This window comes from Notechis scutatus, chromosome 1, assembly GCF_049901735.1.
Source record: "Notechis scutatus isolate UNSWTSFEM ecotype Mainland chromosome 1, rNotScu1.2, whole genome shotgun sequence".
NCBI classification, from domain to species: domain Eukaryota; kingdom Metazoa; phylum Chordata; class Lepidosauria; order Squamata; family Elapidae; genus Notechis; species Notechis scutatus.
In genome coordinates, this window is record NC_142009.1 from 313,201,998 (window position 1) to 313,318,501 (window position 116,504).

At 39.5% G+C, this 116,504-nt stretch overlaps 2 protein-coding genes across 3 annotated transcripts; one reads left to right on the plus strand and one right to left on the minus strand.

The window, feature by feature from the left end:
* Positions 1 to 4,321: 4,321 nt before the first annotated feature.
* GPHB5 (glycoprotein hormone subunit beta 5) lies at positions 4,322 to 11,918 on the plus strand. The gene is made up of 2 exons (XM_026670255.2): positions 4,322 to 4,712; positions 11,669 to 11,918. Exons 1-2 carry the CDS (start codon positions 4,509 to 4,511, stop codon positions 11,855 to 11,857), a joined length of 393 nt encoding a protein of 130 aa, XP_026526040.2. The 5' UTR covers positions 4,322 to 4,508; the 3' UTR covers positions 11,858 to 11,918.
* Positions 11,919 to 19,945: 8,027 nt separating this feature from the next.
* RHOJ (ras homolog family member J) lies at positions 19,946 to 81,196 on the minus strand. Of its 2 annotated transcripts, XR_015746877.1 has the most exons (6): positions 80,499 to 81,196; positions 25,384 to 25,442; positions 24,569 to 24,733; positions 24,115 to 24,210; positions 21,331 to 22,973; positions 19,946 to 21,300 (listed from the first exon to the last, which is right to left on the minus strand). XR_015746877.1 is itself a non-coding variant. In XM_026670159.2 (5 exons), the coding sequence occupies exons 1-5, from the start codon at positions 80,665 to 80,667 to the stop codon at positions 22,827 to 22,829; spliced, it is 636 nt and encodes a 211-aa protein (XP_026525944.1). In that variant the 5' UTR covers positions 80,668 to 81,196; the 3' UTR covers positions 19,946 to 22,826. The 2 variants fall into 2 exon arrangements, 1 of the variants encoding a protein (XP_026525944.1); XM_026670159.2 differs by having other exon boundaries at positions 19,946 to 22,973.
* Between the last annotated feature and the right edge of the window lie 35,308 nt (positions 81,197 to 116,504).

Sequence of the window (116,504 nt, forward strand, 5' to 3'; positions counted from 1 at the left end):
CTTTTTTTTTTTCATTGGAAGATCCTGAGTTCCCAAAGGCAGCTACACCGCTGATTCAACTTTTCACAGATTTATTTATTCTTATTTGTTCTTTTTGAAGAAAACTGTTGAGAATAATGTTCCACATATTAGTGGATGTGATAGAAAGTATTCCCGCCTTCAGATTTTAGCTTGTTTACTGTCTTTCAGTTTTAACTGTAAGCTGCATTGATTTTTTTTTTCAAAAAAATCATCTCAGTAATAAGCTAATCTGATGTTATGTATGCAAAGGAGTAAGGCGATTAGGAAAATTGTTGCTTTCTTATCTTGGGAGATCATTATCAGAAGCTTATAGGAGGATAAAAAAACTGGGAACAATGTTTTCTTGAATGAGAGACATTAAGTCTCACTAGTATCACCATTTCCATTCAGCATAGCAGTTTCCAGGGCAACATTTATATACAACAGAATTTAAAAGGGGGAGGACGATCAAGCAAGTATGTGTGTGTAACACATTAAATCATTTCTTTTCATGATAAGCCAGATAAACTGTCTGTCAGTATTACCTTATTCTGCCCAATATTCTGGCAAGTTTAGGATCTCTACAAAATGGTCCTTCCAGTTGTCATCTGTAAATCTGACTTTTTGGATATGTAACTATGGGAGAAAACAGTAGGGGGCTTACCTTATTTGGGTCTTCAATTGGGGGGAGACTCTTAATTCTGCGTAGTAAGCAGAGGTGGTATTCAGCATGTTCTGACCAGTTCTGCAGAAACGGTAGTGGAAATTTTGAGTAATTCAGAGAACCAGCAAATACCACCTCTGATTGGAGATTTTACAGTATCCTTCCCCTGCTATGCCCACCAAGCCACGTCCACAGAACCAGTAGTAAAAAAAATTGAATCCCACCACTGATAGTAAGCATTTTTTTAAAACTGCTATTTCCTTAGTGCAGAGACAGACCTCCCTTTGCTGGCTGGAAATTGTGCTTAACGTCCTTGGTCAGGACTGGGGCTGAAATTCTACAATTTGCTATGTAAAGTACATGGGCACAGTGTGTGGGAAAGGATTTTTTTGCCTTCTGGTTTTTGGGGAATGGGAATTCTGGTGGCTCTCTTGTTAAAATGATTTAAAAACAGTTTTAGAACATTGATTTTATGATTTTCACCATAAAAAGATAGGGAGTCTTGACAATTGTGGGTGGAAGGGGCTTCTGGTTGCTCATTCCAATTTTAGTGTTGGGAGACCTAGTTGAGTCAGGATCCTAGATAGGTGTGCTGTTGCCTTCCTCTTTCTCTTATCTTTCAGGTGGTGCTTCTTCCTTGTCCACTGACAGTAAAGCAAATGAGGAGATGACTGCAAGGTATTCTTGTAAAGGAGATTTCTGGGATGTTTTACATAAAAATAAATAATGATCAAAACATATACACCCCTGGAATTTCACACATTCCTGAGGAATATTGATCCCTCTCTCTTGCCATTCCATACATTGATGAAAACAACTCTATTAAACTCTATAGTTTATTGTTTCATGGTGTCCCTCTTGGGTGGGTTGATTAATCTTATATGCTGCTTTTATGCATTTATTCAGTTGTTACACTATCCAGAATCTTTGGATTAGGCTGAGTTAAAAAAAACACTTTAAATAATGCATGAATGAATAAATGCATTGGTGATCATCTCCAGAGCTGCACACATATACATAAACACACAGAGATAATGCCTTGATTAATCACTACACAAAAATCAAAATAAGAAAGCAATCTAAATCCCATATAGGCAAAGTAAAACACACGCCAAGAGCATTCAAGTTAACCTGGGATTTTCTTTGTATATTCTTTTTGTTTTGTCTAATGGACTTAGTTTTTTTTCCCCTACGCGTAATGGATAACTGAGAGACTGACTTCACACAGTTCAGAATTGCAAGACTTTGAAAATGCCATGAAGGTGGGGGTGGGTGGGTGGAATTCAGTGGGCTGCTCATTCTTTCCTTAGTAAGATTCTGCAGCCCCACCAAGGTGTTCCTTTTGTTTCAATCAGGTGATGCTAGAGAACAAACAATACTCCTGAAGTTAACAAGCATTGAAAAAGAGCACCTCATTTTCTAGCCCAGTACCTTTGATGCTGCTTGTTCATGTAAGGATCTGCCTCCATTGTGATTTGACTGACACGACTCTTGCCTATAAATTTGAGCAATTAAGCAGGCTAGGTGGCAGCTGGTAAGGAGAGGTGCAGAGAGAAAAACCCTGCCAGAAGTTACTGACTTTTGCAAACAACCATCTTCAAGCATAAGTACGACAGTGCTGATCGTCAAGCTAGGTAAGAGATTTTGCTACCCTTTCCAGATGCAAGTCACTCCTTCAGCCTTTTTTTTTTTTTGAGACAAATAAGAGAAGACAAAGCGCAAGTCAAAATATTAATAAACCAAAATATTAATAACCATAAAATATGTTTTATTTAAAAATTATGTTTGTGAACCAATGACTCGGTTTCTAGATATAAGATGTGTACATATTGACAGAGAGCTGTGTGACATAGTAATTGAGGTGATGGATTAGATGTGGGGAGATCCAAGTGCTATCTCTCCCTCAGGCACAGAAGCCAGCTGGGGACCTTGGGCCAGTCAAACACAAATGAGAGTCAGGCTCTGTGACAAACGGACTTTTAAACAACACTCCCCATTGCTTCACTATTCGGAACTAGGGAAATGCTGTGCAGAAACAAATGGATCTTGCAACCAAATAGAACAAATGCTAAAGAATACCACTGCCACCAAAGAAGCTTAAAGATATTAAGGATCTAATTCTCATAGAAAGGGTAAAGACAGTTCAATATTGGTTTTGAATTATGTCACACTGAAACTCTTTGGAATGAGTAGAAACTGAAGAGATATAAAAATGGACTATTTTATATTTCCAATTTTTAAGATGAAAGAATTTCAAGAAACAGAAGTCCTGTAGGTGGTCTGAATATTATTTTCTGAAATCCTGCTTTTACACTGTCTCATTTAGGTTTCCTACTAGTCTTGTGATAATTTTTTTATTATGTTTTCCCTGGCTGCTGCTCATTCTATCTTTCTAAATTGATGGTTTCATTTCAGATGATAAACAAGTTGATGTCAGGTTGCTATAATCACATGTAAATCAGTAAGATGGATTGATCAATTGTGTGTCATCAAGTCATTTTTGACCTCATAGATAGAAAATATAGTCTGTAGGGGGCGTGCATAAGCGCACCAACGTACCTACCGTCCCTGTCCTATTGTTTCTCTTATTCTTCTTTTATTTTTCTTATATGTACCCATTTCATGTATTCACAACTATGTATACACTTATACTTATTATCTTGTAAACAATTGCCAAATAAATAAATAAATAAATAAATAAAATCCATAGTTTTACATAGATAGAAAATCCATAGATCTCCATGACAATCTACCCTTAACCTGTTCTTCGAGGAGTCTCAGGGATGCACATACACTGCGGTAACTAAGTCTGTCCATCTTACAATAGCAATAGCACTAAGAGTTATATACCACTTTATAATGCTTTACAGCCCTCTCTAAGAGATTTACAGAATCAGCATATTGCTTCCTACAACCTGGGTCCTCCTTTTACTGACCTTTGAAAGATGGAAGACTGAGTCAATCTTGAGCCAGTCATGATCAAACTCCGGGCAGTGGTCAGAGTCAGCATTCTAACCACTGTGCCACCACAGCTCTTGCTGTGCAGTACTTGGCATTATTTGTAATAAATAAAATAATAAATCAATTATATTGACTAATAAATGAGGTTGGTCCATGTAGCTAATTCATTATTTGTTTATTTTGAGCACTCTATACTCTTTAAATAATCCCTAAGGAAGTCTGAGATGGTTCTGTGTTTGATATCACTAAGCATAAGTGAGGGCAATAAAAGGTGATTAATTAAATAATATATATTTAAATAATGCTTGGCTCCAAATGATTCTAGGAGTTTTATGTCTTAAAAAGCCAGGACCATAAAAAGAAAAAGATAGGTGTTCAGAAAAATAAGAATCTAAGAAATAAAAATCTTATATGAACCTCAGTAGCACAGCGGTTAGAGTGCAGTACTGCAGGCTACTTCTGCTGACTGTCGGCTGTCTGCAATTTGGCAATTCAAATCCCACCAGGCTCAAGGTTGATTCATCCTTCCATCCTTCCAAGGTGGGTAAAATGATGACTCAAAAGTGTTGGCGGCAATACGCTGACTCTGTAAACTGCCTAGAGAGGGTTGTAAAACACTATGAAGCAGTATATATGTCTAAGTGCTATTGCCATTATTAAAAGCCCATTAAACTCTTTCCTCTCTCCCTCAGCTGTCTGCAAACAGAGCTGCAAAATCCATGCAGTTGTATGCACATCTGGTCATCTCACCAATAAATTCCCTACAGAGTCAGCAACAGGATGCAGTTTTTATTCAAAGACTATAATGTAATATCTGTGGGGGGAAAAAAATCCTACTTCAATTCTTCACCTCATCTTTTTTTTTTGCTGCTTCTCTTAGAGCATGAAATTCCAAAGGATGATCCAAACCATCTTATCTGTCTTGATTTTGGCCAGCTGCATCACTACGCTCAAGCCTTCCAACACAAACTTGCAGACATTCATTGGCTGTGCTGTGCGAGAATTCACTTTCCTGGCCAAGAAGCCTGGATGCAAGGGGCTGCGCATCACCACAGATGCCTGCTGGGGCCGCTGTGAGACATGGGAGGTGAGACCAGTGGCCCATGGCTCATAGTATGAATTTTGCTCTCTTGTCCAGGTTACTTGTGGTCATGGTTTAAAGGGCCGGGGGTACAGTTTAGTGGCAAAGGAGATGTTTTCAGTGAAGGAGATCCCAGGTCCAGCATTTCTATGTTAAAAGGAATAAGAAGATGCCTGTTTGAAATATACAGTAATCCATTCTATGCTGCCAGTACTGATGTGTAATAGGTCTCTAGCATTTCAGGTAGAGGTATTTACCTGTTCCCTGATCTATTCTGATAGTTAAATACATATTTTCCTGACCTGATATTAAGAAATGTACAAAGAGTTGGGGACCCCTGACCTAGATGATGACTACATTATGCAAATTAAGGAATATTTCCTAATTTTCCATTTTGCATAGTTTGTCCTGCTAATTATGTGAGAAAGTCAGGGTATTGAAAACCTGTTTGAAAGCCAGGATATTGAAAACCTTGCAACTTTCCCTTTCTGGTTTCTAAAAACTTCAGGCAGTATCTCACTTTCAGTAGACATTAACATAAACATTGGAAACATATTTGCTTTTAAAATGAAAGCCAGCATTCTTGGGAACCTAAGCTATGTGTTCAACATTACATATTCTCTTTGGTTCTTTTTGCACTTCCATGGAATTTTATCATGTGCATATTGGTATAAATACATGATTAAAGTCAAAAGATGAGACTGATATCTTCACCCCAATATTCTATAAATACATGGGTGCTGCTTAGAATAGAATAGAATAGAATAGAATAGAATAGAATAGAATAGAATAGAATACTTTATTGGCTAAATGTGATTGGACAAACAAGGAATTTGTCTTGGTGTAAATACTCTCAGTATTCATAAAAGAAAAGATACATTTGTCAGGAGTCGAGAATCATAAGGTACGACACTTAATGATAGTCACAGGGTACAATAAGCAATCAATCATACTAGGAAACAGTCAACATAAATCATAAGTATACAAGCAACAGAGTTACAGTCATACAGTAGTGGGAGGGGATGGGTGGTAAGGAGTGATGACAAGATTAACAGTAATAGTAGTGCAGACTTTGTAATAGCTGAACAGGGTTGAGGGAATTATTTGTTTAGCAGAGTGATGGCTTTCGGGAAAAAACTGTTCTTGTGTCTAGTTGTTCTGGTGTGCAATGCTCTACTCTACAGTGTCATTTTGAGAGAAGGAGTTGAAACAGTTTATGTCTGGGAAGTGAGGGGTCTGTAAATATTTTCACAGCCGTCTTTTTGACTCGTGCAGTATACAGGTCCTCGATTGAAGGCAGGTGGGTAGTAATTGTTTTTTCTGCAGTCCTAATTATCTGAAGTCTGTGTCTGTCCTGTTGGGTTGCAGAACCAAACCAGACAGTTATAGAGGTGCAGATGACAGACTCAATCATTCCTCTGTAGAACTGGATCAGCAGCTCCTTGGGCAGTTTGAGCTTCCTGAGTTGGCACAAAAAGAACTTAGAACTTTATGTGGATTAGAGAGACATGTAAACTGTACATATGAAAACAACTAAATGTCAGAAAGAAGGCAGAAATAAGGCACAAACCTGATTCAAAACTCTGATCACACTCACAAATTGCTTGGTAGTCTATAGTTATTCAACCCTACACACAAATGGCCCTTTCCTTCTTTTTTTTAAAACAAGTTTTATTAATTTTTAAAACACACAAATTGTCATTATTCATTACATGTTTAAACCTTTTTTCATTGTCAATTTAACAAGTCAGATAAATTATAATTCTGTTTTAAACCATTTCCATACAACATACCAAAACCTCTTATTCAATTTCTCTTTACTTCTCTTTACTCTTATTCAATATCATTATTATTATTTCATCTGTTTCTTTCTGACTTAGTTACCATTATTCTCAATCTATATTTCTACAATTTTTAACTAATTCTCCCCCAAAAAGACATATACACACAACACACAAAACATAAAAAAAAATCTTTTTGGAAAGTAACTTGGACCCAGGTGTCTCTCTCTTCATGGACTTCAATTATATTCATGCTCATCTTACATATCATTACTTATTTTATTTACCATTCTAAGCCTTCTATATTAACTTCCCCACATATTTCACACTTCTTACTTCTATCTTAATTAATCATCTTAATTTGAATCATTATATTTATATCTTTTGTCCATTTTTTATCATCCCTTTGTCTCATTCCTTAAAAAAAAAAGAAAATAAGTTTCTCCTGAAATCATTAATCAGAGTATGATGCCTTTCTATCTCCCCCTAAGTTAATCAAATTAATCTTTAAAATAATATCTAATACCCAATCCGATTTTGCTTGGTACATTCTATCTAACTAATACATCCAACATAATTAAGTACATAATTAGACAATAAATCCAAATATTAAAAAAGATACTATAATAAAAATTTTATAATAACATCAATACCATAGTCTTATTAAACTCTTTAATTAAAACAATATTCTAAACCTCCCCTATTATTAGGTTTTAAAGCCAATCATTTTTAAACATTTTAACATTTTAATCTCTTATCAACTCTTAAATCATTACAATACTACCATCTCATCTTATGTACCTTGCAAAATCTTTTTTTAAAAAAAATTATACTTTATCCATTATCCAAGAAAATTTCTTTTTTTCATTTAATTTCAAAACATTGTAGCTTTTCTCCACCTTTTCCTTTCTTTCTTCTCCCAACAAACCTTTCTACCCCCTTCTTCTAGCCTCTGCCTTGCCAGCTTCCCTTCTCTGTCGTATTCCTTTTCCCTTTTGTTTACTATCATCATATTGGTTTTGCACCTTATTTTTCCCTTTCTTAAATGTTTTTTAGATCTTAAGTCCTTAAGTCCTTTAATTTTCTTCTTTTCTCTTCTTTTCTTTTCTTTCTCTCTTCCTTCTTTCTGGATCAAGTTCTGAGATTCATTAAAAATGGCTCCTTTCTTTCTTTCTTGTTCCTCTGCTGTCTTCATCTGTTGTAATGTTTGTTGATAATTAATAAGCGCCATTTCTAAGAAAAGGAAAGCTTCTTCCACACCATCTTTACCATTTTTTTTGCTTGTTCATATTCTTTTCTTAGTTCCTCAACAGAAAGAGCCATTATAAATCTTTTCTTTTCTTTTCCCCTTCTTTCTTCTTACAACAACCAGAATATTCAAAAGAAAATAAAAAAAAGTAAAACAGTCCCAAAGTTATCAGTCAGTCCAAACCAAGGCAGAGTTCTCACTTTCTCCTTCTGGGGTAATATCAATCCAAGAGAAAGAAATTCCAAATCTGTTTAAAATCTTATTGCAATATATTCTAGTCTTCAAATCCTTAAGGCATCTGCTCCAACAAAGTCTTAGCATACAAATGTTTTCTTTTTAATCCTCTCTCTTCCCACTCATCGCTTAAAACCAATTTTCACCTAAAAGAAATAGGTTTCTTAATATCCAGTTATTTATTCCGTAGGAAAAGAGGGAAAGCTATCCTTTCAGCACCTTCAAACAGCCGCTTTTTTTCCTCTTCTGGCAGGTATTATTCAGAAAGTCATACTTTTCAGGAATTTTATTAAATATGTCTTAGAGTCCTAGGAGCCAAGAAAACTTTCTCCTCTCAATCACTTTCTCCACTTCCTCCTGCGCATTCTTACCCGGCTGCCAGCTTCTTTGTGGCGGCCATTACAGACCGCCGCTGCACCGTCCTGGGAAAAGGGAGTTCTGCCGGCCAGGAGGGAGTCTGCAGCACCCCCAAACCCTTCTCCGGATCCCCTACCTTCAGCTGCCCCTGCAGGGCAGCCTAGCTCCCACCCGGCTGGGTCGGAGCCCCAAAAACGGCTAGCGCGGCGGGGATCGCGCAGCCGCAAATCCCTGCCGCTCGCGAAGCCGACAAACCGGAAGTTTTTCAAATGGCCCTTTCCTTCTGAGGAAGTCTCAGTCGTACATATGACCCAGAGATGGGGAATGGGAGTAGTCAGCTCCCAACTCACATGCTATAGTAATCTGTTTCCATAACTCCTGAATAGGCCTACTACTCCCGTTATGAGATATTGGCAATCCTACAGTATGTATCTGCCCAGTCCATTTACTGAGTCCATTTACTAAGGTTGCAACTATCATGAATTAAAAGGGAAACGTCAAATCAATGCCAAATATTTCTGCTGTGTTTTCAGGGATTGAGAAATGTGGTCATTGATAGGTTCAACCAGCATGTCTCATTCATATTCTATGATTCAACTGTTACTGTAAAGCCATGGCTGAAAGGAAATGGGCCTGATCCACCATATAAACGAGACTTATAGTACTGCTGCAGTGGCTTTTTGTGGTGCTCAGTTCAATGACCTTACAGATATCCAGAGCACTGAAATGGGGTTCTATCCTTAATGACAATCAATTGCTTAAAAATTTCATATGATAGGCTCCCTGACACCCCCCACAAACCTCATTTTTAAAGCTTTAGTGGTGTGTGTCAGTGCATTTCTGCAGAGTTTATGTAATGCTTTAATTACATAATTCAGAAAGCTTCTGATGACTTAAAACACTTAACCGGAAACTGTCCTTTATTGTTCCACTGACAGAAAATTCCCTGGAGATTAAACTAGAGCCCCTGATTTACAAATGATATATTATATTCCATACCCGAATAATATGTCTATTTCAGAGGTGGTATTCAGCAAGTTCTGACCAGTTTTAGAGAACCAGTAGTGGAAATTTTAAGTAGTTCGGAGAACCGGCAAATACCACCTCTGACTGGCCCCGCCCACATCTATTCTCTGCCTCCCGAGTCCCAGCTGATCGGCTGGGTCTTCATTTGTTGCCCTGCACAGGAGAACGGAGCTGGAAAGCAGGTTAGTGGGGTGGGGAGGGAATGGGGTTTTGCAGTAACCTTCCCCCAGAAGTGGGGAGGGAATGGAGATTTTACAATATCCTTCCCCTGCCATGCCCACCAAGCCACATTTATAGAAATGGTAGTAAAAAAAAATTGAATCCCACCACTGGTCTATTTCTAATTTTAAGTTGTCTCAGAACTGTGGTAATTGTACTGTTAGGGAGCTATGGGTGAAGGATCTAAATTAAAATATTGATAACTTTAGAAGAGAATATTAGTAACTCAGAGTTGAACTGGGAGCCTTTGGTACTTTCTGGGTTTGATTGTTTTCTTGCAGATGTTACCAATCTAGTCAACATCACCAGTGTTAGTAGGGAGTGGCATTTGCTGTCATTTTATATACTACCGGTTTGCCATGTCAGTGTTGGTGGGGAATGGTCTTAGAGCAGGGGTGGGCAAACTACGGCCCGCGTGCCACATCCGGCCCATTGGTCATTTTAATACGGCCCGCCTCTGAAAAAAAAAATTCCCCTCTGAAAAAAAAATTGGGGCCAGCCAAAGAGACCCGCGCCACGCGCCAAAAATCGCACACACAACACGGAGCTGGGCAGCCGCTTCCCTGGTAGCAGGGCCAAGGCCGCCACCGGGAACGCCACTGCTTTCCCTCGCCAGGGCTGGGTGGTGGCGTGTTGCCCTGCACTGTGTGGCCCCTGCCTGGCAGCGCTTCTCAGCTGGTCTCCTCCTCCTCGGACATACAGAACAAACAGGCAGAGAAGGAGGAGACCAGCCGGCTGGTTGGGGGAAGCTTTCTGCGCCGAAAGAGGCAGCTACTAATCTCTGGCTTTGCTCCGCTTCTCCAATGGTCCGGCACCACCCTGTTCTTCTTGTGCTGCGAAGAGGCGGCTAATGATCTCCAGCTCCGCTCTGCTTCTCCAACATCCAGCGCCACCCTGTTCTGTGTCAGGCCCAGCAAGTCCGAGCAGCTGGCGCACAGAACAGGGCGGCGCCAGATGTTGGAGAAGCAGAGCGGAGCTGAGATCATTAGCCGCCTCTTTCGCAGCACAAGAAGCCTCCCCAACTGGCCAGGTGCTCTCCTCCTTCTCTGCCTCCTTCTCTGCCTCTCCCTCTTGCTCCTCACAGTTGCCCTGAGCTGGTGCGGTTCTTTACTTGGGCAGCCAGACGCCCGCAGCAGCGCCCGCAGCAGCAACAGGCAGTTCTGCCCGGGCTCCGCTCAGGTGTCCGGCTGGGGCTGTCAGGAGTTGCTACCGCCGGTGCAGCTCCGCGTGGCTCCAGTCCGCGTTGCCTTGGGAAGGGAAAGGCAAAACCAGGAGCCGCTGAGCCTGAGCCTCCGGTGCCGCTGCTGTCATTGCAAAGCACCACCGCGGCTCTTCCTTTTGCCTTTCCTTCCCAAGGCAACGCGGGACTGGAGCCGTGTAGCTGCTCGTGCGGGTAGCAACTCCTGACTCAGGGGCCTCGAGGGGAGGGAAGGAGGAGAAGAAGGGGGGAAGGGGGCGATTCCCAAAAATCTTGTGCTGACCCAGCCCGTCTGTCAAATTTTAAAAGTCAATGCGGCCCCCCGAGCCAAAAAGTTTGCCCACCCCTGTCTTAGAGGTTCCTTGATTAGGCTAATGTTTGCTGTTAGCTTGTTTGTCTGAGATAGTGGTTTGGAGGTATTGTTTACTAGATTGTTAGGTTATTTTGGATTATGTTAAAACATAATATTTAGCTTTTCAGCCTTTAAAACCTGGATCAAGTAATCATTCAACAGGTATAGATTAATACTAGACCAACAATCAAGAAGCAAACAAACAAAAAATTGCTTCCAGCAAAGGCTTTTTAAATATAGTTAGCCAGATGTGTTATGAACTCAAAGCCTGGAATTTGAAAGCATAACATTTCAGCCAATAGATTGGCTTATGTAAAACTTAAAAAAATATTTAAGGCAGCCCAACATCTTATCTTGTATGACAGCGAGTACCATGGATGAACATCTGCTCTTCAAGAGAAACTCCTAAGTTCAGTTCTTGTCATCTCCAGTTAAATGATTGATTGTAATAAGAGAGATTCCTGCTTGACACATTGGAGAGTCACTAATTTAGATTAGATAATCCAGTAGAATGCTAATTTTTGTTTTTTCCTCCTTTATAAATAGAAACCAGTCCTGGATGCCCCTTATATTGAAGCCCACCACCGAGTCTGTACATATAATGAGACCAAACTGATGACAGTGAACCTGCCAAATTGTGCTACCAAAGTTGATCCTCTCTTCACATACCCCAAAGCCATCCGCTGTGACTGCAGTGTGTGCCTTACCACAACCACAGAATGTGAGACTACCTGAACACTTCATCTGATCAAGAACACTTTCTGGGTCAAATATTCTCTCCAGGTGAAGACTACAATAGGACAACGATAATAGATCATAGTGATGCTCATTAGGAAGGTGTAACTACCTAGTTCTGAAGCTTTTCTTCTGTTTCCCAGCTTTAAATAGATCTGAGTAACTTGCAATTTTCATTCCATTCCATTCCTTTTCAGTATAGTTGTACTGTTAATGTCTTTTCAATTATTGTCAATTTTATATAGATTAGAATTTCTTTGGGATCATTTCATCAGAAATTTGCATAAATCCCAAACTGTATTTTCTATTTGCTTCCTGATATTATCCCCAGGATGTTCTGAAAGTAGTATAAATATGACCCAAGTTTGCATTTGCACTTTAACATTTTTAGAGGACCAGTTAGAACCCTTTAAATATATACCAAAGTGTACTCACACACTACATTTAATGCATGGGTGGTACATTATCCAACATTCTTAATTTGACAACTGAACGAATTCATTCTGGGGATTTGTGCAATATACTGAATTATAAACGAAACAAAAAGCAGCATTTGTATATCAGTAGCCACAAAACTCTAACCATAATTTAAACTAACTAGGTTTAGCATGTTGTGCAAATGCAAGACATTGAACATTGGCTGACTTGAAAAAGCATGTATGAATATAGCCATGTACTTACATGGTCTATTTGTTAGAGTTATGATCAAGCTATGCTGATATGCAAGATAAAGGAACATGTAAAAGAGACACAAGATAATCATGTTTGCTCTATCATCCCTTTCCCCCATTCTTATATATTTGCATAACTTACACTTAATAGATTCATAACTTACACTTAATAAATTCAAGAATTCTACTTGCTGATCTTCCTATTCAAGTAAAGGGAGGTTGTGGACATAGAAGGCAAGCTGGCACATTCAAAAATGGGAGAGGGGGATGATATAGCAAACATAATTATCTTGTGTCTCCTTGCTGAAAATGTGCATATATATTTGTAGATTAGGCTTCAGATGTACATTTAGATTTACATTTAGATGAACTATTCACTGATTATGGATCTGCATACCAGAACAATTTTCAGATACAAAGGATGAAATATCTTTTTTTCTACCAAAAAATGTTTCTTCGCTGAAAGGACCGGCACAAGACATTGAATCTACAATGCTGAAACAGTAGTCATTATTCTAAATTAACAAAGGGGGGATGTGGGAGGGATTCAGGCTCATAAAAATGCTGCAGCTCTTTTGCAGAGAAAGAGCTCCTAATTTGTTCACTTAGGCTTGGATGAATAAGAGTGTGACTCTGGAAAAGTATTCATTAAACCAGAAAGTAGTTGGTGATATATAATTTATCAACTAAAAACCTTACTTCTGAAAACTAAATAAAAAGTCAAGGGGTTTTATTGCCAAGAATTTATTCAATAATGGAAGAGAGAATATAATGCAATCAGAACAATTAAGATAATATGTGATTTTAAATAGGTTAAAAAGAAAGGACATGGAGAACAGAGTTAAAAATGTATTTATCTGTGAGCATCTATTCTTGGGCGCTGGGTTCCATCATACAATTGTGCAACATGGTAATTCTTCCTTGCCTCTTTAACCTTACGGCCTCAACACAGATAAAGATAAAATGTCCCAAAGGTGCTTCTTCAGGACACAACTGGACTTCCTTGTTTTTCTTTGAAAACGTTTCGCTTCTTATTCAAGAAGCTTCTTCAGTTCTGACAGGACAGTGGGGAATGGAAGGATTTATGTTCCTTGCAGATAGCTGGTCAAGGAATATAAATCCTTCCATTCCCCACCACTCAGTCAGAGCTGAGGAAGCTTCTTTGATGAGAAGCGAAACGTGTTCAAAGAAAAACAACAACAAGGAAGTCCAGTTGCCTCCTGAAAAAGCCCCTTTGGGACAACCACGACCTGGGTGACTCAGAATCTCTCTAGACCAGGGTGTCCAACCTTGGCAACTTTAAGACTTGTGGACTTCAACTCCCAGAATTTCTCAGCCAGCTTTGCTGGGAGTTGAAGTCCACAAGTCTTTAAGTTGCCAAGGTTGGACACCCCTGCTCTAGACACATAAAGATAAAACATAACAAAATGTGAATCTACGTTAACATAATTGATTTAATTTTAAAAAAAATTAAATTTCCAAAAAGTAGACAATTTAGGGATGAAGCCTAGTAAATGGAGGCAATGAATTCTACAGCTTGAGGGTAATGCTGGAGATAACCACTCCTGCATTCTCGACAATCAGATCTCTGTTAGTACAGATGTCCTTAAGCAAATGTCCTTCTTCTGCTGATCTTTGATCCTAGACAGGTTTACATCGAGATGTACAGTCTCTTAGTCTCTAAGCTGTTCGTAGATTTAAAGATTAAAATCAAGTTATTAAATTGCAGCTGGATAGTAGTTGTCAGGTCTTTTTACATGAACCTATGGTGTTTCTGTGACCGTGTACCAGTTTGCATCTGCTGAGCCTTTTTGATATGTCTTTCCTCACAGCAGTCTGGCTGCGAAGTAACCACATAATGAGGGTACTCCTTGACTTAGGAGTGACAAGTGTGTCCAGAATTTCAGAACCTAAGCAAGGTGGTTGTTAAGTGAGCTATGCCCAACCCTATGACCTTTTTTTTCCCCCGGCATAGTTGTTAAGCAAATCACTGGAGTTATTAGGTAATCATGCAGACATTAAGCAAATTTGACTTCCTCCGTTGATTTTGCTTGCCGGGAACTGTCTGGGAAAGTAGCAAACGCTGATCACAAGATTCTGGGATGCTGCAACCATTGTAATTGCATGCTGGAAGCCAAGCATCCAAATTATGATCCCATGACCGTGGGGATGCTGCGGTGGTTAAGTGTGAGGACCGGTTGAAAGTCACACTTTCAGTGCCATTGTAACTTTGAAAGGACGCTAAATGAATGGTTGTAAATCAAGGATTATCTGTAGTGCAATCCATAGTGCATGGCTAAACTGCTATTTTCTCATGTGCCTTGCACACTGCTGGTGTAACAACAATACAAACGCTAGTGATAATGACTCTCTCGTTAGAACTCCTCCTGTTGGTGGATGAAGAGGTAGTAGTCTGGATGGGACTAAATTCTATAGAAATTGAAACAATCAATTAGAACAGAGCTGGAAGGGACCTTGGAGGTCTTCTAGCCCAACCCCGCCTGATCAAGCAGGAGACTCTATACTATTTTAGATAGATGGCTGTCCAGTCTTTTCTTTAAAACCTCCAGTGATGGAGTGTCCACAACTTTTGAAGGCAAGCTGTTCAGTGGTGGAATTCAATTTTTTTTAACTACCGGTTCTGTGTGGGCGTGGCAGGGGAAGGATACTGGCTTGATGGGCGTGGCAGGGGAAGGATACTGTAAAATCTCCAGTCAGAGGTGGGATTTGCCGGTTCTCCGAACTACTCAAAATTTCTGCTACCGGTTCTTCAGAACTGGTCAGAACCTGCTGAATACCATCGCTGAAGCTGTTCCATTGGTTAATTGTCCTCACTGTTTCTCTTTAATTCTCTTTAATTCCAGGTTGCTTCTTTCCTTGATTAGTTTCCATCATTTCTTATCCTGCCTTCTGCCTTCCCTCTTCTTTGTATCAGCCCCTCAAATACTGGAGTGCTGCTATCATGTCCCGTCTAGTCCTTCTTTTCTCTAGACTAGCCATACCCTTTATCGCCCTTAATCACAGAGGTGGTATTCAGCAGGTTCTGAGCAGTTCTGGAGAACCAGTAGTGGAAATTTTGAGTAGTTTGGAGAACCAACAAATACCACCTCTGACTGGAGATTTTACAGTATTCTTCCCTTGCCATGCCCTCCAAGCCACGTCCACAGAACCGGTAGTAAAAAAAAATTGAATCCTACCACTGCTTAATCATCTCAGTTTTGCTCTTCTTTGCACTTTGACCAAAGTCTCAACATCTTTTTTGCAATGTGGTGACCAAAACTGGATGCAGTATTCCAGGTGTGACCTTACTAAGGCTTTATAGAGCGGTACTAATACTTCACGTGGTTTTGATTCTATGCCTCTGTTTATACAACCAAGGATTGTATTAGTTTTTGGGTTGTTGCCACCTCAAACTTGAAGCAGTTTTGGCTTGGAAAAATTTGAGTGCTCAGTCCAGGATTTGTTGGGGCTAAATGACCATATCCTTAAAGGCCAAGTGGCTTAAGTATTCCATTGTTCCAATTGCTGGGATATCCTTACTGTTAACTCTAGTAACTGGCTTGCTTGAAATGTGGATAAGTGGATTTCCATTTAAAAAATATATATTCTTGCTGTAGTTTGAAAAATCTTTGTAGTAGAAAAACAGTGTTAGTTCCAGGAGTCGGGTAACACTTTTCTAGACAGACACAAATTAATAAATGCAATTTATGAAAGGCATACAGCTCATGAAAGCTTTCATAAAACGTGTTAGTCTGAAAAGGTGCTACCAGACTGTTTCTCATTTTTAAACAGGTTGTAAAGCACCTTTTTTTTTCTTCCTTCACCACATTCAAGTGAATGTTGTATAATTACCGGTAATTAGGATTCTCATCCTCCCTAAGCTACTTGTCTGAAGGGTGATTTCCCTTGATTAGTTACATTTGTGGGGGGATTGCTCAAAGCCAACATTTAAAATCAGCGGAGTATTTACAAGAACTATCCTGGGATCTAGTCCTCTCTAGCTCATGCTGGCTTCAGTCCATTCAATTGAGCAGGGCCGCATCTGATTAACTTGAGCATCTCTTTGGTAAAGACATCATCATAATTTAGTTCCATCATCATTTTGTGCTGAGGCATTGTGTCAGCAGAGAAACTGGGGATCTTTTGAGTTACATCTCTTAAAAGCCATCTTGTCTGATGTCTGTTGAAACAAGTTTGCTGTTCCTTTTACGCCTGTTGTTTTTAGGAGAAGATCTCTCCCAGGAAAGTGAGCTGTCAGAATGCAATCACAAGTTGGCAAGTAGAGTCCTTGTGCATTCCATCCAGCTGTTCAGCTTTTGCTTTTCAAGTTAAAATTTTGCAGAATATTTCAGTATGACAATGAACTTGGTGATTTTCATCTGTACACACACTGTCTGCAGGATTTAAGAAGCTACAGTACCTTAAATCTAACCACAGTATACATCACTATATATTTGTTTTATTTTTTATTTATTTTATTTCATGATATTTCCATGCTAGTTCAGGCCTTTCGAGCTTCGTCCCTAAAAATTCTAAAGCAAATGGTTAAAGTACAGTTACAATTTAAAATAACATGGCAGGTTTAAATCAATATATTGATAATGGAGCTTTGAAATGGGAGAGAAATTCACAACTGTATTAAAAAAACGTTCTGCTCTAAATCCTTAAACAAACTAATGCAGTTTCTGGAAGGAATTAGGCTTACTGTAGCTGTTTATATTATCTCACTTGGAACAGCATTCAAAGAAGGCTGGATTTCATGTTGTTTACGATTTTATAGATTAAGAGGAGCAAAGCTAAGCCGAGAAACAGAATGGAAACACAGTCTTGTTAGTACAGTAGTTCTGCAGAATATTAAGCAGAGAATTTTCTTATCACATGAGAGCTAAGATGCCAGGAACTGAATGTAATATACAACTGAGCTATGGTCCTTCCTCCTTTCGACTGCAATGTGATTGATAATGGTTTCAGGGTTGAGGAAACATCATTAAGGGACCTTTTAGGATCCCTTAGGTAGAAGGCTATTACATTTTTTGTCTCCTTCCTTCAAAGGTTCTTTTTTCTTTCTCTTAAACTCAGGTCACAGTGCACCACATTCTGGAATATGTTCTTGGCTGGCAGTGATGGTTCTGATAAGCTTCTGCTTGATTGATTACTTATGTCCAGCCAAAGGCAAACACACATACTACACAATTCAATTAGCAAAAATGTAGCTTGATATTTATTAAACACTGGCACTTAACTGCATCAGAATAGAGATGGAAAGAAGGACACCAGGTGACCCCCTCCTCTATTCTGCATAATGAAATAAATAAATGACTACCAATGAATGAATGGAAAAAATTAGGAAGCCACTCTACATTGAAACCTCTATTCCTGGCAGCTGCAGGGCATGCTTTGGATGGAATCTGCTGTCTTCTGTCCTTTATATTTTCCAGAAATGTTCTGATTTTGAAGCTGCATTTGTCCAAATATCTCTTCTGTTTCATCTTTGCTTCCTGTCCCCTCCCTTTCCAGCCCCTTCATGATGTCAAACCGGTTGTGCTGAACGCTCCATTTAGATCTACTCCAGCTGTATAACAAATGTTTCAGAATAAACTTTTCTTGCTGTCCGGAAGCAACGACTTGAATAACGTGGAATTCTTTGACCCCTTGAGCAACATGTCACAGTTGGAAATGTTTGCCTATATACAGTAAGTAACAATGACAGAAGCAAACCAATCATTATGTTATGAGATCTGCCCAGTGTCAACACTTAGGCCTTGCTGACCCCCACGTTTAAGTCAAATGTTAACCAAACTTTAGGCTTAAAATCACCTGCAGATTCTCCAGTCAGCTGAATTTCTTGATGTACTCTTAGAGAGTAAGACCCCAACCCAAGAACCCCAACAGCATTTAACAGTTTAATAATGCACCCCCAAAGCAACATTAATCCAAACCATGGTTCGACAAGGACTGTATCAATGCAAAAAAGCTCTTGCTATCACTTACCAGACTTATGTATCCAATACTACATCGAGGACTTCATAGGACCTCCTCCAGCTGAAAAGATGTTATAAACAATTGCTGGCATGCAAGAAAAAGGAAAAAGCTATGCAAAACTATTGGACATGACTCATTCAGGCAATGAAATCTAATGATTCAGAATCATTCTCGCATATCACATCATGCTTCCAAAGAAATGATATCCAGGCACTGCATATCAGACATTAATACAATCGAGTGAGTCCAGAAGTATTTCACGAGAAGAGTACTACATTCCTCTGCTCATAACAGAATACCCTATATTACCAGGCTTGAGATATTGGGCTTGGACAACCTTGAACTATGTCACTTACAGTTAGACTTAAGCGTAGCACACAAAATTATCTGCTACAATGTCCTACCAGTCAATGACTACTTCAGCTTCAACCACAACAACACAGGAGCACACAACAGATACAAATTCAAGGTAAACCGCTCCAAACCTGAATGCAGAAAGTAAGACTTCAGCAACAGAGTGGTCAATGCCTGGAATGCACTACCTGACTCTGTTGATACATCCTCTAACCCCACTCCTTTAACCTCAAACTAACCACTATTGACCTCACCCCATTCCTAAGAGGTCTGTAAGGGGCGTGCATAAGTGCACCATCGTGCCTACTGTCCCTGTCCTATTGTCCCCATTCATTCGTACCTATTTCCTGTATTCTTACTCATGTTTATACTTATACCTATTACCGTGTAAGCGATTGACAAATCAAATAAATGAATAAAATGGTGCACTATCACATCTCCCCAGAGAACTAACTGGGAGGCACTCTCAGGAGACCTCTTGGACACCTCTTCTGGAAGTAGAAACCTTAGGCAACAAATAGGTAGTCCTCAACCTATGAACACAATTGAGCCCAACATTTATGCCGCTAAGCAAGACAGCTGTTATGTGCCCCAGTTTACGACCTTTCTTGCCACTGTTGTTAAGTGAATCATTGCAGTTGTTAATTTGGTAACACAGTTGTTAAGTGAATCTGGCTTCCCCATTGATGTTGCTTGTCGGAAGGTCACAAAAGGTGAGCCCATGGCCCCGGGACACCGCAACCATCATAAATATGAATCAGTTGCCGAGCACCTGAATTTTCATCCATATGACCATGGGAATGCTGCAACGGTTGTAGATGTGAAACATACTCATAAGTCACTTTTTTCAGTGCTTTTGTAATTCTGAACAGTCAATAAATGAATTGTTGTAAGTTGAGGGTTACCTGTATAGAAAATCTGCCAATGGGGGCACCAGATCAAGAATCACGTTGTGAACGTCCTTGTTATATAGAACTCACACCTAGCATTAGAGTTTCATTCAATCGTCACTAAATTAACTTAAAAAGTCATTATTTATAAGCGCGTGCACACACACATTAAAAACACACATACGCAAATATATTTTAAAAATGTTTCTTTTAAGAATCATGTATCAATGATATAAATTGTAGAAAACATTTGAAAAGAAGTCATTTACAACAATAAAAGCCTTTTGGTTACAATAGGTACTTTCTTCTGGTTTCCTAGCTGGGTGACAATTGGAATGAAAACCATTTTATTGTAATCACAAGTAGCTTCTAAGTTACATTGTTTATAGCTAGTTAAGCCTGATAGAAAGAACAGAAGTTGTGATTGCTTTCAATCACATAGCATCTAAACTGATGAAGCTAGCCAAGCCTGGCCTCTCTGTGCAAGGGGGATTAATTCAGTGATGGGATTCAAATTGTTTTACTACTGGTTCTGTGGGTGTGGCTTGGTGGACATGGCTTGGTGGACATGGCTTGGTGGGCATGGTTCAGGGGTGTGATTCAACTGGTGTAACAACTGGTTTGGTGAGTGTGTGCTTTGTGGATTTGGTACTGACCTTCTCCTGCAATCCTGGACTCTCCCTGTGTGTTAAACAGCTGATGTGCGGCAATCCGCTGTGCCGTGCGAAGCAGCTGAGCTTGAAAATCAGGAAATAAAGGTCAAAATAGAACTGGGGCAGGTGGGCAGGCCCAGCAGCTGATCGTCGGAGTGAACCGGTTCTCTCACAGATGATCCTTGGAGCTACTGGTTCGGCCAAATTGGGCCGAACCAGTAGAATATTACCACTGGACTAATTCCAAAGACCACCAGAGGAGGCCATAGATTGAAATCATTTTATATCTGCATAGATGATTGCCAACTGGATTGAATCAAGAGAGGCGGAATTGGCAAAAGCAATAGGAGAAAGAGGTGAAGCTACTGAAAAAGAGAGCAGTTGAAGCCATTTTGCATACATGCTTTGTCCCCAAACTGAAGCAAACATTGCTTCTAATGTACTGTTGCTCCTTCTAAAAATCCTTTATTCGATAAGCTTTTTGGTACTTTCAACTAGTTTTTCCAGGTCGGGGAAAGAGGTAAGAATGGTGGTTTGTGTTTGTGTGTCTGTTTTGTGTCAGCACACATCCACGTGCATGAGATGCATGTGTCTGATTTTCTCAGGATTTTCTTGTATTCTATCTCAAGCTGCCTTTTGATCTTGATTGTGCAAATTAGCATCTTTAGTAAGTGACCCCACTTGTCCTAACCTATCTGGACTCAGAAGTTGAACAATTACAGGCTTAGTTAGTACTTGGATGGAAGACACCAAGGAATAATACCTATGGATGATCCTAAGAGTTAAAAAAAAATTAAAAGCATCCCAGAAGAAAACAATTGTTTTCTTATCATTGTCAAGAAAATTAGTAATTTGGAACTGGATTTGAGCGGAGACTATCTACACCGGTGTTTCTTAACCTCAGCACTTTTAGATGGCTGAACTTCATGCATTCTGAGAGCTGAAGTCCACCCATCTTAAAGTCGCTGAGGTTGAGGAAAATCATTTGTACTGTTTCAAGGGCAATTTGTAGTTCTTAGAATAGAATAACAGAGTTGGAAGGGACCTTGGAGGTCTTCTAGTCCAACCCCCTGCTTAGGCAGGAAACCCTATACCTTTCAGACAAATGGTTATCCAATCTCTTCTTTAAAACTTCCAGCATTGGAGCATTCACAACTTCTGGAGGCAAATTGTTCCACTGATTAATTGTTCTTTCAGGAAATTTCTCCTTAGTTCTAAGTTGTTTCTCTCCTTGATTAGTTTCCACCCATTGCTTCTTGTCCTGCCCTCAGGTGCTTTGGAGAATAGCCTGACACCCACTTCTTGGTGGCAGCCCCTGAGATATTGGAACCCTAGTCCTTCTTTTCATCATATTAGACATACCCAATTCCAGCAACTGTTCTTCATATGCTTTAGCCTCCAGTCCCCTAATCACCTTTGTTTAGGGGACATGAATGTAGTTATGCTTGAATAATAAATTCTAGGAAAAGACGTCTAGATTCACAGACAGAATATATGTACATTTCCCCCTGCATTTTCTGACTTCTCAAATCTAGATAATTACTATTTCAAAATAATATTTGAAAAATGCACAATGTGAGAGCTTCAGATTTCATTTAAGAAGAGGAGAATTCTCACACGTCCAATGGCAATATGACAATGCAACCTGAGAGTATTTCTTTGGATTATGCTTTGTTTATAAAAGGAAGACAAGAATAGTACACGAATGACATTGTATTCTATGCCATCTCTTTCAAAAGCATTGCTGTGCATTTAGTTTGGAAAGACTGACATTTGACATTGGTCTTCTACATGTGTCAACATGGTTGACTCCTAAAAATGTCTAAATCCTATTTTGTGTGCTTTAAGTTCAATCATTATTGCATATTCATACTGGGATTTACTATCTGTTGCAAACAAATATCTGCTGCAAACTTCACATAGGTGTCAGGAAGGGCATCCAGGTAGTAAATGTTCAGCTGGGTCCAGCCACTCCAACTGTATCCTGAATTAAAGGACTATAGTGTCATAGAAAGAAAGAAAAAATGCTGGGATTTACTTATTTCTTCCTGTGGGTTGCTAATGACAAAGTTCGTTCTTTTTGGCTCAGGTTTAGGATTAGGATCCTTAAATCATTTTTTTCCTTCCAGGTGCATCAGGAATTCTGACTATATCAAGAATTTCTGAAGTTTTTTTTTTTCTTGTATCTGCTGGCTAAGCAGAGAGAAGTTATCACAACATGAACTTGTATTTACAGATGCATAGTCATTAGGAAAAAAAAACAAGCAAGGAATGAAAGGTCTACAAAGTTGCATTTGAGAGGAATCACAGATTAGGAAGAATCACTTTATAAAGTAGGTTTTTTTTTTTTCTGGTCACGTCCCTCTGTGCAGGATTGGATTATTAACTGGCAAGACTGGTCCACTTTGAACTCCAGGCATCATAAAACTGAGCAGCAGCTGCAACACTTGGCACAAAGTTTCTTCTTCCTCTTGGGATTGAAGATTGTGAGGATTGCTTCATCAAAGACAGCCTTCAAGCCTTTCTGGGTCAAAGCTGAACACTCTAAGTAGCACTGGGCTCCAATCTTGAATGAAAGAGAAAGAGCAAGAATGCTGACAATGAGAAGTAAAGCGGAAGAAGAGACCTTGCTGGATCAGACCAAAGGCCCACTTAGTTCAGCACATTGTACCAAATGCCTCTGGGAACCCAGGATCAAGCCAGGAAGATGTTAGCCCCTTTTGTTCCTAATTCCCATCAAAATGTAACTAAAGATGTACACTGATGTTCAGTGCTGGGTCCAAATTGTATTTATGTTTCTGTTTAGATGTAACATTTTTTTTTTTTGGTTAATCTAAGAAGAGTTCACCTTAAAAAGAAGAAGATTGGGCCCAAACCATTTTGTGGTCATGATAAAGGACTAACCAGACTATGAATTTTATTTAACCATGGGCAACATTCCCATAGCACCCAAAAACGCAGGCAGGTACTCTAGCACTAGTTATCTTTTCTTCTCATTTATCCTCTTGACACTCCCCTCCACATCACTATCCAAGGATTTCCCTGCCTCCTACCTATCCTCTGAGAATGTCTTCTCTAAAGACCATGGCAAAATAAGAGAGTAATTCTTAAATTGCCATACACTGTAGAGTTAAAAAAATATAGGCATTGTATTTTAGGGGTCTCTCATAGTTTGTGGTGCTGCCCCAATTGGCTCATTGTTTCTGAACTGGTTCCATTAATTTCTTCAATGGAAGAAATATAACAAAAATAAAATAATTAAAATGTGTGTACCTATTAAGCTGGGAACCAAGTCTAAAATAATGGAAACGTGACTGGGGCTATACACATAATGAAATTAGTGAGAAACCAATGCTAAAATTAGGCAGGATTTTCAAAACTTTCCTCCAGTTATATTGAGATAATAACCCAAATTCCATTGACCAATGTCTAGGAATGCTAGGACTTATTTCTAAAGGCTAACAGTTTTGGGAAGGTTTTCTTAAGGGCCATCATACTAAAGACTTTAAATGGTGAAAATAATTATGCTATACAATGAATTAAAGAAAAACAAGATTTACAAAGACTTTTAGATATATCTATTGTTTCGTATTTCTTAGGGGGCAATGGTGATTGAATGAAATCTCTGTGTGCTTAGCCCTGAGAAAAAGAGAAAGGCCTTTGATATCAGTTTAGCTACTATTACTGTTGTTGAAGGAAAGCAGTACCTCTTTAGCCAATTTGATGCCATGTTCATAAGTCAGGGGCTTCTCTTTCATGTATATTAACCGAGCCAAAGTTTTGGGGTCATCTCGAAGGTCAATCTATACAGACAAACACAAAATTTAGATAGTCTTGTCTCTAATTCTCAAACTATAAACTTCATCAGCAAAATGCTCAGAGCTATTTGACCAACTCATAGGTGAGATGTTACTTCTTCCATACTGATTTCCACACTCATTTTCAGTACCTCTGAAATTACAGTGAATCAAAATAAGACAAACCATCCACACACACACACACACACACCCTCATTTCTGGAAGTCTTTGGATCCTTTTGTGATCCAACACAATTCATTGTAGGAAAGTTTTCCCCTGCTATTCCCCGTCTAGTTTGTGTTTCACAAAGTATCCTGGTCAACTACTGATGGACATTTCCACTGTTTCTTTTTGGTCATTTACCTGTGTTCCTATGAGAACATAAGGCACATGTGGCATACAGACTTTCAATTCTGGAACCCATTCCTCTTGGACATTGTGATAGGAAGCAGGGTTTACCACAGAGAAACAGATCAAAAACACATCTGTGTTGGGGTAGGAGAGGGGTCTCAGTTGATTGTAGTCCTCCTGTCAGAACAAACAAGTACACATGATGAGACCGAGAATTGCTATTTGGTCTTGGTTGTGGGGAATTCACTTCTTATTCAAAAACATGAAAGGAAAAGGTAGGAAGACTTCATCATCTTTGAAGATGCTCCAAAGCTCTTCAACATGTTCAATATTACTATTATGTGAAGCATAGCTTTAGAGACAGTCTCTTAAATTAACCAGAAGATGGTGCTAGTTGCCAGCATAAACCACCAGTTTGGCTCTTTCACATTTTCAAGTTTCTACTATTCCGAAAGGCAAACACTGAAATCAATTAAAAAAGGTTAGAAACAAAGCTAGCAGGATAAAGAAAGACGATCCACAGCATTGAGATGGTTATTCTTAATGCTATAAGAGGTTGGCCTCGTTAAATTTTATGCCAAGAGAAACCTGCAATATCTCTGAAAATGCAAAAAACTGGATTTGCTCTAATTATTCATCATATCTAATATTGTAAGTTTAGGGTGGCAATTATATGATGCTTTTTGTAGAATTGTATATATTTCTATAACTTTACAGAAATGTAAAATGTCTACTTCAGAATGTCCATAAGGAAAGAAAAAGAGTGTTGCTATTCATGACTGAAAAGTTATGGCCTGAAAACAATAAATAAACTGGAGGTATATTACCTGTCCTGCTGTGTCATAAAGTCCAAGCAAATGTTGCCGGCCTCCAACTGTTACAGTAACTGTAAAAGAAGGAGATGTAGAATAGAACGTTCTTATTATTTATTAAATTTATATGCTGCCTGACTCCCAATGACTCTAGGCACTTCACTATAGCCCTTCACATCAGCTCCCCGTCCAGGGATCTCTCTCCCAGGGTTCTTTGAAACACCAGCTGGATGGAGGCATTCAGATCTTGAGAGGAACCTCACTTCTCAGTCAGGGACTGCTCCAGAGAAGGTACATTTCTACAGTCCCAATAGTTAGCATTGAACTGACAAGGAAATAAGCATTTGGCTCAGAGGTCCTCAAACTTGGCAACTTAAAGACCTGTGGACTTCAACTTGCAGAATTCCTCAGCCAGCTATCAAACTGGCTCTCTAGTTAGCATTATTAGCACTGTTTGGCAGTGGTGGGATTCAAATAATTTAACAACCGGTTCGCCCAGAGTCAGGTTGGCTTTTGTGGGAGGCACAGCCCATCTCTGTCCTCCAGCTCTGCCGCACATGTGGGATGAGCCTCCCATGATGGCCAACCTGAACCTGGGCAAACTGGTTGTTAAATTAACCCACCCCCACACTATCAAAGTGGATTCTGGGTGCTATACTGCAATAGAGAAATTGACAATGGAACGGCTGGTATGATGGAAGGAGGAGGAGCAAGGAGAAGAAAGAGGGAAGGCGGCCTTCTCCTTCCCTCATGTTCCATTGTCCATGTTCTGATCTAGGCTTCACAAAATCATGAAACAGACTCCTTGTCCCAACAAACCCCTTTTTATTTGGCTAATGTGAATTTCTTTCATTCACATCCAACAAAGTCCCGGCAAACAGTCTTTCAAGGGTGAATTGCAACCACAGACCTTATCATGCTTGGAGAGTTGCTAGGCCAGTAGCTTCCAAGTGCAACACTGTACAAGAAATACTTGGCAAGAAGTCTCTGAGAGTCACAAACAAATCTACACACTAATTAAATGAACTGATTGTCTCCTTCAAGTACTCTCTCCTTTCGCTCCTATTTATTCTCTATGGAAGGGGCCATTCTCCAACCATCTGTGCCTTTACTTCCGAGTCGACCCTTGTTCTTAACTGTTCCCTTCTCCTGGCAGCTCTGTGCATACGCACATCAGGAACAGGCTCCAGCTTTTCTTCTGCCCCACTGATCTCCGGATCTGAAGGCAGCTAATAACTGTCGGACGGCCCTGGCCCCATCTCTACCTCCCATGCAGGGCACTTGCATGCAGTTCTCGGATGGTATATCTCTATTGTCAGGACATTAGACCACATAAGCATAAATGAAGACTTACACTTAGATAGCCTCCCATCCAAAAAGCCAGCTCATGTCTGCTTAGCTTTATAGATTAATGATTATATTTGTCTGCCATTACATGACTCATTGTTGGGTTGGATCACCTACTTTTGCAAAAGGACTAGAAGGAATCTGTTGCACAAAAAGAAAACCGGAGCTCAGCTGGGAGAACAGCCAGGAAGATTAAGACATTCTTGCAACAGATCCTGTAGTGTATATTCTGCAATATGGGAAACACAAATCAAAACCTAAACTTTAATTGGTGCAAAATGAAACCCTGAAAATTGCCTTATTATATTTTATTTGTCTATTATTTATTATAGCTTGCTAATTAAAGTGTGTATGCTACTTATTTGAGTAATTCTAAAGGAAACCAGTACTTAATAAACACTTAATAAAGAGCTATGCACTAAGGATTGCATTAGGTTTGCCTAAAATTTGGATTCCATGGTAGTTTGGAGTGACTGAAATAAATTTACCTGATGGTAGATCCACATCTATATCTGTTCTGTTCCAATTCTGGTTCTTTATGAAGCTTCAAGCCTACTCTGCTTTAGAAGGGTGAGGTCTTCTAAAAAGGCTGCAGAGCTATGTCTGTATTGCCACACATAGAAATAACCTATACGAATTTATAGAGGATAGATAATCCTTGATTTACAACCACAACTGAGTCCAAAATTTCCATTGCTAATCAAGAGAGTTATTAAGCGAGTTTCACCCCATTTTATGACCTTTTTTGCCACAGTTGTTAAGTGAATAATTATAGTTGTTAAATTAGTAACATGGTTGTTATGTGAATCTAGTTTCCCCACCGATTTTGCTTGTTAGAAGATTGCAAAAGGTTGCCACATGATCCCAGAACACTGTAACGGTCATAAATATATTCCAGTTGCTATGCATTTAAATTTTGATCATGTGGCCACGGGGATGCTGGAAGGTCATAAGTGGCTCTGATGCACATTTCTAATTTATGCTTAGTTTCTCTAAATTATCAAGTACATCGATATTAAGGAATCTGTATATATAGATATACCCATCTACACACACACACACACACACACACAATCTATATTATATTATTATAATATATATAATCCATATATACCCATCAAAGGCGGGGGAGGCAGGGAATGCTGTGGGTCCCATCCCTGAGGGAGATACACGTCTGACTCAGAAGAAGGGCCTTTTCCATGGTGGTTCCCTCTCTCTGGAACATCATTCCCCCAGAGATTAGAATGGCCCCCTCTCTAATACTCTTCCGGAAGGCACTGAAGACCTGGTTCTGCCAGCAGGCCTGGAGAACCCAGAGCCTATCAAATGGCTCATGTGATCGTCAGGGCAAGGTGGGGGTGGGAGTTGGGTGGTGATTTCTTCTCCAGATTTTATTCTATTGTACTTTATTAATTTATTTGATTCTTTTTGTTAGTTTTTATTGGTTTTTTTTAAATATGGTTTTACATTCTGTAAGCCACCTTGAATTGCCATGGGCGAATAGGTGGTAATATAAATTCAATAAATAAATAAACAAACAAATATATCTACATTCCACATGGGATAACCCAACATGATAAACATTAGCCACCACTGTTTCTTTGACATTATTTCCATTGACAAAAATGGAAATGTAGAAGAAACAGTGGAGGATAACATTTATCAAGTTGAGTTATCCCACATGGATTGCCCCCAGTGAGTTGTCCCCCAGTGAGTTGGCTGTGGCAAGATGGCCACGCTGGGTTGGCTGCGGCAAGATGGCCATGGCGAGTTGGCTAAGATGAGTTTTCCCAGACCCGCTACAATATATCAAACTGGACAGGGTGATTTCAACAGGAGAATGATGATCCAGTGTTCAACTATTGGATCTAATCTCTATGTACCATCCTGATGCATTCTATTTTGTTTTCTGCTATGTCTGTAGAGGAAAGGGACTACATTGAAGCAAAGAGAAGCAAAGGATAATGTTTTGATCAATGTATTGATTTTAATAAGGGTGTGTGCTCATTATGTAAAAATGAAGAAAATATACAAAATATAAGTATTTAAAAGAAGAAGTGGAAGTCAAGTAAGATTAAGGCAATATTTGGATGTTAACACATTCTAAAGGTCACACACAATCTTTGTTAGAGCTTGGCTTAAATAAACGTATCAAATTAGTTTTGTTTCTTCCTGGTTTCAATAGCTGATTTAAATGGCCTTGACCCATATTTATTCTAACTGTGATATACACTTTAGAGCAGTGAGCTGGCTTCAGAGACGTCAGCTATTGTTTTGTTTTGTTTAACTAGAGTGTACTACACCGAGATGTCATTATGAATCAAGGGGAACAGGGCACAGATAAGTCCTTAGATACAAAGCTTGTGAACAAGAGGCTCAAGATTCAGGTCCTTATCATTCAACCACTCACACATCATTTCTTGTTTTCCTTATTTCAGCCAACAATAGGTGGGAAGAAGTCCCTTTTTATGAATATTAGTAGGAACTGAGGACATTACTTTAGTCCAGATTGGACTATTTGTTCATTAATGTCTGCAATTTTCATTCTGATTTGGAATAGTAAAGATTCTTCCCTAGAGCTGAGCTGCAATGCTATATTCTACCCATCCTTGAGTTGGCAGTAGAAAACTGTATATTAGGATCTTATTTATTTATTCATCACATCACATTGGGTGGTCTACAATAAATCCTGCCTCAATTTCTGTTTCTATTCACTGCCCTCCTTGGACCTCCTTCCTAAGCCTAAGGTTTTTATATGCTTTGAGGACACCCTAGGATAGAATTAGAATAAGGAGAAAAATACAATTTTAACAGTGGTACAGCTTAAGAATGACTTAGCTCTACCTTAGTCATGGGCTGAGGATGAAATGGAGGCAGCAACATGGGGATACAGGAGAGATGGGTGTTGCCAAAGCATGTTTGTGCCCTGCTTAGGTGCAAAAGAGCCTTTTCACATCTGTGATTGATTAGCAGCAACCCAGCTGTTGCTATGGTGAGATAAAGCCGAGTGTTGTATTAACACAACATTGGCTGAATGGTACCATAAATGGCTAATGTGAATGTTTGAGCTCTTTAATTTCATCATCTATTTTTGAGTAGTAAGGACTGAATTTGGGCAGGTGCTTTACCACTGTCCCATAGGAATTAACTGGGAATCAGGTACTTTTTCTCAACTGTTGCAAATCAATCAAACATTTAACAATCAGATTCAACTTTCCTCTAAGAGGTAGGCTTTCTGTCAATTATGAACTTGGGGTTACAGTGGCAAACAGATTAACTGCTCAGCAGGATTTCCATAGGAAAGTTTCTTGAAGCTGGTAGACAATCCCAGGGCTTTGATATTTATTTGGCCATCCCATCTATAGTACACTATACCATTCTGCTGGCAAACAAACAAATCAAATTATAAACATGCAACCATTTCCAGCAGAAGCAAGCCCAAATTTGCTGTTTCATCCATCTTACTTTAAAATTCATCAACAATAACCAAAGGAAGAGAGAGAGAGAGAGAGAGAGAGAGATCCACAGTTTTGTTTTTTCATCTAACATGCATACATCTCTGGAAGTCTGAAGTTGGTAGAGAAGGAAATAACTCCCTCTCTGTAAAAAAATTAAGAGGTTTAAGGTTTCATTCTCTGTTCATCTATCTCTTCTGTTAGGGATACACCCTAGCAGAATGTGCACGGCAGTCAGGCAGTCAGGCAAATATGTGAGATAAACGTTTTTGTAGCTTACACTCAGTAAAACAGATACACTGTGCTAGTTAAATAGTTTATTCCAGTAAGAGTTTTAGCATAGTCAAACAATCCATATATCATTCACTAGTTCAGTCCGTTCGGGGATTATTCAGTTGCAAAGTCCAGTGTCGAAAAAGAGGTCAGTAAACTTACAAATATCAGTCCAGTAATATATCTTCTCGCAGTAGAGATATAAAGAAGTCAAACCTCCTTTCTTCCTTCGACGTTCAAAAAACTCAGCAGCAGGGAATACGCAGTTAGCAAACCATCAATCCAGCCCAGCAAGCAAGCAAGCCAGCAGGTTCTATTGCTCCCTCTTATGGCGGTTTTACAACCGCACCCAAAATTACATGCTTTGCAGTTTAAAGTGACACACACTTAAACTTACTATCATAGTTTATATATATTATTTTACCCAAACTATGTCAGGTAACCTTGTTATTCCTAACATCTTCCATGACCAACCAGTAGTTTTTTAAAATTCTCTTTTGCCATTTTACACTGCCTTCATCTTTACAAAATGATGTATTGTGTAAATGATCTTTTCTCCCCAACTTTTTTCAGTGTATACCTTTTTTAGCTATGTACAATGGTACTGAAAAAAAGAATTGATCTCTACTTCTGAGCTTTGTTATCACAGAAATATCCTTATCCTTCATCCTCTTGTCTAGGTTTGTGACTCCTTCCTATCTAGAAGAAATCTTCCCTTTACTTCTCTAGTGCATGGTCCTTATTTATCCATCTTGACTTCTCAAAACAAAACTATCTGCCGTCTTGATTCTTCACGATCAACTATAAGTGCACTAAGCATGCTTAGTTGGTGTTAACTTAATCTTCTCATTATTTACCACTAATCCAGAGTTTTGACTTCCCATTTTTACTTTCATAATAAGCTCTTCTAGGTTTATTTTACTTCCATGTAACAATGAAGTGTCATATGCACGTCACAGATTGTTAATGCTTTTGTCAGGCTCCCCAACTTGAATTGAGCAGAAGCTATCCAGACAGCTGACCCGTCATAGCTAAGTCTTTATTGCATGCTATAATGCTATAGTAAAGTCATTTCAAGAAAGACAGGGGTGTCACACATGTGTTTGTGTGTATTCCTTTGAGTTCGAAGAAGACATACTGTTTGCAGTTTATCTATAGACACAAAAGTGTAGAGTCTAGCACAACGGGGGTTCTGGAAGTCCATTGTTACAATAAGTGGATGTTATTCTTGATACTGCTTAGGTTTTGGTAGTGTCTGTTTTCCAAGCCTTTGTAGCATAGGGCTCTTCAGTGAGTTCTGTCAGCAGCCGGATGTCATAGCAGCATGTGGTTTCCTTCACAGCATCTTTGTATAACTTGTGTGGATGACTTCATGGTCCTAGTCTCCAATAAATGCCAGAGGAATTGTGAGGCATAGGGTGGTTGGCCATTCTGAAGATGTGTCCCACCTATTGGTCTGATAATCAGAGTCTTAATGCTGGTGGACTTTATGTAATCCAAAACTTTCTGGTTGGAGACACAGTCTTGCCAACAAATTGTGAGGATGGAGTGGGGAAAACACACGTGAAATTTCTCCAGTTGTTTAATGTGGCATTGGTATGGAGTACAGGACATAGATCTGTATAGGTGAAAAGTGATAACCACAGCTCTCTGACTTTCAACTATGTGGAGATATGGCTATTGTATTGATTAAGCACTATAGTGTGGAGCTGCCACACAGCCTGGCTGTACCAGGACTTCCTGAGTGGACAGCAGAACTATGTAACACATTCATTTATTCCAGTAGATAATGTTTTTCAGCAGAACATTATGATTCCAAAACCTACCCTGTGAATCTTGTCATTATGTGATTTCCTTTTCCAAAAGAACATCTATCTATTTGCTGCTTCCTGTAACGAACTGTCATCTGAAAGCTTGGACTGAGTGTAATAGTATAATGATGAAGTTTGGCTACTATGGATGCTATTTGTCTTTCAGGCCTTGAGGCCTTGCTTCTATCCAGCAATCTGTTGATATTCCAGGTTCTAATAATGATTTTTTGTATGATTTGTTTCCCCCCCCCTTGATACTCAACTGCTAAGGAGATTATCTACCAGTCACAGTTAGCTAGCCAGATGTTGTAAGGTAAGCAATGTTTAAGGTACTTTTTCTAACTCTTTCATGTGAGGGTACTATCTCAAAAATGGTTGCCCGGGCACTCTGTTTGTCTCTGTAGCGTGGCAGCAAAAGCATCCAGCAGCATCCAAACACTGGTCCAAAGGCCGCCCATGTACACATTTGTGTTTACAACTACCTGTAGTCATCTTCACTGTTGCTTCATCATTCCCCCATCACTGCAGGATTCAACGAATTAGGTTTGGAACAGAAGTGAATTGCAGATGGTTTGTAGATGAAGGTGAATTGCACAATAGAAAAGAGTGCATGATGGAGTCTTAAGTGGAGCTCTATGGATTGTCCCACACTCAGCAGAAGAGACCCAAATCCAGGTATAAAGACAACCATTACATCTGGAGATCTCTTCTGCTACAGTGGATTACCAGGATGTTACACTCTTAGCATTTTACAATGCCTGCTGGGTCTGCATTCTTGACCATTGAGCCATTGATCGGTCTCTTCTGCTCAATCTGTCGGGGACAGACTTCACATGCTGCAAGAGAGAGATTTTCTATCTCACTGAAGGTCAAAGGCCTTTTGGCAACCCTTACCTGGTTTGGCTCTTCTGCCAAGATGGTTTACCAGAGAGTGGCTACTGCACGTGTTACAACTTCTTGGAGCAACAGGTAAAAGCTGAGTGCCAAGTGAGGACCAAAGATGAATGAGCAGAGCTTCAAACCTATTGTTTGTGGCCATCTTGACTTTTTTGAACATACTGCATGAACACCTCTGAAGCAATTGATTGCCCGCTTACCAATGGGAGATTACAGTTGTGTGTAATACTCACAGCAGAATCTATAGCTCCTTCTTCAATCCTTTCCTTTCCCAGGTTTGATCCTGGGTGGCATTGGATTGTTAACATAATTTTCACATTAGTTCCAATCCCTCATGTAATTCTGATAATATATTTGCTGACAATAAGTCAATCAGATGTAAGATAATATACATCCTTACATCACTTTTTTCCCCTTCTGTCCCACCCCTTTTCTTCAATTTCAGTTCTTACAGTAGCTTCTTATCCATGATAAAAGTTCCCCAGACGACTAATCTGATGTTCTGGCACACCCATTAGCCTTAGTATGCTCCATGTTCTGGCATGAATTTTGTAACCACAGGCTTTGCTGTAGTCAGTAAAATTAATCTGCTTATGTTATCATATTCTTTTCAATGTAAACTGCTCCAAACTTGATTGCAGAAAGTACGACTTCAGCAACAGAATGGTCAATGCCTGGAATGCACTACGTCACTCTGTTGTTACATCCTCAAACTCCCACTCCTTTACCCTTACTATCCACTACCGACCTCATCCCATTCCTAAGAGGTCTGTAAGGGGCATGCATAAGCACACAATCGTGCCTACCATCCCTGTCCTATTGTCCCCATTTATTCATACCTATATCCTGTATTTATACTCATGTTTATTCTTATACCTATTATAGCGATTGACAAATCAAATAAAACAAAAACATTTTCCTTTAGCTATTTTTATGTCCTTCTTTCTCATCCTTCTCTATCTTTTTTTTTTTTGAAATCTATTTCTTCATTGTCATTTCATTGTCTTGTATCACTCCATTCATCTTTGTAAGACTGTGAGTATAACTTTGGTTGGGTGAGGAATACGTGCAATAGTTCCATACTCTGTATGTTTTCTATTGTCTTTTCATTTTCCTTTAGCTTCCTGTGCTTCTGTCAGACTTCTAATGTGATTATTCTTGATTATAATAAAATCTCAATTCTATGGACTGGACTAAAGGAGTGTCTGTTAAAATTTGAATGTTAGTTTTGAACATAAGCAATGAAGTCAGTTTAATGCAGCACCATGACAGCTATGTAAATTTGATATAATATATGCATGATTTCATAAACTGTATGAACATTGATTTATCAAATGGACTTCATTGTGTAATAAAATATCTATATTAATATTTTATTTGTTGCATCCTAAGTCTGTTGATTGTGCCATGATTTTTCTGATCTTGAAAAATCTGTCAGAATTTTTTTTTTTTTTTGTAATTTGCCCACATTTCTTGATATTCAACCTGGATGTCTCATCATTTGGGATCCAAATGCTTGAATATTTCAGTCTGTCCATGCAGTTGTTTGCAAGTTTAATTGTGGAGTTCCTTTTCTTAGGTGGGTTGGTATCAGTTCTTCAAACAGTCAGGATACCACATGAACTATTGGAACTCAACTTTATTGTTAAAGGATGTAATCACAAAATCTTGAAAGGCTGACAGAGTTTGTCTCTCCCTCTTGTTAATATCAAAAACAGTCAAGGCAGAGTAATCCTGATTTTTTTTTTTTCATCCTTTCCCATCTTTTTGAGCGAAGTTCATGTTTTCTTAACAATTGTCCTATATCTTCTCCAAGACTATCTCTATAGTCCTTTACATGTGATTTGCTCATGCACCCATCCTTAACTCTTACCTCATTTATTCATGAAGATATCTCCCTTTTGCCAGATTTACTTTCATTTATTTATTTATTTGTATCCTGCTTTTATTATTTCACATATAACTCAAGACAAGCATATCCAAACCACCTCCCTCTTACTATTTTCCTCACAACAACAACCCTGTGAGGTGGGTTTGGTTGAGAATGTCATGTACACAACATCACCCAACTGACTTTCATGGCTAAGGTAGGACTTGAACTCATGGTCTCCCACTTTATAGCCTGGTGCCTTAACCACTAGACCAAACTGGCTCTTAAGGTCACTGGACTTTACTGGACTTAAATCTCCCATAATTTCCAGATGTAATCATCTGGGAGGGACTTGGTTCATATCTATTGAAACTAATACCAAGACTTATTTATTTACACATTTAGGCTGCTTAGCATTGAAGACTGTCAATGTGTGTCAATCAATAGTTGCCAATTGTTTACACTTGTTACTTGAATCACTGGACTTTAAATGATTATATTTTGGTTTGTATTGATCAAATTCATAAAATGTGATCAAAGTATTACAGGAAGAGAATAGCTTGTCTTACAATTTCAGATAACTTGCAAACTATGTGGGGGGGGGCACCAGCTATATGGAGAAACTTGTAAGCAAGCCAATGAAACAAGTCAATAGTGTGGGAGGGAGATCAATGAGTTTGATATCTCTGCCTCTTATTAAAATGGCCTGGCAATAAATCTAGTTACCAAAAATGACCTATGCTCTGCCAAGAGCCAATATAAACAGGTTCTAATAAAGATACCCATGACTTTGTGATAGACAGTTAATGAGCAACCTGTCCCCAGAGAAAGAATTCTTCCTAACTTTAATCAGCTGGAGGTTGACAAGCTGGTAATAGGAATACCAGGTACAATGAGTCTGTTTTTTAAAAGATGAAAAAAGGTGAAGGAGTAAGATAAACAGGACAACAGCTTTCTAACATCTTCTTGCACAAGGTGGAAGAATAATCTTGATTTGTTAAATGCCTGGAACAACGCTGATCAACAGGGTTAGATGTATAGTCCTAGACATATAGCCCTGCAAAAGCTGCCTCTGATTGTGTCTTAGCAGCTGTTCCACTCCATTCTAGCAGGCATTTGCTTACACAGGCCTCACCCGATGGGGAAAGTGTTTATTATTTTAATCTGTCAACTTCAGAGATTTTTTTCTTTGCTTTCCTCAACAGTCCAGAGGAGAGAACAATCCCACTCTTCTGAAAGAGAAAGGCTCATATACTATGAGCCAAGAAGATGGTTCAGGTGAGTTTTCATCTGCTGTCAATAACGATGAAATAAATAAGCTGCCCCTTTTTGAAAAGGATTGTTTTTCTGTTCTGATGCAGAGTATGATTTTATCTCAGCAGAAACCAGCATTGAGGGCATGATTTCCCATGTAGCAGGGTACAGTTTTATTTCTTAGAAACTCTGATTAAGAAATTCCCACTGGCACTGCTGGAAATAAGCCTGGAAAGACTTTAAAGTAAGAGCAAGACCTAGCATTTCCAGCTATTTTTGCAGGAAGAGACCATTGCTTAAGGTTCCTTGTTTAAGGAATGGGCTGGAAAGTTTAATAGTTTCAAAATACATATCTCTGGCTCAAAGCCTGGAGAATAAAGGAAAAGGAAACCTTGGGAGCTGCCTTTCTGTATTGTAGTGTGAATGTCTCATGCAAAAAGGTCCGGCTTTTGTCAGAATGATGAAAACAATATTGCAACATCACACCGCAAGTGCTGTACCTTTTGCATATGCCCATGACATCATGACACTCAAAGGAAAGTGCTGAGGCTTGCCACAGTGCCTGCTTACATCACTCTGTCTCCCAGTGTTTTCCTTCCCCCATTCAAATGGAAGCTGCTGAATCTAGGGTTCCAAAGGGCATGACTAAATATCTATTGAGATCATCCATGTCATGGTTGTCCCAAAGATATTTTTTCTAAAAGGCAACTGGATTTTCTTGGTATTTTCTTTGAAAATGTTTTGCTTCTCATCCAAGAATCTTCTTCAGTTCATGAAGAAGCTTCTTGGATGAGAAGCAAAATGTTTTCAAAGATAACACCAAAAAAGTCCAGTTGCCTTTTAGAAAAAACACCTTTGGGTATGCCCCCAAAGCCTCCTTGTTGTGATTTTAGCTGACTTTAGAATTCTTTGGATCTTAGCTTCAATGCCTCCAGAAAAGCATGACATACCATACTAAGTTGACTTCACTTACAGCATACTTAGAAAACAGATATGTCTGAGAAGGACACAAACAAAAGTTGCTATGTTGTTTTACTGTCCTGAAAATTGTTCCTCTGAATAGAATAGAATAGAATAGAATAGAATAGAATAGAATAGAATAGAATAGAATAGAATAGAATAGAATACTTTATTGGCCAAGTGTGATTGGACACACAAGGAATTTGTCTTGGTATTACTCTCAGTATACATAAAAGAAAAGATACATTCGTTCAGGAGTTGAGAATCATAAGGTACAACACTTAATGATAGTCATCGGGTACAATAAGCAATCAATCATACTAGGAACAGTCAATATAAATCATAAGTATACTATGGATATTCTTGTGAGTATCCATTCTTCCCATTCTTCTAAAAATATTTGGTTGCACACGAAACATATTTCTGACCTTCTAAACATTGGACTCTGCAGGTGTTCATGTAAAACAAAAATATGAGTATGTTGTATACAGGCTTTTTTTTTTTAGATTGATGGGCACCCCATAAAAATGAAATCTGAACAAAGGGGCATTATTATACTTAATTGAACTATCTTCTCAAAAATGACATAAACCTTGATACCATGACTGATGCTCCTTACAAGAAGAGGTAACATTTGGCAGTGTCTCCCTATGAAGATGGAAAATAATCAAAACTGCTCATTTTACCTGTTCTACTTTTCAAATTATAGATAAGTGAGCCTACAATGATTTGCAAAGAACTGGGAGGAAACTGAGCATATTTCAAGAAGTTAATATGGACTCCAAGCTTAAATTAAGTTGGAATTCTGGGGCATGTTACAGGACTCAGCATCAGATTGCAGGACTATACAAACCCCAATTAGTAAAGGATTCATCAAATTGTGTCCTACCAGAAGCAGAAGCCAGAATATGTTTTGCTTTTCATCAACACTCTTAGGGCTATTGGCAATTTAACCAGACTAAGCAGAGAAGGTTAAAGCCCTGCAGATTAATCCATTGAATAAAAATTAGGAAAATATAATCTAAACTAATAATTATTAGTAATACAGAACCAATTAGGCAAAAAACTAAACACCATTCATGTCCAAATGATTAAAACTTTGCCCCTATTTCCTAATCTGATGAAATCTGGAAGACAAATAATATCTTGAACAAATGTCAGTTGTGCAGGATCTGAAACTGTAACGAAACGTACAACAGATTCCTTAAACATGGGGGTCTTGGGAAGGAAAAAAATATGTATGAGAAAGAGAAAGCTATATGTTGAGTAGAATTGTTTTGATAGGTTTTCAAGGTTCATTAGATCACCCAATAACAATAAAGATCTTTCCAGAAATCCACGTAGATCTTGTTTTCTAGGTTTGGCAGCCTTGCACTTAAAGGCAGCCTACTGGATGCGGGTGAAGCTTTTTGGAGGTTTCCTCATTTCGTGGCATATATTGTCTTTATCAGGCTATTGCATCAAAGATTTAAACCTGCCTTGATGCAATATACCCAAAAGCTTGGGTCAAGAGCATTAAAGTGAATGTTGACAATGGCAAATGTTAATGTGCAGGGTGATAGAAAAAAACTGCAGAGTGTAATGGGGTCGAGGAGCCAACTGGCTCAAAGTCAGTATAACCTGGATGAGTCTGGTGGCTTCATGGAGCTTCTGAACTGAAGGAGCAGCTAGAGAGTCCAATTTAAGAGATAAAGTGGTGGGGGGAGAATGGTTTGTTTTCCCTAAGAACGGAAGCTTATATGAACTTCTAAGTGTGTTATGAGCAGTCAACTTTCAACTATTTGAAGCATTGGGATTGCAAATTCTGGGGCTGGTGTTGTTTATCAAAGCTTGTGGAGACTGGCAAAAATGAGATTAAAATATGTTAATTAAAATTCAGAAATTGATAAATATGGAAGGATTGGTGTGGTTTCAGCTTTCTGAAGAGCTCAATGAGAAGTTCCATAGTACAGGAGAGAATGAGCCAGTTCTTCAGTTTTATTGTGTTGTTTGATTGTCTTAAAATTTGGGAGTAGGTACAAGTTGAAAACAAACTGCTCTCATTTTTAACCTTAAATTCCTTAAAACCATCACCTGCCAAAGGAGCTGAGGCTCATGTGGTTAGAATGCTGAGTCAGAAGACCATCGAGAGGTCAACAGCTCAAAATCCAAGAGTGAGTTGTTGATGGAAAGAGCTCCTGTCAATTTGCTCCAGCTCTTGCTCACCTAGCAACTCGAAAGCATTCAAATGCAAGTAGATAAATAGGTATCACTTTGGTGGGAAAATACCAGGGACATAAAAGGAGCTTCTTTGGGAGTCCCTTTGGCAATGGTGATGTCACCAGCTAATCCTTTCAATCCGGAAGCGCTTAGGTGCTTCCAACACAAATATAGTAGTATCGTCTGCCCACTTGCTCAACATTGCCTTCAAAATTAGTCTATTTTGCTACTAAATTTCACTATCACAATTTGGAGAGAGGAATTTAGTCCTTTTGCCTGGATCTCAGGAATTGAAATTCAGGATGCTAGAGAGGATGCAAATAGAATGCTAATACGACTTTGGGCCTCAGAGTTGCCCACTTGAAACACATTATGGAAATGACTTCCATACAATAACAATACAAAACTGACTTCTTTGTTCTTACCGAGGGCATTTCTCCACTTTCACATACCTATGGCATAAACAGATCTAGCAACATCTTTTATCTGCTGTGTCCCTAAAACACCACCTTCATTTTTCCCCAATGGAAATGGGGTTGATATCATTTTCATTGAAGATGGATAGTTAGTAGTTTTTGTCTATTTCCCCCAATGTGTTAGTACTTCTATATTTGATTGTATATTCTCATGATGTTTTAACACTATATATTATGTGGAGTCTTTCAATTTGGCAGTCTTTTCAATCTAAATCCTTCTCCTTCGCTGTATTGACCCTTTGAAAGAAATCTTATGCCATTAATGAATTCTTCCAAAAATCTACTTAAATGCTAATGCTTTGATCTGAACTCGTGTACATACACCATATCAATCATAGTAATCCTTTTGGGGGTAAGCAATCTGTCAAATGAAAAGAGGAGTCAGAAACTGTAAACCAAAGAAATTGGTAAAAGCATGAAATAAGAAAAAAGAAAAAGAAAACATAGCTTAGACTGGTTTATACTACCATTATTAACTACATTTCTCATACCTTTTCATGTATGCTTCTACTACTTCTTTACATTGCTTTTCATATTGTTTTTTATTCTTTAAAATTCACTTTTCTCTTTTTTGAGGATCTCATCTGCTCCCTCCATGACTTTCTTGGTCCTGCACCTTTTCTGAAGCCTCCATTTTTGTTTCAGAATTTTGTTTTGTAATTTAATCCCCATTTTATTAAGATAGAGAGGTGCAGATTATATTTTCAGTTTTAGCCATATCAATAGCCACTGCATCATTTTTAGCTAACTGAAAGGACAGAATCAGTACTAGTGACTTTGAGTCCATTTTAACTGCAATAAGCAATTAAAGCCAGATTTTCTACAAGCATGTTCTATGCCAGGTAGGATTGTTAACTACTATAGACTACCTTATAAGGGAATATATTGTTTCATTCCACAATTAAGTACAAAAGAGCCGCAGTAGCATGGTGGCGCAGTGGTTAGAATGCAGTACTGCAGGCTACTTCTGCTGCCTGCCGGCTGCCTGCAGTTCAGCAATTCGGGTCTCACCGGTTCAAGGTTGACTCAGCCTTCCATCCTTCTGAGGTGTGTAAAATGAGGACCCAGATTGTTGCAGGAATATGCTGACTCTGTAAACTGCTTAGAGAGGGCTGAAAGGACTGTGAAGTGGTATATAAGTCTAAGTGGTATTGCTGTTGCTATTGCTATTAAGAGGTGCTTGTGGTATAATCACATCCATTCAGATACTATATATGATGAAAAATAATTATTAACTGGATGTTGCTTTTCTACCACCATATCCTTTAATAAAGGTAGTAAACCACCCCAGAATTTAGTGTTGCCCATTTCCCATGTGTCAGGATGTACTCAGGTTATATGTGTGTGTGTGCATCCATGTGCATGTATGTGTATGTATGAGTGTAAATGAGTATACTCTAAGTGTCAAGTAGTTCTTTTAAAGAAATTAAGCCATAGATAAATGGTACCCCTGAATGCCTATTGCTTAGAGGTGAGATGTTTGCACATAAACAACTCTGCTGACAGTAATTATTATAGCTTGTATTCATCTTCATATAAATATTAACTTACATAAGTGGACACCTTAGTTTCTTAAGATTGCAAGCCTAACAGCAGAAATTAATTCATTTTTATTGATTCTTAAGTTAATTTTGAAGCCTTTTCAGTTGAAGAATGAATTACAAACAAGCAAAGCAGCAAACAATGCAGGAAAAGAATAGGACTTTGGAGCAGGATTCAGTTCCAAGAGTGAACCAACTCTTGATTTTTCATTCTCAAATATGTCTAAATAAACAAATATGTTTATTATGTCTAATAAACAAACAAACAAATCCCTGATTAAGATACATTAAGATATGTATTATCTTGGTTGTTTTGATGTAATACCTTAAGTAACACATATTAAAAGTCCTGGTATACAAAATGGAGAATAGAAAGCTCTGACCTTTGTTTTTATTGTTGCAAGGGTTTCAAGAACTCAAATATTTCTGTAGGACTGTTGAGCTACTTTTTATGATGAAGGCTACATTTAAGAGTTTGGGAGGTCCAGAAATCCAAATGTAGGATTGGTTAGCCCCCTTGGGGGAAAATGTTGTAGAATAAAAGCCCATGGCAATCCTTGGAGATTCTGGCTCTCTCTCTCTCTCCATTCAGTCATTGTCTCTTTAAAATGATTGCCAGAAAAATAGATCCTATTGCAGTACAAAACCAGAGAGAAGAAACTGGAAGGGCAACACTTCCACAATTCTTTTCAACTCTTTCCCAACAGGGGCCGTAGGAAGCCTATGTGTGATTCCCCCCCCCCCATGTAATAAGGTAAGTATGTGGTATTTTTCTGTATTTCCTCTATTACCACTTTGTGTGTATGTCTACTCTACACAAGGAAACCTAGGGCAGCCTGCATATAGTCTTCTTTGGGTCTGTTGGAAGTTAAAACCCACCCCTCTCCTAGAGAAATGGAATGTTTTAAGATATATTAAAAAGGCAGAATATTTCCCCTAAAAGAGGAGTAGAAACTCAGAGAGGCAGAAACTCAGCCCCTCTACCTTTGCTAATGGGCCAATAAGGCCTGGACCAGTCCATTCTACATAACAAAGATCTACCTCCTTCAGGCAGACCCATAATAGGAATTTCAAAGCCCTTTCATTACATCATTATCCAGCAAGGCTCAACCAAGCCTGGGACTCAAGACAGCCTACAGAATTGCCCCTGCATGGGAGTCTGGCAACCAATTAGAATACAAGCTCAAATTCAAATCCCAACAGTGGGCATAAAACCAAGGGACTCTCAGCACCTCTTCCCTTTTTCGCTCAGGAGCTCCAAGGCATGTGATTCTGTCCACCATTAAACCATCTTTCCAAATAGCCTCCATGTTTCCAGTGTCTTTTTCCCCACCTGGAACTGAACACTGAAGGATCTTTTCTTCCAACAGGTCACATGATCCCAAGGGAAGAGGAAGGGGATTTAGAATGGAAGATTTGGGGGAGAATGGTTTAGGATTTGTTTTTCTCTGCAACCCCAGGCAGGATCTGGCCCATTTTCAAACTCAACATTTCTCTTGCTGGCAACTATAAACAAGGATCTATTAACAAAATTAACAAGGAGGAGGAGGATCTACTGTGGACATTCTGTGCAAAAGCCCCTCCAAATATAAAATGAAAGCTGGCTGAAACTCAGAGTTAGTCTTCCCATTGCTCTTTTATGACTCTCTGATCAGTGGATTATCTCAGTCGGTCAAACATGCAGCCCCTGTGTGCAGCTTTGCATGGTTGCCTTTGCCATCTTAAAACAGCGTTGGTTTTGTGATCTATATTTTTATTACAGTATACTGTATACACCTGTGGGCACTGGGTTGATGGATAGTAAATAATCAGGTTTATGTTTATTTTCAGAAGTCTATGGAACAAATTGTCTGGGTCTCTTCCTACTACTGGCACAGTTCCAGACAGCTTTGTTAGCAGGAAAATATGTTGTTCTTTCAATCTATTTGCCTTCTCTTAGTCATGGTCAGAGAGCTTTATTGTAAAACGGATCTGCACAAAAATATAGTCTTCATTAGGTCATAGTAGTATCTGTAGCTATGGATATGCTTTTTGCCAAGAAAAATCAGTTTCTACACACTAAATAAACAAAATTAAATGCATTCATTTTGATGAATTTACTAGCCACTGGATCTATAAGTAGAATGGTAGTCCTACAGAATTCTGAACATTCCAAAGCTGCCTTTCATTTCAGAAATTTTCTTAAGTGCTGTCAGCTTGTTTCCAGGCTCCTTTCTGAAACAAGGACTAGAGATGCTTGTCCCTTCTTTTTAAAGCTGACTTCTGAATTCAGTATTGTAGATAAACAAGGGTGAACAGCCTGCAGAGAGCTTGTTTTAAAAAGAATATGGAAGGATTGGAAGAAGTTATGACATTTCTTAAGTCATGTTTGCTCAAAAGCCTATTCCCTGTTCACTGAGTAAAGAATAGATGTAGTCTTAATATTTTTCAATGTGATGCTTATTATCATTAGTGTGTGCAAGTCTGCATACATATGTTTGCAGTGTATACATTTATATTGGCTTTAGGCCAAAGGTCATGAGCAACCCAACCCAACTTTTCTTTAGTGGGAAAAAATAAATGTTAAAGACAAATATACACTTTATCAGATTAGACTATTGCAGACTGCTTCCTAACTTCGACAATTTAAAGTTGTATAGATTGAAACTCACAGATTTCCTTTGCCAGCATGGCCATTGTAAGAATTCTAGGAGCTGAAGTAAGTCCACACATTTTGAAGTTGCTCAGGTTAGGAAACATTCTAGTCTAACCTGATAGGAAGTACATTTAAAAACCATTCCTACCTCCAAGGAGTACAATCTCTTACATACTTGTTTGCTATATTAACACCTGTCTTTCCAAGTATTAAACTAGGAAGAGCTCAAGATGACTTCCATGGAGAACATTTTTCATTTGATCCCCACAACCACAACAGATTGAAGTTGGTGAGCTGAGAGATACAACTGGTTAGTTCCCATAATTAAGAGAGGACTTCATCCTGATTGTCTCTCTGATAATTCAGCATCTAACACAGGCTCTCTTCCTTACGGAAAATCCATTATAAATCAATATTGTCATGTGCTGTAATGAGGTTTTATGGCTATGATAAAACAGCTGGCTCATGTTCTTTAGTGCACAAACAGCTTTTTTAATATATTATAAGATACCGCTGTCTTGCCAAGAATAACTTAGTAAATCAATGCATGAATTTATTTGACCTGAAGGATGAGTGAAAGATTTATCCCTCAAACTTTGGAGAGCTGAAGCAACTGGGAACATACTCTATTCTTTCATCTTGCACGCCTTCCCTTTACAACTTGATCCAGTTTTATTTTGGGACATGCAAAAGGTTGACAAAAGGGAGCCCTCACTTCTATAGGGATGAGATCTTTGATCTCAGGGACTGATAAAAAGAGGGATCTTGAGTCAGGGGAGGCAGCAAAATAAGAAAATAGTCCCTGTTACAAAGGAGCTGAATTAGGCTATGGTTATATTTAAACATTTTATCTCAGTCTATGAATAGATAATGTTTTGGGACAGGCAGGAATAGAATCATGCCCACAGCATTGGTTGACCCATATCTTACATCAGGTGCTTGATGTAAAACAGGGCTATCAAACTCGTGGCCCGTCAGCGGATGCCACGCCCATGCCTGGTTGAACAAAGAGGAAAAAAGTTGTGATATGTCATGTGATGATACCCTGAGGTCATAAGTTTGACACCTCTGATATAAAACAATCTCTGGAAGTCCCAATCATTGAAACTAATGTTGAAAGATGCTGGAACTTATAGTTAAGTAAAATTGGAGGACTCCAGGTTGCTACCTTGTACTTATCAACCATAAAGACTAAACCCTGGCAAGTTGGGAACCAGAAATTCCCAGGCCAAAGACAACCATTATGTAAACTTACTGCAGCTGCCTCTGAACAATCATCAAAAGACCAGCTATATATTTGGCAAGTCAAGCTAAGTGCTGAATAAGAAATTACATATCAGCAGAGCTGTGTTTTACTCTTAAGTAAAACAGCCGAGTTCTGGTGTCACCAGGAAGAGAAAATAATAATTCAGACACGAGTGGGAGTCCCTTCTCCTCTTGACTCCTTCCCCAATCAGAGGAAATTCATCATTGCGTGGTGTTTTAAAAATTTCAAGGATAACTTGGGTTATTTTAGTCATTTCCTCAGTGGCTTATTTTCTTTTCCACATTCTCAATTATTTTCTTCCTTTTATTATGTTTCCTTTTATTTAGTTAAGAATTCTCAGTGAAGCCTGGGCCTCCAGACCTGCAGTAAAGGAACTATTTCTCATTGGCTTTTACCAGGCTAATAATGCCAATGTCCTGGGAGCGAGGACACTTCAGTTATCAAAGTAACCCATATTCCAGGAAAGTAATTTCTGCCCCCGCCCCTCGAATCTGGTCTACCCACAACTACACTGCTTACCACATTGCTTAATTTTCTCTTTCCCTCTTTAATCTAGAATCCTGGGGGAATTCTGGGAACTGGAAAACTGATCTAACTCAAGTTGGCTTTAAATATATAATTGAGTGTTTTCTTCATATTTAGCATTCAGCTCCACCTTTCAGCATTTCCCCTTAAAATTAACTCTGTTCCATTAAGCTTGTTCCTCAAAGGAACTTTTAGCATCAATCTCAGTTTGTAACATGTCATCCATTCTTGTTGTTTTGCAATAAAACCATATGTTTTAGATCAGCATTTCTCAACCTTGGAGACTTGATGATGTATGATTTTCAACCAGAATTCCCCAGCCAGGATTGGACTCTGAGGACTGAAGTCCACAGGTCTTAAAAGTTGCCTGGGTTGAGAAACATTGTTCTAGAGCAGGAGTGTCAAACTCGCATCGTCATGTCATCGTCATGTGATGTATCAGGATTTCCCCCCACTTTGTTAAACCAGGCATGGGCGTGGCCAGTGCATGACGCATCCAGCCCAAGGGCCGTGAGTTGGACACCCGTGTTCTCTATAGTCTATATTGGACCTCATTGACTGTTGAACTCTCCTTGTATAATATAACTTGCATGCTATAATGATTAGTATGAAACATTTTCCCCCAACATATATGTATCTGTGCATGTGTACGTAAAGAGATGCTGCAATAATCTGGGTGGCTATAGCAGTTACAAATATCAAATTCATCCTAAGAATCTTGAGAAGAATTGAAAATATAACTACCAACATCATAAATTGGTAGTTTTCGATCCTGCAGCCACACAATGATATTGCTACTTTCTGCACAATAGGAAGGATTTGTTATGTCTCTATCCTATTACTCACCCATATTTTTATTACTGATTTTTTTCAAATCGGAAAGGTTCAAATGGCTGAGAATCTGGAGAAGGGTTGAAAATATAATTGCCAACATCACAATGTTTATCTACAAATGGATCCTGCTGCTACACGATGATGTTTGAAAAATCTTTCAGGACCAGCTCCTTGCCTAACCTATGGTCACAAGCCACAGTCATCCCCATCTTCAAAAAGGGAGACCCAAGCCTAGTTGAAAATTACAGGCCAATCTCCTTATGCTGCGTCACCTGTAAAGTCATGGAATCAATTATTAACCAATCCATCATCCTCCACTTAGAGACAAACAACCTACTCTCCAATAAACAATTTGGCTTCAGAAAAAAACTATCCTGTAATCTGCAACTCTTACACTGCAAAAACATATGGACGACACAACTCGACCAGGGCAAAGCAATAGACGCAATCTACATAGACTTCTGTAAAGCCTTTGATTCAGTGGTACACGACAAACTACTCCTAAAAATAAAATCCTATGGTATCTCTGGACAACTGAATAACTGGATAGAAGCATTCCTGTCAAACAGACAACAAATGGTCAAAATCGGGAGCGTCCTATCAAATCCAGTACCTGTCAATAGTGGTGTCCCCCAGGGCAGTGTTCTAGGACCAACTCTCTTCATACTCTACATAAACGACCTCTGTGATCATATTAAGAGCAATTGCGTTCTCTTCGCTGATGATGTAAAGCTGTTCAATACCACAGACAATACTGCTACCCTACAAAAAGATCTTGACTATGTATCTGAATGGTCAAACAAATGGCAACTTCAAATCTCAACAAATAAATGCTCTGTCTTACATATTGGCAAAAAAATCAGAAAATAAAATACAAGCTGAATAGTCAAGATCTTGTTGATGACCCAAGCTCTGTAAAGGACCTTGGAATACTCACCTCTAATGATCTAAGTGCTAGAGCCCACTGCAACTACATAGCCAAAAAGGCATTAAGAGTTGTTAACCTAATCCTACGTAGCTTTTTCTCTGGTAATATCACACTACTAACCAGAGCATACAAAACATTTGCTAGACCAATACTCGAATACAGTTCATCAGTCTGGAACCCTCATTACGTATCTGATATTAGCACAATTGAGAAAGTCCAGAAATATTTCACAAGAAGAGTTCTCCACTCTTCTACTCGTTGTAGAATACCTTATGCCACCAGACTTGAAATTCTAGAACTAGAAAACCTTGAATTACGCCGTCTTCGGTCTGACTTAAGCATGGTATATAAAATCATACATTGCAATGTCCTACCTGTCAATGAATACTTCAGCTTCAACCATAACAACACAAGAGCACACAATAGATACAAACTCAAAGTAAACCGCACCAAACTTGATTGCAGGAAATACGACTTCAGCAATAGAGTGGTCAATGTCTGGAATACTCTACCCGACTCTGTAGTCTCTTCCCCAAACCCCAAAAACTTTAACCTTAGACTGTCTACTATTGACCTCACCCCTTTCCTAAGAGGTCTGTAGGGGGTGTGCATAAGCGCACCAACGTGCCTACCGTCCCTGTCCTATTGTTTCTCTTATTCTTTTATTTTTTCTTATATGTACCCATTTCATGTATTCACAACCATGTATACACTTATACTTATTATCTTGTAAACAATTGGCAAATCAAATAAATAAATAAATAAATAAAATGTTGCATGGGTGGAAAAAAAGAGTAGAACGGGGCAACCAAATAGATCAGTGATCTGGAGCACTGCTGCTCAGTCTCAACAAACTTAAGATAAGTGGACTAGAATGCTCAGAATTCCCCAGCAGCTGGGAGTTCAACTTCATAGATCTTAAAGCTGCTGAGACTGGTGGAATTCCCCTTTAACGGAAGGATATGAACCTTTTTTGATTTGAAAAAGTCAGTAATAAAAATATTGGTGAGTAATATTATCTTTCCCAGAAAGAGACAGATACATTATTGGCTCCTTCTGAATATTTTGAGAATAAATAAATAAAGAATAAATGGTGTCCAACAATAACAGTTTCTACCAAAAAGATGAAATCCAACGCACAAGTCATAGAGCCTGACTAGATGGGAGAGTGGGCTTAATAATAAATTTTATGCTGCATTGCGGGCTGGGATGGGGAGGGAAATAGGGGCTCCATTTTATTGCCTCGGGAAATGATGGCCTCTCCATCACTGGAGTTCTCAAAGTGGAGACAGCTTTCCGTGTGAGATGTCTTAGTACTAAAAAGGGAATTGCACTGATGGTCTCACAGCCCTTTGCAACTTCATCGTTCTTTGATAGGAAACAAGGGAATAAAACTTTTATCTTTTGGCATTTTTTGGACCTATTTCAGAGATGGTTTTTCAGTAGTTTCTGACCAGTTCTGGAGAACCGGTAGTGGAAATTTTGAATAGTTTGGAGAACCAGCAAATACCACCTCTGACTGGCCCCACCCCCATCTACTCTCTGCCTCCAGAGTCCCAGCTGATCGGCTGGGTCTTCTTTTGTTGCCCTGGACAGGAGAACAGAGCTGGAAAGCAGGTTAGTGGGGTGGAGAGGGAATGGGATTTAGCAGTAAGCTTTCCTCTGGAGTGGGGTAGGAATGGAGATTTTACAGTATCCTTCCCCTGCCACACCCACCAAGCCATACCCACCAAACCATGCCCATAAAGTCACACCACGCCCACCAAGCTTTGCCCATAGAATCTGTAGTAAAAAAAATTCAATACCACCACTGAGCTATTTCCATAAAGAAGGCAAAACCCATCAGCTCTTTGCTGCTTAAAACAGCTGCATTTTATTTCCATTCATGCTTCAGAACAATTCTGGGCCATCACAAAGCGTATTTAAATGCATGAATGTGTTCATATGTGTGTGTGTGTGTGTGTGTGTGTGTGTGTATACAAATGGCATCCCTCTACTGCTAGCTTCCATCTGAGGCATCTGCTGATGGAGAACATCTTCTCTCCTGCTGTTTTTTAAAAAAAATAGAATTACACTGTTATGCAACAGAGTCTTTACAGAACACCACAGAAGCAGCACACTCACACTGTGTATGTGTCAGATGTCAGGCAGGCTTAGAGGCACTGACGCACCAAAGGTCCCTTGTCTTATCTCTTGGCAAACTGATTGCATTATGCAAAACAAACTAATCTGACTTGGTCCATCTTGAGAGAAATGTCTGGTTTTTCTGGTACTGTAAGATAAATGGGGATGTCCATTTCTGACATGTTCTTCTTCTTTTGACTGCTGTTACCAAGTCCAGCTAAGAGAAAGGAGGGTTTTTTGGTTCGTATTCTCATGATGCCGGTAGAGATAACAAAGGAAACAGACTGTGGAGATTGATAGGCAGGGAGTAGAAGGAAGGGATGGGAGCGGAACATAAATGTTTTCCACAATTCTATCATAATAGAAAAGAATCATGACTAAGGGTAGAAGAATGTGGAATATAGAAAAATAATTTCCAGCGAATACCACAGACACAGAACATCACACTCCTACACACATAGAATTATTTTTCAATGAGCCCACTGAAGACAAATGATTGATCTATCCCTGCCTGTGTTTGTTTGGCAGTGATCTCAGAAATCCAATCTGCACCTCCAACTGGATATCTTTATTTCTTCCTGTTATTTTTCATATATGGATGGATGGATGGACAGATGGGTCATAAGTCACTTTTTCAGTGCTGTCATAACTTTGAACATCACTGTACAAATGGTTGTAAGTTGAGGATTATCTGTAATGAATTATCTCTAATCATGGAGATAATAAAAAAACCATTAATTATTCTAACCTCTTTGAATATATCTAGCCTCTCTTTAAACTTGGCGGGCATCACTACATCTTATGTTGGTGAATTCCATTGTGTTAAAATATAGAAGATATGAAATATGAACAATAACCAATGGGAAAAAATAAGCTACACGGACACAGACACACCCACACACCAAATTCTCAAAATTTCCCTAGAAGAGGGAAGCTGAAAACATACCTCCTTCCTTCATTTCCACTATTCAGGCCTGTTTGTTGGGTTTATTTATATGTGAACTTGGAGATTATGTGGGCTTGGAGAACAATTAACACTAAACATGATCGAAATATAAAACTAAGCCTGGATAGTGGAAATGAAGGAAGGAGGTATGTTTTCAGCTTCCCACCTCTAGGATACTACATACAAAGAAAATAAATTACTAAGGATGATGGATGGCAACCAGTTATATGCAATAAGGGACAATGCTGTGGAATAAAATTTAGCTTTTTGTTTCATTCAGAATTTATAGGTAACTGCTTCCTTTAGGGTTTCTTTTGCTATGTAGCAACTTTTCCCTTGAACATGAAATCTTTATGATCACTTGATTTCAGCACTAATAGGAGTGATTCTTATACTATATATTATATTCATAAATGCTACGTAAAAAGAATTCTTTTCTCTAGAAGTTTATTCTCATTCCTCTGTCAGAAATTCACTCACCCAAATAACCAACATCATAAAACATTTGGTCCGCTTTGATCGTTTTGTGCTCTGCAATTGAATATGATTTATTTCTCATCCAATCTTCTGGAATCTGTTTGCAAGCCTGATTTTTTTATTTTATTGAAATGGCCACTGTAACAAAGTAAGTCTATGAAAACATACTTTTCCACATCAGGTAATTTTAAATTTAATTGTGAATTTCTCAGATTGCAGTAGCAGTCAGCATACTGTGATGGCAACTGCAATCTAAGGAGCACACTGGAAAAATACAAAGGGATGTTTCCCCCCCCCCCCCATTTCTTTGAGTCAATAATTCACTTCCTTCCCTTTGAAGCAGTGAGAAATTGTGAGACTGCAGACATGTCTATATTGCTGAAGACATTTCCATATCAACTGATCCTTGTATCAACTGGAAATTACTTCACCCAAGTTTGGAAATTGTGTTTGAAGTCTAATTCTAGATTTTTGTCATAAATTAACTGATAGCATTTATTGCTACATATACCTCTAGGTAATCATTACAATATCTAGAAACCCAGAGGAACTATGCTTTCCTTAAAAAAAAAAAGATAACAACCAAGTAAAGTGATATTTCCTATGGCCAGGCAAGATGAAGCAAGCAGAGCAGCAAAAATTAGATAAGTACATATAACTGTATATGCTCAAAATCATCTATCCCAAAGCTGCTTTTTCTGAAAGGCACCTGGAATTTCTTGGGTTTTTTTTCCCTTTGAAAATATTTTGCTTTTCATCCAAGAAGTTTCTTCAGTTCTAACTGAAGAACTCAAGAAACATCTTGAATGAGAAATGAAATGTTTTCAAAGAAGAAAACCACAAGAAAAACCCAGTTGCCTTTGAAAAAAGCACCTTTGGGACCATTATGACCTGAATAGTAGAGAATCAAAACCACCTAACTTGCAGGGAAGGATCACTTCTGCTTGGCTTGTCAGGCAAGGATGATAGTGCTTCTGGGCTGGCATTGCCAAGTTCCTTTAATGGGCCTTTGCTTCTGCTCCTTTGCCTTCTAATCCTATACAGGTAGTTCTCAACTTATAACAATTTAGTTACAAAAGTGAGTTATGACCATTTTTCACACTAATAACTGGTTCATATTTATGATGGCTGCAGTGTTCAGGGGTCATGTGATCACCTTTTGCAACCTTTTGACAAGTAAAGCCAATGGGGAAGCTGGTTTCACTGAATAATGGTGTTACTAACATAACTGTAGCGATTCACTTAACAACTGTGGCCAGAATAGTCGTAAAATGGGGCAAAATCCATTTAACAAATGTTTTGCTTAGCAACAGAAATTTTGGGCTCAATTGTGGTCGTAATTCGAGGACTACCTGTATTCCATCCCTCCAAAGATTGAGAAGATGGCCAATTCTTTGCAAGGAGCCTGAGTCTGAATGTGGTTTGTTCCTGCTCATGAACAGGAACACCAGGTAGATGTCCACTTCCTATCCACTGAGGGCAGGCACCAAGTTGCAGGTTCAACCACTATGTTGCATGAACTCAACTGGTCAGATCACATCCTTGAGGAAAGTATGGTGGTTTACAATGAACACAGCTGTTATCAGCGACGGACCTGTTGGTGACTGTAGATAGGCAAAGGATAAGCCTAATGAATTTCAGGAACTCCTGGAGGGAAATGAAATGTGCCTCTTTATATAGCTAAATGTAAAGTGTTCTATTGGCTGGGAGAGCCAGTCATCTTTCATGTGTCATTGAATGATGACTCACATCAATTCCAGACAGCATGAGTAGTGATGAGAGGATGGTGGGAGCTACAATTCAACCATCTGAGGAAGGTTTCCACTACTCTGTTTCATTTGATTCTTACTAGTCTCTCGCAGAAGACATATAAGGCATTTAGTGTAGGCTTTCCTCTCATCTCAGTAACATGCCCAACAGCTTTGTATTCTTTTGCCTTTAGGAATAAATGGCAGCCATGCATTTTAATGAGATAAAATCCACATATATGAGACACACTATTAGGCTATAAGTTGCCACAATAAATGTTGAATAAGATTTTCCTTAAAGATCCACAATCCTGTGACTAGAACTTACCCTGATCTAGAAACAGCTCCACCTCTATTATTCCCTGAGTTTTAATTTCCTGATTTTTCAGTCGCAGCAAAGAGACAAGGAAGCAGAGTTTAAGAATTGGGTTTGAAGCATCAATGATTCCTGATTGAAGAATCATAGGCAGTTTGTTTTTTGGAGAACAAGCAAATCTGACAGCTTCCTTTCTTTCTAATGTTCAGCTATATTCCCGTAGCCTGCATTTAGCAACCACATTATGTTCTTGCAATGGCTTGTGGTTATCTAATGTGGCAATGGAAAGGAAGTAGCCACAAACCACAACTTTTTCTCTCCTTGGAATTCAAGTGCACATTTCACAATCATTCCACTTCAAAAAGAATAATCTTAATTTCCATTTTTTAAAATCACTCATGGTATTTGATCTGCCCACATAATTGAAATTAGAAAGTTAAGAAACTGCTGCCTCATCTTGTTCAGATGATTTGACTGTCAGTTGTAAGGCTGTCTATACTGGAGCTCAAAGCATTTGAAGAATTATGGTGGTAGAAAATTTCTTCCAAGTTTTCTCGTAATTTGGGTTGAATGCGATCTCTCTCTCTTGCGAGCTTAGTAAGTGTATTCAGGAAATAATCTTTATGCATCAGCAGGGAATGACATCCCTAAGCCTGGTGCTAAGCAACCCTGCCTCAACATTATCTTTCTGTCTTGGTATATTGAGAAACTAGTGATCTGGTAAAAATGAATACATTTCATATTTTAATGTATAATTCCAAAATTTCAAGCCGATATGCAAACTGAACATATTTTAGAAGATGCATCTAATATCTCTTAGAAGATCACCTGGCCTCATAGCACCTAGTGTCTATTAGAAGATACATCTATCATGTTTTTAAGAGGCTGATATAACTTAGGGTAGTGTTGGGATGGATCCAGAATCTATTCCAAACTGATACATGTTCTGCATGGATAATCCCAGGCCATTTTTAATGTGCAAATCAGTACCTTATCTAAGAAGAATAGGAATGAGTAGATATAACTTTGCTCAGTTTGAAGCCAAAAATAGAGCAGATTTTGGTCCCATTTGACTTCCAATATTTTGAAAATGGATGGAGTCTCCTCTCTCATATTTGGATAATTGTTTTATGGTCAGATTTGCACTCTTAATTTGTTGTAATATTATTTTTGTCATTGTTATTTGTTTGGGTCAATAAATATGCTCTAAATATAATATATTAATAAATAAGTATAAGTAAATAAGTAAAAAAAATGTGCTCCCCTTTCCCATTATTTACCCCTTCTCCCAAGAATGAATGGCAACTCTCTTTATCTCATGACGGCCATGTTGCTAAAAATACTTCCAAGACTGTGATGTGCTCTGACATTGAAATGGACTATATTCCCAACTACTGTAAGCTAGATAATTTATCTGCTCAAGCAAAACTTTCCTGTAAAACTGCACAGGCTGCTGATGTTTCTGTTAATAGATTTCTCTTTGCTTGTTAAATTGTATGAAAATGTTCTTTCTTGAATGGTTCAAATCCTAACATCCCCAGGACAAACACTGTGAATTGAAAGAAGAAAGCAAAAACCTTACGTTGCCTTTATATAGCTTCCGTATTTTGAATCCATCAAAATATTTGTAATACTGTAGTGAACCAGTCTAGTGTAGTGTCTAAAAGAATTAAACTGTGAATCGTAAAGTTCTTTGTTCAGATTTCACCTATATCATTACAGCATGTGATTCTTGCAGATATGTCTCTGCATCAGTTTCAACCTTGCAAAATAGGAATAATGATAGTCTCTTTTAAAACATATCTGAAGTGTATTAGACCCTGGAAAGCATATGCGAGTAGATAATTTTCTATTTGTAATAAATCCCCAAGTTCTGGGTAGAGAAAATGAATGCTTTAATTAATGTAATGTAATTCTGGGTTGCTGTATCTTTCCATAATGTGCTTCTTTACTGACAGAATACTATGGGGATATTCAATGTGTTTTGAATATGGGAAATGGTACAAAATAAGGAAGATCAATATCATCATCATTCTTCCAAACAGGAGTGGGACCACTGTAACCCAGTGCCTTCTTCAGAAATATCTGGGAAATCAATCAGGACTGCATATCCTTTGCCCCTCTCTTTCTGCAGAAGACAGATACATTTTTTGAGCTCTGGGGCCAAAGAACCTTTTGAAATGTTCAATGATATTTGGGTGGTGGTGGAATCTTTCTATTTCACAAGAGGAAAGAGGCAGTCTATAAGAGGGATTGGCAACCATCTTCAACCGAGGGTCCGGAAGCCATACTGCCACAATTTCTGGGGGACTTGTTGCTTTGCCCATACTGATGTGTCTGGTGAAACCATCAGCAAACTGGAGGAGGAGGAGATGAGGAGCACTTCCTTTTACTTTCAAGCCATGTGAATATATTTCCTTTTGAGATCATGGACCAGATGATTTTAGGTGGTGAGCCACCTCCAGCCATGGCTCAACAACCCAGACCATGGGTTACTGAAGCCTGGCTTACAACAATTTCTTAACTGTTCCAGTAGAATTTGCTCTGAATATAGCCAATGGGAAAAGTTTATATGATGATGATTATCTGATTTTTTAAATGACAATACAGAAGTCCCAGCAGTAGCCCACAAACAATATAAATAATTGTAAATGATTGTTTGATAAAAACACAGTGCCAAAAGAAAATATCCTTTTGAATCCCTCACTGAGATAAGGGGGGATGGGGGATGTGTAGAACAGGAAGCAACGCTTTTTCATAATTGCCCCACCTCAGTGAAATAACTTGCCCCCAAGTTTACATGGCTCTCTTCCACTTAGCTTTTAGGATATAATAGAGATTCTATTTTGTGCATGTTTGGAAAGTAATATTATCGCAAAAGCTATTTTAAGTTTAATTTTGGCATAATTGCTTTTATTGCTGGTTTTAATTAGCTTTGTGGATTTCAGTTTTATTTTGAAGAATATTGTTTGTTCACTGTTAGAGCTATAAAAACCATCTGAAATTTATTGAATGGGGTGTGATAAAAGCACTTGCAATCAATAAACAAGAAATGAACAAAGTTTTTAAAAGCAAACTTTTAGTATCAGAAGGCAGGAGGGGATGTCCAATGAAGAAGACTTCTTTGTTGCTTGGCTTTTGCTCTTTAGAATTAGAATTCTTCATTGGCCAAGTGTGATTGGACACACAAGGAATTTGTCTTGGTGCAAATGCTCTCAGTATACATAAAAGAAAAGAAACATTCGTTAAGAGTCAAGAATCATAACCTGCAACACTTAATGATAGTCATAGGGTACAATCAGCAATCAAATCATACTAGGAAATATAAATATATAAGGATATATAAATCATAAGGATACAAGCGACAAAGTTACAGTCATAGAGTCACAAGTAGGAGGGGAGGGGTGATAAGGAGTGATGAGAAGATTAATAGTAATAGCAGTGCAGACTTTGTGATACTTTTTCTTTTCTTGGGATTTAATAGAAGCATGAATTGCTGGAGACTGTCTATAAAGTGAAGTCAGGATAATCAGTGGGTTGACTCATCACTAAACAAAATCTTGAGCCTGCCTGTGATTCTACAAAATTCTTCTTTCCTTTGAAATAATCTCTAAACCAAATTATTTCTCCTCTCAAAATATATGAGAATTGGTAGGACAATAACAATAGCAATAGCAGCAGATTTTTTCTGCTTAACTATACTTGATGGATATCTGTTTTCTGATCCTGTTCAATATGGGTGCAGGTTCAGATGGGGGGCAGATTGGCTCCATAATGATCTTCTGTAAGACATACACAGGAATGCAGGTCTTCCTCACTGAAAACCAAGTGGGAAGTGCTAGCAAAAAGAAGTAGATGCACACGTAAACGGGACACTGAATGGAAACAGCATGAATGTTAAGATTATCATCTTCAGCCATTCTTTCTGGTTCTGACCATAACCCTGATTTTCTTATTAACAGGTGTAAAGTCCCCTCCCAATTTGGGGTCAACACGCACTTAATTAATTTCATTATTAGCTGAAAATGATGTCAAAAACAATACATCAAATAATCATTATTGTAACTCTGTCCCCAACTTTTCTCCCTTTAAAAATTTTAAACCAATGTGAGGAGGGGGGTTGGTCATTTTTCTAGGTCTCTCAATGTAGTGCTATACATAGAGAGAGAGAGACAGAGACAGATTTCACACAGACAGCTTTATAAAACAAAAGTAATGTATAGTGATGGCAATATACAGGCTTTAGGGTATTAGTATGCCTGTCTCTCTGTGTTGTGCTTTTTGCCACTTTATCTTTATGCCTTTCTGAACATCAGCCAGTTTGCTTTCTGTGAATTGTTTTATTTTTATTTTTTGGAAATAAAATTTAAGACTTGGTTCTGGTTGGTGCAAAGAAAGAAACTTCAGTTTCTCTTTCCTTAATGATTAAAGAGTGAGTGAATATAAAAATAACTATTATTTCCATATTCTTTGGAAAGAATTCTTTCTTCCTGCAATCATTTCAGAGCAAATCAAAGTTGGAGTGAAGCTCCATACTATTCTCTCTTTTAAAAAAAATAAATAAAAATCTCTTGATAAAAAGCAACTGTAATGTATGAAGTAGATTCCAGATGGAAATTATTTTTGGTCTATTTAAAACTAAAATCTTACGGTATCTCTGGACACCTGCATAACTGGATAGAAGCATTCCTGTCAAACAGACAACATGGTCACAATTGGGAGCGTCCTATCAAATTCTGTACCTGTCAACAGTGGTGTCCCCCAAGGCAGTGTTTTAGGACCAACTCTCTTCATACTCTACATAAATGACCTCTGTGATCATATTAAGAGCAACTGCATTCTCTTTGTGATGATGTAAAGCTATTCAACACCACAGACAATACTGCTACCCTTCAAAAAGACCTTGACTATGTATCAGAATGGTCAAACAAATGGCAACTTTAAATCTTAACAAATAAATGCTCTGTCTTACATATTGGCAGAAAAAAACAGAAAATAAAATACAAGCTAAATAGTCAAGATCTTGCTGATGATCCAAACTCTGTCAAGGACCTTGGAGTACTCATCTCAAATGATCTAAGTGCTAGAGCTCACTGTAACTACATAGCCAAAAAGGTGTTAAGAGTTGTTGACCTAATCTTACGTAGCTTTTTCTCTGGTAATATTACACTAATAACTAGAACGTACAAAACATTTGCTAGCCCAATACTCGAATACAGCTCATCAGTCTGGAACCTACATTACGTATCTGATATTAACACCGTTGAGAAAGTCCAGAAATATTTCACAAGAAGAGTTCTCCACTCCTCTACTCGTTGCAGAATACCTTATGCCACCAGACTTGAAATTCTAGACCTAGAAAACCTACAACTATGCCATCTTCGGTCCGATCTAAGTATAATATATAAAATCATACACTGCAATGTCCTACTTGTCAATGAATACTTCAGCTTCAACCATAACAACACAAGAGCAAACAATAGATACAAACTTAAGGTTAATCGCACCAAACTTGATTGCAGGAAATACGACTTCAGCAACAGAGTGGTCAATGTCTGGAATACTCTACCTGACTCTGTGGTTTCTTCCCCAAACCCCAAAAACTTTAACCTTAGACTGTCTACTATTGACCTCACCCCTTTCCTAAGAGGTCTGTAGGGGGCGTGCATAAGCGCACCAACGTGCCTACCATCCCTGTCCTATTGTTTCTTTTATATTTCTTATATGTATCCATGTATTCATAACTATGTTTTTACTTATACCTATTATCTTGTAAGCAATTGACAATCCAAATAAATAAATTAAAAAAAGCAAAATGAAGCATAACACGACATTAACAGAATACCCTTCCTCCTTGATTTGGTATCTTCGGGGAAGATAAACAGCAAGCAATTAGAGTGACTCAAACGACCAGAGCAGAGGAAAAATAAAGTTCAGATGAGTCACTTGAAGTTGACATAACTTAAAGTTATTAAGTTTGAGAAACACTGGGCTAGACGAAAGTAGCAGAAACCATTTTGGAGATTAGATAGAATGGTGTAGAAGCTATCTTGCTCAGCCTAGATATTCCATTACTGGCTGGCAGTTATGAGACCTACTATATATCTGGAGGACTTCAGGTTTGGGAATGCAAATCTAAGAAATAGTGTTTCAGTCTTTGCTTGCTAAAATCCTCCTCCTCTTCCTGCTTTATTCATATATTATGCTGTGGTCATCATTAGAAGTTAGCTCAGTATTCTGTTTTATATCATTCTTTTCTGAGCCAATCTTGGTTGACAATAAATATTGTGCACATGAGTCAGAATTATTTCAGATATCAGCCTACCAGACTAAAATGAAATCATTCCTGGCCATCCTTCCCATTACTGTATCATGTATAGATAAAGAGGAAAACACTTGTGATATATTATCTAACGTATAAAAATCTTTTTGAACAGGGCTGAAGGTATGTAGTGATTCTACAACTGTCTATTAACAGAAGGGCCTTCTGTATTGAGCCGGAACATAAGTAAAATGTAAAATTAATGTAGGCCACTCAGAGTCACAGTGAATTGGGCAACCATATTAATTTGTTTAATAAAAATAAACATTTATGAGAAGACTTGGATAAAAATAAGTAAACACTTTGCGGTCACAATTTGTTTCATCTTTTTCAAGAAAGTAATTTGTCTCCTAATCCACTTGCTAAGGCCAGCAGGTCACCAGTTATGTTGCACACTGTAGTTTAGAAGGAAGGATCGGGTAACCACAGACTAGAGTAAATGGAATAGCTACAGTGCTTTCCTTCATTTCCTTTAGTAGGTAAACATTGAGTTAATTGTGCCAGCAATTTAAAGCTTTATTTAAGTTGCCAAATTTTATTATTCCCTCCATTATTGCAAAGATGGCTTTCTATCTAGTGTAGAAGTCCTAAATAAAGCTGGCAGGTTATTTCCATTTAGAGTGCATTGATTTTGGCCTAGGCTGGAGTTTCTCAAGCTTGGCAACTTCTAAGATGTGTGGACTTCAATTCCCACAATTCCCCAGCTAGTTGAAGTCCACCTACATTCAAGTCACCAAGGTTGAGAAACTCTGATCTGGGCAAACTAAATAACTATTTAAATAAGGATATGATATAAAATTCACAATCGAAATTAAATAAATTGGTTAACTGAAATTAATTCTTCTAGTTAACCTATTTATTGCACATGGACATATGACAATTGATTGTTATTGAAAAGTAAATACCCGAGATGTAATTAAGGACAGGGGGTCTGGCATGCTATAATCCATGAGGTTGCAAAAAGTCAAACATAACTTAGTAACTGAACACCAACAACAATCCAACCCAAATATCATACAGCTTACACATCTTTCAATCCATGTTGTTAGTGATATCTATATATAGGAACAATTGTGAAATTCCATCTTTGTTTGCCTCTGTACATTAGTATGATTAATGGGATCACCACTATTTATATTTATAGTGTATAAATATTGATAATATGCTCTATAAAATAAGCATTTAATGGTTTACATTCCTGTTACTTCACAGGCACGGCAATAATTATTGATTCTTCAGAAATTCCACCTGAACTCAATAACAGCTGAATCTTCCCATTAGCTCTTGATGTTTACAGTGATCATTACCATCAAGAAATAAGTCATAAAGCTGACTACCGTGTTTCTCCAACAATACGGCCTCCACCAATAGGAAGCCCCACCATGTTTTATTGGCATAAAATCAAATTAAGCCCCTCCCCCCAAATTAAGGCCCATATTAAACATGCAAAATGGGGGGGAATGGTGGGGGGGGGGCTTGCTGTTAGGAAGTGCTTTTGTTGCATGCCCGGATATGGTGCTGCCTGGGTTGGTGGGGCACTTCATATCGGGAGACCTTCTGCCACCATTGCTTTCCCTTCTCCCTTGCTGCTGCATGGTTTAGAGCAACACCGTGGCATTTGGCGCAGCCATGCGCGGCCAGCCAGGGCTCCTCCCTGCAACCGGAGCCCTGCGGAGACACTTGGCTTCAGGCGCTCCTGTCGCCGCCTTCCCTTTGCCTTCGAAAGTAAAGCCAATTCTTTTAAAAATGACGCCCTACTACAACAAAGCCTCCCCTGCCCGAGAGGGCAGCCCAATCCCACGTGGGGAGGCGAATCTCCTGGGGCCACAGTGCAGGATCGGCCCACCCCAGGAGAAGCACCCAGCCGCCATCCCTGCCTGGCACCGGGCAGAGCACGAAGAGCTTCACCTGGGGCACCCAGCACAGCTGACAGGCAGGCCCTCCTGCCCGGCGGCAGAGCTCTCACCAAGGCAGCAAGCGCCTCCCCGCCAGGCCCTCCGCTCATCCCACCAGGGCCGTGCCGGAGCCGTGCGGGCTGGGCAGAGCTGGGAAAATGAGCTGCGGGTGTGCGCCCGCCTGCCAAGTGAAAGAGCCGGGCCAACCCAAGCTTGGCTTCCTTCCCAAGTCCCTCCAGCCCGAACCCAAAGGGGCCACCAGGAGAGGCCGCCCAAGGCAGTGATAGCGCCCACCCATCCGTGGAAAGGGAGGCAAGGCGACGGCCTGCACCATGTCCTCCTCCGAGCTGAGCCCTGCCGAGTCAGTGCCTCTGCCTGATGCCCGTTCCGCTGCAGTGTTTGGAGCTGCCGGCACATTTGGAGATGCGTGGGGACAGGGACGGGCTGGGCGAGGGGTGGAAAGGATGGGGGCTTCGGGCTCTCTCCAACGGCCAGGGAAGCAGCGCTGCCATCATCTCGCCTCCCTGTCCACAGACGGGTGGGCGCTATCACTGCCTCGGGCAGCCTCTCCCGGTGGCACCTTCAGGTTCGGGCTGGAGGGACTTGGGAAGGAAGCCAATGCCGAGGTCAACATCCTCACCAACGCCAAGGTCAACATCCAAGCTGTCACTGCCCACCCACCCAAGGATGCAAGGGGGGGGGAATTAAGTCACCCCCGAAAAGACGGCCTAGCCATTTTTTCGGGGGTCAAAAAAAAAATAACGCCTGGCCTTATTTTGTGAGAAACATGGTAGGCACGCAAATAGGTTATTTGTGGAACTGCTTGTCTCCATTTGTTTCTTCCCATCCTAAATGCTCTTGCAGTTCCTACTAAGAAATAATGCTATCTGAGGGGACCTGGGTGACATCTTTTTCTAATTGTGGTGTCACTCTATGGAATGATCTTTCCACTCATGGCAGTAAGACAGAAGACAATGTTGCTAGTATCTGGGCAAGATTTGTTTAATTTGTACATATTTTAATATTGTATTTTATGTCATATAGCAGGGGTATCAAACTCAAGGCCCGGGGGCTGGATCTGACCCCCAGGGTGTGTTGTGGTTAGCTGGCAGCAGGTACAGATGGCTGAGGAGAGCGATGACTCTGATGAGGGGCCAGGACCATCAGGGAATCAGGACCATCAGCTCTTCAGGGATTGTGGGGGCTGGCAGCAGTGATGAGAAGGTTCCTGAGGAGCCTGTGCCAAGTGCGCGTGAGCGCAGGATGATTCGTAGAAGAGAACAGCTGGAGCAGCACAGGCAACTCGGGAGTAAGGATGCAACGTAATGGCCCTCCCTCCAAGGAATATAAGCCTGGTTTCGAAAGGTTTTTGCTTTTGCAGAAAGCTAAAATGTTCTAAGAACTCAGCATTGTGTGTGGAGACTCCGACTTATCTGAAGAATTCTGTCAAGGCTATTCTGGTTGGACTAATTGGCTGCAAGCCATCTTTTATCTACAAAGAAGTTATTTGTAGATTAAAGCTGAGAAGGTTTGAGTTGCTGCGTTTGTTTGAGATTTTCTTGCTGGTAACAGGATTGGGTCAGAACAGGGTGCTTAGATCTGGCCTGCACGGCTGTCCTGGAAACAATGAAGGACTGGTCTGAGGTGCCTCTGCCAATGGAAATAGAACCTGGGAGGGTCCCAGGAGCTCCATTTTCAGAGGTTTGCAGGAAGCGGTCACAGCTGAAAATGGAGCTTGTGAGCCCATTTTCTCTGGCAGAGTGCTTGGGCCACCACAGGTGCCCCTAATATGAGTGATGTCAAGCTAGCCACGCCCAGCCACGTCCACTCCACCCCCCTGAGGCCAAACACAACCCTGATGTGGCCCTCAATGAAATCAAGTTTGACACCCCTGTCGTATAGTGTGCCTTTTTAAAAATTGTGATGCTTCCAAAATGAATAAACAACTGCATTCTATAGGGTTCTCCCAGGTATCTGCACATTGAGCAAGATATTTGAAAAGGGGCAGTGCTTGTGTATCACACACAATTGAGAGCCTTAAATGGACATAGATTACATGCATTGCTGTGAATCTACTAGTAGGTGTCCAGATGTAATAAGGGAAAGAAAAATAGTACACTTTTGCAAGAGCTATGAAGAGCAAGTCCCAACTCTGAGAATCAGCCCTCATTGTGTCTTCAGAAATGCTGATAAGTATGGAAATCAGAGGTGATACACCAGGAAACAATTAAATGTAAGGAAAGCCTAATCAAGGGTAAATTAATCATTTGATCAATAAAGTTATTATGTTCTACGGCCTGAAACTTAGAAGTTTTTGGTTCACAGTAGAACAGAAAAGGAACAATTTCGGTACATTGTCTCTTATTTGGTCCTATGTTTCAGATTCCTATAACCTGACTATCAACCTTTAATGCATCATTTTTGCAGTCTGGTTATTTTATTTCACTTATCATCTGGTTTTTTTTTTTTTTAACCTGAACCTTAACTGGCAGAGATTGGCAATCTCTTTAGGCAGATAACAGCACCATATGCTACCATACAATGTTATGGATGCCAAAATATAATTTTAAAAATTAACCCCCCTGTTAGGAATATAAGTCACCTAACAGATATTTGGGTTAGAAATATATAAACCAGGATAGACATTTTAACACTATCTCTTTAAGAGCATGCTAAAAACTGCTGGGTATGATTACTCAAATGGCCATAAGATGGAGCCAGAAACCTGGGTTGTTTTAGTCTTAGTCTGAGTCTCAGAAGAGAGTGTGAGTGTATCTCTGTTTCCTTCTGTTGGAAAGTATTGCCGTTCCTCCATTTTTCCTAATTGACTGCTATTTGATGTAAGTTTGTTACTGAACTGTTTTTGAAACTGGAATTTGTTATTGGATTATCCCTGGATTGAAAAACTGACTGATTTACCTATGAATGACTTTGGACTGCTTATCTTGAACTTTGCTTAAACTTTCTGGAAGTAAAAACCTACATTTACTGTACAGTGTATCTGTGTACTGTGTGTGTATTATTCAAATACTACTCTCTATACGTCTCCCTGTATGCACTCATTCTCCTAAAGGGGAATTACCTCAACACCCCCCTTCCTTAGAATCTAAATCCTGGTTGTTTCTTGTGTAGTTTGGATTCTTGTGCTCAGCCTTCAATTAACAGATTAACAGAGTTGGAAGGGACCTTGTAAGTCAATCTAGTCCAACCCCCCACCCAAGCAGGAGATGCTACACCATTTCTGACAAATGGCAGTCCAATCTCTTCTTGAAAGCCTCAAGTGATTACGCTTCCACAACTTCCGAGGGCAAGCTGTTCCATTGGTTGATTGTTCTCACTGTCAGAAAGTTTCTCCTTATTTCCAGGTTAAATCTCTCCTTGATCAGTTTCGATCCATTATTCCTTGTCTGGCCTTCAGGTGCCTTGGAAAATAGCTTGAGCACTTCCTCAAATATTGGAACACTGCCAGTGATGTGGCAACTTATTTAAAACATCATGCTTTGAGTTTTTGCAACCCTAGCATCCAGATACAAAGTGTTTTAACACTCCAATGGATTTATTTCAGGATACCGTATGGCTAATACAACATGGCTCTGCATCTTCCCTGAAATCAGGAAATGTCTGAACGGTGCTATGATTTTTCTATCCTTACAACCCAGCCAGCCGTATGGCTTTTCAGCATTTGCATAGAATGCTGGCATATTCCCTACCTTAGATTGAGTTTGTTCCTGGCCAATCAATATGAGTGTAATTAGCAATAATCTTTGGGTTAGTCTTTTCTTATTATTGCTGAAGTCTTTTAGAGAACCCTGTTGAAGGAACACAGTTGGCCAAGAACCAGTTTTATTGGCTCTGCAGAGTCACGTAAAATACAATGCGCTTACGTTGGTGCTGAACTTTACAGAATGTTCTTTTTGCTGGAGCCAAGTAAAAGGCCCTTTAGAAAATGGCTCTGTTGTGATCTGGTTTTTCACGCTTAGTACAAACACCAGTATTGTCCTTGCTACACAAAGCCTGCTTGGATATGCAGAACTGCAGTGTACATTAGAGGTTCATTGGATTGCCATCTGACTATTTTTATGATCAGATTTCACATTAGGTGACAGTCAAGGACTTAGTTCAAAGACAGGGACACATTTGCATTACATTTAATGCAAATTTATCACACTTTGAAAATGATGGATCAAATTGTATGCAATACAGAAAAGTATACAGAAACACCTATATGTGAGTGAAAAGTAAGACTCTGAATGCATGGTAAAATAGTTGGATAATTGTTTCATGAGTCACTAGAGAGGTGACCTTAGAATTCCAGGGCCTAAATGTCAGACTTGAATGAATCTGTCCATTTCGCTTTCTACAATTTGTCTATTTTCTGCTGCAGAAATTTTTCCTTTCCCCTTTTCCCCATAAATTTATGAGTAGGAGGGAGGGAACTCCATTAAAAATCCACACAATTTCTCTATTGTGTGTATGCCTTTCCAGAGTTGCGTTTTAAGACAGTTGATTCATACAATTTTAAGTAAATAAATACAGTATGCAAATAAACACAATACTACACGGATTTCTACTTTTTACAGGGTTTTTTTTGGTAATATTATTTGCACACAATTTTTCTTAAATATACACACATTTTGTGCACAGTTTCTCATCCTGCAGTCCTAAAGAAGCAGTCCATTTTATTGCAGAAGCCAATTCTTTCTCCTCTTTGGGATTATAGCTTTTAGAATGCCCAGCCAACAGGACCATTGGCAGTGGTGACTTTACTTTGGGAATCAGTCTCAAAGCTCCTGGAAGGCTCCAGAAAAGGCATACAGTAAACACTTTATATAAGAGAAAACTCCCAGGTTTAATCTAAATAATCAACCAATGGAATAGTTTGCCCTCGGAAGTTGTGGGAGCACTATCACTTGAGACTTTCAAGAAGAGATTGGACTCCCATCTGTCAGAAATGGTGTAGAGTCTCCTGCTTGGGCAGGGAATTGGACTAGATGACCTACAAGGTCCCTTCCAACTCTGATTATCTGTTTAATCTGTTTAATCACTGGATTAAAACGGATGAATCAAGACTGGACCACAGGATAAAAGGTCAGTTCCTAAATAAATTCCATAACTCTCCAGGTTTCCTTATATCCATATTGATGAGCACAATGGCTTTCAGATGAAGGCCTTGCAGGAGACCCATGAAATCCTTGAAGCATCTTTGTAAGACTGTTGGAATTTTATTCTTTGTACAGTGAGAAGGAAGAAGCTCTCAGTGGAGTTCCCTTAAAAGATGCAATAGCTTCTTTTGAAGAGTGGCAACAAATGCTACCTTCAGGCTTCACCTGTAGAGAAAATGGCTCTCTATTGCAGTAAAAACCCTGAAGCAGTGCAAAACAGCAGGTTTTCTTGTGCCTAAACAAGCACCTTCTGTCAGGCTCCAAAAATCAAGACAGACATGTAAAATTACTTCTAAGCCATTTCTTTTACAGACAGAAATCTTGCCAACCTAAAGCAACCACTTGCATCATTAAAGATGAACTCTGAGAAGTTCTAGAGAGGAGTATTTTGGCTCTTTTTTTTTTTGCCCAAACTGTCTAAACTTTGCCGTCTCTTGATCTTCTGGAATGCCCCCCCCCCACACCTTCCTGGGAATCCAGACTATATTCTACCACATCTTCAACAGTATAATAAACAATACAAAAAGTATGGTAATGAAATTGACAGATCTTGCTGAAATGGGTAAACTGACTCTTTTAATTAGAGAAAAGACAATATCTTCATTTATTGGTGACTTCTCTCTTTGCATTTCCTCAGGAATTCCTTGATAGGTACAGATATACTGTAGCACATTTCTTTTGTAAGTCCAAAGTAAGAAAATTGTCCAAGTCACTTTTCTGAGTTAATTTGTTTTTCTGGTTTATTTGTGTAAGCTTTTAATTATTAACATCTCAGCCAGTACCATTTGTTGGTCTTGTACAACATCATTTCAATATCATTCTTATTTCCTGTCAGTTTCAAATCCATATACAAAACAGTTTGATTTTCAACTATATTCTCTTCTATCCTTTTAGGCCCATTTTTATTGTATCAGACAGTTAAAAAATAAGTTCTGAGTGCACTGTTGCCAAATATTCCTAAATTCTTCCAGAGTTAAAATATTTTTCTCCATTCCATATTAGTAGGAATTCTCCTTTAATTAAAATCTTTAATTCTTTCTGGTTCCCTCTAGTAACAAACCTTCCAAGATCTCCTCTTATCATGTTTTTCTCTCATCCAGGACATTTCCCAGGAAGACATTTTGTACACTTCTTACACAAGTTCATATCTTTGTATATTTTAATAAGATTTTAAACAAACAACAAGAAATCTTCTTATAACCTTTTTGGAGTCTTGTCCCCAGTCTATCGGGCTGCTTAGTTTGATTAAAATCTTTCCAAAATCAATATTCTAATTGCACTTTCACTGCTTATTTACCATTTTTTTTAAAAAAAGTTTTCCTTAAGTTTTAAAGTTAGATAACTCTTCTTTCATGATGGGTTGGACGAAAGTCAACCAGTGTAATAAAACTTGTCCTTCTGGAAATTCCTAATACCAAAAAAGCTATTTTTAAGCCATTTCCAAAAAACAGTGCTTGAGAGAGGAAGTGAGCAAACCTACTGTCTTTGTGAAAATTACGGCTTGGACAAATCTTTCTCTCCTGACATCCAGGTACTAAAACTTTTAAATAAAATTATAAGAAAAAAATGATACCAAGACATAGTATGGAAAGAAGAGAAGGAGATGAGGCAGCTGCCATGAATATATACTATTGAAATTATATTTAATCCTCCCATCTACCCATTTAAGTTGATTTGAAAAATTATACTGTGTTTCTTTCCACAACTACAAAATTGGAAATACGAGCATAGATAAATCTCCTATGTAAGGAACCCTTTTCTCTTTCCCTCTCCCAACTCCATACAGTCTTGTGTTGTTGTTTTGTACCTGCACTCTGCTCCGTTCTGATTAAATGCAGTACTGAAGCGTGCTAGACGAAGTGCAGCCATGCTATGTTCATTTAGTTTCTCTAATGAAAGCACCTCTTTAGGCAACAGCAGAGGTAGTATTCAGCAGGTTCTGACCAGTTCTGGAGAACCGGTAGCAGAAATTTTGAGTAGTTTGGAGAACCGGCAAATACCACCTCTGACTGGACCCGCCCCCATCTATTCTCTGCCTCTGAGTCCCAGATGATTTTCTAGGTCTCCTTTTGTTGCCCTGCACAGGAGAACGGAGCTGGAAAGCTGGTTAGTGGGGTGGGGAGGGAATGGGGATATCCTTCCCCTGGAGCGGGGTGGGAATGGAGATTTTACTGTATCTTTCCCCTGCCACACCCACCAAGCCACGCCCACAGAACCAGTAGTAAAATTTTTTGAATCCCAACAGGTAATGCAGGTTTAAATGCTGTTGCTCCTGGCAATTACTTTTCCACCTTTTACTTATAAAAGGGACAACTGTATGTAGTTTCTATATTGACCCATTGAAGCAGAATCAAGGATCAAGGTTGTCCCATGTTATCCTGCTTCTTGAAGAAAAGGTCAAGATGGCACCTGTTAGGCACCGAAAACCAAGAAAGACATGCTGAGTTATTTCAGAGCAGTTCCCGTTATTGTTCCTCATGTACAGACAGGAATCTTGCCAAGCTACTTGCATCATTAAAGATATATTCCGAGAACTCCCAGGGAGGATCAGTCTTGATCCTCTTCCCCCCAGCCAAACTATCTAAACTTCATGCTCTCTTGCTCCTCTGGAAAGCTCTCCTTACCACCTTGAAGTTTAGACTACATTCTACCACGTTACCTCTCCCTTTATTGACAGCAGCTGAATCTTCTTTAAAGACTTGGAAACAGGACTGCATCCTCTACTTCATAGTCGGCTTACTAAAAAAAGCACATGTCAGGCCTTTTGTACAGACAGTTCTGGCTTCCAGCATCTTACCTGAAAGAGTAACTTTCAGAGTTACCCTGACTAATAACAGTGCTGACCTTCTATAGAACTAGATTCATTGGAATCAGATCCGTCCTGAAAAAAATATCTTTTGTAGATAAAAATTCATAGGCAAGAAATCGTACCACTGGTTTTGAAAATCTTGGTAATTGCACCAGGTTTGAAGTCAGCATTCCCTTGCTTAAGTAATTGTGAAGCACAAAGATGGCTGCAACTTTCAGATTCAACTTGTATGTTTCAACATTTACTAGATTAGTTATTGTGAAGAGAAAGATTTTGGATTAAATGGCTTTTGGACCGGATTCAGGAGTTTTATGTTCTTTTGCTCAGTGAGCAATACAGCACTTAATAACGACAGAATAGTAACTGTTATGGAAAAACAATGCTCAAAACATCTTTTTCTACTCTATCTCCTCTTATGCAGGAAATCAGCTCCCAGCATGACTATGAATCAGCACAATCATTATTGAGAATTCTGGGTATTGTCCTTACAGCTGGAAGGTAGAATTTAGAGAATTGTTCACATGTATGAAAAGTCAACTCCGTAGAACAACTGCATCTTATGTTCAGAGTTGTGCTGCAGCCTGAAAAAAGATGGGCTGCTTTTAATGAATAGCAAAACAGTGCTATGCTTGCACTTGGGTGAAGTCCAAAGCACTTCTTCAGAATTATTTTAAAGCATACACAACTAAAAATAGCATTCAAGCTCAGCTCTTACTTGCTGTTGATAATGCATCAAAGTCCCCTTATTCTTTCATTCCTAAGATGGGGTTTTATAGATGTATTGACATGGCAACATTCAGAATTTCCAGCCACAGTAAGTCTTAATTGGCCAAGAATTCTGGAACCTAATAGTCCTAGTCTCTAGAGTTTTATGGTAATGCTGAATACCCATGAAAGAGACCCAAAACAAGATGGATCGATGACATTAGCAAGTATTATGGGCTCAATTGGCAGAAGAAAGCTCGGGACCGTATTGGTTGGAAACATGCAGAAGAGGTCTTCACTCTGCGGTGGATAGACAGTGAGTCAAATGATAATGGTGATGATGCTGTATATCCAAGAAAAAAACATATTCTGCTTGAAATGAATCTTGCTTGTCTTGCCACTGGGCAAGAGAAAATATGCCACTCATCAATCATGCATGCCACCCCATAAACTACAGGATTTAAATCTTAAGCTTCCTCTTTTAATATAATTTGCAGAAAAATTAATAACTAGTGGTGTCCTTAAAGTCTCTTGAAAGTATTGCTGTAAGCAAGATGTTTCTTTTTCTTCTTGATGAATTAATTATTGAGTATCATAAATATTATCACTCTAGTGTTCTTAGAGGTTAACAGCATTTTCCAGAGAAATGCCTTATGGAAATTACCCACATTCTTTATTTCTGCATCTGTCTTGCCTGACTTAATTATGATAACACTTTTGCCAGGGCTTTAAGAATCTGATTTAGAGTTTACTGTACAAAAGTTTCTTTTGTTCAATGATTTGACTTCATAAAACAACTGGTGGTTCAATTGCTTAGACAATCGGGAGAAGTGGTGTTGGTATAATACATTTATTTATGTATATTTTAGTCCATCACAAATGGATCAATAATTTGCAACAAAACATCTATACTTAAATAAATAATTGAAACTTAAAATCCCAGGTAATATTTAAAACTTGTACAAGAAGTATATGATTGCTCTTACATTTTGGACTAATGGAAGCTTCTGAATGATCTTCGGAAGCAGGATTGTGTAGATATTGTGGTACTTGAGACAACTGGTGGTAAGGATCTGAGTCATTATTGTCAGATACTCCTCTTCCAGCTAAGTTTGCAATTGACATACCAGCTTAAATTGGGCAAAAACCTTCTTAGCCATAGCCTATCTTTGCCCATCCAGCAAAAGCTGTGAATCCAGGACATCCAGCAAAAGCTGTGAATCCAGAATCACAGCAAAAGCTGTGAATACAGCCTATGTCAGGGGTGTCAAACTGGATTTCTTGGAGGGTTGGATCAGCATTGTAGTTGTCCTCCATGGAGGGGGGGGGGAGAAGGGAGGATGCCTTCCTGCAGCACCCTGCTGGCCAAAATGGGGCACGGGGAGGCCACGGGTGCCCACCGCACCCCATTTTTGCTAACAGAGACACTGTGGGCTGGTCCTTTGCTATTTCCAGGCCGGTCCCACGGGCCAGATCTAAGCACCCTGCAGGCTGGATCCTTGAGTTTGACATTTCTGGCCTATTTCATCCCAACCATCCCTTGCTGCATCCAGACACTGGATCAAGCCGCTGGTAACATCTCCAGTGCTGACCAGTAGGATATCATCAGCATATTGTTGATATCAAATCATCAAACAATCTCTCCCAGTGGCTTAACAGAAGGAGAAAAAGCACAGGACCTTATGGTACCTTACAAAGGAGAAATTGCTTGGCTGTTTATACTCCCCCACCATCACTGATTAGAACCAGGAAGGAAGGAGGAAGGAGAAGAACCACTGCAATTAAATATTTAATTACCCTGCGGGTAAGGTATATGGTATATAGAGTACTTAATGATGCTAGTATCTTTTAAGTTTTTGATACTCAGTATTTTACTTCTGCATCCCCTGCACATGCATTGGGTAATGATGTTTTTTTAAATCATTCTGTGTTAGGATTGGAAATGACAAAACTTAAAATAAAATACTTTACATCTGGAAGACACCAGATTGGGGAATGTTTTACTCAGTGCGGTTATGAATGGTGAATGTACTGAATGGATATTTTAATAATGAAGATTTTTGGGATAAAATTAAAGGAAAAAATGCCCAGACTACTCAAAATCCCTGGAAATCATGGATAACTTAAGAGCATCAAACAAAGCCTACTGCCGTGGCACTTCTTCCAATATGTTAGTGGCACTTGCAGAAAGTAGTTTCACAAAGGTCTGTTTCGTAGAATGACCCAAAGCAAAAACTCACTTACTTGTCTCACTCAATATCTCATCATTTGTGACTTATCACTCAATAACACCCAATACCATGCATAAATGTGTGAATTGTTGCCATAAATAGTTTATGACTAAATTGATTATAAGTCATATAAAAAAATTCTAAAGTTGACATGCATGTGAAAACCTCAACCTTGTCTAACAGATTTTTGCATTCTAATAATCTGTCAGTTTGCAAGATGAATATTTTTTTTAAAAAAAAAGGAAGAGGAAGGTGAGATAATCCTTTTGTAAATGTTTCATGAGGGAACAAACCCAGAAGGCTTATGGAGGTTTCAACTACTGAGGTTGACCTATGGAAAAAAAGAGAAGCCGGAGCTAATTGCCCATCATGCATTTCTGGTTTTGCCCTGCCCTACATGGCATTTCAAATGTCTCTCCCTCCCCCCTCTGTGTGTGTGTGTGTGTGTGTGTGTGTGTCTGCCTGTCTTTGTGTGTAGGGAGTGGATTGAGGGGTTGTTTTTAGCAAAGGGTTCTCTGCCTGGTTGCTGGGTGAGCATGACCATGGTGGGCGTGGCCTAGTCAATCTCCTGCACCAGGGCGGTGGGGGGAGGGCATTTTTGCCCTCCCTGGGCTCCAAAGGTTTTCTTTGAGCCTCTGGGAGGGCGAAAATGGCCTCCCCGAGCTCCAGAGGCTCTCTGGAAGCTAGAAACAGGCCCATTTAGGGCCTTCCTGAACTTTCGGGAGGTCCATTTTTCACCCTCCCTGAGCCTTCGTGCATGCCCTGCACTTACCTGAATCCAAAACGGGCCGTGTGGGGACTCCTAGAAGGGGAGGGGAGGGGTGGGCGGGGCCAGCCAGGAGTGGGATTTGTGGGTTATCTGAACTGCACAGAATCTTAGTTAGGGGCTCTCCCAAACCCCTGCAAACCCCCAGCAGCCCACCCCTGGTTGTTTGGACTATAGGAATGGCTAGCCAAGAAGCAACTCCTTTGCCTTCTTGCTGCTTGTTTTTAGCAGTCTCATGTACACTATCTTTTTTTTTTGCTCAAATGCAAGGATTGTTAATAAAAGTGTTACTCCCAGTTCTGGAAACCTGGAGTTTGTTTCCTAAACTTAACCCCTTTTTGCCTCCTACTAATTTCCCCTGCTGGGAGATCCTATGGAGACTTGCATGCTTTTATAAACACCCACATGAGTAACAAGGGCGATTTCAGTGTCAAAATATTTTTCCGGGTGGTATTTTTATTACATTCCTTAAAGGACAAACGTTTCTAAGGCTGTATTAATATCCACAGATTGTCTGGCCTTGTGATCCAAGCCCATCATTCTGAGAGTTTGTTCCATGACTGCTGCACTGATTTTTCAGAGACTTAAATAAAAAAACCACCACATGATCTTGCCAGCTTTTGAATTGAGTTTGGAGGATTAAACGGTCTCAACTATTTTTCTCTGGCACCTTGGCAGCACAGTAGTATTTTCTTCAGTCCCTCTGCACCAGTCATTATTAACTTTCCCCATCCTGCTAGTCTTTCATCCCAGATAGAATGGATGCATAAACTATTTTACCCAGACGCTAAATTCATGTAGTGGGTAATATAAACCTCTTTGCAACTGAAAGGGCAGGTGTACCTGTCAATGGTCTCAAATACTGATCCAGCCTTATCCTCTTTTTCAATTTTCTATGAGACTTTTGATTCTTCTTTAAAAAATGTAGCATGAATAGCTTTAGTGTATTGATCTGTTTTTCATCACTTTTTAAATTAAAAACGTGTCTTGCTTGATCATAGCAGGATGGTTACACACCTTGGCACCTAGCTAGCTTCAGGTGGAAACCTGAATAATTCTTTTTCCCAGTGTGTGATTCTAGTTTAAAAAAAAAACCATTTATTTGAATGAAAAATACAGAATGGGGTTCTGTCCCCTCAAATTTGTGGTTTTCCCCCTTTTCCTGAGATTTGAAGTCTTTTCATTACCCTCTTAAGTGACAGAAAATGCTTCTTGTTGATCTCTTGCTTTCCCACACACTAAAACTCTTTCGGGTGTTACTTTGGTGCCTTTAACTTCCCAAATCACTCTTTAGATAGTTAGGAAAGATGTAATTATATCTTCAGAAATGAGTACAGTTTTTAAACTAATGGTATGGGTATTAGATGTTAACATGACGCTCATTGCTCTCTGTAAAGCTGCTAATTTAAAATAAATCACCGATTAAAATAAAATAGTTCTTCACGAAGAGTTGAAACATTGAAATAAAAGAGGGTTGGAATGATCTGAACTAATTGCTGTTTCTAGATGTAACCTATGTACTATTTGTATCAAACTATATATTTTAGCATGTGATGGCCACAGGCTTCTGTTCACTTTTGAGTTATATATATATATATATATATATATATATATATATATATATATATATATATATATATATATATATATATATATATATATATATATATATATATTTTCTTAAGTTTTCGGGTACTTACAATGTATGGTGTTCGGCTTGGTTCGGGTATTTTCCCACGTCATTGTAGTTGTGCTTTTAAAGTTGTAGCAATGTTTCGGCAGAATGATGGCAGATGAGATGGTATTCAGCTTTGTTCGGGTATTTTCCCATGTCATTACAGTTGTGCTTTTAAAGTTGTAGCAACGTTTTGGCAGAATCTCATCTACCATCATCAGGCTTCTGTGAACTGTGAACCCAGAAGCCTGATGATGGCAGATGAGATTCTGCCGAAACGTGCTACAACTTTAAAAGCACAACTATAATGACGTGGGAAAATACCCGAGCAAAGCTGAATACCATACATGTAAGTACCCACGAAAACTTAAGATATATATACTATATATATATATATATATATATATATATATATATATATATATATATAAAATTATAGTGTGATTACTGAATATCTGATTAGTAAAATCAGTGATTTAGTGAATTTAATTGACTAGTGTGTTTAGTGATTAATGTAATTAATTAGGCTGTTTTTTGCTTAGCAAAATTATTTGATTAGAGTGATTTGAATAATTGATTGATTGAGTAATAAGTAACCTTACTTTTGATTTGTTCTCTAACATATCAATTAACATTTATTAATTACCAACATTCATTAAGTAACTGTCTACCTATCACATTAACTAGCTATTGTAATTGTTTAGTGTACTATTGCCATTGACCATGCCAGCCAAAAACTCCAAACCAAAACAAAGAAAAAATATCTCTACCAATGAGCTCCCAGACTCCTGCACATGTTTCAGATGTCTTGAAACCATCAATGAAAGTGAAATTTACATCAAATGCCGCCTATGCGACAATCAAGCCCACCCTGCCTGCTTAAATGCAAACAAAAGCCTAGCTGATATGGTTAAAAACTCAGATACATTCTTTTATCTATGTCCATCATGTTCTTCTAAGCTAAACAAACTGAGTACCCTGCCTGACAGAGTTGAAAGCACAGAATCACTCATTCACTCAATAGAAGAATGCTTAGCAACACGTTTTGAAACAACTATATAAGCAAGCCTAATCTCTCTTGAAAAAAAAAATACAGCACAGATAAATGAGTACTTATAAGTGGATTTTTTGGAAAACAGTTTCATTTTTTATTAATAATATACTCTCTTTTACCCATTTTAATATATCCACTTCAGTTTTTTTTTTTTTAAATGTGAACTGTGGTGACAAAACCTCCCATTTAAAACAGGAATCTAAATTAAACTGTCTTTGAAAGGTGGATTTTCAGCTTCTACGTGAACACTTCAAGTGAAAGAGAGTCTATAACCTTTCTAAAAAAAAAAACACTCTTACCACTGAGAAGAATTTGTTCATGCATTTCTGTAAATTAAATCTTTTATTGCATGTTTTGCACTATGGAATAATAAAAAAGGTCTTGACAATGTGTGTGTCATTGTTTCAGGCATTTGGAAAATACTTTTGTGCTTTCCACAATCTTCTTATCTTTAAAGCTAATCATTTTCAATTCTTTCAATCACTCTTCATAGTTTTTTTAGTGTCATTATTACCTTTCTTTTAAGCTGTTTATTTATCTGAATCCTTTATAAGTTTGGTGTGAGGGGCTGGATACAAACTTGAGATGGAATCTGACAAGCGTGAACTAAAAGTAAAATGATATTAAACCATACTTTTGTTGGTAAGAGCTAAAATCATATTTGCTTTTTTCATAGCCATACTACACTATTGATTCTTGTTCAGTTTGTTAACAATTATAATTCCAAACTGTTTTTCACAAATACTGTACCTAAGCCACCCATTCCCTTTCTATGGCTGTACATTTGATCCTTGTTTCTTAAATGAAGGACTGCACAATTGTTTGCATTGAATTTCTATCATTTTTTTCTATTTCCTTACCCAGCTAAGATCACTTTGAATTCTGCCTTCTAAGGCATTGACTACCTATTATTTTGTTATGGTACTTGCAGATTTGATATTTTGCATTGTCTCTTTATCCTACGTATAAACAAAATTTTGAGAGTACCCAGACCAGTACTGATCTGTTTGATACTCAAATGCAGACATGAAATAAGAATACGTGTAACATGTTTGACATTGTCTCATTCTACCAGTAATTGCCAAAACAACAAGGAAAGTTGAGGCTTGCTCCCATGGTTAATCTTGTGACAAGCAAAATGTCACATATGTTTGCTCTAGACTCACAATAGTAGATGCTGACTCATACTGGTGAATGTAAGAAGTGGACTACAACTGGTAACAAAACTTGCAAAGATTTTCACTACGAATTTCATGCTCTGAAATGGTCATATATAGAAGAGCCCTACTGATCTTGGATGTATATCTGCAGTGAACTGAATGTAAAAACTGCAGAATAGATGCATATCTACCAGTGATAACTTTGAATTGATACAACTACACCAACAGACAAAAGATTCCATGATATTGCCCCCAAAGTGCATAATTTTACTGATGACAGTATTTCTATGAGATATATAGTTCCCACCAGGGACATAATTCATCTAAACTACAGTATATTGTAAATTAAAAAATCAAGCTGGGAACTGGAAAATGTAATTGTGTCACTTTTTCTGGACTATGGAATGCAAAAGATGTTAGTTTTTGTGAATGTGGGGTGAAATGAACTAAGAAGGATATGTCAATCTATAATTTTTAACCTGGCTAAAAGAAGCACAACTACTAATGCTCCCAAATGGTTGGCTGAGTTTCATTTATCATCATTATCCCTTGGTAGTATTATAAAATTGGCTTTTACAGGTACATGTTACCCTTTCTTTTGTGATAATGGCAATTCTTTGGTGCACCTGCTTATTTCACAGGGACATTTATAAGGAACATTTGGCTTAAGGAGCCCACAACTCTTTTTTTTTTAACTGGTGTTAGAAGATTGTGTTGTGTTCTTCATCCTTTTTTAAGAGAGCAAAAGGTTCAGTGGTAACACCATCCTAAGTGAAATATTGATACAATTTTCGTTTGTATTTAATTTTCTACTTTAACTCCTTTTTGTTTACTAATTGACATGTGGTGTTGGGCTTTTATTTGTTAAAATATATTTACATTGCTTTATCTGGACTGCAGGATTACCCAGTTTGCTTAGATTTGAATTTCTTAAATTGAATGATAGTAATGAGATTGGTTTTGGCTATATATATATCTTTGTAAATAATGTGAGCAGCTGAAGAATTATTTACCCTTTTAAAGAAGTCTAATTTCTAATCACAATTGCTAATTAATAATGACCTTTGTATTCCATTTTTCTTTCAAGAAGCTCAGGGAAGTGTTCTTCCTTCCTTCCTAAACTCTCTGCATCCTTACAACAAATTTTGGAAGTAGATTACGCTAAAACAACTTGACTGAAGTCCCATATTATGAGAGGCTATGATTTGATTAACCATGGTTTACTGATTAGGAACTAATTGGTTTGGTTTGTACCATACATTTAGCCACAAAACCCTGGCCTACAATAATGACTGAATTCTGACAATTTACTCCATCTAAGTTCCATCTGTAAACTATAGTCCAATAATTTCAGGAAAATCTCTAATTTTCTACCCCAGTTTTATTCCTTTATCTTATAGAACAACTGCCCACTTGTTAAAAATGTAACCCAGAGAAAAATCAAGGTTAATGAGTTTTCTCTTCAAATCAGATTTAGTTCAAATCATGTTGGTACTTTAGTTCCCAGCAACCTCTGAAATCTATAGAACCCACTCACCCACCTGTTATTTTCATTTTATTTCTTGTGGAAAATGATTCATACCATGAAAATCAGATCTTTTCTCCAAACTAAATTTTTAGGGGAAATCAGAACTACCTTGTCCAGTCGTTATATTATGGAGATCCCTGATGTTTTATAAAGGATTGGAATCAAGAGCATTCCAGTTAGGTTGTTAGTGTTATTACCATGTAATGTGAGCTTTGGAATAGAATCCAGCTCCCTGGTAGTGTGGGATGGATTTCCTGCCTTACAGGGGGAAAATACTCTGAAAACTTCCTCTGTTTCAAGGGTTGTTTAAAATAAAAAGGGGGGAAATACAAGACCGAGCAGCAGGCAATCACAGTTGTAAGTTTCTCTCCTATGAAGAAATAGTAGAGAATTTTCTACTTCAGTCCAAATAGCAAGCTCTAGTTTTGCAAGCATGCATGCATATTAATAGATATACACAAAGATTATACAAAACTTTTAATCTTCATTCTGGATGAAACAAATAGCCATGCTTCCTTTAGATCTATTTCTCAAGAGATGACAGTACTATGGCTGAGTACATTTGGTTTTATGGCCTATGTGTGTTTGTGTGTGCATGTGTGTATGTGCTTTATAATATACCAAGATCGCTAATACCAAGTAATTTAAAAATATAAATAAGTAAATAAATAAAATGATTTCATGATGCCTGAAACCAGCTGATCTTATGGCATTGGTCTACACCATTGCTCTGAATCAGGCAAGACACAAATGAACCTTTAGACCAGACAGAACACTAATTAGTGTGGTGGGGAGAGAGAGAGAAAGAGAGAGAGGGAGGGAAGGAGGGAGGGAGGGAGGGAGGGAGAGAGAGAGAGAGAGAGAGAGAGAGAGAGAGAGAGAGAGAGAGAGAGAGAGAGAGAGAGAAACTTTCTATCACCATGATAACCATCCTCTCAAGCTAGGCCGGAATCCTTCATGCCTTGGACAACCTTAGACTGGGGTCATCTCTTCAAAGAGTAGAAGAGGAAAAATAATAATCATAAATGTAAAAGTTTAGAGCCAGCCAACACCATTAGATTACAGGGGTGTGATTAAAATTGTCTCACTTTCCAAATTTTATCTCTACCTCACCACAAAATAAGTAGTTCATGAGGAAAGGGATGGCCTATTCATTCATTACATGTAGGACTTCTTTGTAGAGGGGTCTGTAGATATAAATTAGGGTCTGTAGATATAAAATATCTACAGACCCCTCATATCCTGGACATAAATTGTTTCAACTTCTACCCTCAAAATGACGCTATAGGACACTGCACACCAGAACAACTTAGACACAAAGACAGTTTCCCCCCGAATGCCATCAATCTGCTAAACAACTAATTCCCGCAACACCGTCAAATTATTTACTAAGACTGTATTACTATTCTTCTTCTCATCCTTCCTAGTACCTATCACTTCCCACTTATGACTATAACCATGTTGCTTGTATCTTTACAATTTATATTGTTTTATTTGTTTCCTAGTATGTTTTGATTGCTTATTAGTAACCTATGACTATCACTAAGTGTTGTATTTTATGATTCTTGATGAATGTATTTTATTTCTTTATGTGCACTCAGAGCATATGCACCAAAGACAAATTCCTTGGATGTCCAATCACACTTGATCAATAAACCTATTCTATTCTATTCTATTCTATTCTATTCTATTCTATTCTATTCTATTCTATTCTATTCTATTCTATTCTATTCTATTCTATTCTATTCTATTCTATTCTGGAGCTTTCACAATTACACCCCTTAGGAATCCTACTTTTCCATCTACTATCACTGGGTAAAGTGTACTTAGCTTTGATAGGGTCTGTGAATGTAAATGTAAATGCACATTCGTGGGGAGGAAACAGGTTAGCATTCTAACACTTCTGGTACATATAAGAAAGAGGAATGGGTTCTTCTTACCTGCATAGTGGTCAAACACTGTTGGTACATATTCTTCTGGAAATGCATCATTGGCGTAACTCATCAGCAGGCAGGTCTTCCCAACAGCTCCGTCACCAATCACCACACACTTGAGCATCTTCTTCACACTACTATCCGAGTAGCCGGGCTCTTCTTCTTTGCCACTCATGCTGGTTGTTCCTGCTTTTCTTGTTTTTCCGTCCAGCTTTTGCAAGCACACCCGTAAGACCACAGATCCCAAAGGAGAATTTCAGTCGTTAATAGCAGGCTTCTTCTTGAACGAGTTGTTGTTGTTGTTGTTGTTATTGCTATTGTTGTTGTCGCATGGCAGACAATCATGAAATCATAACTTCAGTTTCTACACTTGATCTTTTCAAGCCACAGAAGACCATGTGAGGGAATAAATAGGCAAGTAGTTAGTAGTTCAAGTCAGGAAATCTTCATCTTGCATACAGAGACTCTGCTATTTCACAAGGCTTAAAAATAGCAGCAATCGGAGGAGCTGAATGTATATTCCTCTGCTCTGGTTTGGCCCGAAAAATCAGGGATTCGTGCTAAATCCATTCCATTTTTCCATTGCATTTCCAAAGAGAAACTGGAAACTGGAACAAATTCATGGAAGGACTCTCCCTCTCTCTGTGTGTGTATCTTGTTCTTTTTATTTCACGCAATCCCTTTATTTTCTCCAGTTTGCTCTATGTCAGGAAATCATGGGTTTCCTGCTGAATTCCATATTAGGATCAGTGGGGCTCGTGAAGGGCTGCAAACAATAGAAGCTCTGTGTGTGTTTATACTTTACAGGAACTCTGCCAGGATATGGAAGAAGAAAAACACTAGAGGTCTCACTGCAGACTGCAGTTCACAAGCTTCCTGCTCCAAAAAGATCCATCTGGACATCGTCGTCACCCTGCTCTCAGGAGCTCCCACACATAAAATCATTTTTGGTGAGATTGATATTATATTGAGTTATCCGTGGATTGACCTCTGTGAGAGTGATTGGCAACATCTGGGACAAAGTAAGAAGAGTTGTCATCATTTCTGTTTAAAAACACCTCTAGTGAACTCTTAGAATTTTCACTACTCAGACAGATTGCCCTTCCTCACACTTCACTGTGAATTTATCTGCTCCTCAGTTGGCCACAAAAACTTATTTCTGCTTTTTCTTCTTTTCCTACCAGGAATGCTGAATGGCTGTATGTATGTATGTATGTATGTATGTATGTATGTATGTATGTATGTATGTATGTATGTATTTATTTATTTATTTACTCTGTGGTTTCTTCCCCAAACCCCAAAAACTTTAACCTTAGACTGTCTTCTATTGACCTCAACCCCTTCCTAAGAGATCTGTAGGGGGCGTGCATAAGCGCACCAACGTGCCTACTGTCCCTGTCCTATTGTTTCTTTTATTTTTCTTATATGTATCCATGTATTCATAACTATGTTTTTACTTATACCTATTATCTTGTAAGCAATTGACAAACCAAATAAATAAATAAATAAATTACAGGCATGGTTATGAAGAAAATGCCCAGCTGTCCCCTCACTGAGTAGGCAAATATGTGGCACTTTATCAGCTATTGTTTACGTTAAACAAATCTGCAGTTAAGAACCAAACTTCAAGTAGTATAATATGAACTTAATACATAATGTATTTTAATTGCTTGTTTTTATCCATTCCAGGTTAAACTTCCTTTGAAGTTATGTACCTGTTGACCTATTCTAGCTAATTGTGGTTAGAAAGCAAGAATGCAGCTTTCTTACTTGCACAGAGAAAGATAGAAAATTGAGGGAATAAATTAAGCTGTGTCTAAACCTTAACCTCCACACAGTGACTGTCTCCAGTCTGAAACTGTCAGTGTGTTGGGCATACAACTCTCAAAATTGCATGGCAGACTAGCTGTTGGCTACCCTAGATAGAAATTTGTAAAGCTTTTGGAAGTTACTCCAGTAAAGGTAATCCTCAGCATATGACCACAATTGAGATCAAAATTATCTGTTGCTAAACAAGGAGGTTAAGTGAGTTGCACCCAGGAGTTGGATTCTACCAGTTCGGAGGGTTGGATTAGAAGACCTCCAAGGTCCCTTCCAGCTCTATTCTGAACTGAATTGAATGAAAAACAGAACACTATGTTAAAGTTAAATTTCTCTTTATCAGTTCAATCCACGAACCAAAGTCAGTTTTGATGTAGACATACACACTATGGTGTCTCCAGTTTGGACTAGGTCTCCAGTCTCCAGTCTCCAGTCTGGACTAGCCTATAAGAATTTTTGTCAATTCTTTAGCACTGTTGTAAGTTGGGGTTTCTGGCAATGACAAAATTGGATGGAGATGTATGTCTGGCCTGTATGCTTTGCATTGGTTTATATTGGCCTGTGTGCTTTGCAATGTGTTCAAAGCACACAGGCCAGAAATACCTCTTGATCCAATTGTATCATTGCCAGGAACCCCCACCTACAACATTGCTAAAGAATTGACAGAAAGGCTTGGACACCTCACAGCAGGAAGCAAATGCTCTATAAACTGCCCCCTACAGTACCTCCAAAGAATAAAAAATGTGATGATGGACGGAAATGAAATCATGGTCTCATTTGATGTCACAACACTTTTTACATCCATGGACCCAGAGTTCACCAGGGAATCCATGAGAACATGGCTGCACAGCACATGGATTGAACCAAGTGAACCAAGATTGAAATACCCAGAATCCTGGATCTTGTCAACCTTTGCTTAATCACATACTTTCAGTTCAATGGAGAAATATATCTACAAAACAAAGGAATACCCAAGGAATCACTGCTTTCAGGACTGATAGCAGAGATTATGGTGCAGTGCCTGGAATCTATAGCACTTCCTTGCGTATGACCCAAAGTATGGATCCAGTACAGAGGTGGTGTTCAGCAGGTTCTGACCAGTTCTGGAGAACTGGTAGTGGAAATTTTGAGTAGTTCGGAGAACCGGCAAATACCACCTCTGACTGGAGATTTTACAGTGTTCTTCCCCTGCCAAGCCCACCAAGCCACGCCCACAGAACTGGTAGTAAAAAATTTTGAATCCCTCCACTGATCCAGTACATAGATGACACCTTTGTCATAATAAAAAAGGACCAACTAGAGAACACTTATGTGATCATCAACAACAACTTCAGGGGAATGGAATACACTGGGGAGTAAGAGAACAGCATTCTACCCTTCCAGAATGTACTCATTGATAGAGCAGTAATGGCAATTAGAAACACAGGGCTGTCATAGGACTACCCAAACCAATCAGGTGGTCCACTACCAGGCATCAATCCAGCTCTCAAAAGTATAATGTGGGAGCATTATTTGGATGAACACAGGCATCCTGGCTACCCTGGGCATCTGAGGAGGGAGGAGACAGAGATTGTCTGTAGAGCATCTTCCAGCAACTTCAACAGTGGGTGAAACCAATGTAGCATAGCCAACATGGCTTTGACGGGAATGACATTGCTATAAATTGGGGGGATCTCTGAAACCACCAGCAGATTATTGTAGCTAAATGACATCATTAGGGTGCACAAGCCAACTGAAGCCCTCCAAAATATCCTAGGTAGGTTGGAGGGCCCAGCAACCTCAGAGGAAAGAGTATTGTAAGGACTGCAACAGCCATTGTATGAGATAAACAAGCAGAGGACTAATGGTAACATTCACAAACACCAAGCAGTCAGAAGACATGATGAAAGCTGCTTAATTTCACAACACATGGGCAGACTTAACCATAGTTTCAACTGGAAGATTGTGAGCATCTTAGACCAAGCCAAGTCTAAAAACAGTAGAAAATTCCTAGACACCTGGCACTCAGACAAAATTAGCCATCAACAAGCATATGGAGATAAACTACATCTACATACCATTCAAAAAAGACTAACAGGCTAACACTAAACAACAGCCCAATCAAGGAATCACCAAGACCACTCTCACCAACACTGACAGGACAAACTACTAGTACATAAAATGAGAGCAAACCCCACTTCTTACTAGCATTGATGATGTTACCTAGTTTGGTAATGAAATGTCTGCAAGAAAACCACCAAGCTTAGAGAGCACCAAGGATTCTAGTAGTATTAACTACCTTTGAAGGGAAGGCTTAAGTAAGGGTTGAATACCGATGTTGATTTTTATTTCTCTTCATAAAAGAAGAAAGAAAAAAGGGCATGGCTGAATTCTGACATTTTGCTTCCTAATTTTGAGAGCCCTGCTATCTATGGGTGTAAGTGTTTGTGCAAATGTGGAAGAGGGCTGCAGCTCCATATGGCCTGCAGGTCACTGTTTACCCCTCCTTATGTTGCAACCTGATGAATCCAGTTCTACAAAGAAAAACAATCCCTTATAGCACCCAACTCATACAGTACTTGCAGACATACAATTTAGAATCCCTTCATAGAGTAGAATAATAGTGTCATTTTGCAACTGATCTGATTTATCCTCATTTTTAAATGATGTTGTTTTCTCTCATAGGCAAATATTGCATAATGTGAATTGCAAAACGATTGCTTACTAATTTGAGTGGGGATTGAAGTGACATGAAACCAGTGGGGAGGATAGAAAACCTGCCTTATTAATGTGCGGTTATTTCTGAATTACCCTGACCATGAACTGTGTCAGGTTACTTGCTCACAAAATACAGCTGTTGCCCCTTTAGCAGAGCAGAATCCTCCCTTCCAGCTGCTTTGTTCATAGCTTCACAGTTTTAATTTTAGTTTTCCATGGCAGATGTGATGACATATTCGGATCTCTGACTGCACACAATAATTGTGGGAATATCCATGTTCTTGGATTCCCACCAGATCTCTCAATTCCACGCTAGCTTCAGACTTATTTCCTCTTTTTATTGCGTTGGATATTTGAATGCCGCGATGAGATGGGTGGCAAGCAAATTGAATAAATAAATAATAAATAAAAATGTACCCCCCTCCTTTTTAAATTTAGTCATCCTTGTGACCAGTAGCACTTATGCTGAAATCCCCTCCACCATTTTCAGAGTTTTCCAACTGATAAAGTAATTTGGCATCGAAGGACTCTAAAACTAGGCCTGTCGGCTATGATTATATGGCATTCTCTACTCTGTTGAAAAGTCCAGACATAAATCCGCCAGAGGAAAAAGCTGCCCTGCAAATTTAAAAAATGGAGTGGGATTTTCATATCTGTACATATACAATACGAGAAGTTTGTGATAGATCGTGCTCTTCTTTTTAATCGCGGGAGGTTTCTAGCTGGTGCTGTCCTTTCTCTGGGTCCCTCCATATGTGTTGGGATTGACACTCTGCTGACTTTTATAATCTCAAAATATCTGGAGAATGCTAGTTTGGAGATGTTTTAAAGTATGTAAATTAGATTCCAAAGTAAATGTCTGGCCAAAAAAGAAAAAGACTCATATTTTACCACTTCAGACTCTCCTACTTCCTCTTTCATTCTCTTGTTTTGGCATCAAAATTCCCCACTCGGCTTTGTGATCAGAACATACATCTGATTTAAATCGTTTGTGGGGATTCTGAGTTTTTAAAGGGCATGCTTGGAAATTAAGAATAATTGCTTTGCATGGGGGGGAAAAAGGGGGTTTGTTCCAGGGGTGGGATTCAATTTTTTTTTTACTGTGGGCGTGGCTTGGTGGGCATGGCAGGGGAAGGATCCTGTAAAATCTCCAGTCAGAGGTGGAATTTGCCAATTCTTCTAACTACTCAAATTTCTGCTACCGGTTCTCCAGAACTGGTCAGAACCAGGGGTGGGATGCTACTGGTTCTGCCCAGCTCTATAGAACCGGTAGCTCTGAAGAGCAGCAGACACTGAATTGGTTCTGTGTCTGCTGCTGTTGGGCCCACCCACCAACCCGGGCTCTTACCTGACCTTTATTTCCTGGTTTTTCAACCTCAGCTGGGGGTTTTCAAACACTGCGCACCCGCATGCCGCACTTATCAGCTGTCCTCCCTGTGTATACAGATAGAAGGCTTTCTATAAATTTCAAGAGATTACAGAGAGTTCTTGACTTACAACCTTTCATTTAGTCACCGCTCAAAGTTACAACGGCACTGAAAACAAGTGATTTATGACCATTTTTCACCCTTATGACTGTTGCAGCATCCCCATAGTCATGTGATCAAAATTCAGATGCTTGGCAACGGACTCACATTTATGACGGTGGCAGGGTCCCAGGGCCACATGATCCCCTTTTGCAACCTTCTGACAAACAAAGTTAACAAACTCAACAACTGCAGTGGTTCACTTAACAAATGTGGCAAGAAAAGTCATAAAAGTGGGGCAAAACTCACTTAACAAATTTCTCACTTAGCAACATACATTTTGGGTTCCATTGTAGTTGTAAGTCATGGACTACCTGTCCACATGAAGAAAGGCCACAGGAATAAGTGGAGAGCATGCTCTCTGCTTTGGAGTGTTCACTCCTTGAAGAAATCCTTTTGGGTGAGAAGCATTAGGGCTGTATTAGGCTTTAGATTCATGTCCAGGGTGAACATAGTGCTTGTCTGCAACATTTTAAAAAGCAAGGACTTTTCCTGAGATGATCATGCACAACAGTTTTCAATGATTTCAAGAAACTAACACAATCTAGATAGTACTTAGATATCCAAGGGTTATAGATTTTGAGAAGTAACATCATAGCTCGATACCCATGCTTCACTATGAAACTATGTGGTCAGGCTTAGTTTTTGGGGAGGAAAATAAGGGAAAAAATTCATCTGGCTAGCGTTCTGTCAGTGTGTAAGAGAGTTGAGGGCTGTTGGAAAGTGAAGCAGTATTTGCTGTGTGAGCAAGGAGACAGCAAGGAGCCTGTGTATGGCTTAGCTCAAGTGTTCTATAGTAAAACTGCTTGCTGCTGTGAAAGTAAAATTGAAACTGAAACTCCTCTCCTCTGCTTGTGTTTTGCATTTGGAACAGATTTCTTTTCAGGTGTGGGGAAGGAGAGTAGAACTCCTCAGCATCAGACCGTGTTAGTAATAATATAGGAAATACTAATGCTCTGATGGTCATTTCAAAAAATCCTTTCTTAGTGAGCACCTAGACGCCAAGAGGAACATATGTGCCAAATTTCAAGTTTGTAGGGTTTACAGTTCTGGAGATTTTGTGATATATATTTATATATATATGGATCCATATATATATATATATATATATATATATATATATATATATATATATATATGGATATATATATATATATATATATAGATAGATAGATAGATATATATATATATATGGATATATAGATATATATATATATATATATATATATATATATATATATATATATATATATATATATAGATAGATATATATATATATCTTTGGTTATTCGGGTTTTCTCCCGCGTAAAATTGGAAGTATCTTGGCGACGTTTCGACAAAATCTCATTCGTCATCTTCAGGCTTGTGTCTTCGGCTTTGTGCTTCTCGGAGTAATGTGAGCTTGCAGCTGCTTCTTCCTTTTAACTGCTAGTGGGGGTGTGACTTGATTGGGTGGGGGCTTGGCTGTGTTCTGATTGGCTGGGGGTGCGTTCTCATTGGTTGGGCGGTTGGCTGTGTTCTGATTGATTGGGGGGTTTGCTGTGTTCTGATTGGCTGGGGTGTGTTCTGTTCAGGTGGGGGCTTGGTTGTGCTCAGGTTAGTCTTAGTTGCCAGGGGATTTGAGCTGGTGAGCTGTGATCCTGTTGTTTGGCTTCGCATTCGTGGTCGTGTCACATCTTCATGGTGGGCGTCCGTTCGCTTCATGTATGGATCAGAGGGGTTTGAAGTGGGTAGTGATGCAGCTGCGGTACGGCTTCTGGTCCGTGGCCGTGTCTCATCATCTGTGTGGGTGTGAGTCTGCTTTCTACGTGGAGGTGTTGTGGTAGCATATATATATATATGTTTTCTGAGGTATTCACGGGTATTTGTATGTAGATCTTTGGTTATTCGGGTTTTCTCCCACGTAAAATTGGAAGTATCTTGGCGATGTTTCGACGAAATCTCATTCCTCATCTTCAGGCTTGTGTCTTCGGCTTTGTGCTTCTCGGAGTAATGTGAGCTTTTGGAAACCCGCCCTCACTAACAAACGAGTACTTAACATGAAGAATGACACCAGACCCACACCCACGAGGGCCACACAAGATGCTACCACCACACCTCCACGTAGAAAGCAGACTCACACCCACTCTCAAAGTGGTTTGCTTATTTTTTTCAAAGTTATTCTGAATATTTGAAATCAATATATTTTTTCTTCTGAAAGGATGAGCTTTTTTTCCTTTTGTTTAATCAAACGTATATGCTGAAATAATATTTGCTTAATATTTTGTTTATCTGAGCCCATTTTAAACTATTCAAGTTCTTTACACTTTTCTCTTCCCCCTCTTGTGGCCAGAGAGATGGCTGCAGAACAGAACATCCTAAGAAACCTCTAGAATTCATAAATGCTATTTTACTGGGGGAAAAAATCAATCTAAAAATATTCCAAGTCACAAGGCATACATTATTCAGAATTTCATATCTGTAAATAAATGGATATGTGAAACAAGTGTTATGTACACAGTCTGCTTGTATTGATAACGGTTGGCTTTCAACCAAACAAAAGCAAAAATAAAAATAAAAAATGCAAGTCTGAGCTATTGGAACTTTAAAAAAAAAGACTTTGGAGCCCAGGTCTGAATTTTGTTTACAGTCTACTGTACAACATGGCATACATTCAGAGAAGTAAGATGGAACAATGACAAAATCACCACTATTTCTTTTAAAAAGAATTGGAAAGGGATAATGATTTAATAATGTGAGTGAATCTGACCTTGGTAGATTCCACAAGTCAAGATAAATCTGGAAGTTTGTGCTCTTGAGAGAACATCAAACATGAGAGAGAACATTTCAAGGGAAATTTTGAATGAAAAGTGGGTTAGAAGCCTTATAAATAAATACCACAAAGAAAAATGCATCCTTCAGTTGTTACCACTTTCTGTATAAAGAAAATTCTGAACAACTCCAGTTCCTGTTTTGGAACTAATGAAACCAAGGGAGGGGAGGTGGAAAATTTTTTACAGGTTGCAAGGAGAAACCTATACTTTTTTCTCATAGCATTATTTGTGCCTTTGCTGAAATCCCTTTCTTGAACAAAGATTTGGAAAAGAATATAGCTTAGAAGAAGGAACATAGTTGTTGCATATTGTATTCTCATGGATTCTAGTGTACATTTCTTTTTATATTATTTCTCTTTTTTCTGTTATGTTTAATCCTTCTTTCTTTATTCTGAATATTAAAACTCTGTTGCTTTCTTCATATTCCATCAAAATTGACTGAAGAGCGTGGCACCATTTCCACCAATACCTTCTTCCAGCTTATTTTTCAAGTTTCACTCTTCAACTTCTTGGATCTAGATCTCAAGCCAGTAAGATCTATCAATGATGGTGATAGCCACAGTGCTTGCTCAAGGTCTTCTGGTCAGCATCACTATTATTAATAGCTGAATTTGCAACTCACATGCCCGTCACACTGTCAATTCTGTCATCTCAACACAGAATCAATGCAGCTTGATCTTGATGCTCAACAATTGATCAAACTTCATCTACAAGTCCTTCAGTTTTTCCATAGAGGCTATACAGTCCACAAACACATGCCATTTGCAGCTACATCTTTTAACCTCCCTCCTAATTTCCTATTCTCATTGACCTTTCTTCAATCACCTACCTAACCCAACAACCTCCCCCAAAAATAACTCACAGTGGATGTTCTAACTTTTGTTTATGTAGCTTGAACTCCTGTCCCCAACTTGATTCTTTAGACATTCTTTTCAAGTACACCTATGGCATCTTATCTAGAGCTGTGAGTCCAATAATTATCTTGGCTCTAATTATAATGGAAATCTAAACACACTCTAAGCCAAAGCACAAACAAAAGTTAGACTTACCAAATATGACATTCTATTTGATGTCTTTTCATTAAAGTCCTTAATGATATAATTAAAAATTCAAATATTGTTTGGTGCTTACCAAGTGAGATCGATTAGGTTTTATTTTGGGGGACAATAAGCAGTAGTCTTGCATTAAGGAATTAGTATCTATTACTTTCAAACCAAGGCTTAGTTTTTCAAAGTATGAAAAAGATGGAAAATGTATTTCGTTCTTGATATTTATATTTGTTTATTGATCATCTTATTTTCATCATGGAAAAAAATTGGTTTAATCACAGATGGAAACACTGTCGCTGTGGAATGTAGTTTCCAAAAGGTGCAGCTTTGTCAAGTTCTGTCTTTACTTTGCAAACTGTCTAGATTCCAGTGGATTTCTTGGGTAAAATTCTGAGAGGTTTCATTTCTTTAATTAGGAGGTAGAGAAGGGCATTTATGAATATCCTGTCTCTCCGTGCCTCTCACAGCCCAAAACCTCTTTACCATTTTATGTTTTCCCTAAATTACAAAAGAAGAAATTATGAGGGAGTAGGTCCCACAAGACTTTCAGATTGAGGAAATGGGGGAAATCAGGAAAGCTTTAATGTAATCAAAAAGCATGTAACAAAGAACTCTACAACACACCTTAAGAGAAATTCATCCATAAGAGAAATTCTCAAATGTGCTGGGTATAGGATACTATTGGAGGGTACAAAAGGAATCAGGAAATTACCAGCTACACACATATGCTATTCATCTCTAAATTATAGTGACATTTGTTACAGTGCTTTTAGGTAAATAATATGTACTTATTTTGAAGTACATACAGTAGGTTTAGCAAAGTATACTTTCATTTCTACATAGCAATTTTTTTTACCATTTCAATGTTTTGCCTAGTTATATTCATTATCACTTCTACTATACTGCCTTGAGCATTAGTATGTACATATGTACATATCCATGTGCAAATAATAACCCCAAATGTTCAGTTTCCTGAGTGGAAAGTCCATCCCTGGGTTCCCAGATAGGCTACACCCTTCCCTTTCCTTTTCTTCCCTTCTGAAATATGTTGGCAAACAAATTAAAGCATTGTTAAAAACTTGCTCTTTAGTTTAGAGTGGTTTCCAAAGATACTTGCAAAGATGAATAATAATAATAAAAAATCTCCGGCTTCAAGCCAGTAGTGCAAAAAACACAATAGACAATGAAAAAGGAGGAGGGAAAAAATGCAATCCCTCTGGCCTATCTTTTAATTAAAAAGTATTTATAATTGCTCTTTGTGGTTGGAAAGGGTGAAACAATCTATGCCATGTTGGCCTTTTTCTGAGGTGGTATTCAGCAGGTTCTAACCAGTTCTGGAGAACCAGTAGCAGAAATTTTGAGTAGTTCGGAATACCACCTCTGACTGGCCCTGCCCCCATTTCTTCCCTGCCTCCCAAATCCCAGTTGATTGGCTGGGTCTTCTTTTGTTGCCCTGCACAGGAGAACGGAGCTGGAAAGCAGGTTAGTGAGATGGGGAGAGAATGGAAATTTTATAGTAACCTTCCCCTGGAGTAGGATGGAAATGGTGATTTTACAGTATCCTTCCCCTGCCACGCCCACCAAACCATGCCACGCCCACAGAAACGGTAGTAAAAAAGCCATGCCATGCCCTCCAAGCCATGCCACGCCCACAGAACCGGTAGTAAAAAGTTTGAATCCCAACAATGGCGTTTTTAGGAATCAGGGTGAATCTTTATATTGAATGGGCAATATAACATTTCGTTTCCTGATTGGATCTGACCTGTCAGAAAACTGCCATTTGCTTGAAGGCAAACTCCACACAATGCTTTTTGCCAGGCTGCTATAACTCTGATTAGCTTCAGGTTGGAGAATCAAGATTTGAGGAAGGTATGATTCAATTTCAGTTTGTGATTTAAGATCTGGAGACAAACACATTTGATTTTGATATTTGGTTTAAAAATGCCTTCAGGGTACAATGAGGAGGGGTCATGATGCACTTAGCTGCTTCAGAATGGGATGAAAATACTAAGGATGATAGCTCTTTTTAGAGGGCATTAGCCCTGCCAGGTTTCAGCTAAATATCTTTGAGGATTTCACTATACCAAATTGTTCCTCCCTTGCTTCTTTTAAGGCAGAGGTAGAGTTGAGGAAAGGACAGCACAGCGGCCTCTGCATTTATTACAAATTGTGTTGATTGAACTGACCCAGAAACTCCAGTGTACAATATAAAAATGTCAAAAGCTGTTTTGAAAAATAAAGTTTTCCTCTTTCACTTGCTTTTCTGGGGTGCCAAGTCTTAGTATGAAACTGGATCAGTGGTGGGATTCTATGTTTCCCTACCATTAGCTGATCATGCACTTTGTGCATGCATGCACACATACACCCCTAATGCGTGTGCACGCAGCTTTCCAAATACCAGCTGAGACTCTGCCACACCAATCAGCTGAGAAGATAAAGAACAGAAAAGCGCAGGGGCAGGTGGGAGAGCAGATCCTGCACTTTTCTTTCTCCTCTCAGCTTATCATCGGAGCTTTTTTTTTTACTACTGTTTTGGCCAAACCGGTAGCAATTTTTTGCTACCGGTTTGGCCGAATTGGGCAGAACCAGTAGCATTTCACCACTGAACTGGATCTCATTCACTCTTTAAGATAGCTCTGTTGCTGCTGGTAACTGAATTTTATGAGTGCGGAGAGAGTTGGGCACAGAATGGCTTCTTCAGAGAAAGATTCCTCATCTTTAATTTTGGTAGAATACCAGCTTGGACAGAGCTCAGTGACAATGCCCCCTTCTGGCTGTTTCATTGATTGCCACCTTTAAAGCCTTTCATTGGTTGGGACTAGGTTACTTAAGGGACCATCTCTTCCCAGTTGTTTCTGTCTGTCCTATCTGGTCCAGCAGAACGGGCACATCCCATCAGTTAAAGAATGTTGACTGCCAGGCTCAGAAGGTGAACTTTTTCTGTCGTGTCACCTGCCCTCTGGAACATTATCTCCCAAGATAATGGGAGGTTGGCACCGACTCTGCTGGCAATTTGTATGGATCAGAAGTGGCCCTTTGTGTTTGGGCTTTGGGCCCTGACTGTGTCAAGGGCCCCATCTCCTGCTTGTGTTAGTGATTGCTGGAAGTTTTTCAGGTGCTATGTATTTTAGTTTTATAGTTATGATTATAATTGTTTTCATTTTTATTTTAAATATTGTTTACTTCCCAGAATCATTGGCTAAAATAGGCATCGATTGTACATAAATGGATTAAATTTATAAATAAAGGAATAATCACCACTACACTTTGGAATTACTCAAATCATAATAAATATTAAGGGATTCAGGCCATCCTAACATCTAAAGATTTTAGTAGAGTGGTATTTTGGCATCTGCTCAGAAATACAAGTGAATTAATTTGGTCATATTTCAGAAAGAAATCGGGATAAAGAAATAGAATGAATAAACACAATACCATTGTAGGGTCTACAATCATTTGCCCAACCAAGGAGAAGATGAGGAAGAGGCTTTCTAAAAGTCACTTTTAGCTCTTTTAAATGGGCATGAAATAGTAGTAACAAAGTTTAGAAGAGTCAATAGTAGAGATGGTATTCAGAAGGTTCTGACCAGTTTTGGAGAACCGGTAATGGAAATTCTGAGTAGTTTGGAGAACCGGTAGCAGAAATTTTGAGTAGTTCGTAATACCACCTGATTGGCCCACCCCCATCTATTCTCTGCCTCCTGAATCCCAGCTGATTGGCTGGGTCTTCTTTTGTTGCCCGGAGGGAATGGGGTTTTACAGTATCCTTCCCCTGGAGTGGGGTAGAAATGGAGATTTTGCAGTATCCTTCCCCTGCCACGCCCACCAGGCCACGCCCACCAGGCGATACCACACCCACCAGGCCATGCCCACAGAACCAGTAGTAAAAAAATTTGGATCCCACCACTGAGTTATAAAATGGAAGGGAGCTTGAAGATCATCTAGTTCAACTCCACTAACCATTATAGGAATTCTCTGGGCTGCAGCCCTTTACTAGGCCTTGAGCTTTTCAGAACTGGGCTGCAAAAGTGGTGGGCAAACATGCCTGCATGGGAATCCCCACTTGCGTGAGCAGTGGGTAAGCATGCAATGTGCGTGTTCAATTTGTGTGAGCAGCATGTGAGCAGCGTGTGTGCCCGCCACTCATGTAAATGGAACTGCACGTGCAAATGTGCTTTGCAAATGTGCATCCCTTCTCCCCACTCCTCCTGCCAGTCCACAAAGCTGGAAAGGTTGGGGTTGCTCTATGGTACTGCAGCATCCTATGGCCATCCATCCTATATTTTAAGGGATCTCCTTAAAATACAGGCATTTTCTGAGAAGGTGGTACCCTGAACTGGATAAAATATCTTAGGTTTCATTTAATGACTGCAGACTGGAGAGGAAGGATGAATTCGCTTGTTCTTGACTCTATATTCCTACAATATAACCAGCATTATATTTGCTATTTTTGCAGCTGTATCACACTGGGTAACAGCAGAAGAAGCTCACATTTATGTCAGTGAGTGTATGTATAAAATACACAGGCAGTCCTCATGTTGTGTTCGGAAAAGACTGAGCTGAAGTCTCCACTCCGGTCTGTGTTTCCAGCGGGAACACGGACCGTTCCTGTTGGTTGATGCTGTTTGACAGCTGCTTATAAAAGGGAGCTGTCAAATGGCATCAGCTGTTGTCCGCCAGCTGACTGCCTTGTTAGTGCGGCAGCCGTGGCAACCCTTTATTGTTACAATAAAGTAAAAAGCTGAAGTTTGCTCCGCGTTTGCCTCAGTTATTCTGCCGCTCTACAACACTGGTGATGAGGGCAGGATATATATAAGAGGCAACCGAGCAAAGAATCGCTGAGCGAAGTCACTACAAAAAGAGCCGAAGCCACTACTGAGCTGTATGTCACTTTAAGAGCTTACTGTCACTATTTGCGAGCGCGGATTTCAACTTTCCTCCGAAGATCCGGCACCGCTGAGTTGACATGACTTCGAACCCTGCGTTCCTGCCTTTCAGACCGACAGCAGAAACATGGGAGTCCTACAGAAACCGATTTGACTGTTTCCTAGATGCCATAGACCTCGCTGACATTTCCGACCATAGGAAAAAGTCCTACTTTTTAAGTTTTTGCGGAGCCACAGTGTTTGACACTGCTACGGCATTATTGGCTCCGTGTTCAATGAAGACTGTTCCATGGGAAGAATTGCAGGAAATTGTTTCTAACTACTATTCCCCTAAGCCATCCCGAATTGCCAGGCATCATGCTTTTAGAAGACGGATTCAGGCTGAGGGAGAGACTATTAGTGGATACATGGCTGCTTTACGAACAGCTGCCTTGCACTGTGGGTTTAGAGACTATCTGGAGGACATGTTCTTTGACCAACTAGTTTGTGGAGTCAGGGATTTAAGGCTACAAAGGCGTCTATTGGCTAAAGGGGATTTAACCATAAAATTAGCAATTGAAGAGGCTAGTGATGTAAATCGCCTCAGGCAGCCCAAACCTAATCAAAGGGAAAACAGGTCAACCCCCAATCAACCTTCACGGTCTCAGCCCATTTGTCTAAGTTGTGGGGGAAACCACCTCAGGGCATCCTGCAAGTTCAGGAATGCCATTTGTCTAAAATGGCAGAGAAAGGGTCATTTAGCCAGGATCTGTCAAGCAGGAAAGACTTTTGCCCAAAAGCCTCAGACAACCCAACATTTCCAAAAACAAGTTGAAGACTGTTTCACCTGCTATCAAGCCAAGCTGACTAACCAAGGCTCTAACAAAATCAGTGTTTTTGTTTCTATAGAAGGGAAACCTTGCAGGATGGAGGTTGTCTGGCTCAGCACTGTCCATCATCTCATGGAGCACTTTGAAACAACTGCTTCCCAGAATGGCTAAGAAGAGGCTTCAAGGCTGCCAATTAACCCTACGTGACTACCAAGGCAGAACCATCCCAGTCATTGGAAAAGGCAAGTTTTTAATTCAATTTCAAAATTTTAAAGGTCACTTGCCTTTAGTGGTAATGGATGGTGCCCTCCCAAGCCTGTTGGGGTTAGACTGGTTCCCTGCCCTTGGCTTCCATATAAGCGGAATCCACTCTATTGCAAATGCTGAAGTGGACACCTTGTTTAATGACTATGCTGATGTGTTCAGCGAGGGCCTGGGCTGTTATTCGAGAACCCCAATATCTTTCAACTTGGATCCTCTGGCAGTACCAATCCATTTAAAGCCTCGAAGGGTACCTTTGCAATCCGCCCCAAACTAGACATGGAGCTTGACAAATTAATTAAACAGGGTATATTAGAGCCTGTGGACTTTGCAAAATGGGAAACCCCAGTAGTGACACCCCTGAAGAAAGATGGTAGCTTAAGAATCTGCGTGGATTACAAGAGCTCTTTGAATAAATATTTACAAATCAGCGCTTATCCAGTCCCAGTTATCCAGCACCTGCTGCATTCTTTTGAGCCAGGAACCATTTTCACGAAATTAGACATGTTACAGGCCTATCAACAGTTCCCTGTTGATGACACAGCTGCTGAACTGCAAACTATTGTAACGCACAGGGGCACTTTTAAATGTAGGCACCTCCAATTTGGCGTAAGTGTGGCCCCAGGAATTTTCCAATCATTAATGGAAAGACTACTTCAAGGATTACCTGGCGTAATTCCTTATTTCAATGACATTTTAATATCTGCCCCTGACAAGCCTCAGTTACTGCAAAGAGTCAAAGGAGTCCTCGATTGTTTCAGAAAGTATGGTCTTAAGTTAAAAAAAGAGAAATGCACTATTGCCACCCCACAGGTCGAATTTTTGGGATACAGAATTGACGCCTCTGGTATTCACCCAATCGAATCCAAAGTAAGGGCTACGCTTCATTTTTGCCACATAAGAACCTCTGCATAGACTCTTGGATAAGCAATCCTCCTGGCATTGGGGACATAAGGAAACCCATGCTTTCAATGCAGTCAAATCATTGCTTACATCCGATGCTGTTCTTATCCAATTTAACAAACGTTTACCTTTAGTTTTAGTAGCAGATGCTTCTCCTTTTGGCATAGGAGCCGTTTTAAGTCATAGACTGCCTAATGGTTCTGAGGCACCCATTGCCTTTTTCTCCAGAACATTTTCCCCAGCTGAGTGCAACTACAGCCAAATTGACAAGGAGGCTTTGGCTGCAGTTGCTTCTGTCAAAAAATTCCATGAGTTTCTATATGGACACTATTTCGAGTTGGTTACGGATCACAAGCCTCTGTTAGGCCTTCTGTCAGGCGATAGACAAACTCCTCAGATTTTGTCTCCAAGGATGACCAGGTGGACTTTATTTCTGGCTGCCTATTCCTATACACTGGTTCATTGAGCTGGTAAGAGTCTCTGCCACACTGATGCCCTTAGCCGCTGCCCCCTCCTGTTCCTGTTGAGGATCCTGCACCAACTAATGCTGTGTTCCTGATCAACAATCTCAAACTTCCCATCACCGCCCTTGATATCGCTGCCCACTCTGCCAGGGACAAGGTAATCGCCCAAGTCCTTGACTGGGTGGGAAGGGGGTGTCCTGCAGTTCCTTATGCCCCCGAATTCGTGCCCTTCAAAACTCGCCAGCAAGAATTGTCTTCTTTGCAAGGCTGTTTACTTTGGGGAACGAGGGTAGTTATCCCTTCCAAGTTGCAAGCCTCAGTTTTAAAAGTCCTGCATGAAGGGCATCCCGGCGTTGTCAGGATGAAGGCCCTAGCTCACAGTTATGTATGGTGGCTGGGCATGGATGCTCAGATTACAAGTTGGGTGAATGCTTGTCAGCCATGCCAAGCTACCAGACCTGCTCCACCAACATCCACCCTAGGCATGTGGGAAGATTCTGAGACCCCTTGGTCCCAGGTGCATATTGATCTGGCTGGCCTTTTTCATGGGCGTACATTCCTGGTGATGATTGATTCTTTTTCTAAATGGGTAGAGCTGACCTTGATGACCACCACAACTTCAGAAGCTGTCACTAAGGCTCTATCAAGGATATTCGCTACCCATGGCCTCCCTGACACCATCATGTCTGATAACAGCCCCCAGTTTACTTCCTGTGAATTTGAGGTCTTCCTAGCTAACCTGGGAATCGCTAAGTATCTTCTAACCCAGCACATGACTCCCTGTGCCACCACTAATAGGTCTCCAGCTAAACTTCTCATGGGTAGATATCTGAGGACTACTTTAGACAGACTCCATCCATATTACGCCCCAGTCATACCCCTAGGATCAAATAGCCAGACAAGGGAGTTTGCTGAGAGTGACCAGGTCTATGCCAGGAACTATGCGGGGCACCCTTTGTGGATGCCTGGGCGGATTGTGGCAGTAACCGGTCCTAAGTCTTACAGGGTCCAACTGCAAGACGGGTGCATTTGGCGCCGCCATATCAATCAACTTAGAAGGCGTTGGAGTTCGTCTGCGGATGGTCCTCAGGATGTTCCTGCGACAGAGAAGCCACCGGCACCCAAAAAAACTTCCTGTGAACCTGACAGCGATGCAAGCCTACCTGAGCAGTCATTGGTGCCTCACCCAGAGCCGCCTGAAGCCGAGACGCCAGTTTTGTTGGCGCCAGAAAATGCCCGACAAGCAGAGAAGTTCCTTCCAGCAGCAGCTCCATCAGAGCCTAGAACAGGGGTGTCAAACTCAAATTCATCGGGGGCCGCATCAGCAGTTTGGTCCCCATCAAAGGGCGGTTGTATCTGTAGGTCTATGTGTCCACTCTTTATTATCATAAATTAATGTCACTGCATTCAATTATTACTGTTTTTGTAATAATGTAAGTAATAACTAGCTCTGAAAGCAGAAACATAGTCAGAATAATGACAAGTAGATATTCAAATGTACAATTATTGTACAATGTATTGAAAAATGTTTTTGGTAACAAACATTAATTTTTTTAAACATACAAATATTGCCAAACACTGTTTATTAAACATATGGAAAACACAAGGCATTACCTTTTTTTTTTAACTTTTATAGTGCCCAGCCATGTGCCCCCTTTTAAAGTGCCCAGCCATGTGCCCCTTTTAAAGTGCCCAGCCATCTGCCCCCTTTTATAGTGCCCAGCCATCTGCCCCCTCCATTTACTTTACTTACCTTTTACTTCTTTCTTTCTTTTACTTACTTCTTCTTGCTCCTCTCCGCGGCGTCCGCCCTCCTCTGATCCTGGAGATGTCGGGCGGACGTCACGTGATGACATCATGTCCGACACCCAGGGAGCAGTGCGGGGCAGGAGAAGTCGGGCCAGGTCCCGGAAGGTAAGTAAAATTTTTTTAACTTGAGCCATTTTGAAATGAATTTACTCCGTGCAGGCATGGAGTAAATTCATTGAAAAAAAAAAAAGGGGGCTTCAAGGCTGGCGGCGGCACCGCGGGCCATCAGGCGAGGTCTGGCGGGCGGTTGGCCAGCGGGCCTTGTGTTTGACACCCCTGGCCTAGAAGATCTGGCCACCTGCACAAGCGCCCAAGTTACCTAAAGGACTACGCATGCTCCGTTCTGGGGGAAAGGAGTGTTGTGTTCGGAAAAGACTGAGCTGAAGCCTCCACTTCGGTCCGTGTTTCCAGCGGGAACATGGACCGTTCCTATTGGCTGATGCCATTTGACAGCTGGCTAAAAAGGGAGCTGTCAAGCGGCATCAGCTGTTGTCCGGCAGCTGACTGCCTTTTTAGCGTGGCAGCCACGGCAACCCTTTATTGTTACAATAAAGTAAAAAGCTGAAGTTTGCTCCGCATTTGCCTCAGTTATTCCGCCACTCTACAACACCCCACTTACTGTTTGTCTCATATAGCAACCACTCAAAGTGACAATGGTGTAAAAAAAAAACCACCCAAGCTCTCTGACCAATCCTTACATTAAGGATTGTTGCAACATCCCACGGTCACCATTCCTGTGCTTTGCAACCAGGTTTCGACAAACAGATTTCATGGATAATGTAAAAATCACAGTCATGTGATGCCCCAATTAGTGACTGGAATGATTCATTTAATGACTGAATCATATGCTTTATGACCTACTGAAGTTTATGCATGTTTTAAAAAAATATTCCTACAAAGAACATATTGCCACAATATTTTGCTGGAAGAAATTTGTTTCTAAATTGCTTCTCCTCTGAAGAAAATAGGGATTTGGAGGGGGGTATGGTTTTTTTTGTTCAAGGTAGATTTGCAGTTACATGATTTAACTTTAACAGTTGGCAGAAGGCATCTCATTTATCTTTCAGCTAAACCTTTCCCCCCCTGAAAATTCCCAGATACCCAGATTGCTTTCTGATATGGCATCATTCCCAAAGCATTCTAGGAAGTGTGGCCAACAAATAACTTGAGAAAACCCTTGTGCTGCAGTAAGGGATGCAAGCTTTGAAAAAAAAGAAAAAAATGAATTTTCTCACTTTCTATGCCACCATTTTTGAGACACCCAAATCTTCCAGTTTGAGAAAAGTGGTGGAGTAGTTTTGCTCTCAGTTAGAAGTATCGGCAGTGATGGTGATGGGCTTCAAAATGCTGAGCAAAACTGGGTGAATTAACCTCCTAACCAGTAGTGGGATTCAAATAATTTAACAACCGGTTTGTGATGGCCAAACCAACCCTGGGCAAACTGGTTGTTAAATTACTCTCTCCCCCCCTCACACACACACACACTATCGAAGTGGATTCTGGGTATTGCGCTGCAATGGACAAATGGGAAACAGAATGGCTGGCATGAAGGAAGGAGGAGGAGCAGGAGAAGAAAGAGGGAAAGCAGCCTTCTCCTTCCCACTCCATTGCTCGTTTCTCCATTGCAGTGCAGCACCTAGGATCCACTTCGATAGCCAGGAGGTGTGTGGATAATTTAACAACCGGTTCTTATGAACCGGTGTGAACCAGCTGAATCCCACCACTGCCTCACCCCTATTAAGCATGCATTGCCTACATATGAAAAAGGGGGGCTTCAATTGTCCAGTTCCACGTACCATTTGGAAGTGAATGAGCAACATGGCCAACCTCCCTTCACTCAATCTTCCAAGTCTTTTTGTTGAGACTTGCTTCAAACTCCTTTTCAACAACCCAAAGAAGAAAAGAAAAATTAAGGGAGCATCACACTTTAGACACCTTAATATAAAATCGTTATAAAAATAATATCAGTAAATGATTGAACCAGCTCAAAACAATTGTGTAAGAAGTCAAAGAAAATATAAACAAAAAGGTAAAGGTCAACTCAGCTATCACCGTTATACTAAAGCCTATAGCATCCTTTTTCTAATAATGCTTCAGGGTCATTAGGGAATGAGTTAATTTATCTTCTTCCAGATGTTTATGTGATATTCTAGGGCATATTGTTTCTTAACACGGAAATGTTATTATAGCCATACTTAGCTAATGAGGGTTTTAATGTTGCTGAGGTTAGGGGACATCATCACATTATTACGATACACATATTATTTAAATATGGACAGGGTATATAACAGATGTCACAAACTGGTGGGCAAATTGTGTGCTGCCCAAGGGCACTGTGCAAAAATAACAACAAGCAAGTGTGTAAGCACACAGCTGCAATATTTTAAAATATCCTGTTTTTAATAGCAGGTGAGTGCACATGCAGGTGGCTAGAAAAGAACAGAATAAGAGAGTTGGAAGGGACCTTGGAGGTCTTCTAGTCCAATCACCTGCTTAGGCAGAAAACCCTACAGCATTTCAGACAAATGGTTATCCAATCTCTTCTTAGATACTTCCAGCCTTGGAGCATTCACTTCTGGAGGAAAGTTGTTCCACTGATTAATTATTCTAACTAGAATAATTTAAAAAATGTTCGGAGAAGGGTATTAAGTGGACTTTTTCATCAGAGTGAAGACATGTTGTTTTTTCCCCCATTTTCATTCTTTTGTCGTGTGATTAAAAAAATACTTATTCCTAAATGTAACTTAATCCATGGAAGGTGTGTGGAGTTAGTCTCGGCCTCAGCTGAGTTGAAATGGCATAAAGATAAATTAATTGAAGGTTAGGTCTACTTGCACAAGTTTGCTCTGAGAGCTGATATTATGGTGAAATCTGGCACTGAATTGCAGGAGGGAGGAGTGAAGAGGCAAATCAGCATTGTGTCTTTGATATCCAGAAGAAGGGATCTTCCCAGTGGTGGGATTCAATTTTTTTTTTACTACCGGTTCTGTGGGCGTGGCTTGGTGGGCATGGTGTGGCTTGCTGGGAATGGCTTGGTGGGTGTGGCAGGGGAAGCATACTGTAAAACCTCCATTCCCTTCCCACTCCTAGGGGAAGGATACTGCAAAATCCCATTCCCCACCCCACCCCACTAACCTGCTTTCCAGCTCTGTTCTCCTGTGCAGGGCAACAAAAGAAGACCCAGCTGATCAGCTGGGACTCGGGAGGCAGATAATAGATGGGGGTGGTGCCAGCAGGGGTGGTACTTGCCAATTCTCTGAACTACTCAAAATTTCTGCTACTGGTTCTCCAGAATTGGTCGGAACCTGCTGAATACCACCTCTGAATCTTCCCTAGATCTTCACAATGCTTATCTGATAGTTATATAGAATATGCATCAGTCTAGCAAGTTTCCTTTCTATAGGCGAACAGCAATAAAGAAACTATCTTGAGTGTTAAGTATGGAGAATAAAGGAGACCAGACATCTGACCAGTGACTTCAACTCTTTAATATAGTGATAGAACATAACAGAGCAATGCTATGGGCAGCAGTAACCCTTTTATAGGGTTAGCTGCTGCCTTATTAACCAATGAAAATGTGCAACAGGTTCAAACTACTGACCAATAAGGACAGTCCCAAAAGTGGCCAATCAGGGACTGGTTCTGGCCCAATCCCAAGTTGTTCTATAAGGACCAATCAAGTGTGCAGGTTTTCAACCCCTAATTTGCATTTAGGTTATTCACTTTTATTGATTCACAACATTGAGTAATTTATTGCATTGTTCTTGGTTCCCTGTAGCTGACACTTATAGAATATTTGTGTTCAAAGATATTACAAGCCCAGAATGCCTGTAAGGTTCCAGTTGGGAAGTCTGTTATTTTTCTGACTTAATTCTAGGTTTCTCAGAAAGATCTGGTTGGTTGTTGTGAAAAGTAGGAATCTGGGTTTAAAGAACCTTTGGATGGACTCAGATGGATTCAAGGAATGGGGAGTCAAATGAGTTAATATGGCATTCACTTAGTTCAAGTTTGAATCTTACATTGTAAAGCTTCCATTGGTAGAATAGACGCCCTTCTTTGCAGTAATGCACTTTTGCGATTGATATGTCAATGGATGGACTTCTTGATCATTTCTGCCATTCGGAGAAAAATCAGAAATAACTCTGAGAGTGACAATGCCAAATTGATTATCTGGCAATGCTAACAGGGAGGAAGAGCTGGCAAAAGAACAATGCACCTCGCCAGGACCTGAAATCAAAGGAAGACCAAAATTATCATATTGATTTGAAACAACTAGCCAAATCTTTGATCGTTGCGAAGCTTTTTGCTTGATAAATGTTTTTAAACATCAGGTGCAGACTTCTATGCACAAACTGACCTTCCAGCTTTTTCAAGCCCGTATAAGATTCTTGGAAGCAGCAAATGCCAATCATGCCATTTCAGCTCCCATTTTCTTTAGAGATGATGGATCTGGCAGGTGGGGATAGATTCAGTGGGTGCATCCACAAATCAATACACATAAAAATACAGTGTGCACACAGAATGACCTCACTTCTGCTGTTCATTATTGGAGGTAGGAGATCATCTGGGCCTTTTTTGATTGGGCTTTAGGTCCGGGTAGAGAATCAAAATGGCACAGTTTACACTTGTGGATGACTATCTGGCAGGAAGGATAGCGATATATGACTCTCCTGTTTCTGCTTGTTCTCTAGGCAGTTTTCAAGACCATTGATCATGCTATCCTTTTGGGCCAACCCCAGAGGTTGGGAGGTGGAGGTGCTATCTTGCAGTGGCACTCCTCCTTTCTCCAGGTTACTTCCAGCAGAGGAGAGGTTGAGCACGAGGCTCTTGCTTTTAGGGTTCCTCGGGGCTTTTAGGGTTCCTTATACTCTCCATTTTTATTTAATATCTACACAAGGCTACCCATTATTCCTGGCAATGAAAAAATCATTCATGACAACAATAGGCCACATCAAGTGAGGCCATGGCAAAATGTCCCCACGGTATTTCCACTTGAACTTTTAAGGAGAGTAGTGTGATGGTGCACTTCATGGTTTATTTTTTTGGGGGGGATGGAGTTCTTTGTAAATGCAGGAGAGCAAGCATCACCCTCTCTTCTCCTCATCCATTTTTGCTTTACTTTGCTCTCATGAACCTGCTGGATGGTGCCCTTTGGAGCTGTCCAGGCACTGTTTATAATTGAGATGGATTTGAGGTTTTTGTTTTTATTTTCCTCCGAGACTGAGAAACTGCTGACTAGAATATAGGGCAACTCAGAGCATTTCTGATTGCATTTCCCCCCCCCTCAAAGATGGAAATATTTTTATATCTACGTGGGTGGTTCTTGCTTGGTGCTCAGGCAGACAGCTCCATATGTGCCTGTCACACCTTGGCACCCTTGGATATTAATTGGGGCGGTGGGGGGAACACAATAAATAAACACAATTTGAAGTAGAAATAGAAAACTGCAGAAAAATATTTACCCTTCCCACTTCACATGGAACTTTTAAAAAGAAATAAAACACATCAAGGTGATGAATGGCTATATTTAGATTGATTTATGTAACTGCTCTTTTGGACTTGGATAGTTAACAGATAACAGATAATCAGAGTTGGAAGGGATGTTGTAGGTCATCTAGTCCAACCCCCCACCCAAGCGGGAGACCCTACACCATTTCTGACAAATGGCAGTCCAATCTCTTCTTGAAAGTCTCAAGTGATGGCACTCTCGCAACTTGAGGGCAAGCTGTTGGCATTGGTTGATTGTTCTCACTGTCAGAAAGTTTCTCCTTATTTCCAGGTTGAATCTCTCCTTGTTCAGTTTCTATCCATTATTTCTTGTCTGGCCTTTGGGTGCTTTAGAAAATAGCTTGACCCCTTCCTCCCTGTGGCAGCCCCTCAAATATTGGAACACTGCTATCATGTCTCCTCATATCTCCTAGTGACCTCACGCCTCTTCCTTCAGCCCCATACATTCAATATCATCTCCCTCCTAAATAAGGCTGTGTCTCTGCTTTAAATATGTGAAGTCAGGAGCATCTGAGTTTGTCTGTGTGTCTAATTCCAAAAAGCAAGATGGCAGCCGTGATGTACATAAAAAAGAAGCGAAACTTTGATTATGCATCTTGGTTCTTTTTGATACTCCCACCCTCACCCAGAAAATATCCCTGCGCAAAGTACAAGAAGAGCTCTTCCAAACACGCACAAAGAATTTTTTTTTTTGGTCCATCACTGCATCACGGCAGCTTGCTCATCCAGATTTAGAAGAAGCAAAAAAAAAAAAAGTGGGGTTTCTGTTCAGGCTTCTGGTAAGGTTGATTTATGGCACCTTTCTTTTTACAAATCTGCTTTAATAACAAGATCTGAAGAGCGTAGAGTGTGAAACAGCTCTCCTGTAAAAACTGTCATCCATTTCTTAAAGTAGCTGAGCTGCGTGATTCTGGGAATAGGCATGTTTGGTTTAAAGGTTGGTTGCCAGTTATTGTACATGCAAAGTCTGAAAGACATTTTCTCCTTGAACATTTTCTCTTTGAAACCCAAAGCATAGCCTAGGGCCTTACTTGATAATACCTGGAAAACATAGTTCCCAATCAGCTGATGCGACCTAATAGGGATTAGGTTGTTGGATTAGGAGCAGAGAAACTCACTTCAAGTCTTCCCTCAGCCTGGGAAGGAAATTTACAAAGTGACTTTGGGCCAATAATTTGGGTCAACTTGATTAACCTCATTGGATTTTTGGTTGAAAAAAAATGAAGAAAGGTTTGTTGTGTCTATTGCCTTGAGCTGCTGGAGAAAAAGCAAGACATTGTAGCAGTTTCCCTAATTTGGCACCTTCCAGATGTATGGGACTTTAATTTCTATATAGTAACACTAATCAATCTGACGACTCATTTACTGTATAGGTTTTTTTTTTAGCGGATTTGGCAAGAACAAAATAAAAAGCAAGTGACAGAACCAAATTACTAATGTAAATAATGTTTTTCCCTTGTACAACTTTAAGTATGTCATTTTAGGGCTCTTTATGATCACGTACAGGTATCATGTATCTATAACTGACACTTTGTGTATCTTATCTCATTTTAATGTAATTTTTTTTTATCATACTATGTATGCAAACATGGATTTTTCTCCTTCATCTGCATCTAAGATTGACTCTGCAATTGGGTTTTTGGGAGGATGCCCTTCCAATTATTGTCAGGAGAAGCACTCTTGTGCCCGAGATGCTCATTTCCTATTGCTGTCTTAGATGTATTGACTGTGAGGGCCTTCAAAGTACTAAACTCACAAGTGTTTGGGGTGACTGTCCCATAAGGCATTACACAATGTTTCCTTCTTAGAGGGGAGGGGAGGTCTGGGCAAAGTTTGAAAATGTGCTTTAATTCACTAAAGCTTCAGTCAAGTCACTTCTTTACAGCAGATTCAGGACCTGCTTCAAAGCATTGAATCAGATTACTTGGCTTTGAAACACTTCCTAGTCTTTGTAAGAAATTTGCAGTTTTGGAAACTTTTCTACTGTTTCTGCAGTTGTTATAGACAGTTTTCAACGTTGCAATTTAAAATCCTCATTTGAAGAACACTGGGAAAGAGTTGGGTGGTGTGATGGGTCTTTTTCTTTGGTCCCTTGATTAAACTCTTTGCCTATTAGATTAAACTCTTTGCTCCACCTTTTAGAGTCAACTTCCCTGCTCTCAATTCCTCCCCAGCCCCACCAATGCCAGCTCCTGTTTTTTCTCTTGTGCTAATGAACTCTCATACTTCTATGCTGCTCTTCTTAAGATAACTGGGAGTTGCCTTGCTTAGCCTGCCTTCCCACCAGGAAGATTAATGATAAGATCTTCTCTAAGAAGGGTTAAGTTTGCTAACTAGCTATACTAGTCGGGGAGATAGTTAAAAAAATGTCTGCAGACAAAAGGTTAAAGGTATTCAGTTGATGTGAGTCAAGATTAATGTGTTCTAGAGCAGCAGTCACCAACCGGTGGGCTGTGGCCCACCAGTGGGCCATAAGAAAATTTTGGGGGGCTGCAGAGAAATCTCACCCCCAGAGCACCCCCACAAAGCAATTAATCCAGGCTGCAGAAACTCAAGGCTGCGCTGCCCATATGGCCCATTGGAACCCTCCCCAACCACTCACTCCTTATCTGGTAAACTTGCCTGCTAAATTGCTATTTTTCCTTTTTCCGACCATCATCTGTTCTGCCGGGAGATTTAGATTAGCTGGGAAGCAGGAAATGGTTGGATTTCTTGCTTTTTAGCTAAGCACAGCTGAACCTCCCTTAGGACTGAAGGTTTGCTTGCAATCAAATTCAGTGCAGACTCACAGCAAGCAAATTTGAGAGACTAAGCTAGCCAATGGCAGATAGATAGATCACTGAATGATTCTGTGAGCACCTCAATCTGCCTGCTTTGCCTGATTTTGGGTAGAAGTTGCTCTTTTTTTTAATAAAAAAATCAATATTTACATGCATGGTGTGTTGTGAGTTAATTTTGTGAGTGTGCTTGCAAGCAAATTTTATGTGACAGACTGAGCTAGCCAATGGCAGATAGATAGATCTCTGAATGAATCTGTGATTCTGTGAGCAATTCAATCTGCCTGCCTGCTTTGCCTGATTTTGGGTAAAAGTTGCTCTTTTTTTATAAAAAATTCAATATTTATATAAATATTTATAATATTTACATACAAGCCATGCCCAGCCAGTCACATGACCACCAAGCCACACCCACAAATTAGGCCACACCCACAGAACCAGTTAGTGGTCCCTGGGGATCTAAAATTATGAATTTGGTGGCCCTGAGGTCCAAAAGGTTGGCGACCCCTGTTCTAGAGCAGGGCTGTCAAACTCTTGTCATCATGGCATGATGTATTGTAACTCCCCCCTTTCCCCCCAGTTGTTTTAAAAAGCAGATATTCAGCATAAGATACTCCTATAAAACTATGACAATAAAATGAATTTACATTGGTTCACTCTTAACATCTAGGCAACCAATAAAAGGTACAGAAAGGAAAAACACAATTCATTGAAAAGCCTTGGAAACTGCATCGCAAATAGGCACCGACCAAGTGAGCTTCCATGTGGAAAGAGTTTGATGGCTAGGATGTAACCCTGAGAAGATTGTCACCAGTTGTTTCACTTCAGAAACTCAGTTAATAAGATTGAAGAAGGATCCCAGTGTCTGAGAATCTGTTCATCATCAAGAAGACAATTGCTCCTTGGCTATCATGGTATAACTGAGACGAAGAAAGAAAAAAAAACAAGGCAGCTCAACTTTCTCCATTATCTGTCACTTGGCAGCAGTCACTGTCTGTTGAAGTGAGGGAAATCTGACCAAACTGTCAGAACCACAAATATTCTAGTTACTTGTAGGCAATAATGAATCCCGCATGTTGCTCATTCTCTTCACCCTGTCCCCCATCCTTTTTTGTTTTCTGCTGTGTCTATGAGATCGTACTCCAAGGGAAGACTTTTACTAATCTTAAATGCCTTGTCCTCAAAAGGCTTTTGTTTTTCATCTTAAGAATGGAGTAAAAATGCTTCAAATAAGAAAAGTGAACAAGTAATGTGTAACTGCTATTCTGCACCATAGCTTTGTCTCATATAACAAATGATTTACTTGTCTCAGAAATGTGATTCCAATCTAACCATAGGTATACAGAATAAAATGCAGTAGAAAAATACACAAGGTACTGTGTGAATAAAAGCAACTGCTTGCACCTCATATACAACCTTCTTGTTCACTCTATGCTAATGTAATATAAAACACTTATGAGCCAAGGTGGCACAGTGGTTAGAGTGCAGTACTGAAGGCTATTTCTGCTGATGGCTGGCTGCCTGCTATTTGGCAGCTCAAATCTCACCAGGCTCAAGATTGACTCAGGCCTTCCATCCTTCCGAGGTGGGTAAAATGAGGACCCAAATTGTTGGGGACAATATGCTGACTCTGTAAACCACTTAGAGAGGGCTGTAAAGCACTGTGAAGTGGTATATAAGTCTAAGTGCTATTGCTACTTAAGTGAGCAGTAGTCCACACAGGAAAATTTGGAAGCAGGGAAAAAGAGGTTCTCCCTTAATTTGTGACTTGAAAGCCATTCTCTCCTGGACATTTTGGATTTGCCAGAATGCTAAATTCAATGCAATTTGTAGCTTTTAAAAGTAGGCAAGAAAAGGAGATACAGCATGTCACTGCAAAAATTGTACAACGTACAATACAATAATTTGAAAATGTTGTGTTATTTGCTAGAGATGCATTACAACTGGTGCTGGTCCCCCCCCTCCATATCAGTTGTATTGGAAACAGTGGAAAAGGGGGAAAGTGAATGACTGGAAAAATGAATTTCAGATCATAAAAAAATACTATTTATTGCACAATATTCAACTTTATGTAATCCAGGGAATTTAAAAGATAGATTGCTGCTAAAGCTATGTGGGCATGAATGATAACAAAAAATTGCAAGGCTTAAATCAGAGATCGATATATTCTGTAATTAAGACCAAGAAAATATCTAAGGAAAGATTCTACTGTTTGTAGGGAAAATTCCAATATTCTAGTAAACATAACTAAACCTATTAATTCATGTTCAAGCATATGGTTGATGCCAAACCATCCAACTGAAAGGCCTTCTAGAAGTAGTAGAAAAGAAAATACAATTTCAATGCGGATTGAGATATTATTGTGATATCAGTTAGTAGTGACATCAATGGTCATGTTTTGTTTCACCCCCTTTTCCATTCTTAAACTTCCCAACAACACAATGGACTCTGCTGTGAAAAGTCTCAAAACACTCTTTCTACAGCCAGTTTAATATGTCCTTCCACACAAAAAGCTTGAGAGCTGTCCTTACTGTAATATTGCTTCTTAGCTTTGGAGTGCTCTCCCTAAAGGAGGCTCACCTGGTACCTGCTTTGTTGGCTTTTGGATTCCTGGCCATGATGTTTCCAGATGTAGCAGCATCTAAAGGCATAAGTTTTTAGATGAACCATGCTGGCGCAGTGGTTAGAAGGCAATACTGCAGGCTACTTCTTCTGACTGCCGGCTGCCTGCAGTTTGGCAGTTCAAGTCTCACCATGCTCAAGGTTGACTCAGCTTTCCATCCTTCCAAGGTGGGTAAAATGAGGACCCAAACTGTTGGAGGCAATATGCTGACTCTGTAAACCACTTAGAAAGGGCTGTAAAGCACTGAGAAGTGGTATATAAATCTAAGCGCTATTGCTATAACAAAAGACTGAATCCTTTATACAGGAACAGCATAATGGATTTAAGTTACAGATAGGCAGATTCAATTGAATATACTTGAAAAACAAAAAGATCGAGCAGAGGAACCAATTACTATACTGAAGCACAAGTTAAATTAGCTGTGTCAGAAAAGTTTTAATTAGGATATTTGCATTGAAGAAGAAGGTAAACTAAATGTTCTTGGATCATTGTGACTGTCTTCTTCCTGGTTCTTGAACATTAACTCTATCTGCTGCAGTAAGGCTTTTAAATTCATTTTAACTTCTGAGGGGCTGCTTCAGTGGTTTCAATTATGTATGTGCTTTTTGTTTTGCCCTACATGCATGTTTGCTATTTTTAGAACCTCTATTTTTGGTACTATTTTTAAATTGTTTATAACCCAAAAGCCTGTATTTGCAGGTCAGCTAAAGATTAAGTCATTCCATTTAAACAATATGTAAAGCTTGGTTGGTTGTAACCTTAATTTTTGTTTTTATTTCTAAATAAAGAAAGGATTGGACATATTGCTGTTCTAAACATTTTTGTGTCAGATATCAAAGTGGGGGTTCACAGGAGAAGACCCAAGGCAGTTACAATTAATAAAGCTTTATTAATGAAATTCCAATATTTACGGCATCAGAAAAGTTCCTCCCAAAATGCCTGCAAGCGAGCCAAGCTACAGGAAGAAACTTCCATGGAAGAAGCTCGCAAAAGAGGTTTATTTCATTGGGCAAGTTTTATAGCCCTTCAATCACTCTTCCCCCAACCCCCAGAAACATACAACCTTCCCTTGGGGATGCCTGACGTTTTGTCAGGTGCAAGTAACCAGATCCACACATAAAAGGTTCAAACTGACTACTTTATTATATTCTACCTATAGTACAAGAATCTCCTTGGACTGCATGCCCTCCATTGGGAACAAACAGATAAGGTGACATGGAACCTAACAGGAAGCCAGTCCTAGATGTCTTTTGTGGCTGTGCAAGGACTCAAGGCTAATTCCCTTGCTTGGGTGGGAGTTTCCTAACAAATTTAGGGATCAGCAATGGAAGGTTTCATATTAGTGATAGCCCTTAGACACCTGCTATCCCAATGTTGTTTTCCTTTTGTGTTTTTGTGACTATTGATTTTGGTAGCCCTGCTGTCTGCCCTTTGCTTCTTACTCACCCAGAAATTAACATATCTTGATTATCTTTCTGATACCTCAATACAATGTCAAGAAATAAGAAGATAATATCATGTCTTGGGGCTTTCTAATGTATCTTTCACCAGAGTTCTTTCTTTTCAAAATCAAGCAATTATTTTGGCAAAAAGCAGAAACCTAAAAAATCTTCTTCCTCCCTTCTCAGCTCAACACGGGATGTGTGAAGCCAAGTAGATGGGCAGTATCTTGAACTAGAATATCTTCCCTATCCCTCAAAGTATGGAGTGAGAAAATGAAGCAGAGTAGAAGGGATAGATTCAAAATTTGGGGATGGTGTACTGGGGATGATTGAGAGTTAAAATCGAAAGGGAGGAAGTTTCCAGGCTGAACTAGTTTGGTGTTTCTGCCTCAGATTCCAGACAACTCTAGATGGCAGCAACGAGTTAGCATTTTCTGGATTAGCTATCTGAATTTTTACTGCCCGAGTCTAATAACAGTAATGTTCATGTTCATCAGGAAAGGATGAGCCATAGTAGCCAATAGTGAAGCCTTTGTCTTACATATAGAGAATTCAGTCATAGCCACTTCTGTTTAAAAGACTTAGTTAGCAAAGTGGGGAGGGGGAACTGCTGCCTATCAGGAGGCAATACTGCTATTTTGCCATAAGGCACCCAATGTATTACTTGAGATAATGAATTTATGCATAATGTGAAAATATACAAATCAAAGTCTAGTGGTTGTTTTCATTCAGCCCATTGAACCAGAAACTGGCCAATCATTTTAAACTATTGGGTTTTTGCAAAATCAGCTTCTGTAATAAGTTTCTGATTCAGCATTTCATACAGAACCAGCAAATGGACTTCTGCAATAAAACCACGGGCAATTGTGTCATTTGAAGAAATAGGGAGCCATCAAGACCAACCCTACCATGAAGCAAAATAAAACAGCACTTCTGAGTGGCAGATAGGGAATTAGGTCTTATTTCTTACCAGCTGCTTTCCTGATCCAAAGTTAAAGCAGCCACTGCATCATACCTAAAGCTCTTTGGAGTGCTCCCCCATGCCCCCCGTTGCCTTGTCGGTTGGACTCTGAAGTATTCTCAGAGCAGCTGATCCTGAAGTAACTAGAGCAGTTGAAGTGTAGGGTATCTGGGAAACGTGTTAGAAGCAGAGGTTCAGAATTCAGCAGGTTATGACCAGTTCTGGAGAACCAGTAGCGGAAATTTTGAGTAGTTTGGAGAACCAGCAAGTACCACCCCTGACTGGCCCCGCCCCCATCTATTCTCTGCCTCCCAAGTCCCAGCTGATCGGCTGGGTCTTCTTTTGTTGCCCTGCACAGGAGAACAGGGCTGGAAAGCAGGTTGGGGAGGGAATGGGATTTTTGCAGTATCCTTCCCCCAGGAGTGGGGAGGAAATGGAGATTTTACAGTATCCTTCCCCTTCCAAGCCATGCCCACCAAGCCACACCATGCCCACCAAGCCACGCCCACAGAACCGGTAGTAAAAAAAAAATTGAATCCTACAATTGGTTAGAAGAGTGAGAAAGGGTACATTACAAGAAACTTTGTCACAGGTGAGCAACAGAGGCGTCTAAGGCAAGCGTCAAGGACTGAATCTATAATACTGCTGCGTTATAGTCCTTTGACAGTGATTAATTTAAAAGACGCGTCTCTACGAAGAACCAAACTCAGCCATTGGCAGATCAGGGCCCACAATGAGAAAAGTTTTATCACAAGCTTGAAAACTGCCCTAATGACAGAAAAATGCCATGATGCTAGAACAGGGAAGTTCAGCCTTGTCCCCATCACGATTATTTTCTATTACAGAGAATTTCATTTTGTTCATTTCATTTTTAACTCTACAACCCCTCTCTCCAACCCTCTTTCCTCAGAACATTTCAGTTGTGGTAAGTGGAGGAGGATGAATGAAAATGTATCATTTGGTGAATTTTGGAAAGAGCAGCTTCTTTCACGAATAGCTGCTGAAGCTACTGTGATGTGAGATGACTGGCTTAGTTAGCAGTGGCCGTGGTGATCTACCCCAAACCAATAAACCCGTTTTTATATTTCATTTTAGATTGGGTTGAGTCTTAAGTGGCCACTTCCATGTATCCTGATGTTCCCGATAAGCTGCTATTGCATTGTCATACCATGTGACCTCTGTAGTTTCTAACACTTCTCAGCCTTCATCTGAGTAATCAGATTTCTCAGGCTTCATGCATCGGAGATGTTCTATATTAACATTCTCCAAATCCTGAACTCTGATTGGTCCGCATGGACCGTAACCTGATTGGCTGACTAAACAACCGTGATTGGTGCGCTAAGAGTCTACCGCAATTGGCCGAGCCGATCGTGGGAGATTCAAAGCGCTGTCATTGGCCGCCGAGCCGCAGGCTAGCTCTATAAGAAAAGCCGCGCAGCTCGCAGGTCTTGTACAGAACTGTACACTAAAATAAAGAGCTGACTGTTCACTTTGGTCTTGCGTCTCTGTGGGAACCGATCTACCTGATCTAACAGGAGACCTTTCTTGAGCTGGACACTCTCGTGTATATAAAATGGCTCTTCAGGAAGATGCAGCTGGTGAAGGAAGAGCTGGAACTACAGAGCAGATTCTGTATTTGCTCATAATGGTATGCCTAGGCACAATCTAAGGATTTATCTGCAAATATATTCTCAATATAATGACATTCACGGTGCTCTGTTTAGACATTGTATTATACTTTTCTTTCAATAACTTCCCTTTGTTAATGAATAAAAGCATGTGTAAATGCAGCACTTTATGCTTAAATATCTATGGATATTCTCAGTCATCCAGGTCATGGTTATCCCAAAGGTGCTTTTACAAGAAACAACTGAACTCTCTGGGTTGTTGTTGTTTTTTGAAGATGTTTTGCTTCTCATCCAAGATGCTTATTCAGCTCTGAAGCTCTTTATGCCTAAGGAAGGCTGCAAAAGAGTGTTCACTAATCAACCCTTGGGCCGTGGCCTGTTCAGAACCGGGCTGCAGAAGTGGCAGCCAAGCTTGCGTAGCTCCACTTGCACAAGCAGTGGGCACCCAGCCCCATTTGCACACACATGCTCACTCACCACTCACACAGAACCATCTCCTCTGTTCTCCCTCCAGTTCTCAAAGCCAAAAAGATTGGGGACCACTGAACAAACTGACAAATTGTTTACTTTTTGACAGGAGGGGGGGAATGAATATCGGGGATACCACAAGAATCCCCAGTTTTTACTTCTCTCCACATTTTTTGTGTTAAAGTTATAGCGATCATATTTGGCTCTAGCTTTTAAAGGTGACAAAACGTAACAACCTAAATATATATATCTGTATTAGTGGTGGTATGCTACTGGTTTGGCCTGGTTCAGCCAAACCAGTAGCAAAAGTGCATACCAGTTCAGCCGAACAGGTAGTAAAAAAGCCTCCAGCTGAGAGGAGGAAAAAAAGAAAGCTGAGAGGAGAAATAAGAGAAAAGCGCAGGATCGGCCCTCCCACCTTCCCTGCACTTTTCTGTTCTTTATCCTCTCTCAGCTGTTTGGCGCTGCAGGCCTCAGTTAGGTGCACGTGTACGATCAGCGAACCGGTAGTGGAACAGGTAGGATCCCACTGCTGATCTGTATCTATAGCAGGGGTGTCCAACCTTGGCAACTTTAAGACTTGTGGACTTCAACTCCGAATTCTGGGAGTTGAAGTCCACAAGTCTTAAAGTTGCCAAGGTTGGACACCCCTGATCTATAGTCTTCATCATCAGATTATTAGGAAGGCACTAGTAATAAAGCCAAAGTTACCCCATCTTCCCGGAGCTACCAATAGGTTCTGAAGTCCATGGCAGGATACAATCCAAATCAAATATTATTTCCTGGAAAAGGGGTTCTTCAACCTTGAATACAAAACAAAGCTTGGCATTAAGTGTCAGCTTTTAGATGGATCAAGTTGCCTTGTGTGTGAATGTCAAAGAGAAGCAATGTCTGATAAATGAAGACTTTATGCTTCATTTCAAACAATTTCAGTTTGGCAAAATCATTGATTATATTGAAATTACTCGACCGGAATACTGCTAGTTAAATTAGTTTTACATTTCAAGATTTGAGATTCAATATTCTCATTTCGGTTGGAAATCTTTAAAGCCTTTGAGCTATAAATTTTGAATTTATGATGAACTGGACTTAGGGAGTTCAATGATCACAAGTAGTCACTATTGCTGTACACACACACACACTTATTTCTCCTCTTTCTTCTCTGTTATTCCAGCTGTAGTCAATTAGTATTCAAACCCTCTAAATGTAACAGCTAGTAAATACCTAAAAAGCAGATTTCGAACAAACACAGATGGCCACACTAAATGAGGTGAAATGAAATGAAGCAATGTGCTGATAGAGACTTTTGTTCATTAATAACCATTGACATGGTTTCCAAAACATCTTGGATGCAGTGAACCAGGTTTGTGATCCTGACAGAGAAGGGAGGCTGGAATAGTTCAAGATGTTGAGAAAGATTGAATAGCAACGACTGTGAGCCTCTTCATTGATTCCATAAGGATTTTTGCTCTGAAAAAGAAAGTTACAGAATGTCCTAATTCCTTTTTTAAAAAGGTTAATTTTCTTTATCAGCAATGAGATTAATCTATTTCCTCACAGACATGGA

Coding starts and splice junctions, on each gene's coding strand:
- GPHB5 (XM_026670255.2), top strand. CDS start 4,509: ATGAAATTCCAAAGGATGATCCAAACCATCTTATCTGTCTTGATTTTG. Junction 4,713..11,668: donor GCCGCTGTGAGACATGGGAG/GTGAGACCAGTG, acceptor CTTTATAAATAG/AAACCAGTCCTGGATGCCCC.
- RHOJ (XM_026670159.2), bottom strand. CDS start 80,667: ATGAGTGGCAAAGAAGAAGAGCCCGGCTACTCGGATAGTAGTGTGAAG. Junction 24,734..25,383: donor TTTATGACACAGCAGGACAG/GTAATATACCTC, acceptor TTGTTCTGACAG/GAGGACTACAATCAACTGAG. Junction 24,211..24,568: donor ATGTTCTCATAGGAACACAG/GTAAATGACCAA, acceptor TTGTCTGTATAG/ATTGACCTTCGAGATGACCC.